Genomic DNA, 144179 nt, shown 5'->3' with positions numbered 1-144179 from the left:
ATGTGAAAGTTTATACACGTTATTTCAACCGTCTCAAAATTATATGAGACAGTCATTTAACCAGGAGGGCATTCTCATCCTAAGTTGCAAGGAATTTGCTATAAGGTCATGTGCAATAATGGGAGAGCCAGGATTTGAACAGTGATCTGACTCCAAAGCTCATGTTTTTGGCCAGTACATTTAACATCCTCCTAAACTAGCTTCCTGTACAGGTATTCCCATATTTTTAATATGCATGAACAGAATTGGATATATACTCTGGCTGTGGTTTGTTGAGGCTATTACTTCTAATCTTCATAGATTTTAATATTAACATTATGATTCTGCATTGGCACCTTATATTGGTTCATATTAAGGCTTAGACACTCTAGTATTCCATAACACTAGGATCTATTTCCAGAATGTTCTGCCAAATTTAGACCTTAAAGGTAAAATTCCAGCTTCAAATGATGGTGTACTCAAGATTCTCAATTGCATCAGCTGAATGCTGTTTTACATCATCTAAAGTTTGATAAAACATTTTTTTTGCATCTTTATTATCACTGATGAAATCACTGTTTACATTACAGAGGAAATTGTTATATTAAACAGAACCTTGAAATACTGAAGATTTCCTTCAACGTCACGATGAATTATTAATGGAACAATTCTTGTGTCAAATGCCTTGTACAGGCTGGGTGTGGTGGCTAATTTCTGTAATCCCAGCACTTTGGGAGGCTGAGGCAGGAGGATCACCTGAGGTCAGGAGTCCGAGAACAGCCTGGCCAACATGGTGAAATCCCCTCTACTAAAAATAAAAATTAGCTGGGTGTGATGGTGTACCTGTAATCTCAGCTGCTTGGGAAGCTAAGACAGGAGAATCACTTGAACACAGGAGGCAGAGGTTGTAGTGAGCTAAGATTGTGCCACCACACTACAGCCTGGGCAAGAGAGCAAGACTCTGTCTCAAAAAAAAAAAAAAAAAAAATTGCCTTGTACAAAGTCTATGCCTTTCCCTCTGTTCATAAACCATCATTCATTTACAGACTAGTCATTCTTCTTATATATATATTAATAACTTCATTTTTTGTCTCCCTATATTTAGTTCATTTTTCCATGATTAAGTCTTAGTAAACTTCTGATGGTTTAAGAACACCATTTATAAACTATTTTAAGAACAATTCTGCATATTTTTAAAATTATCTTTATCAAAAGGTTTTTTCTTAAACTTTGTTCTTTGATATTAATTTGGATTCAGTTGAGCAGTCCTTAATATTTTGTATTAAACCAAGTAACTTCAAATACAAGAAAATATTTTAGAAATATGCACTAGAAATGGTGCGCCATAATAGAAAACTAGATATAAAAGCATAGTCTAAACTCTTCAGGATTTAAAGACTCATTATACTATGGTGCTAATAACTAGAATGGGGGTAGGGAACTTGAACTTAGCACGCTAGAAAATCTTATGATGGGTTTTATAGCTGAAATTGTCTTCTATAAATCAAAGTTTGTACAGTGTTCATGCCATTTTGTCTTTTGTTTTTGCCCATTAAATATGAAAAACTTAGATAACATTAATTTGCTTATGTTCTTAGGCTACAAAGGGTCAACACACAAGCTTTTGAAATAGTTAAAAACAGCACTATTTTATATAGTAGGTAGACAGAAAGTAGAGGCAAACTGAAAAATCTAATTGATACACTGATTTTTTTTTTCCAGAAAGCTTTATTAATCCATCATGGATCTACTCATGTTTGCAGCAGATACCATGACTTCATCACCAGTGAAGGGAGAAAAAAAAAAAAAAAAAGAAAATAGCCTTCAATGCCTGTCACATCTAAGCAGATCTAAACTACTATGGGACTAAACAGCCTAGCTGGTCAGTTGTTATTTCACATCTAATTAAAAGCTTCAGCAAAAGTGGAAATACATTAAAATTCAAAATCTAATACTATTCTCCTAGTGCCTCAAGTAGTTTATTGGTAGTAATTATCCACATTTCTATAAACATTCTAAGTGACCATCACTAGTGCAGGAATATTTAACATATGAAGTCTCCACATGAAGCTACTTCATTCATTTTGTGTGACACAAGAATCAAGGTTCCAAACACTCAGTTATGCCACTAAAAACAAACAAACAAAAAACAAAAAAAAAAAGCCAAAACAAATCCTGCTAGCAAAATGCATTTCTTTCGGTGATTTTTCAGAACCAACAGCTGTTGCTTTAGACATAAAAATAAGCTGATTCAGTAATATATGGTCACTGGAAGTAAGTCTCTGTCTGTAGATAAGAATTAGATAAAAGTCTTTCCTCCTTATAGAGCTTTTTATCCAATGTAAACAGCACCAGTGAATTTTCATAAAACAGGTTTGTTACTTTCCCCTCATTTTCTATAATTGTAATTCTTATCTGCCATACTGTTACCATTTCTTCCTCCCTATAATCAGGACTGGACAGCCCATGTAATACTGTTCAATTTGTAAACAAAAAATTAAAGCTCAGAACACATACAGGGTATCTTTTACATTTTCATTCTACAGCGCATCTTTTACATTTTCATTCTACAGCGCATCAGGTATATTTATAAAGCTTTTGCTCTTCCCAACACACTACAAAAATATATAAAAACCACATTTGTTTTCAGCCAGCAAATATTAATAAAACAAATATCTCATAACTGGAATATTTTAGAAACCACATATTTTAATTACATCCTCTTGACTAAATCATTAATTTCCTTCTTCATAAATCCATATATGTATCCAGTGCATATTTATTAGTTTACATGCCCATATTTACTATGAATGAGTCAACTATTTTAGGTTCTTCAAGAGAAAGTGCTTCTGACAACAAACTATTTCTATAATAGTCCTAAATCCCCCAAAAAGTTGTTTTAAACCTGTGTAGAACGATGCATAGCTATTTCTAAAAAGTAAGACTACACACCAAAACATGCTTTGTCAGGAAAACTAATCCATGCACTTGAATACACCCCAAATATCTTATTTTTATTAAAGGTAGACCAACTTAAACATTGTCTAGAATTAAGCTATACCATTAAATTACTTGATTCCAGAAAGCATCAAAAATCATTTGGCCAAAACTTAAAAAATACTCCTTGTTCCTTACTTCAAAAAAGGACTGGTTGGACCAATGTGATCAATATAACTGCATATATGTTAATCTACCTTAACATTTCCATCGATTAGCACTGGATCATTACAAAGCCTTGTATGCAGTTTTCTTGCAAAGGCTTCCCCTGCAAAAAGATATAAGCACAAAACACTAGGCAGACACTCTTGAAAGTTTTATTTCACTAACTTCAGGCCAAATTTCCACAACTGTGTTCTGGTCAATTTCCTATCCTTGCTTGGCTTCCCCAAATGCTAGTACCAAAAGATTTGTGGGGTAGGGAGAAGAGACCACTTTAAGAAGCACTGCATTTACTCATCTTCCACAAGGCAACGGAGTTGGGCATCTGATTGTTCAACAAAACAAAGCTTTAATAGCATCCAGGAGGGCAGACAGGCAAACCAGGTTGTAGACACTCTTCTATTTGTCAAAATCAGACCAGAGAAAACCTACTCCACACAGATATAATAGGTATTGATATTCATCTTTTCTTTTTCTGTTGCCGCAACATTTTTCTTCTTTTAATGATCATATCATGTAGTTTCTCAAGTCCTTCCTTTAGGCCATCTCCTATGATTGCACAGGTAGGCTGCAAATGCCAAGGAGTTGATGAGCTCAGTTCACCCATTGCTAACAATTTCTCAATTTCTGAAAGAGACAATGAGTTCCTCAAGTCTTGTTTGTTAGCAACTATAAGTACAGGGACTCCTTGATTTTCTGATATCCTAGTTATTTTGTGAAGTTCAGTTTTGGCTTCCTCCATCCTTTCGACATCAACAGAGTCCACAACAAATACAATGCCATCTGTGCATCTAGTATATGACTTCCACAGTGGCCTTAACTTCTCCTGACCACCTACATCCCAGAAGTGAAACGTGACTGTTTTAGAATTTCCCAAGGTTACCTTAATTTTCTCAGTGTTAAATCCTTTGGTAGGTACGGTATTTACAAATTCATTGAACTGCAGCCTGTATAAGACAGTTGTCTTTCCAGCACAGTCCAAACCCAGAATAACAATGTGGAAGGATTGAAATGAAGGCAGGCTGGACAGGATAGAAGTCTGGTCTGATAGCCCATTCCCCATTTCCAGGTGCAAATAAATGTCCCAAATTGAAGTGCTTTTCTCTTCTTGCTTTAGAACTTCTCTTGGTAGCTGATTCAGCTATAAGACTGCTGGGAGAGGGAAGAAATAATAAGTTATTCTCCTGAAATAATACATTAAAACAGGTTTTCTCTACTTTGCTAAAATAAACAACACGAAGAACTTCCTACAACTTGCTTCGCTAAACCAGATGAGATATAAAACGTACATGAAAACACACACAATTCAAAACAAATGATGGAATAACAGTGATGAAATTATCTGGTTTACTTAAAATGCAGTAATATGTACGTTTTTCTCCTGGGCCCCCAAACCTCAAAGACCTCATTCTGGAAAGAACCTAGTTAACAATATGTGGTCTAAGTGGCCATAACCACAAAGTGCCTATTTGGCAGAAAACTCATAAGCAGATAGTCCTATCTTGGGAATCTAATTCCACATGCCTAACAGCATACCCAAGATCACTATTACCTCCTACCCCTTCCAAAATAACAACGTTCTCACCTCCCGATCTGGAGTCTGGGTCCAAATGAGAAAGCATTGGCAAGCGTTTCCACGCAGGGATAACCACCCCCACGTCTTTCCAGCTTAGCTCTCCAAGCAGCTCTGGCAGTTATCGCACTAGAAACCTTAGGACTCAGACTCCGACCACGCCCACTCCTCCCGGTCCACCCATGATCCCAAATCCCATTGGTCACCCGCATCAGGGTAGCCATGCAACTCCCGCCCCCGCTCCGTAATTGGTGAGGGTAATTGCCGCTCCCAGTACGGCGGAGCTGGGCTCTCTCTCGGTCCACCGGCACCACCTGTTGCCCTTAAGTTAGAAAAGGCGGCGTTCTCGGAGGGAGCCAAGCAGCCGCTGCAGGTGAAGGGGAGCCTCGGGCGGTCAGGTCGCCGCCAGGCTGCCGGCTCCGTTAGGCCCGGCGCACCTGCAGCGCAGCCAGGGCGCCAAGCTGAGGCTCTCACATCCGGGGCCCGCAGTCACCGCCAACGCGTTAACCCTTTGTCCGCAGGCCCACGGGTGCCGGCTGTGACCGCGCGGGCCCCTGAGGTGCTAGAGATTAGACCTGGCGCGCCCGCTAGGGTAAGCCCACCCTCCCCGGAGCGGGATTCCTTCACCCTGCCCCTCCGCACACAATCGGCTCTTCTCCCTCGACAGGGCGTGGCCGCCGCGGCCGCCCACCCAGCCGCAGCTCACCTGACTAACCGTCCTTCCTCCTCTTCACTCAGCGTTTCTCCCAGCCGCTGGGGAGGCGCGCCGATACCTGTTCCCTGGCACCCGGGAGGCGTGGGAGACGGCGGAGGACTGGGCGCCTGGCGGGCGCCGCGCGCCAGGCTGCCCTAACGGTGCTCGCCCAGCGGCTCCACGCGACAGTCCCCGCCCCCTCCCGCGCGCCTCCCGGGCGCCGGCCTGTTGGGTGCGCGCAGGAGCCGCGTCTCCTAGCAACGCCAAAACAAGGTCGAGTTCGAATGGGCCTATCGCTGGCTGCCCGCGAGGTCGGATGGGACTTCCGGCCTCACCCCTGAGCGGTTGCTACTGGTAGCCCTGTCTGTGGCTGCCCGCCAGCCTGGAACGGGTCCCCCCCGCACCGCCTTTCTCGGGGCGCCTAGGGCATCTGCGGGGCAGCCGCCAAGTGATGCGAGGTTAGGGATTCCGTAGTTCACGGGTTACGGGTGGTCCCGTATATATCGAGGTGACGTGGAGGTCCCCAAGTAGTTGGCCTTAAGCGGCCTGGGTTGGCTGGGCTGCTAACCGCCTTCCTTCGCTTTTTGTAGAGCAAGTGAACGCGCTCTCTCACGTGGTTCCAGCAGCATCCCTGGGAGCTGGCGACAGATAGAAATATTCCAGTTTGACACATAAGGAAATACACTCTGAAAGATGAAAGAGATGTTTCTTTTTTTCTTTTTCTTTCAAATTGCTCACACAATTTTAATTGCAATAATTTCCGATATACCATTCAACTACACCATTTGCATGTGCTGTAGTGAGACATGGGAGTAAGAGTATTTTGCTTGAGTGTCCAGTTCTCTTTAAAACCAGCGTTTGCAGTTAACGACTTGGAAAATACAACACAAAAAGCCATCTAGCCTTTTTTTAAAATCTCTATTTATCCCTTCAAAATTCCCTTTGTGGCCATATACATACTAGGTGGCTCTACCTGCAGAAAGCTGCATTTTCCAAGCAGCGGGAGAGTTTAATTCTTAACTTTCCTGTACTCCAGCCTCTGCTGGCTCCCTTGCATTTTTGTTTGCATCCTCTTCTTTGTCTTCTGTGCCTTTCGTTCTAGGTTAATCTGAGCAAGCTCTTCACTTTTGTCTGTGATGTATTTTAGCAGTGAATTACTCCTTCTGGCTAAGAGCTTCACATCTTCAGTGTTAATGGTGGTTCTTTTCGCATGTCTTGCACACATTTCTAGATCTTGCATTGTCGAAAAGTCAGCTCCAAAATTGCTGCAATGATAAGTTTGCTGAACTGCATCTCTGCCCAGTGCCACTTCCTCGCAAAGACAACCCGCAGTGTAGTGCCCTGCTGCTTCCTTTGGCCTCTGTTGGTAAGAAAATGGCTAAGAAAATCGCTGCTGCTCTTCCGCCTCCATTTCCTCCTTCATCAGAACGGGGAGGCAAACGCGCGGAACGGAAAGGGGCTGTGGGGCAGCGGCCAGATTGGATTTTTCCTCCGCAGCCCTGAAGGGATGTTTCTAATGACTCAAGGAAAATTAGCGGTGGTCCTGGAACTGTTCATCTAAGTCTACTAGTCATCAAATGCAAAATGCTTTTCACTGGATGATTCTGACTAAATGTAGTTTTGTCTTTGATCAATAAGTTCACAAATATTTATTGAACACCTAATAGGCTGTAGAAACAATTCTGTGTGCTTGGGGATAAAATGGTGAGCAAAACACGCTGTCCCTGCCCTTGTGGAATATTGGAGTCTCTATGGATAAATAAATTTATAAAATGTTTTCAGCGGTAATTTCAGGGTTCTTATGACAACCTGCAAAAGAAGTAATGACTTAAAGTTGTAGGAAAGCTTTAGTCGACAAAACATCTTTTTGGTGAAGACTGTAAGATTGTAACTTGGAAGAACCTATATGGTACACTTTTTAAAAATTGTACTTTTTTTCTTTTTAAATATGGATTGGAATTTCCTCAAGAAATATCATAGTTTTTCTCAAGACCACTATTGCCAGTGGTATTTATTTCTTTTATGACTAGCACAGGAACGTGCATACTTGTAATACTGGATTCTTAAAGTCGGAAACAGGCTGGCCAACGTGGGGAGACCCCACCTCCACGAAAAATACAAAAAATTAGCCGGGCGTGGTGGCAGGCGCCTGTAATCACAGCTCCTCAGGAGGCTGAAGCAGGAGAATCACTTGAACCCAGGAGGCGGAGGTTGCAGTGACCTGAGATCGCGCCATTGCACTCCAGCCTGTGCAACACGAGCGAAACTTCGTCTCAAAAAAAAAAACAGAACAGAAAAAAGCAACGTAAAAACCTAAGTTCTAAGCACAATGCATAATTTCAAGACAGCCACACTAATTTTGGGAATAAAACCTAGAAACATCAAATGGCACATTCTATAAACATTAATCTATTATAAACTAAGGATTGCCTGATTAGTTATAATTGTGAAATCTCATTAGCCATTCACATAATCAGCAAATAATTGATAAAGGGCTTAGTGCAATACCCTATTTCCTTTTCTTGGAAATTCAACAGGGATTCTTTATTAAACTGGAATAACTTGCAGATCCTCCTTAAGTCAATTTAGAGCAAGAAAATTCTATGGCCACCCTCTGTTTACAGTAGTTTTGAAATCAGTAGGCCCTTCCAGTATTCCTTGCATAGTCTTCCCTGGAGCAAAAAGGGGAAAAAGGAAAACAAAAGCACTGAGGGCCTGCAATCTTGCAGAATCACCCGCAGTGAATTGCACTTTCATGTTATACTCTAGGTTTTAAAACTACAGTAGTTGTTGGCAAACTGCAGCCTGTAGGTCAAATTCAGGAGGTAAGAATGGTTTTTACAGTGTTTAAAGGGCTGCAAGAGAATGGATAAGAAAAGAATATGCAATCAAGATAATCTATGTCCACCCCCCAACACACACATACAAAATAAATGTGCTCTCTGTTTCTGTAGAAAAATGTTTGGTATGCCTGTTCTATATATATACACACACATATATATATACACCATATGAAAACAGCAACAAATGATACTAAAAGCAATGGAATTTGTGGAACACAAAGTTCACTTTGTTTCATGATCTTATAGAAGACCCATTCAGAGATTTTACTTATATTCTATGCCAGAAAAAAATCCCTTTAGGCTGTAGCTTGTAAACAGTGCTTCAGTGCCCTGGGGTGCCTCGGAATTCCTAGGGGTTCTGTGGGATAGTTTAACTTTTTGAGGGAAACACAGTGACATCTGTTGGACCATATTAACAACTACAAATATCAAATTTGGATCTATCAATTTCATAAATAGAAAGGGTGGGCATTTATTTTGGCCTGAGGTACCATTAAAAAATTACCGAGGCACTAGGGCTTCTGGGAACCTTGGCTTTAATTATGGTTTTCCAAACTTGGCTAATGATGAGAAAGAATCACCTGTTAATGCTTGTAAATGTATAGATTCCTGGTTCCTCCTGTTTCAGACCCCCCAAACCAGAATCATCAGGAGAGGAGCCAGTGATCTGTATTTTAAGTAAGTATTTCAATTAATGATTAGACACTTAGAAGAAATACTAATCATAAGAAATGGGTACGTTTTCTCCTTTTAAATAACTACAACTGAGTAATTTACTTTTGATTCTCTTTTTGAATTAAATATCAGGACCCATATCAAATCTGATGCCTATGTTCTCACTTTTAAGTAGAAGCTAAACAATGGATACACATAGACATATAGAGTAGAATCACAGACATTGGTGACTTCAAAAGGTGAAAGGGTGAGAGAAGGGTGAGGGATGAAATACTACCTGTTGGGTACGGTGTACACTATTTGGGTGATGGGTACATTAAATGCCCAGACTTCACCACTACACGATATATCCATGTAACACAACTGCACTTATACCCCCTGAGTCTATGAAAATAAAAATTGAAAATCAGATGCATGTGGCATTCTTCTTCTCTTCCATAGCCTGATTTTTTATGATATACATAAGTTAAGCATGCACATACTGAAATAGTGTCTTTCCTTACCTTTGTCACAGCATGTGTATGTGTGTGTATGTGTATAGATAATATAGATGTATATATTTAGGATACCTCACTTTAGTTGTTTCCATGCATATTTATGATGAGAATAATAGAGAATTTTTTAGAGAATTATTGAGAGGGATATAAACTTGGATTCCCCTGTATCACTTTATTAGCATCCTAGCTAAACACATGGCCTTCCTCTTTTAGTTCCTGTTTTGGTTGACGGCAATTTATTCAGTAGTCCCAAGTGGAAATTTCAGGGCCATTTAAAAAATTCTCCTATATCCCACTTATGATTAGCTATCAAGCTCCCTTTAGTTCATGTTTTTCCGTTCCTATTTCCGCTACTTGCATCTGGTTTTTGTGACCTCTCACCTATACTAATTTACCTCCTAACTGATTTTTCAGCTAAAAAGCAGTGGAGCAGGAGTTTGTTTCCTGTGTCTGGCTCCAAGTCTCTTCTCTTAATAACTGTATTCTAGGGAGTTACATTTAGGTTAATTCATTTTGATCCATGGCAGCATAGAGCCAGGGTACAATTTTTGACAAAACTTTAAAAAGAGGATGTCAGAAGGGAAATACAACCCAAAATTCACTTGAAATGGGTCCTAGATAAGAGTTTTCAGAGTCCACAAGTCTAAACCCTCCTCCTGAACTTCTTTTATGGACAGCTTCAAGGCCTAGCTCCACCCAGTTCCAAGTCACAGGACAGTTTGCCCCTTCCTCTGGAAAAGCCTTCACATGCCTCTCCATACCTGAGTGCAGGTCCAACTGCCAAGAAGCCCTGTGGTAAAAAGGCATCATGCCACACTACAAGAGGCAGATCCAAAGTTAAGAAATAGGGACCTAGAAAGTGAGTCTTGTGTATTGTGGCATGATGCCTTTTTACCACTGGGCCTCAGAAGTCAAAGCATAAGAAGTGAGATGTAAAAGGAAAGCAGCTTTTTTTCATATGCTGACAGATGGAGGAATGGCTGGGCTCAGGCCTCAAAGGAACCATCTCTAGCTTTAGTCTGGGGAAAGGAGTTTTAAAAGGGGAACTTGGAATGGAGGCATGTGGGAGTGGTGCTGGGTACAAGGTCTATGTGTCTTGTTCTGGTGGCTGTCTTGAGTCATGGCCTATCTGGAGTGCAGGTTGGCATCAGAGTCTCAAAAATGGCCAGGTTGTAGATTAACCACCTTGAGGTGATCTCTGGAATTTCACAACTGGGTCTTTGTGTCTAGTTTGTCTTAAGATTAGGCCCTGGGGCTGGGGCTGGTGGCTCACACCTGTAATCCCAGCACTTTGGGAGGCCAAGGCGGACAGATCATTTGAGGTCAGGAGTTCGAGACTAGCCTGGCCAACATGGTGAAACCCCCGCCTCTAATAAAAATACAAAAATTAGCCAGGTGAGGTGGTGGGCACCTACAATTCCAGCTACTCAAGAGGCTCAGGCAGCAGAATCCCTTGAACTCTGGAGGTGGAGGCTGCAGTGAGTTGAGACCATGCCACTGCACTCCAGCCTGGGCAACAGAGTGAGACTGTCTCAAAACAAACAACAACAAAAAACTTTAGCCCCTGCAACTTCTAAGTAAGCACATAATTAGATAAGTGTCTGGCGGGAAGGGCCCAGAGACAGAGTTTTAAAGTATGTTTTAAGGCTAAAAGCAAGAAAGGAAAAAAGTTTCAATATGCATTTTGAAGCTGAACAACTTGGTTACACTGGGATGATTGACAGATCATCCAGTCCAACAGGGCCTCAATAGGGGCCACATCAGAACAAATGAGTCCTAATTCTTTCCAGCTTTAACTAATATTGTATGTTATATTTTATTTCTACAATCCAGATCTGTGCACACTTTTGTACATTTCTGTCTTCTTCCACGAACATTTTAATCCTCTCTGTCACAAGTTTCCATGGCCTCTTGTTGGAGTACTCCAAGGCTCCTTAGGTCTTTATACTTTTTCCTTACGTAATTTCATCCAATACCAGGGATTTAAACAATCTGTATTCTACCAAATTTTTCTCAACATAGACATCTTTCTTGAACTCTACAAATGAATGGCAGGTAAGCATCTCAGCCCCTAAAACCTGTTCTTTTCACTCAATATTTATCTTATTCATTAGAACCCAATATATCTACATCCTCATACATCACACATGACCCCTCAGCAAGTCCTGTTGACACATATATTCAAACCTGACCACTTCTTACCACCACCACTGCTCTGTCTCTGCTGCCCATCAGATTCCAGAGCCTCTCATGTAGTCTCTGTGTTTCTGAGAGTAAGCTCTTTCTGAGGCTTCAATATCACCTCCTCAGAGAGGCCTTCCCTGAACACCTTATTTAAGGTATCTGCCTTGAACCCTCCTTTCCACCAGAACTCTCTATTCCTTACTCTGCTTTTGTTTTTCTTCTTTGCACTTGTTACTACCTGACATGATTCATATCTGTCTATTGTGTTGCTTCTATAACTGTCCCCCCTCTTATTTCCTGTTGTAAGTTCCAGGAAGCAAGGATAATGTCAATTTTGTGTGCTACCTTATCCCCCATATTTACAGTAATGTGTGTGTGTGGCACACAGTAAGAATTCAGTGGATTTATTGAATGAATGCTTATTATCCTAAGAATAACTACTCAAACAAGAATCAGACCTCCACAAAAAAAGCATAGTTTTTTTTTGTTTGTTTGTTTTTGTTTGTTTGTTTTGTTTTGTGAGATGGAATTTCACTCTTGTTGCCCAGGTTGGAGTGCAATGGCATAATCTTGGCTCACTGGAACCTCTGCCTCCTGGGTTCAAGTGATTCTCCTGCCTCAGCCTCCTGAGTAGCCAGTATTATATGTGTGTGCCACCATGCTCAGCTAATTTTTGTGTTTTTAGTAGAGATGGGGTTTCACCATGTTGGCCAGGCTGGTCTCGAACTCCTGACATCAGGTGATCTGCCCACCTCGGCCTCCCAAAGTGCTGGGATTACAGGCATGAGCCACCATGTCTGGTCAAAAAATGTGTTAGTTTTGAAGGCAAATGTTCATACAGAGAAAATACAAATGACATATACCTATTTATTCTTAAATAGGCATGAATCCTGGAGAAACCACTTTGAATGCAATAGTACACAATAGAATGCCTAGCTTTTCAATGTAAAATAAATATCTGCATTAACAGTTACGTCATTATTAGTAAAACCAATAGTCGGGTACTTGTTATGTTTTTATACCTAATGGTCCCATTCAAGGGGTTTCCTAGGCCAAGTGTGGTTGCTCACACCTGTAATCCCAGCACTTTGGGAGGCCAAGGCAGGCGGATGACCTGAGGTCAAGAGTTCAAGACCAGCCTGACCAATATGGTGTAACCTCTTCTCTACCAAAAATACAAAAAACAATTAGCTGGGCGTGGTAGCACGAGCCTGTAGTCCCAGCTACTCAGGGAGGCTGAGGCAGGAGAATCACTTCAACCCAGGAGGTGGGGTTTGAATGAACTGAGATCGTACCACTGCATTCCAGCCTGGGTGACAAAGGGAGACTCTATCTCAAAAAAAAAAAAAAAAAAATTAATAAAGGGGGGTGGTTTCTAAATCCTAAGAGCAGGAGGCCCCAAGGGAATATTCAGACTTGTACAACTTCTAAGGCAGAAACTAATTATAATTTTGAGAAAAATAACTTTTCTCTACCTTCAAACCATCAATGTTTAACTCACATTTCAGCCAGATTTTTTCTGTTTTAAGCATTTCTGGTTTAAACGTTTTTTTTTGTTTGTTTTTATCCAATATTTGTTTGTTTTATTACTGTTGGTTATCCTGTGGTAGGGGTGAAGGCAGAAATATCAGAGTGCATATGATTAGCACTATCACACTATTCCCCTTTAACAAGAAGTGAAAAAAATCATTTTATCACCATGAGTTGGGAATGGGCAGAAATTTCCTTTTAATTTCATAAAATGTATTCCTTATACATTTATCTGTCTAGATAAAGCAAAATAACTGTTACTACCAAGGGTTCATATGTGCCTGATATATAACAATCACTGTTCAAATGATTGTTTAGAACAACCATATATAATTGCAAGTGCTCCCGCCTTGTGAAAAACAGAATAAAACTGGGCGTGGTGGCTCACGCCTGTAATCCCAACTACTTGGGAGATTGAGGCAGGAGAATCGCTTGAACCTGGGAAGCAGAGGTTGCAGTGAGCTGAGATTGTGCCACTGCACTCCAGCCTGGGCAACAAGAGAGAAAATCCATCTCAAAAAAAAAAAAGAAAAAAACAAAGAAATTAGACAACTAATTTCAAATTATCTAATATAAACCATCTGCATAGTTAATGAGAGAAATTTAGTTTTTGCTCAAAAGAGAATTTGTATCATAGCACTTTGGGATGTTTTAATTAAGACAAAATATTTTAATATCTAATGAAATGATACAGAGTAGAAATATTGCGTCAAATACCAACCACCCCCAATTTTTTAAAGGATTCCTAACAATTTTAGATATCTTTAAATGAACTCTATGGATATATACAAAACAAATAAACAACATATTAGTTCTTTTTGCAAGGGACTACCCACTGAGTAATTTCGTTAAGACAACTTAGAAAGATCATGGCCTAAGATTCTAGGGAAAATAATGGGAAGAGAAAGTTTTATTACATTTCTCTTAAACCTATTTTATTTTTTAATTCACTTATTTAAAGACAAATTCCACAAACATGTTATAAAGCAGTGGGCTAGTACTGGAACATACACTTAGAAAACTGTAACTTGGCAAGGCGTGATGGCTCATGCCTGTAATCCCAGCACTCTGGGAGGCTGAGGTGGGCGGATCATGAGGTCAAGAGATTGAGACCATCCTGGCCAACATGGTGAAACCCCGTATCTACTAAAAATACAAAAATTAGCTGGGGATGGTGATGTGTGCCTGTGGTCTCAGCTACTCAGGAGGCTGAGGCAGGAGAATTGTTTGAACCCAGGAGGCTGAGGTCGCAGTGAGCCAAAATTGTGCCACTGCACTCCAGCCTAGCCACAGAGTGAGACTCCATCTCAAAAAAAAAAAAAAAAAAAGAAAACTATAACTCGACCTTTGTCGTATTGAGTTTGTGTGTGTGTGTGTGTGTGCGTGCTTACGTGATCGTTTGTACCTAATGGAAGTGGAGGAGTTGACCAGGTGAGGCAGGTGATAATGTGGAAGACAAAGGATAAATCAAGTAATTTTAATATAATTTACTAATTCTAAGGAAGAAATAACTGATTTATGACGGTCAATAATAAACTACTTTTTCATTACTTCATAATTAGCATTTGAGGGGCATTTTAAAATTATGAAATGATTATATAATTGGGTCATTTTAAAGTTATAAGTCAGGTAGAATTTTTGTTTCCATTCTGAGTCCTCAGGTACTGATGAAAAACAGCACGCTTAACTAGAAACTTTTTTCTTGACAGATGATGAGGAAAGATTAAGAAAAAAATTAAAGTATGTCATATGTATTTGAATATCAACGTATCTATCACTCTATAAATAATATATTTTGGTTGCCTATGGAGAACAAGACAAAACTTAAGTGAGCTTTCCATTGTGGTTCAAAAGTCTAATATACAAAGTCTAATCCAATATACCATTAATACAAGGAGTCTTCTAAACCTTAATTTATTTTAAATTTCTACTTGCTATTGTATTTTATGTTTCAGTGTACATTAAGGAAATATTTTATCACAACTGGGATATATATTGAATACCTCAATGCTACCATATGTACAATAGTTATTTTACTTTGATGTTCAAGTTGCTGGACATAGGCAAATCCAAATTATTTTTTATGGCTAAAAATATAATGGTTCTTGAAATGACTAGCGTGTCAAAATGTCACGTGTACAAAATGTCATGGTGATATGGTTTGGCTCTGTGTCTCCACCCAAATCTCATGTCAAATTGTAATCTTCAGTGTTCAGGGAGGGACCTTGTGGGAGGTGATTGGATCATGGAAGTAGTTTCTAATGGTTTAGCACCATCCCCTTAGTGGTGTTTCATGATAGAGTTCTCACGAGACCTGGTTGTTTGAAAGTGTATAGTACCTCCCGCTTCGTTCTGTCACCATGTGAAGATATGTTTGCTTCCTCTTCGCCTTCTGCCATGATTGTAAGTTTCCTGAGGCCTCCCAGCCATGTTTCCCGTACAGCCTTGGGAACCATGAGCCAATTAAGCCTCTTTTCTTTATAAATTAACCAGTCTCAAGGTAGTTCTTTATAGCAATGTGAAAATGGACTCATACACACAATTAATTCTAAAATGAGATGTTAATAGTAAGTGGATAGAAAATGATTCATGAATAAACCTGTCTTCAACAAACTTAGTCAAATCAGGATAACAATAATCCAGTGTAGAAAAGGATAAGAGCTATAGCAAGGGTATACACTGAAGAAAATCAAAATAATTTCATTCCAAAGCATGGCTCCCTAGTATAATGAGATAGTTAAATTAAAAACTATTAGAGATCAACAAGTACTAGAAGAGATTTTCCCCTTATCCACATAAGGGCTCACCAAAGAGAATAATGTTCTTGTTCCTTCCTTGTTATATTATTCCTTATAGGAAAGAAGACTAAAAATGTAATCACACTTGAACAGACCCTTTTTTAAGATAATAACTGTCTCCAAGGATCATTAAATTCCTAAGAGAACTGTTGACAAGTGAATTTCTGTTCCCCAATCTAATAATTCTCTCTAGTAATTATATTGCCTCTCAATAGAATTTGTCTTCTCCTACCTCCCATAAGCTGTTTTGCCAGCATCCAAGCCCCCATTCTTTCTATAATCTCAAGATGGTATATAAGCTTCTGTACCTCATTGGGAAGTTGGGTCTTCATTCTGAAGGCCAAGAAGCTTGGTCTCCACAACCTAAAGTCCTGTGGAAATGTTTGAATATGTGAGTTTACTTTCAACCAGGAAGAATGGGCACATATCATGGAAAAGATAGTATTGAAGATGGGTTCTTAAAAAAGGCTTTGTGCCTGTGCATGCTGGGGGAAAGTAAGGCAAAGTTAAGGGGCCTGGAGAGGGAGCTACATTCTAGGAAGAAACAGACAGCATAAGCAAAGTTGTAGAAGGAGAGAATCAGGATGTGTTCCAAGGAAATAGCAAGTAATTTATATGTTAATTAGAACATAGAGTGTATGACATGAGACAAAGACAAGGAAAAAGGTGGACCCTGATAATGAGTGACTTGAATATATTGGTTAGGAACTTTGACTTCTTTTGAAACCACCTTTGCAAAAATTATGACAGTGAAAGTAGTCTGTCTTAGAAAAATTATGACAGTGAGAAAAATCTGGCATATCTGACTTCATCTTGCTTCTAACCTCACAAGCTGTCCTTGTTCATTGCTGGGTGTAGGCCAAGCTAACTATGGGAGAAATTTAGTTTATATTTAACTTTAAAACAAATATGATAATAGCCTCATCCTGAAATTAACTCACTCCTTGCCCAGGGACCAAAACTGCCTTTGTACAACCAATGAATTCACCACAAGGTTAGAATTGTGGTTCAGGAGACATGTAGCCAGTGGTCATAAGATTTTTAACCTCTCCAGTTGCTCCTATAGATAATATCGCTATTGTAAAACCTAAGATTGATGTGTTAAAGCAAACCAAATATGGCCTGAGGAGGACTCCAAACTTCTATATTTGAGTCCTTGTGGATGAACTGCAACCTAACCCTAACTTAATAGGTAGACAAAATTGAAAACTTAAGTAACAACAGCTGAGTCTTGGCCACTCCCAGCAGCCATATTTCAACCAGTCACATACTGCTGAGTGTTTAAACTGTGTTCAAATAAGGCAAACGCTGAGCTGTAACCAATCCAGTTGTTTCTATACCTCACTTTTGAGTTCTGTATGTCACTTCCATCACTTTCTTTTTTTGTCTATAAATTTGTTCTGACCGCGAGGCATCCCTGGAGTCTCTCTGAATCTGCTATAATTCTGGGGACTGCCCAATTCACAAATCATTCATTGCTCAAACTCCTTTAAATTTAATTCGACTGAAGTTTTTCTTTTAACAGATGTTTGAGCTGTCTTTCAGACTTTACATTCTGATGGACCAGCTGGCACCACTCCGATTGGTAGCCCATACAAAGAAACTGGTTCACCTATTCTTGTGACCCCCACCCAGGAACTGACTCAACACAAGAAGACAACTTTGACCCCTGTGATTTCATACCCAACCCAACCAGTCAATATTCTGCATTACCTAGCCCTCTGCCTGCCAAGCTATACTTGAAAAACCCTAGCCTCCAAATTCGGGGAGATGGATTTGAGAAACCTCTCCCATCCTTCTGCTTGGCTGGCCCTGCAATTATGAAGCTGTTTCTCTATTTCAACTCTTGCTGTTCTCAGTGTTGGGTTTTTCTGGGCAGTGGACAGGAATAACCTGTCGGGCAATTACACTTTCATTGATGACTCTTTAATGTTACTGCCCTATATCCAGCCAGTCACGAAATCCACATAAAACACTTAGCAGTTTGCCTGGAACAGAGCAAAAACTTCTTAAAAGTAGTTAGTAATGTTTTATGTCTTGACCTGGTTAGTGGTTACATGGACATGCTCATTTTGTTCTAGTTCATCAAGCTGTACACTTATGGTATAAGCACTTTTCTGTATACATTTTATGCTTTAAAAATAAGATTTTAAAAAAGTTTAAGATACTGCTAAGGAATGATAGTGGATTAGGGCTGACCTAACCTTTGGATGCAGTAGTCTCTTGCCATAAATTATTATGCAGAAGGTCACTGATTACCTCCCAGAGAGTACCAAAACAAAAACAAAAACAGAAAACCTATTCAATTAAGAGTTAATGAAACAATGAGTCTAACTATTACTAAAGTAATAATATTTAACTTTTGGTGTTAAAAAAATCATCACTATAAATTCTTCTCTCCCCCAAGAAAGAGAAATTAATGTTTCAGCAAGATGCACAATGTTTATACTATAGACTTGTAGACTCCTAAAATATCTCCATATCTCCCTGAGGTTGTAATATCCCAATTTGTAAGCCTTTGATTGCTGTTTCTTGGCTTGTTTTCTAACCTAATCTGGATAACTCCCTTTTTCCCACTCCTCCATGCTCATTTCTGTTGTGCTCTGTCTTCATGGGAAAACCGGTTTCTCCAAGCATTCCATACTAATTCATATCCTTATACCTTTTCATATGATGTTCATAATGTTCCATATCCACTCCCTCTGCAGCCCTGCCGTGAACCTTATCCATCTGGAGATTTTTTCTTTTTTTCAATGTTGAAAATGAACTTTAAAGGGCTAAGAAACATGATCCTGTATATATCTCACTACTTCTTTTTTTTTTTTAATTATACTTTAAGTTCTAGGGTACACATGCACAACGTGCAGGTTTGTTTCAAAGGTATACATGTGCCACGTTGGTTTGCTGCACCCAGTAACTCGTCATTTACATTAGGTATATCTCCTGATGCGATCCCTCCCCCTGTCCCCCACCCCACAACAGGCTCTGGGTTGTGATGTTCCCTGTGCTGTGCCCAAGTGTTCTCACTGTTCACTTCCCACCTATGAGTGAGAACATGCAGTGTTTGGTTTTCTGTCCTTGTGACAGTTTGCTGAGAATGATGGTTTCCAGCTGCATCCATGTCCCTGCAAAGGACATGAACTCATCCTTTTTTATGACTGCATAGTATCTCATGGTATTTATGTGCCACATTTTCTTAATCCGGTCTATCATTGATGGACATTTGGGTTGGTGTCAAGTCTTTGCTATTGTGAATAGTGCCGCAATAAACATATGTGTGCATGTGTCTTTATAGTAGCAACATTTATAATCCTTTGGGTATATACCCAGTAATGGGATCACTGGGTCAAATGGTATTTCTATTTCTAGATCCTTGAGGAATCACCACACTGTCTTCCATGATGGTTGAACTAGTTTAATCTCCCACCAACAGTGTAAAAGTGTTCCTATTTCTCCACATCCTCTCCAGCATCTGTTGTTTCCTGACTTTTTAATGATCATCATTCTAACTGGTGTGAGATGGTATCTCATTGTGGTTTTAATGTGCATTTCTCTGATGACCAGTGATGATGAGCATTTTTTCATGTCTGTTGGCTACATAAATGTCTTCTTTTGAGAAGTGTCTGTTCATATCCTTTGCACAGTTTTTTGATGGGGTTGTTTGTTTCTTGTAAATTTGTTTAAGTTCTTTGTAGATTCTGGATATTAGTCATTTGTCAGATGGGTAGATTGCAAAAATTTTCTCCCATTCTGTAGGTTGCCCATTCGCTCTTTTTCTTTTGCTGTTTCTTTTGCTGTACAGAAGCTCTTTAGTTTAATTAGATCCCATTTGTCAATTTTGGCTTTTGTTGCCATTGCTTTTGGTGTTTTAGACATGAAGTCCTTGCCCATGCCTATGTCCTGAATGGTTTTGCCTAGGTTTTCTTCTAAGGTTTTTATGGTTTTAGGTCTAACATTTAAGTCTTTAATCAATCTTGAATTAATTTTTGTATAAGTGTAAGGAAGGGATCCAGTTTCAGCATTGTGCTTATGGCTAGCCAGTTTTCCCAGCACCAATTATTAAATAGGGAATCCTTCCCCATTTCTTGTTTTTGTCAGGCTTGTCAAAGATCAGATGGTTGTAGATGTGTGGTGCTATTTCTGAGGCCTCTGTTCTGTTCCATTGGTCTATATATCTGTTTTGGTACCAGTACCATGCTGTTTTGGTTACTGTAGGCTTGTAGTATAGGTTGAAGTCAGGTAGCATGATGCCTCCAGGTTTGTTCTTTTGGCTTAGGATTGTCTTGGCAATGCGGGCTCTTTTTTATTTCCATATGAACTTTAAAGTAGTTTTTTCCAATTCTGTGAAGAAAGTCATTGGTAGTTTGATGCGGATGGCATTGAATCTATAAATTACCTTGCACAGTATGGCCATTTTCACAATATTGATTCTTTCTATCCATGAGTATGGAATGTTTTTCCATTTGTTTGTCCTCTTCTTTTAGTTCATTGAGCAGTGGCTTGTAGTTTTCATTGAAGACATCCTTCACATTCCTTGTAAGTTGTATTCCTAGGCATTTTATTCTCTTTGTAGGAATTGTGAATGGGAGTTCACTCATGATTTGGCTCTCTGTTTGTCTGTTATTGGTGTATAAGAATGCTTGTGATTTTAGCACATTGATTTTGTATCCTAAGACTTTGCTGAAGTTGCTTATCAGCTTAAGGAGATTTTGGGCTGAGACGATGGGGTTTTCTAAATATACAAGCATGTCATCTGCAAACAGGGACAATTTTGACTTCTTCTTTTTCTTTCTTTCTCTTGCCTGATTTCCCTGGCCAGAACTTCCAACACTATGTTGAATAGGAGTGGTGAGAGAGGACATCCCTGTGTTGTGCCAGTTTTCAAAGGGAATGCTTCAAGTTATTCAGTATGACATTGGCTGTGGGTTTGTCATATTATGTTGAAATACGTTCCATCAGTACCTAGTGTATTGAGAGTTTTTAGCATGAAGGGCTGTTGAATTTTGTCGAAGGCCTTTTCTGCATCTATTGAAATAATCATGTGGTTTTTATCATTGGTTCTGTTTATGTGATGGACTGTGTTTATTGATTTGCATATGTTGATCCAGCCTTGCATCCCAGGGATGAAGCCAATTTGATCATGGTGGATAAGCTTTTTGATGTGCTGCTGGATTTGGTTTGCCAGTATTTTATTGAGGATTTTTGCATCAATGTTCATCAGGGATATTGGTCTAAAATTCTCTTTTTTTTGCTGTGTCTCTGCCAGGCTTTGGTATCAGGATGATGCTGGCCTCATAAAATGAGTTAGGGAGGATTCCCTCTTTTTCTATTGATTGGAATAGTTTCAGAAGGAATGGTACCAGCTCCTCTTTGTACTTCTGGTAGAATTCAGCTGTGAATCCATCTGGTCCTGGACTTGTTTTAGTTGGCAGGCTATTAATTATTGCCTTAATATCAGAGCCTGTCATTGGTCTACTCAGAAATTCAACTTCTTCCTGGTTTAGTCTTGGGAGGGTGTATGTGTCCAGGAATTTATCCATTTCTTCTAGATATTTTAGTTTATTTCTGTAGAGGTGTTTATAGTATTCTCTGATGGTAATTTGTATTTCTGTAGGATCGGTGGTGATATCCCCTTTATCATATTTTATTGCGTCTATTTGATTTTTCCCTCTTTTCTTCTCTATTAGTCCTGCTAGCGGTCTATCAATTTTGTTGATCTTTTCAAACAATCAGCTCCTGGATACATTGATTTTTTGAAGGGTTTTTTGTGTCTCTGTCTCCTTCAGTTCTGCTCTGATCTTAGTTATTTCTTGCCTTCTGCTAGCTTTTGAATGTGTTTGCCCTTCCTTCTCTAGTTCTTTTAATTGTGATGTTAGGGTGTCAATTTTAGATCTTTCCTGCTTTCTCTTGTCGGCATTTAGTGCTATAAATTTCCCTCTACATACTACTTTAAATGTGTCCCAGAGATTCTGGTACATTGTGTCTTTTTTCTCATTGGTTTCAAAGAGCATCTTTATTTCTGCCTTCATTTCATCATGTACCCAGTAGTCATTCAGGAGCAGGTTGTTCAGTTTCCATGTCGTTGAGCGGTTTTGAGTGTGTTTCCTAATCCTGAGTTCTAATTTGATTGCACTGTAGTCTGAGAAACAGTTTGTTGTGATTCTGTTCTTTTACATTTGCTGAGGAGTGCTTTTCTTCCAACTATGTGTTCAATTTTGGAACAAGTGTGATGTGGTGCTGAGAAGAATGTATATTCTGTTGATTTGGGATGGAGAGTTCTGTAGATGTCTATTAGGTCCGCTTGGTGCAGAGCTGAGTTCAAGTCCTGGATATCCTTGTTAACTTTCTGTCTTGTTGATCTGTCTAATGTTGACAGTGGGGTCTTAAAGTTTCCCATTATTATTGTGTGGGAGTCTAAGTCTCTTTGTAGCTCTCTAAGGACTTGCTTTATGAATCTGGGTGCTCATGTATCAGGTGCATGTATATTTAGGATAGTTAACTCTTCTTGTTGAATTGATCCCTTTACCATTATGTAATGGCTTCTTTGTCTCTTTTGATCTTTGTTGGTGTAAAGTCTGTTTTATCAGAGACTAGGATTGCAACCCCGACTTTTTTTGCTTATTTGTTTTCCATTTGCTTGGAAATAGAAAACATTTATTTTGAGCCTATGTGTGTCTCTGCATGTGAGATGGGTCTCTGAATATAGCACACTGATGGGTCTTGACTCTTTATCCAATTTGCCAGTCTGTGTTTTTTAATTGGACATTTAGCCCATTTACATTTAAGATTAATATTGTAATGTGTGAATTTGATCCTGTCATTATGATGTTAGCTGGTTATTTTTCCCATTAATGGATGCAGTTTCTTCCTAACATCGATGGTCTTTACAGTTTGGCATGTTTTTGCAGTGGTTGGTACAGGTTGCTCCTTTCCATGTTTAGTGCTTCCTTCAGGAGCTCTTGTAAGGCAGGCTGATGTGACAAAATCTCTCAGCATTTGCTTGTCTATAAAGAATTTTATTTCTCCTTCACTTATGAAGCTTAGTTTGGCTGGATATGAAATTCTGGGTTGAAAAAATTCCTTTTTTTAAGAATGTTGAATATTGGCCCCCACTCTCTTCTGGCTTGTAGGGTTTCTGCCAAGAGATCTGCTCATAGTCTGATAGACTTCCCTTTGTGGGTAACCCGACCTTTCTCTCTGGCTGCCCTTAACATTTTTTCCTTCATTTCAGCTTTGGTGAATCTGAAAATTATGTGTCCTGGGGTTGCTCTTCTCGAGGAGTATCTTTGTGGTGTTCTCTGTATTTCCTGAATTTGAATGTTGGCCTGTCTTGCTAGGTTGGGGAAGTTTTCCTGGATAATATCCTGAAGAGTGTTTTCTAACTTGGTTCCATTCTCCCGTCACTTTCAGGTATACCAATCAAGTGTAGATTTGGTCTCTTCATATAGTCCCGTATTTCTTGTTCATTTCTTTTTACTCTTTTTTCTCTAAACTTCTCTTCTTGCTTTATTTCATTAATTTGATCTGCAATCACTGATACCCTTTTTTCCACTTGACTGAATCAGCTATTGAAGCTTGTGCATGCACCACATAGTTCTCATGCCATGGTTTTCAGCTCCATCAGGTCATTTAAGGTCTTCTCTACACTGTTTATTCTAGTTAGCCATTTGTCTAATCTTTTTTCAAGGTTTTTAGCTTCCCTGTGATGGGTTTGAACATCCTTCTTTAGCTCAGAGAAGTTTGTTATTACCGGTCTTCTGAAACCTACTTCTGTCAGCTTGTCAAAGTCATTCTCCATCCAGCTTTGTTCCATTGCTGGTGAGGAGCTGCAGTCTTTTGGAGGAGCAGAGGCTCTCTGGTTTTTAGAATTTTCAGCTTTGCTGCTCTGGTTTCTCCCCATCTTTGTGGTTTTATCTACCTTTTGTCTTTGATGTTGGCGACCTACAGATGGAGTTTTGGTGTGGATGTCCTTTTTGTTGATGTTGATGCTATTCCTTTCTGTTTGGTAGTTTTCCTTCTAATAGTCAGGTCCCTCAGTGGCAGGTCTGTTCAAGTTTGCTGGAGGTCCACTCCAGACCCTGTTTGCCTGGGTATCATCAGCGGTGGCTGCAGAACAGCAAATATTGCAGAACAGCAAATATTGCTGCCTGATCCTTCCTCTGGAATCTTCATCCCAGAGGGACACCCACCTGTATGAGGTGTCAGTTGGCCCCTACTAGGAGGTGTCTCCCAGTTAGGCTACGCGGGGGTCAGGGACCCACTTGAGGAGGCAGTGTGTCTCTTCTCTGAGCTGAAACACCATGCTGGGACAACCACTGCTCTCTTCAGAGCCGTCAGACAGGGATGTTTACGTCTACAGAAGTTTCTGCTGCTTTTTGTTCAGCTATGCCCTGCCCCCAGAGGTGGAGACTACAAAGCAGTAGGCCTTGCTGAGCTGAGGTGGGCTCCGCCCAGTTCTAGCTTCCCTGACTGCTTTGTTCACCTACTCAAGCCTCAGCAATGGTGGACACCTCTCCCCCTGCCATACTGCCGCCTTGCAGGTTGATTTCAGACTGCTGCGCTAGCAGTGAGCAAGGCTACATGGGTGTGGGACCTGCCGAGCCAGGCACGGGATATAATCTCCTGGTGTGCCATTTGCTAAGATCATTGGAAAAGCACAGTATTTGGGTGGCAGTGTCCTGTTTTTCCAGGTACTCTCACAGCTTCCCTGACTAGGAAAGGGAAATCTCCCGATCCCTTGTGCTTCCTGGGTGAGGTGACGCCCTGCCCTGCTTCCGCTCACTCTCTGTGGGTTGCACCCATTGTCCAACCAGTCCCAGTGAGGTGAACCAGGTACCTCAGCTGGAAATGCAGAAATCACCCGTCTTCTGCATCAGTCACAATGGGAGCTGCAGACTGGAGCTATTCCTATTCGGCCGTCTTGGAACGGAATCTGGAGATCTTTTTATTATTGAGCATAAAGTTCCAGAAGCTGTACTTGGTGAGGATTCCTTAACTTTCCCAACCAGAATAAATTACTCCTCTATTGTATCACTTCTATTTCATGTACATATATCATATTTATATACCTATATATCATATATGGTATATATTTACCATATATATTTCTCATATATATCATATATATTTCTCATATATAGTATATATATACCTCTACTATAAGAAATGAGTACTCTGACATTCTTTGTTGTCATGTTGAATTCCCCTGCTAGACTGTGATGTAGATTGTCTAGAAAGACTGTCTGGAGCCCAAGAAACATCTGGGTGAAAAAGGAATTTAAAAATCTACCTATTGGATCTTTTCTTTTAGACTATGAAGGTCTTAAGCAAGGTCTCCAGCAGGAAAGAGCCCCAACTGGGAACTTGTATAAAAGAAGGGGGGGCCTGGGCTGGTGACCTGGACTTCTTTGCAGAGCGATGAGAAGAAGGCCTAGTTCTGGTATATTCTGTATGTGAATATAGAAAAGTCCCAAAAGTCCCTCCTCACTCGGGCTTTCTAACATGGTGGACTCACTCTGAATGTAGGCTCACTCTTCCTTTGTGTCAGAACTACTGCAGCCACTGCAGAATTTTTATCAAAAGTGCCTTATGACAGTAAGACCTGTTTAGAACAACAATGCTGTGACACAGAGTGAAACAATAGTGGCTGAAAAACAGAGGCTGCTGGAAGACTAGTTACATTACTGTGTACTTTTATCACCCCAAAGCATTTGGAAGTAGGATTGGCTTTTAAAATTAAGTTCTCATGGTTTTGGGATCATTCAGTGAAGGAGGAGAGGCCTCAAGGGAAAAACATTGGTCTTCTGAGAATGCAATATTTTACCCTGAGGCAGTTTATTTTGAAAAATTGAGTTGTGACCTTCCCAAACCCTTAGCTCATGAGGTGGATCATACCAGTCACAGAATGAATAGTCACCAAAGATATTTTTTCACTTGAAGTCTGCCAAGCCCAGATCTATGCTGTAGGAAATTGCTCTGGCACAAAAAAAAAAAAAAAAAAAAAAAAAGTGTGTGGGAGTGGGTAAGATTAAAGAGAATAGGACTAGTTAGAAGGCTTAGTATGATTTCTGGTTAGAGATAATGGAAGTGCTCAATGATGATAATCCAGAGGAAATGAATTGAAGGGAAAATAGGAGTTTCATAATTTGGAGAGAAGATTGACAGGTCCTAGACATTTATGAGATATATGGGGTGAGGGAGGAGTCCTAAGGTTCTTAGGTGTTTAGTCAGAGTAACAACACAAAAGAAATCACAAAAGGGAAGAATCAGTGTGGTAGAGAATATGTGATTCTAGAGTAGTATATAGGTTTGAAGTAGTAGAGATATAGATGTACACATATAGACTAGTTCAACACAGTGGTTTTCATAACTGGCCTTCATTAGAATCGCCTCGTGAGGTTATCTTTCCTTAAATGCAGCCATTTCTGCTAAAGCTGGAATTTTTATATTACAAGATAGATATACCAATAGATTTATCATGATTGATTATGTAGATAATAGATTTTGATTTACTCACATTCTACAAACTGCTATTGAACATAATGCTATCATGAGCAGAAAGCAGTAGGGAGACAATGATTGAAAGCTAGCAGCACATATTAAAATAAAAGCTGTTTCTTGGGCAATATAGCTGTTTTGTGCCTCCTATGTTAATGATTTATAAAAGTGGTAAATTTTATATAATAACTTCAGCACTAATGAGCATTCTGGTTGGGTAGAGAAGGGACAATAGTAAGGAAACTTAATGAAATCAAATCTGGATTTGCTTGATTTTGTATCTATTTTATAGCCATACTTAAACTAAAATAAGTACAGGAAAAATTATCTCTCTATGTGACTGATAATTTATATAGTTTATAGCTCCTAACTCTCCTTTTTATTTTTCATCAGAATACTTGTTTTAACAACACACTGTGAAAAGTAGAAGTTTCTGAAGGCTACAACTCTTATGTGATGGTCAAAAGATTTTACAATTTTCCTACTCAGATCTACTTAATCAGATTATCTCAAGGTAAGGTCTTTAGAAACTAATAGAACAAGAAGTATCTGGAAATCACTGAATGAAACTGTCAGAAGTCGGTGCAGGATAAATTTCAAGTCACTGATAAGATGGAAGGTAGGTGATAATACTAAAGAAGACAGAAAACAAAAACTTGGAGAAAAGCCTATATTTTCAGGTTCATAGAATTTTTAAAAACCAGATTGCTGTGTACAATTCTTTAATTGTTGGGAGGGAGTCAGAAGAGATGGTGCCAGGTACAGGTGTGTTTACTCTGGCAGGGGAGACTGCTTTCCTACTATGCTTACAATCCAGGCCAGTGTGAATTCATATTGTGATCTTTGTCTACAGAACTAAAAGAGGGCTTGGACAGAGGTGGAGGAAGAAGGAGTTGCAACTGCTCAGCTGTATTGACAGCAGGACTGTATGTAGGTCTTACTTTCACTGGTAGTGAATGTAGGTCATCCCTGGCACAGAAGGTTGTGTTGCGAAAAGCAAAACAAGCTGTCAGGGAAGATTCAAGATAGGAGTAGTAAGTGCGCCCTCTTTAGGTTGTGCAGGATCAAAGGAAGAATCCTGGCAACTGATAAGCATTTAGAAAGGATTTATAGAATGAATAAATGAGCAAATTAAGTGTGCCTTAGAATCTTTGTGCCTCATTTTTCTCACTGGGTTGTTTTGGGGAGAAGGAATGAAGTTGCTCTAGCTATAATACGAATAATTGTTAGATAAAATAGTACTTTATTGATATATGATTACTTTTACTTTTTAGGTTTCTGAAGATCACAGAACTTAACTAAAACAACATTTTTGTCATAAGCAATTAAGATTTAAGCATTACTCTAGACTTAGAGAATTCTTTTTGGTGTAAAGCAGGTAAACTGAGTAAAGATGCAGCATAATTTCTGATCTAGTGAAGAGAAAAATTGCTGGCTATCTGCAAGTAATTTAATGACTAAACTGAGATCTAAATTTGATATTTGAAAAAAAAATTTTGAATTTCTCTAAAAACCAACATATGTTAAATGAATGCAAGGCAGTTAGTTTACAGGGTTATTTTAAAATAAGTAGTTTTTCACATTTATCAATTATCCTCAAAATTGTCCTCTAGGGAAAGCAAGATCTGTGTGATTTATCCTTATTTTATAAATGAGGAAACTGAGGCTTAGTTAGGTTCAGAGATTTACTTGCTGAAGATTGCTAAACTAGTAATTTTGGATCTGCAACTTGGCTTACTTCAGGTAAAAGCTCTGTCCTGATTACACACTGACTTGCTTTGGGATGTGGAATGCAGGTAACTCATCATGAGTCAAGGAAGGAAGAAGGTTCTTTCAGAAAGTTTCAACTATGACAGACAAAGGCAAAGAAAAAAAGATATGGAAGGTCAACATGTTCTTGTTTTGAATGTGCATTTCCTTTTTATAGCACAATTATCCCTTAGTATGCTTCATTTATCATAAAGATATAATGTTAAAGGATTGGTAACTAACAGTTTGGAATCTATTGAGAATTGGCAGCAAATTTATGACATACTCAATCCAGAAGAATTTTACGGTTTTAAGGCATCCAGATGTAGTTTCAGAATTAGGGAATGAAATAAAGTCTAAAGTTTAACACTCACAAGAGAAATAACTGATGTTGGGGACTGTCATGCTATCTTCTATTTAAAGGTAACTGCCTCGTAGTAGAAAATGTGATTATCTTTTTTTTTTTTTTTTTTTTTTTTTTTTTTGAGACAGAATTTGGTTCTGTGGCCCAGGCTGGAGTGCAGTGGCACAATCTCAGCTCACTGCAACCTCCGCCTCCTGGGTTCAAGCAATTGTTTTGTCTCAGCCTCCTGAGTAGCTGGGACTACAGGCGCGCACTGCCACGCCCGGCTAATTTTTTTTTGTATTTTAGTAGAGACAGAGTTTCACCGTGTTGCCCAGGCTGGTCTCGAACTCCTGAGCTTAGACAATCTGCCCGCCTCAGCCTCCCAAAGTGCTAGGATTACAGGCGTGAGCCAACATGGCTGGCCAAACATTGGATTGTCTTAATGCCTCATGTGATCACCAAATATTAAACCTATATGAGTCTTTGTATTTTCTTTAGAACAGCAACTCTCTATGACATAAATTGAAAGTGTGCTTGGTGGCTCATTTAAATTCAGAGTCAATGTGATTCTTCAGAAACTTTAAAGATTAAGTGAGCTTGAGAGACTGATAAATCACTTCTGTTGTAAATCATATCTTAAGACATTAGATAGAAAGGTTGTAGAAAGCCAGATTCTCAAACATTTCAGTAATTCTGCAATTAAACTTTTCTCTAAGGTGTCCTGGTACTAAGTACAATAAGACGAGGGCATGTTTCAGGAAATATCTGAAATATTAGAAAGTTATGTGTGTAATTTTTGTGTTGAATGATTACAAAGATAAGTAGTGTTTAATTTAAAATCCTGCTATATAGACAATAGTTTACGTTCTAGACTAAAAAACAGAAATCAATCCTACTGTTTTTGTCTCATACTGGAAATAAACTTATTTTATTCTAAAGCAGAGGTATAGGGAAAGTACAAATGATCCACCAAAAGATCTTGGGATGACTACAGATCTGTGTGTTTGTGTGTGTATGTGAGTGTGTGTGTATCAAAATCTGACCATAATAATGGTTGCTAAACTATTAGTATCAGAAGACCAGTTTGAAATGTATTTTAAATCTAAGAGAAAAATTATAATTAATTCTTAGTTTTATTTATTTGCATATATAAGTGGTAAACATCTGGAAAAGATTAAGAATTTTGTATATTTTATTAAAAATGGAAATTATAAATGATGAGCATGGTTAATATTTTCTGCTTTCTGTTACTAAATAGACTTCCCATTTATTAAGAGGTTATAGGAGCACATTGAATTAATTTATAACACAGGAATGAAAGACAGGCTACAATTGGATCTTTTGAACTTCATATACAACTTGTAATCTTACAAAATCGCATTATATGTAATAAAGCAAAATTCCTATTTAAATAAATGATTTTTTTTTTTAAGAGATGGAATCTTGTCATATTCCCCAGGCTAGTCTTGAACTCCTAGCCTCAAGAAATCCTTCATTTTGGCCTCCCAAAGTGCTGAAATTACAAGCATGAGCCACTGCGCCTGGCTGGAGAAATGGATATTAAAATCGGGCTTTAAAAAATCAATTATTGTGGTGTCTCACACCTGTAATCCTAGCATTTTGGGAGACCAGGTGAGTGGATCACTTGAGATCAGAAGTTCGAAACCAACCTGACCAACATGGTGAAACTCCATCTCTACAAAAAATACAAAAAAGTTATTTGGGTGTGGTGAAGGGTGCCTGTAATCTCAGCTACTCGGGAGGCTGAAGCAGGAGAATTGCTTGAACCCAGCAGGAGGAGGTTGCAGTGAGCCAAGATTATGCCACTGCACTCCAGCCTGGATGACACAGCAAGACTCCATCTCAAAAAAAAAAAAAATTCAATGATCATTTAATATTTTGGATTCTAAACTATAATTTCTAAACAGTCAAAAAAATTTCTTTGTTTAGATTTTACTCAGATATTAAGGAGTATTATTAAATATATAAATTCAAACTTTTTATGAATTCCAAGAAAATAAAATTATTTTGATGGCTAAAAAAGTATATGCAAAGCCAATGGAAAAATAAAATGGTACAGTCACTTTGGAAAATTTTCTGATGGTTCCTCAAAAGGTTAAACATAGATTTGCCATATAAACCAGTAATTCCATTCCTATGTACATACCCAAGAGAAATAAAAATCATATTGTGTTAGTCCGTTTTCACACTGCTATAAATAAATAGGTGAGACTGGACTATTTATAAGAAAAGACGTTTAATTGGCTCATGGTTCTGCAGGCTGTATGGGAAGAATAGTGGCTTTTGCTTCTGGGGAGACCTCAGGAAACTTGCAATCCTGGCGGAAGGCAAAGAGAGAGCCAGCACTTTACATAGCTGAAGCAGGAGGAAGAGAGAGGGGGAAGGTGCTACACCCTTTTAAACAACCAGATCTTGTGAGAACTCACTCACCATCACGAGAAAGGCACAGAGGGGATGGTGCTAAACTATTCATGAGAACTCCACCCCCATGAATCAACCACCCCACTTCCAACATTGAAGATTACAATTGCACATGTGATTTAAGTGGGGACATAGAGCCAAACCATATCACATATGTCCACACAAAAATTTGTATATGAATGTTCATAGTACCATTATTCGTAATAACCCGAAAGTGGAAACAATCCAAATGTTCATCAGCTGATGAATGAATAAACAAAATGTGGTGTATCTGTACAAAGTAATATTATTTGGCAATAAAAAGAACTGAAATACCGATGCATGCTATAACATGGGTGATGCTTGGAAACATCATGCTAAGTGAAAGAAAGTCACAAAGGATCAAATGTTGTATGATTCTATATCGTATGTATGTATGACTCCATATAAATATTGTATGATTCCATATATATATATATATATATATATATATATATATGGATGCCTGGTATAGGCAAATCCATAGAGACAGAAAATCTATGAATGGTTGCCTAGGGCTGGGAAGGAGGAGAGTTAAGAAAAAATGGGAAGTGACTGCTAATGGGTGTGAATTTTCTTTTTAGTGTACTAAAAATATTCTAAGACTGATTTTGATGATACTTCCACAATTCTGTGAATACACCAAAAAGCACTGAACTGGGGGGAAGAAAAGCAAAAGCAGTCTCTCAAAACTAAATGGCTTCTACCAGTAAACCATGTTTCTTTAAAAAGACTTGCACACCTGCCCATGTACAAGGAATTTTAAATCAAGCACATGTCTACAGGTTAAAAAATAATTTGCAATACTCTAGCTCTTCAGGATATATATGTAGGCTATTATTCATGTTATGTTTAGGAGAACTGAATTTTGATTGAATTTGTTACAGTTTTTTTACTTCAAAGGAAAAAGATCACCAGGCTTCAATAGATCTCAGTGAGTTTTTACATCAAAATATCCAGTTATCTGAAGGGTAAGATTTGCTGACTTGCAAACAATTAGCATATACTAACTGATTATCTCCTGTGTCATATGCAAGACTTCACAAGGAACAACAGAATGCCTTTGAGGGGTTCATTTTAGGTTAGGATTGTGTACACTATGTTTTCACGTCACAAATAATTCCATTCCAAATAAAGTAGAAAAATTGCACTGCTACAACATCAAAGAAGAGAACTAAACAAAGATTAAGCAAAGGTATTTGGCAACACATTGTGCTAGCGCATGGAAATGCAAGTCTCCACTCTGGCAGCTGTGTTTGCATACATTCCAGTCCAGGCTGAACATTAAGACTCCTTACCAAACTGAACACCATGTGACTGGTGAAGCTTCAGCATAAACACAGACAGTGTTATGTATATGGATTCGCTTTACAACCTGATATTTATGTCATGGAAATTAAATATGCATTTACAAAGATTGAATATATCAGTACATACGCACAATATTTGGAGACTGCCTTCTTGCCTGCATTGTACTGGACTCTGGAGAATTATAAACACATGACTATATCCTAGCTATTTTTAAAAACATGCAAAATAAATACAATATGTCTTTAATCATTGTCATCATGTATCTCACCACATATTATTTTTCTTCATAATTTTAACCCTAAACACACTACAAATTATTTACTTGATACATAGGAACACTAAAATTTAAATTTGCTTTTTTCTGTTGTGCTTTTTCTATACACATTATTCTAAGTGACTTAAAAGGGCCCAGATTTCTCTTTTTCCATCCTAAGGATCTCTGAGAACAAATCATTTCATATATAGAAGGGAGAAAATGTTGTTGGCCTTTTCTTAAATTTTTGATGTTTCCAAAATTATTTGTGAAAGCCACTTGGGGGACTCTTCTGAGATGGTGGAACTTTCTGTTTTATCCACTAATGTCCTAGAACCATAGCCTTCATTGAGATCAGAATTAGAAGTGACTATAAAGAAAGATCATTTTTTTCCCCCACAAAACCCTCAAATCCAACACTCTGTTCTGTGTGTATATGTCAGGGATCCTAGCTGCCAACAAATGAAATCAATTCTGGTTAATTAAGCAGAAAGGAATCTTAAAAAGATGTTAGGGAGCACTCTGAATCTGCTCGGGGGCCAGAGAGCCAGGCTCAGAGCCTGCACAGTCAAGAACAATGTTCTAACTTAACCATTGATTAACTGCCAGCAAAGACAGACCTGCAGCCATTGTTGGGCAATGCCACCATAGACTGGTACTTCTGAGGATGAGCCCTGGACAAGACTGCCACAGCCTCAGCCATGGGCACCTCCATAAACTGGGCACATCCACCACTGTCCTCACCAAAGTAGATCCCATTGCGCCAGTGTCCCTGGCTCCAAATTTAAGCCTGATATGCTTGCATTTGACAGGTGGTATTTAGGCCTCATGCTTGTGCCCCCCACCCAACACTCACCACTAACTGCAAAAACAGATGGGAACACTGGCTTCTAGGTTCTTTGTAGGAGATGGGCTGTCCAAAAGTAGAGAAAATGTTGGCCAAAGAGTTGGATGACCTAACAGTCTAAAATATTCAATGAAATATGTAAAATCCCACATTGCTTTTTAGGTGACTTAGCTTATTTGTGAACAAAATCTTTCCTTGCACTGAGAACATAACTTCTAAGATAGATGGAGAGGATGTGAGAAGGGGGTTTGAATTAACGATTTTTTCCCAACCATGTTATTCCCTTACTCAAAATTCTTCTGTCTATTTTCTTATGTGTAAATTTCAGCAACATAGAATTTCAATTCCTGGAGTATGAGATTTTATGATAAATTTTGTGGTAGAAAATTTGAAAAAGAGAAAATAAGGACAATTGAAAATCTGACCAAAGAGACAATGTGTCTCTGCCTTCCTCATGGGCCTGCAATGCTGCTGGAAATAACTTAATTATCCACCCATAGTAATTGCAACTTTTACAAAGGTATGGTTATAAAACACATCTGGGCTCTCAACATCACCTGCCAACCCACCTTGCCTCCACTTTTTTCTTTCTTTTGAAATATCCTTCTCTCCATAGTGGTTATTACTTAAACCTTTCTTATTTGCCTCACATGTTCAAATACAGCATGTCCTTTCTCACTCAGCAGATAATCATATCTCCCCAAACTTTGTAGCACCCTTCTTTTCTCCAGTGACACTGGAGAAAAGCCATCTGCCTGAGGCTTATCTTGCTCCAGTGCCTAGATCTATCTACCCCTGCCCTCCTATTTAAAACTTTCAGCTGCGTTCTGAAACTTTACATTTGTACTAGTTATTTCCCTGCAGCATGTAAATATTTTCAAGGCTTTTACATTCTTAAAAAAAAAAATCTTTCTGCAACTCCAGATCCTGCTGTACTTACTGGGGTTTCCATTGCCATTACTGCCAAACATTTTAAAGAAAGAGTGTTTCCTGTACTAGCTTTTTCTGTTACTTTGCTTAATCCATGAATATTTCTGGGATTTTTATCTTTCTTGATTACCCAGCAGCTTTGACAATACTGACACCTTCTTCTCTTTTTCCTGGATTTCTTTCTTTTTTTTGGAAAGGGAGTTTTACTCTTGTTGCCCAGGCTGGAGTGCAATAGTGCAATCTCGGCTCACCACAACCTCCGCCTTTCAGGTTCAAACGATTCTCCTGCCTCAGCCACCTGAGTAACTGGGATTACAGGCATGCGCCATCACGCCTGGCTAATTTTGTATTTTTAGTAGAGATGGCGTTTCTCCGTGTTGGTCAGGCTGGCCTCAAACTCCTGATCTCAGATGATCCACCCACCTCCGCCTCCCAAAGTGCTGGGATTACAGGCGTGCGCCACCGTGCCTAGCTCTTTTTCCTGGATTTCTTTCTCCAGTCTTTTCTTTCTCCCCTTCTCCCTTGTCCTCTTCCTCTCAGGCTCCTTTGGAGGTTTTATTTTCCCAATTGTTTACCTATCTGAGTTCATTTTGACTGCTACAACAGAATATTATAAACTGGTTGATTTATAAACAACAGAAATTGATTTCTCACAGTTCTGGAGGCTAGGACATCCAAGTCTAGGTGCTGGCAAATTCAGTATCTGCTGAGGGCCCACTTCCTGGTTTATAGACCCCTGTCTTCTCCCTGTAACTTCAGATGGTGGAAGAAGTGACAGGTCTCTTTCAGACTCCTTTTATAAGGGCACTCTAAAGGGTTAAAGTCAAGGGTGTATAGCTCAATGATTTCTCACAAAGTGAGAAACCCCTAGATCTCTGCAGTGTTGTATTTTTGGGGTTTGTGTATATGTGTGTATTCTATTTTATGGTTTTGTTTGTTTGTTTGTTTGTTTGTTTGTTTTTTTACAATAGCATGAGTATGGGTTGAATTGTGCCTTCTAAAAAGATTTGTCCGTGTCCTAATTATCAAAGCCAAGTATGTCCTCATTTAGAAAAAAGATTTTTTCATTGTGATTACATTAACAGTTTTGAGCTAAGATCATTCTGGATTAACCGGGTGGGGCCTAAATCCAATCACAAGTATCTTTATAAGAGAAGACACAGTGAAAAAAGACATAAAGGAGTCAGAGATTGGAGTTAAGATGCCGCAAACCAAGGAATGCCTGGAACCACCAGAATCTGAAAGAAACAAGGAAGAACTTTCCCCTAGAGCCTTTGTAGGAAACGTGATCCTGAAGACACGGTGATTTTGAACTTCTGGCCTCCAGAACTGTGACAGAATAAATTTCTGTTGTTTTAGACTACCAAGTTTGTTAGGACATTCCTGGGAAACTAATACAGCATGTATAATCATTATGACAGCAATAAAGTAAATATTATTAAATTACAAGATTTGCAGTCCTCCTCCTCCCCCTACCTTCTAAGGAGGCAAGTAGCCTTTGCCAGCTGAGTGAACTTCTGATTGTTGTTTTGTCCTTGATCATGATGAAGGGTGGAATTGAACTGGAAGCTAAGGATTAAACTCTTGATTTTTAATTTTTTTAAAAATCTTGCCCAAATTCCTATCTAAGGGTTCTGGGGCGTCATGCCCTCAGATGGGTTTTATTTTACCCTATATACCATGATTTACTTTCCAACCTGACTCTGGTGTAACATTACGAGACAAAGAAGAAAATCAAAATATTTTACCCCAAAACATGTTTCTTTGCCATATTTTGAAATGGCCCTGCAAAGCTGTTCTTTGTGGGGGAAAATTTGCATCTGTAAGGAATCTCTATTAACATAGCTAGATCTTTTTCTTCCAGACCCTCCCAATCCTAAAGAGATTAACTAAGATCTGAATAGGAAACAATTGTCATATATTGTCTCTAAGGGCAGCCACTTCAGAAGAACTTTGGTCTCCACCATCTTTATCTTAACCTGAACATTCCCTTTCTATCCATCCCAGGTCTTTAGACAAACTCAACCAACTGTCAACTAGAAAATGTTTAAATTCACCTATAGCCTGGAAGCCACCCCACTTTGAGTTGTTCTGCCTTTCTGGACCAAATCAACGTATTCCTTAAATGTATTTGATTGATGTCTCATGTCTCTCTAAAAATGTACACAGTCAAGCTATGCTGGTATCACCTTGGGCACATGTTCTCAGGACCTCCTGAGGGTCCTCAACAAAGTCTAGTATAATGAGGGAGGGATATGAATGAAGAAAAAGATAGGAAAAATGAGCAGCTTCAGTGAGGAATAGAAGATCTGGGGGAAGGCTTGCTCTGGGTTCCAACCCCAGCAGCCAATTTACCAGAGAGTAATAGATGAGACCCAAACATTGTGTCTGGAATTGGTTCCTTCCAGTGGGTTCTTGTTCTCACTGACTTCAAGAGTGAAGCTGTGGTCCCTCATGGTGAGTTCCTAAAGATGGTGTGTCTGGAGTTTGTTCTTTCAGATATGTCTGGAGTTTTTTCCTTCCAGTGGGTTCGTGGTCTTGCTGACTTCAGGAGTGAAGCCGCAGACCTTCGCAGCGAGGGTTGCACCTCTAAAGGTGGCACGTCCGGAGTTGTTTGTTCCTCTCAGTGGGTTCATGGTCTCACTGGCTTCAGGAGCGAAGCTGCAGACCTTTGTGGTGAGTGTTACAGCTCATAAAGTTAGTGCGGACCCAACGAGTGAGCAGCAGCAAGATTTATTACAAAAGAAGGAAGCTTTCACAACATGAAAAGAGACCCAAGCGGGTTTCTGCTGCTGGCTCAGGTGGCCAGCTTTTATGCCCTTATTTGGCCCCACCCACATCCTGCTGATTGGTCCATTTTACAGAGTGCTGATTGGTCTGTTTTAACAGAGTGCTGATTGGTGCGTTTACAAACCTTTAGCTAGACACAGAGCAATGATTGATGCGTTTACAATCCTTTAGCTAGACAGAAAAGTTCCCAAGTCCCTACCTGACCTAGAAGCCCAGCTGGCTTCACCTCTCAACATGACAATATCTCTGCTCTGACATTTTAATTGTGTTAATTTTCATTTGATATCAGTGAGTGAGGCCAGCATGAGAATCAAATACCCATATGCAACAATCTATACATATCTGAAAACTCCAAGGCCGCATGTGGTGTACTCTGTGTAAAGTGGGGAACTAGATATTTTGCATAGGGCAGTCCATGGTCAGGATTTGCCACTGTGCCATTTTAGCCAGCCACTGTGGCTATTTCAAGACACTAAGTATGACTCAAACTAGGGACAGTGATTTGTACTATGTTTACCTGTGATATTTGTCTCTAGGTTAAATATATTGTATGAGTTATGTAAGCCATTTTCTTCCTCTAGATGACCATGGATATACTTATCCTGTGACTTATTTCCTTCATTAATATAAAGCCATCATGGTGGCTTTAGATATCCAGGCCAAAATGGCACCTGATGTTTGGAAGACTCTTTATCCTAACTTCAGGCATCACCAGTTAAGGGAATCTCCTGCTTTGATGGACAAATCTAGCTATCTGGTTTCTGGCTTCTGGTTTTTGAAGGTGCTGTTCAAATACAGCCAAGTCTGTATTTACCTGTCTATTGTTTACCAGCTCATAGAGACATAGGTTAAGTCCATGGACAAATGCGTGGTCAATGGTACTTTTAAAAAATATAAATAGGGCCAGGCTCATGCCTGTAATCCTAGCACTTTGGAAGGCAGAGGAGGGCGGATCATGAGGTCAGGAGTTCAAGACCAGTCTGGCCAACATGGCAAAACCCCATCTCTACTTAAAATACAAAAAAATCAGTGAGGCGTGGTGGCGGGCGCCTGTAATCCCAGCTACTCAGGAGGCTGAGGCAGGAGAATCACTTGAACTGGAAGGCATAGGTTGCAGTGAGCGGAGATCATGCCACTGCACTCCAACCTGGGAGACACTGTGCTAGTCTCCGTCTCAAAAGAAAAAACAAACAAAAACCATAAATAGTGATGTCACTGCCTACTTTCACCCATCTGAATTTGTATGCTGAAAAATACAACAGCCATTCATAACACTATACATTCTACAGCAATTACAATTTCTACTTGTAATATTCCATGAGTTCCCCAACTTTACTGATAACTCTAATGCTATCTGTACTAAAATAAATGATGGGATGGATATCAATACCTTGAGGACTCCTTCCCACAGCAGAGGGTGCAGCCCCAAGCTAGAGAGGAAGATTATACAAGAGAGTCTTGGCATCACCTTTCAGTGCAACCACGTTCCCCAAGCACCTGGCCCCTTCAAAATAATGGAGATAATCAAACAAGTTCAGTTGCCTCCCTTTCTTGTTTCATTGTATCCTCTGAACTCTGCCATAAACTCCATTATGGATGCCAAAACTCTAAAATGCGGAACAACATTGTTTGTCTGAAGGTATTGTGTTATTGAAGAATCCAGGCTGAGTTTCATTGGAAAGGGAATGCATCAGGAGAGATTTTCACCTACATAGCATGTTTGGTATGTCAATACTCCAGTGAAACCCTGCCCACATTCACCTCTTCCTTTGACCTTTCTAAGGAGTTAAGGGTCTTGCTCTATCATTCTCACTACTATTCCAGTGAAAGCTCATCAGTTTCCTGGGAGGTGAGATCTGACAAAATATATTCCATGTAAGGATCACAAGCTAATGACAATGTCAGATAATTAGGAAAACTCAAATTTGTGCATTCTTGTTTACTGTTTACCTAGAAGTTGGCATTAGCCAGAATGATTTGGATAACATCAACATTAGTTTTACTTCATGAATTATTAAAAGCTTAGATTGAGTCATAGTGGACTTACAGGGATATTTTAATTCAGTATTGTTTGCAATCAGCACAGAAATAATGGAAAACAATTTATGATGAGACATTTTTAGTAAAGGTGTCATTTTTATTGTAATAACATTAAAAATCTCTCTAAATAATATGGAGTTTGTCATGTTAACTAAATTAAAGCATCAATTTTTTTACAGGCAACAGAAAATAAGACTACTGAATTCTTTTTCCTATATTAGGAGAAAAGTGTATTAGAAATTATCATCTGAATAAAAGGAGACATGATGAATTACATGCAAATGCCATAGTCAATTATAAACTAGAAATAACATCTCAATAAGGGACTGATGTTGTCAAATAATACTTGGCTGCTTTCATATCAGTATGAAAAAGAAAAAAACAACACAGGCTGCAAAGACCCAAGGGACAATAATACCTCTGATTTGTCTTCCATGATTGCATTATACAAGGAAATTGCTAAACAGTGTCTTTGTTTTTTTGCCAATGCAAAAAACATATATATATATGTACACATTAAAAATTCGTGTCCAGGTGCGGTGGCTCATGCCTGTAAATCCCAGCACTTTGGCAGACCAAGGCAGGTGGATTTCTTGAGTCCAGGAGTTCAAGACCAGCCTGGACAACATGGCAAAACACCATCTCTACACAAAAAATTAGCTGGGCGTGGTGGCACGCACCTATAGTCCCAGCTCCTCGGGAGACTGAGGTGGAAGGATTGCTTGAGCCCAGGAGGAGAGGTTGCAGTGAGCAGAGATCCTGCTACTGTACTCTAGCCTGGGCAACAGTGTGAGACCCTGTCTCAAAAAATAAAAAATAAAAAATAAAAATCATATCCTTTAGTACACACATGTATGCCTTTTTGTTGGTTATCTACCATGGAGTGGGATTTCTGGATTATAGGATATGTGTATGTTCATTTTAGTAGAAAGTACAAAAACTGTTCAAAGCCATTGTATCAATTTATACTTCCCCAGTAGTAGATGTAAGCTCCAATTTCACTACATCCTCTCCTGTATTTTTACTTGGCATTACCAAGTAAAATATTTGATTTTAGTCAATTCCTAATGAATATTAAAGTTGAGCCACTTTTTACAGGTTTTTTTCCTTTTTCTTTTTCCCCTGAGATGGAGTCTCGCACCCTCACCCAGGCTGGAGGGCAGTGGCACGATCTCGGTTCGCTCCAACCTCCACCTCCCGGGTTCAAGCGATTCTCCTGCCTCAGCCTCCCGAGTAGCTAGGATTAAAGGCGCTCACCACCATGCCCCGCTAATTTTTTTGTATTTTTAGTGGAGACGGAGTTTCACTATTTGGTCAGCCTGCTCTCGGACTCCTGACCTCGTGATCCACCCGCCTCGGCCTCTCAAAGTGCTGGGATTACAGGCGTCAGCCACTGCGCCCGGCCTTTTTACAGGTTTAATGGCTACTATTCTATAAGTTTTTGTGAAGTGCATTTATAAGCCAGTTTTTTTCTCTGAGTTGTCTGTTTTATCCAAGAGCAAGGACACAGCGGAATGAATGATCATTCTATATATGCGGGGCATATGTAGGCTTTTAAATTCAAGGCCAGTTCAAATGAATTAAGTTTAAAATAAGTGTTCAGTGTTTTCCTTTCAGTCCAAAGTAATTATCTACTTATTTTTTCAGCAGAAGGGCTTGTGTCACTATCCAATAGTATAAATTCACAGTATGTAGCTTTGGAGAATGACTGGGACAAGAATTGCTTCATGACTGAATAAGGAGTTAAGTGGACAGATGTTTTATGTTTATAGTGTGTTCCTAAACATTACTGGAGGCCAAAACATTATTCAAAATACAATGTGAAGGCCATTCTCTTTACCAGAACTGCTAGAAATAAGTAGTGGGAAACATTATTTGATAAGCTACCTAAGATGAGATGAGAACACTGAAGACTGTGCTTGAGAAAACACAGAGGATCTAAATGGCTCACCAAGGCTCTCCAGCACCAAGAGGTAAATGCAGGACTTCTGTTTGACTGAGTTGAGTATGAATTTCTTGAATCAGAGAGAAAAGATGAGGCTGACCTCTCCTGACAGTAGACTCCCTGGGTTTTTCTGCTTTCTTTCTTCTGATTAAATATTAGATAAATATGCCAATGTATCAGTTTGAAGAGACACCAGCATATTAACTTGCTAGGGAACACCTGTATCTCTTTCTCCACATGTACCCAGTCTAATGTGTTTGGTTTTAGATTAGTACATATGTTTGGCAAATATATAATATTTTATGTGTATGTTTACAAAAATAATACTGTGCTATAGATCAAAAAGTTTTGACCAGTTTATACATCTATTAATAGCGTATGGGTGAACCTGTAACCCTACACGTTGATGACCACTAACATTTTAATATTTTAACATTTGCTAATCTGGTAGATAGATAAAAGTATGACTCTTTTATTATGGATTTATTTAAGAGTGTCTTAGAACATCTTTTCATTATTTATCAGTCATTTTCATTCTTTTCTGTGAACTTCTATTCATGTCTTTTGGCCATTTTTCCATTGAGTTGTTGACTCATTGATTTATAAGAGTTTCTTTTCAATGAAAGGAATTCCTTACATAGCTATAATGTTAGCTGTATGTATTACACATTAATTTCTAAGTTACTCATCTGTTTTGAGTACAAGATACAGTTGATTCTTCCTATCTGTGGGTTCTACATCTGCGGATCAAAACTATTTGGGGAAAAAACAATAAAATAATGATACAACAATACAAAAATAATGCAAATAAAAAACCAAAATACTATAACAACTGTTTACACAGCATTTACACTGTATTAGGTATTATAAGTAACGCAGAGATGATTTAGAGTATACAGAAGAATGGGATAGGTTGTATGCAAATACTACGCCATTTTATATAAGGGACTTGAGCATTCAAGGATGTTGGTATCCACAGGGGTCCTTGAGCCAATATCCCGTGGATACTGAAGAACAACTGTATATCATATTTCCATGTAGTGAATGTATCATATTTTTAATTTTATGCTTTATGAGTACATGCATCTTTGCTGTGATGCATTCAGAAATTATGCTTATGTTCTTCTCTTTCCATCGTTTGGGCAGGTTAAAACTCTGCAACAGAACTGAATAATCATTTTAGGCTCTTAGCAACATTTATTCTGCCTTATCATCTTGCTGCTGATCTCATTTTTGATATTGCCATTCAATAAATATTAACTAAGTCCCTACTATATGCCTAGGCCTGTGCTATAAATTGGAGATGAGAAAAACCACTGGCTAAACTAGAGAAACATCGTCAAATACAATGTACCCTGAGCCACTCACCTTGCCCTTTACTAATTTTGTGAAAAAGTACTACTTATTACATCATTTTATTCTCATTATCCTTCAAGAAAATTGACTCAGAGGATATTTATAAATATTTTTTAAAATTATTTTTCACTCAGTTACATTCCTAGAAATGTTAAATGTCTACTTCTGTCATTTTTGTTGCATGCAGGACTAGTGCTATATTTATCAGTACAGGTTACACTGCCATAGCAAGAAAATGCCTTTTTAGGTAAATGTTCCTTTAGGGAAATGTCAGAATTGGGTCACATGGTCATAATCAAGTTGAAGTAAGGCTGAGAAATATCAAGTCTGCCTGGACAGCCACATTATCTGCTAAAAAATGGTGAATTCTATGATTAAAAGAAAATGGAGATATTCAATGTCTGGACGGAGAGAGAGGGAAACAAAGAACAAAGTTGACTAAGATGGCGCACTTCTGGGTTCTTCATCACCAACTTTCCCACGCTGGGAAAGGCACAGGTCAACTGGGCAGGCGCAGCATGACGTCCGACCGAGGAAAACCGAAACCTACCTGGCCGCACCCACCCCAGGGCCCTCGACCCACCCGCATCCCGCCTATCGCCCTCCCACTCCCAGGCCTAAGACACAAAAGCCACTCCCGGCAGGCGCGCGGCGCGAACTTCCTCTGCCCCTCCTCAGACGCGGACCCAGGAACCTCGCCCGAGAACCCCCGGAGACGGGTGAACTTCGCCCTTTCTTCCTTCACATTGGCTAGCTAATAAAATTTCTTTTTACCTTGCCTATTTGCCTTTTCTCTGGCGCCTGCTCTGGTGGTTGCATAAAACAAATCATTCAATACTAAGTGACAGCAGTTTCTACCATAGTCCATTTATGTGGTAAGTCAGTTGTCTGTTTAGTTTTTTCATCCCACATGAAGGATGAAAAAAATTCACGTGGGATGAACTGTTGGACTCTACATTGTTCATCCTTTAGGACCCAACAATTCTGAGCTTTTGGCTAAGAATCTAGAATCTCTACATGAGGCAAAGTTCTTTCCATGAGTCCTAATGTAGCTTCTTCTTTTTCAATGACCTATATAGACTAGTAGATAATGTAACTGCCACTCAGTGTATCAGTATATACTGATATACAATGGTATATTGGAAAAAAATAGAATGAAAGAATATAATAGAATGGAATGGAATAGAATCAGGGTAACTGCGATAAAAACTATTACTTGGAAAAGGGAAGAATGGGAAACATAAAAACCCACTTGTCTGTAGCTTTACTGAAATCTTGCAGGACAAAAATTGCTAAGATTCTCTAGCGGCTACTTGCCAGTAAGTAACTTGGTATCATTAACTTACTTGAACTTGGCTCTGCTCCCTGGGATACTCCCCTGTCCATTGTCTTTTTGATCTCCTGGCTTTGCCCTTAGGGAAATTGCTCCCTGTCCACAATCCTTTGGGGGACATCTACAGTGAATGCTAAGGCATAGTTTCTTTTCCACTTTAGATGTGATAATGGCCAAGCAATTCTAGGTTTTGAGCTGAAGACAGCATAAGTTTCTTAACTCTGCTGATTCAGGTTAAAGTCTTAGGCGATGCTATATGATTACACATTCACATGTCATTATGAACTAGGTTTGCAAGTTTTTTGGAATACGGTATGCTCAAAACCATAGTTGACTCCTGATCTATTTGGTTCCAGGCAGTTGTATATGAAAGAAACCACAAAGGCTTTATCTGAATATAATAATGCTACTGTCACTCTCTGCCACGAATTAATAGCAGCTACTTTGGTGGGGAAACAACATCCTTAATCTGATTTTGTGTCTGCATTGGTCTCTATTTTTGGTTGCAAACACTTAAGGGAAGGCTCTTGAGCAAGGTCCTGAATAACAACATAACTACTGTTATTTTCTTCATAGAAACAGTTGAGTTCTCCCAGTTACTAATCCTTCAGTCAATTTAGATTGCTTGCCATCTGCTGATAATGGAGCAGGATTATATCCCCTTTCATCTCTGCATTAAATTGATTAATTTTTGCCAGCCTTACTCTCTGTCTTATAGCACATTGCTAAGAGCAGCAAGGAACAACCAATATACATTAATATCCTGAATTTTCCAAATCTGTCTTCTAGGAAATAGAGGCTTTATAACTACTGTTAAAATTTTTACTTAAAGTTTTATCATATAAGGGATGACTGGCCTCCCAGCTCACAAAATCTACTTATTCACTCTCAGCAAGTCTACAAGTAAGGCAGAACTAGGACATTTTTAAGGAACATCCCACTTCTGATACTAGTTTTTATATTAATTAGGGTACAGTCTAAACAGCTTAACAATGAGATTCTGAAATGCACTGGCTGAAACAAGTTAGAATATTCTTTTTATCAGTCTTTACAAATTTATTTTTCTTTGCCATGCAACTCTTTATTCAATAAAATGGAATAAGTGTGCCCTTGCCTATCAGTCTTAAAATGAGCACATCAAGTCATAACAGGGAAGCTTTGCCATCTGCAATGTGTGGTTTCCATCACTGGCCTCAAAGTGGCTATTCCAACTCTCATCATTTCTCAGCCAGTGGGAAAGGAATAGAGAAGTGGAGGACAAAGAGCTTCCTTTTTAAGAAGGTGACAAGAAATCTGCCCTCATAACTCATAGAACTTCTGCTTGTGTGTCATTGGCCTGAATTTAGTCAGATGACCACATTTTAACTGCCAGGGAATGTGACCTATTAGGATATGCAGGCAGGATTTCTATTACTAAAAGAGAAAAGAGAAGAATGGATAATGGAGATCATTTAGCAGATTTTTCACATCTGTTGGGAAGAATGGCATGCATATTTAGAAACAACAGTTTTAGCTCCTAGGTTACATAAAAATTATACATTTTTTATCTACATTTCATACTTTTAAATATTCAGACTGTTTATCAGCACCAATTCGCCAATCAATTAAAATAATTTTTATTTGCAATACATTCAGCTCTTTTATTTTTTTGTCATTCAAGTCACACTTTTTTTTTTTTTTTTAAGGGAAAGTATCTCTGTAAACTTCTACCTTTTACTTACTGGAATGTTCGATAAAATCTAAATTTCTTATTGATGTGTTTGATGGTAGAAGTCTTCTTTACTATAGTTGATTTATAGTAAATGCAAAAGGTGGGAATAGTAAATATGTAAAGCAGCTTATAATATTATTGTAAGAGATAAATTTGTCTTTATGTTTTGAAGGAGTTTCCCCTAACTTCTACACAGGTGTTTTTCATCCTATTTTTCACTTCTCACCTCTGCATATATAATAAACCTCATCAAGCACAAAGTACTACAAACTAGCAATAGTTTCTGGCATTCAATATTTTTCACCATCACCCTACCCTCATCAGCATTCTTGTTTTATTTATTATTTATTTTGGGCAATCATTGAGTTTTTTTCCCACTACCTCCTCACCCCCTTTTGTTTTCCAGAACGTTTCCATGAGTAGCTGAACATTTATGCTTATAACTCCTTTCCTCATCATATCCACTTTTTGACATGTTGGTTTAATTTGGTTTTGTTCAGAAAGTTTCTCTGTCTTCATATTATGTATATTCTGAGACTGTGCCATGCTCTTGTTCATATCTTCCTTCTCTTTTCAGCTGGCTTAGCCGGGGGTAGCAGCTCAACTACTTCCTCCTGACTTCCAGCAGCTGTTGTGGTTTCTTTCCCAGCATTCATACTCCCCCGTGAAAGACTGTGAGGTGAGTAGTCAGGAAAATACATGCTTAACCATTAGAGAAACTAAGATCAAAAAGCAATGAAGTGGTTCACCTAGTATATCTGGCCCTGTAATAACAATGGAGCCAAGATTATTCTGAAGGTCTTTTAATTAAAGGACCTATCAAGACACCATGCAGTGTTCTCTAGTATTGCATCGCTTTTGGAATCAACCATACTGCTTTCAGACAAAGCAATGGAACTCCAACAGTATCAGTTATCTGTCAGATATATTTGGCTATTAGGTGTCATCTTGGGAATACCCAGGAAAGAATCTGGTTCCACCAAGATTTACTTGAAAGTTTACTTTCCTGCGGGCAGAAAAGCCATGCCTGGATAATTGAATGAAATTATGCCCTTTATTTTTGGTCTCACTTGTTACCTTAAAATCCAATGAGTATAAAATACATTTTTTAAAAACACATAAAGCTCAAAATTTTAGGAGTGTAACATATTTTTGCAAGCTATAGAATACTTGCAATCCTTATTAGGAAATAGGACATAATTTTCAGGTTTTTTTCTTATTAACTTTTTTTCATTAAAATTTGGGGAATCACTATTCGGTGACCATTTCTGCCTACACATTCTTCTGGGCTTGTGGCAGTTTTGGTGTTGAAATATGAGGTGATTTGCTCTCATATAATTTATGAAATTCCTTGATAAATATTTATAGCTATGTTTGATGGTGACCTATTCTCTTTAGTAGTGTCATCATAGAAATCATCCATGTATGGATTTTAGAGAGGCCAGTTAGGCATTATATAAGCTTTTTGTTCTGAGTTACTGATGACCTCATGGGGCCTGAGACATTACAAAGGAAAGAATAGAATGCAGACAGAAATAAGTAGCTGATTCAAGGACTGTAAAATAAATGTTCGCTCTGGTGCCCTCCGTAAAAGTTCACGTAAAATAATACTTGACCTTATAAAACATGACCTTTTCTGAAGCACATTTGTATTCAGAAGTTGAAATCTCAAAATAATGATTTCTCTTTATCAAACCTGGGTGAAATACTATGTACCACTAGAAGCCTGTTGGCTAACCCTGACTGTTGACCTGCTGAGAATGTTATCTTTCCAGCGATGTCCTTCCTGGATTGTAAAATACATAACATCTACAGATATCCTGTAACTGAGAATAGAAAAATATCACTCTCAAAATCCAAAGCTCAAAGTAATCTTATGACATTAGATCCTTAGTTTAAAATATTTTGTTTTTGGTTTAACTCAGCTGAAATATCCTATGCACTCTCTTGTTTCTGTAATTGTCCCACATACACTTTTGTATTTCAGGTAGTGTTACTGTAATTGTGTAGACAGCAATAGCCTTATATGAACCCAGTATATGAGTTTTTTTTTTCTGCCCAAGTATGAAAGATTGTTAGATTGAAACAAGAACAGAAATTTTTCAAGGATTATGAAAGAGATGAAATATTGACTATATTTTTCCCAAAGTTGCTATTTTTTATTTTATTTATTTATTTATTTTTTTGAGACAGGCTCTGACTATTGCCCAGGCTGGAGTACAGCAGCATGATCGTGGCTCACTGCAACCTTCACTTCCAGACTCAAGGGATCCTGTCCCCTCAGCCTCCCAAGTAGCTGGGACCACAGGTATACACCACCACACCTGGCTAAATTTTGTATTTTTTGTAGAGTTGAGGCTTCACCATGTTGCCCAGGCTAGTCTCAAACTCCTGAGCTCAAGTGATCTTCCTGCCTCAGCCTCCCAAAATGCTAGGACTATAGGCACAAGCCACCATGCCTGGCCCAATTATTTTCTATTTTAGAAATGAGGAGGCCAGCGCAATGGTTCATGCCTGTAATCTTAGCACTTTGGGAGGCCAAGGCAGGAGGATTACTTGAGGCCAGTAGTTTAAGACCAGCCTGGACAACATGATGAAACCCTGTCTCTACAAAAAAAAAAAAAAAAAAATACAAAAATTAACAAGTAGTGGTTGTGCACGCCTGTGGTCCCAGCTACTTAGGAACCTAAGGTGGTAGAATCACCTGAGCCTGGGGAGGTCAAGGCTGCAGTGAGCCATGAGCACACCATTGCACTTTGGCATGGGCAGCCGAGTGAGATCCTGTCTCAATAGGTAGGTAGGTAGGTAGATAGATAGATAGATAGATAGATAGATAGATAGATAGAGGTCTAGCCTGATGGTAGAGTTAATGGAAGAGAGTGGGAATATTGACCAGCTTTTCAAGATATCGGCTTTTACCCAATATACCAACTGACTAGAATACTAGCTTCACTGTACACCTTTTTACCCAGGCAGAATAGCGCACTACCAAATATGTCTACATACTGTGACAAAGATGTCTAGGACCTGTGAATGTTAGTTTACATACCAAAAAAAGGACTTTGCAGATGTGATTAGATTAAGGATCTTGAGATGGAGGAGATTATTCTGCATTATCTGATGGCTCAATAATCCATTGGACCATTGGACAACGTAAGCAAAAGGTTCTTATAAGTGAAGGAGGGAGGCAGGAGAATCAGAGACAGAGAAGGTGATATAACTAACAGAAACAGAGGCCCGACAGGAAGACACAGATTTTGAAGATGCTATTTTGCTGGCTTTAAAGATGGAGGAAGTGGACACAAACCAAGAGGGAAGGTCTTGGGAGAGGAGGATGCCACTGGTATCTGGCAAGCAGAGGCCAGCAATGTTACTAAACATTCTATAATGAACAGGCAGCCTCCCTAAAATAAAGAATTATTTATGTGTCTTTAGTGCCAAAGTTGAGAAACTGCCTTGTTAGATACGTTAGGACCTCCTGCAAAGTACAGAATAGGTGAGAACAAACATCCAACTCTTGTTCCAGATCTTAGTGCAAAATATTTAATTTTTCATTCTGAAGTATGCTGTCAGCTGTACATTTTTTGTGGATACTCTTTTTAAGATGGAAGACCTTCCATTGTATTCCTACTTTGCTGAGAATTTTTACTATGAATGGTTGCAGAATTTTATCAACTGCTTTTCTGTATCTATTCAGGTGTTCAAATCGTTTTTAGTCTGTTAATATGGAAAGTTATTGATTAATTTTTAAATGTTAAAATGAATTCCTGGGATAAAACCAAGTTATATATTGCTGGATTCAATTTGATAAACTTTTAATATTTTTACATCTATGTTATGAGGAATACTGGTTTTATTACTTTATTACTTTCCTCCCAATCTGTGGTAAACTTTCTTAAATGTTTAACAGAAGTCACCAGTGAAGCGCAAACAGGCCTGGCTTTTTCTCTGTGAGGAGATGTTTAGACTGGGCACTGTGGTTCACACTTTTAATCTCAGCATTTTGGGAGGCCAAAGAGGGTGGATCACTTGAGCCCAGGAGTTCCAGAACAGGATGGGCAACATAGCAAGGCCCCATCTCTGCAAAACCTAAAAACAAATTAGCCAGGTGTGGTGGCATGTCCCTGTGAGTCCCAGCTACTTGGAAAGCTGATTACTCCCCAATCCCTGAAGTGGCAGGATTACTTGAGTCCATGGGGTCCAGGCTGCAGTGCATGTGGTTGCAACACTGCACTCCAGTCTGGGCAGCAGAGGAAAATCCTGGAGTCTCAAAAAAAAATAAAAATAAAAATAAAAAAGTTTGACTACAATTTCTTTTTTATTTCCTTTCTTTCTTTTGCCCAGGCTGGAGTGCAGTGGTGCAATCTTGGCTCACTACAACCTCCACCTCCTGGGCTCAAGTGATCCTCCCACCTCAGCCTCCCATGTAGCTGGAACCACAGGCACTCACCACCATGCCCAGCTAATTTTTGTATTTTTGGTTGAGATGAGGTTTTGCATGTTGCCTAGGCTGATTTCAAATTCCTGGGCTCAAGTGATCCACCTGGCTTGCCCTCACAAACTGTTAGGATTAATTTAATTTCTTTAATGTGTGTGTGTGTATGTGTGCGTGCGTGCACGTGCATGTGCATATTCCTACTTAGATTATCTGTCCATGTCTTCTTGAGTTAGCTTTAGTAGTTTCTGCCTCCCAATGAATCCATTTTATCAATGTCAAGTTTATTGGCATAAATTATTTCTCTTACATATTTTAACGTCCATAGGATCAGTGGTGGTATCCTTCTTAATCTTTATATTAGTAATTTATGTTTCCCCCCTTTTATCTTATTAGTCTGGCTAGAATTTTATCATTTTATGATTCAGAAGAACCAAATTTTGACTTTATTTTTTCTAGTTTTTTAAAAATCTATTCTTTATCATTCCCTTTTCTCTGCTTATTTTGGGTATAATTTGTCATCTTTCAATTTCATAAGGTAAGAACTTAGATTATTGATTTGAGGACTTTTTATTTATTTAATGTAAGCATTTAGTGCTATAAATTTCCTTTAAAAAATTTTCTAATTTCTCTTGTGATTTCTTCTTTTACCCAAATTTGGGGACTTGCCAGATATCTGTTTTGGATTTCTCAATTAGTTCCATTGTGATTAGAGGCACAATTTGTATGATTTCATCTTTTTAATTTGTTGGCCTTTGTTTTATGGCCTAGAATATTTTCTATCTTGGTAAATATTTCAAGTTCCCTTAAAAAACAAATATACATGCTGGTATTATTGGTGGTGTTCAGTAATATCAAATTGGTTAAGTTGGTTGAAAGTATTGTTCAAGTCTTTTAGATTCTTGCTGATTTTCTTCTTATTCTGTAAGCTACTATGAGATGATTTCCCTCTTCCAATGTAATTCCGTGTATTCTTCCATTATTTTCATGTTTCATTTTCACATTAAAATTTGTGAACTACACGGAATTTATCCAGGCACATATAGTAAGGTGTGGATCCAACTTTTGTTTTTCCTATCATGAATATTTTAGGTAGCACAATAAGCTCAGTTGGTATTTAATTAAAAAAATTTTTTTAGAGAATATGCATAATACATATCATACTTTAAAAAATCTAACATAAGTCTTTAAAATTAAAAGGGGAGTCAACATAGTGAAGAGAAAATAAGATGACAGAGCAAGGCAAACAATTTTTGAAAATACATTAAAAACTTACAACACACCCATCTTGTATATATAGTGAATATTATTATTCTTTTCTTCATTTTTATTAGAATTATATCCCTCTGAATAACCTATACAATCCAGAAATTGTTTTGAAGTCAGTTTACTGATTATCTTGCAAAACAAAGCAAACAAATGATAGCTAAGGCCATAAAACAATTGTTTATTTTACCTGGGAACTATGTTTCCTGGTTTTTTGCTCAAAGTAATGCCATAATTTGATTCTTTAATTCTTGAGATGTACTACTCTTTTAAAAATTGTTTTTATTTTTGTTTTTGTAGGGGTGGAATCTCACTGTGTTGCCCAGGCTGCAGTACTGTGGCTATTCACAGTTGCTATCATAGCTCACTACAGCCTTAAACTTCCTCTCGCCTCAGTCTCCCAAGTGACAGGGACTACAGGCACATACCACTGTGTCCAGTTTATTATTTCTTACTAGATTAATTATTTCTAATTAGTACTTGATTTTTCTGGATTCATTTATATATATATATCCATATATATATATATATATATATATAGTGTTTATTAGTCACAAATTTGACACAACTAGGAGTGTGCTATATTGTTTGGGGCAAGAAAGGTTCTATAAAGCACTGGTAGCTGAGGATAAATACATTTGTTTTGGTTTCTGATCCCCAAAATCCATGAGTAAAAGCAGAGAAGAAAGAAATCTAATATTTCATATTAAAAATTAATATTAGCTTCACCAAAGAAAAATAAGTAATTATATAACTTTTTCATTTATTAATTAGGCTATATGAAACTGCATTTCAATTCCAAAGGACTCATTTCTATAAGGAATTACACGTAATTTGAGTTTTAAGACTGCACAGTATCATTGAACAATGGAACACTCTCTAGAATAATTTTCTTTAATCCTGCAAATGTTCACCTTTTTAGAAGTAGGTTTTGTTTTTGTTTTATCTGGATTTTACTTGTGTTGCAGATGTTTCTTCAAGCCGCATCAGCTTTAGCTGTGAAATTAAAATGCCAACTCCATAGGGCTCATAAGTATTCTTGCAATAGCAGCTGTAGTTGCTGACAATTTGTGTTCACCTCTACTTGTCAGGCTGGGCAATGGGCATAGGTACTTCCTCCCCACAGTGCTTGTGCTACTGATGCTGCTGTCTTTTTATTTTTTATTTTTTTGAGACAGAGTTTCGCTCTGTTGCCCAGGCTGGAGTGCAGTGGCGTGATCTCGGCTCACTGCAAGCTCTGCCTCCTGGGTTCATGCCATTCTCTTGCCTCAGCCTCCTGAGTAGCTAGGACTACAGGCACCCACTACCACACCCGGCTAATTTTTTGTATTTTTAGTAGAGACAGGGTTTCACCTGTCTCTAGCCAGGATGGTCTCGATCTCCTGTGTTAGCCAGGATGGTCTCGATCTCCTGACCTCGTGATCCACCCACCTCGGCCTCCCAAACTGCTGGGATTACAGGTGTGAGCCACCGCCCAGCCTGATGCTGCTGTCTTGTTACCATCATTGTCTCTGATTCCCTGGGTTTGGGATGTGGAAAAGCAGTATTCTCACAGCTCAGGCTGCAATGATTTTTTTTCTGGTCCAGTGGTGACAGTAGAAGAGAACCCTGTGGAATCTCCCTGTTTCTTTAGACTTCAGTCCATTCTACTAGGCATGCTTTCCTTTTAAGGCCTTTGCTGTTGGTACTCCTTCGGCCTGGTTGTAACCCTGAGGTTCACTCCCCACTCGCTATTGATTCTTTTTTTTTTTTTTTTCCACACAGAGTTTCACTCTTATTGCCCAAGCTAGAGTACAATGGCGTGATCTCAGCTCACTGCAACCTCTGCCTCCCAGGTACAAGCAATTCTCCTGCTTCAGGTTCCTGAGTAGCTGGGATTACAGGAGCATGCCACTACACCTGGCTAATTTTTATATTTTTAGTAGAGACGGGGTTCACCACGTTGTCCAGGCTGGTCTTGAACTCCTGACCTCAAGTGATCCACCTGCCTCAGGCTCCCAAAGTGCTGGGATTAGAGGCGTGAGCCACTGTGCCTGGCCTCGATTTTCTGTTTAGATATCGCCTACTTAACCACGCCTCCCTTGACCATCCTGTTAGTATCGCCTAGCTCCTTTCCTATATTTTCTTCTCCACAGGGCATATCTTCTAATGTATTTTATAATATCTCTATGTGTTGATTTGTTTTTGCTTTTTTTTTTTTTTCTTCCCTAGAATATAAACTCCACAAAAGTTTAGATTTTGTCTGTTTCATTCATGTTGAGTCCAAAGTGCCTGAAATAGTGCCTGATACTGAATAGACATTTTGAATGAACAGTGCCTTGAAGTACGGCTTCTCTCTGCTTCCTTACCTCCTATGCAAGCTCCAGGATCTCACGGGAGAATTCACCATTAGGCCATAATAAAACTGGGCCCACTTCTCCATACCAGGCCTCAATTTGAAACACATATGCCCTTCCAGAGAAAAGGTAAAAACTCTCAGATCACTTCCCTGCTTCGTTTCTTCTTCCCATGGAAATACAGCTTCCCCCCTCCTCAACTACCCAGTCCTCTATCCAATGACCAAATTCAGTTCCTACTTTACTGGGGCTCCAGATTCTGTACCAACTCCTGTTTTCTGGGGACCTGCGTTTCACATGCAATCTCATATTTCAAAATTTTCAAAATGATCTGACCATAAACAGCTGTTTAATTTTGACCACTTAATGAGGATGAATTAAAAAATATTAAACTCAAATCTACTTATGCATAGATGTATTTGACCTTAAAATTAATAGTGCAATTAACTCATCAAATTTGAATAAAATGTCATAACACAAAACTTTCAAAGAGATGTATTTTAATAATTAAAGACAGCATTAGTGAAGTTTTTCTGTATGTATCTTTTATGATATTAAACATGTACTGTCAAATATCTATCTATCTAAGTGGATAACAATGCAATTCATTTTGTCATGAAAGAGCTGTGCTTTCAAAGGCTTTTAATAAGGTTTAAAAAAAGATAAAATTTCTCTTAGAAAATAACACGTAGGAGTTAATGGCATCAAAGTCCCATTGACTAAAGAAGGAAAATAGCAACAAATTGTTAAAGCCACTTTAACATAAACCTTATTGCAAGTATACAAATCTTTTGAACACAATCTATAGAAAAGAGAAAAACTTCCAAGGCATTACAACTTTTTCTCTGGCATGTTAAAAAACAAGTTTGACTAACGGCTAATGCATTATAAAATTTCCTATCTGACAAATCTCTCTAGATTATGCATAGTATTTTACTTTTGAAAGGTCATAAAAAAGATATAAATCAGTTTCCAGAAGAGCTAATATTGGCCCATAATGAAAGTTTCCTTCAGATTATTTGAATGTATTAATGTAAGAAAGCTCCAGTTTAAGAAGAATTTCAAACCAAAATTAAGCATTAAAAAATAGGCATTTGGTTGAGGTTATTTTTTATTTATTCATTTATGTTTTGATACAGAGTCTCTGTTGCCCAGGCTGCAGTGTGGTGGCACGATCCCGGCTCACCGCAACCTCAGCCTCCTGAGTTCAAGCAATTTTCTGGTCTCAGTCTTCTAAGTAGCTGGGATTACAGGTATGCGCCACCATGCCCAGCTAATTTTTTTTGTATTTTTAGTAGACACGGCGTTTCGCCATGTTGGCCAGGCTGGTCTCGAAATCCTGACCCCAAATGATTCGACTGCCTCAGCCTCCGAAAGTGCTGGGATTACAGGTGTGAGTCACTGCACCCGGCCTTAATTTTCTAAAGACAAATAAACAAAAAGCTTTTCCTGTTCCTCTCCCAAAAGAGCAATGAGATAACTGCCTTGTAATGTTTGTTTGCTTTTTACAAACACCAGTTTACCACTTGCTGGAATCCCAGCCCAGGAACCAGCCTGTGAATGTGGGTGGCTCATGGCCCTGTTTTATGATGACAATTGGTGTCCTCTTGTCTCTTCCAGAAGGGTCTGTCTCAAGGTACATTTTGGCTAAAAACAGTTGTAAAGACATATAAATTCAGTTAGTTTGGGTTAAACTAAAGTAACTGCAGATTGAAAATTCTTCGAATAAAAGTAATAAATTAAATTTCCAGAAGAACAAATAAATATTGGCCACATTGAAAATGAAAATTCGAATACAGTTCTTCAAATGAAAGTAATAAATTAAATTTCCATTGACCAGGTAGACAAATACAATTTCTTTTTGATTTCTCTCATCTGCCATGAAAAGCAACATGCGAGTCTCATCAATGCCCAAAAAAATTCCAAGTTTTATAGAATTGTTCTGGTGGCATAATTATTGTTACACTTTTCAGTAAAAGGAAAATTGTGCCAGAAAGAACAGCTTTAGTCAAAAGGAAGTTTACAAAATCTGGCTTATCACAGTCATGGAGGTTTTACTCTTATCATAATAAAACAAAGGTTGAAATGAATTTAAGTTTTTCAGGTTAAATTGATATAATTCTATTCCAAATTAGATAACAAAACATATTTTTTCTTGTGCCCATCTGGAAATTCTCCAGTTCAAAAAATCCCATTACTCTTTAGTTTTGAGGAGGAATGCTAAGCTACCTCTTGATTTTGAAATGTAGTTTTGTAAGACATGGTGGCAAAGAGCAGTCAGACACTCGGTCATAATGGTGCCTGGTTACTGTTATAATTGTCCATCAATTGAGCTTACCAGACTTCAGAGATTCTTTTTTCTCAACTTCATTAGCATCTTTGCCAATCCAAATAAATATCTGAAAAATGAAACAATAACAACATGTATGGTTTCTGGGTTGTTGACTCAGGCTAGGCCCTGTGTAAAGTGCTTCACACACACTGCTCATTGAATCCTCACAACATCCGCAGAAGTTAGGGACGTGGAGGCAGTGGCCCAGAAAGGTACCATCACTTTCCCAGTGTTCACACTCATCAGGAGACACCTAAACTTACATTTAGCCAGTTTCACTCCAGATTTCACACTGGGATATTTTATGTTTACATGGTATTTTCTAGTTTGTAAAGTGATCTTTCACAAAAACAACAGATTGTCTGGGTGGATTTTTTTTTTCATCCACCCGCTAGGTTGTGACAGCAGTCAGTCGAAGGAAACAAAAATATTTCACCTCCGAATCCACTTCTCTGACATATTTTGAGATGGCTGTTCAGAGGGCTTGCAAAGAGAAATAGTCCTGCAAAGCTGCCTTTTGTGGGGGAAGAGCTGCATCTATAGAGAATCTGCATTGGTGCAGCCGGGCTTTCTCTGAGGCCCTCCCTTTTTGGGATCTAGGGAAGATTAACTGAGAGTCTCACACCCTTAAAGGTCTGAAAGAAACATTTACCATCTATACTTTATGTGAGGTTTGATTCATAACAAGACCACCTTTCCTAGCCAGGCCTCTTCTCCCATAACCAGTTTTGCCATCCTCCAATGCCCCATTCTTTCTGTAACTTCCAAATGATACAAAAGCATCAACCATCCAGCCATTTCTTCAATTCTTGCATTCTGTATGACTCCTGTGCACATTAATATATTTATATGCCTTTTCTCCTATTAATCTGCCTTTTATCAACTGATTTTTATATGAACCTTTGGAAAGTGAAGGGGAAATTTTCCCTTGGCTCTTACACAGTCATTATCCCCATTTCCTAGGTGTGGATCTTGGCTGGAAGGGACTACATGTAGACATAGAGCTTATCTGTGGGTGATCCCAGACTCCCTCCAGGAACCTCTGACATAAGGTTAGTGTTTTCCTCTTCTAGTAGCGTGCCCTCCCTATAAGATGTTGGTAAAAATGCTATAATGTTTAGTATTTACATAGCATTTTTTAAAAAAAATTGATATAATTATATAATTATACAATCTGTATATAACCTTCTCCTTGTCAAATGTGTGGGTGGGAGTATTTTAATGCTGAAAAAATTTCCTGAATTACCTTATATTGAAATCACTTTAAAATCACTTGTGGCAGAGCAATTTTGGTCAGTTATGTTTAGACTGTATTCTAGTTCGTACTGAAAGTGCTGAAATATTCGTGTGCAGGGCACAGAACAAACCATGACAGCATGGTAATGTAAATAAAAAGTATGACTTTAAAAAATGAAATGTGGGTTGGTAAATATTCTAAAAAGTATCCATGATTACAGAAACAAGAGTTGACTACAAATGAGAAAAATTAAATATATATCTGAATAAGGAAGTGTAATTCTTCTTTAATTCTTAAATACACAAGAGTGTTTTATTGACCTGGAGATTTAAATCTCATCTAGAAATAAGTACTCCATTCACTTGGCAAGAATCTGAGGCTGGGCCCTCAAGTCAAACATGGTCATTGTAGATCAGAAGCTAGGGTGTGATATAACTGAATGGTTTATCAGTTGGGAACAAACTTAAAAGGAACAATCTTTGTGCTTGCCTCTAAGACTAGGCCTAATTCAGATAAGCATTTCATACTTGTTCTATATAATTGAGTTCATAATATATTTAGTTTTCTCTTTCACTGTTAATTTACATAGAGGTTAAAAACCTATGAGATGTGGCATATCAAATCACCATTAATTTCCTTGAAAATTAAGATAAATGAAACAGTAACATATTTTACTGTGTAGATTCAAAACTATTCTGCCTGTTTCTTCCCCAGGGGAGGGGCACCCGTGACTTCTTGTCAAATTTCAAGAGAAATTTTGAATATGTTGGTTTCCTCAATAGCATTGTACCCCCACGACACTGTACACATGAATACACTTATTAAATGAATTATAAACAAATTAAGAATGAGTAACTTTTACAAATAAATGAAAAATAAATGTTTTTTTTTTTTTTTTGCCTATAACTGTAAAGCCAAAGATGGTAGCTCTGGAATTATTTTCATAGGAAGAAATCAACTTGCCATATGTATTAGTTTCATTTTTTACCAAATGTATGTGTATTTTTAACACAGCCTAAATCTCTAGGCTCATTTATATCTAGATTTACCATTTCTCAAAGCAAGTTCTGTCATCTTCCAACCAAGAATGCATTCTCTTGTTATGAACAAAATGTAGTTGTACCTGTTCCCAAGCATCTAGTAACATGACATCATCTTCCGCTAAATCATCCTGGGTGAAATCTCCTGGAACCTCTTCAATCTGAAAGGTATAAAAAGCTATATGAGCAAACAGTAAAGCAGTGATTTTTCTAATACATAGGATACAAATGCCCTGTATTTTTTTTTTTTTTTAGTATAGTGAAAATAAAATTTGGTAGTAATTTTTTTCTTCTTTTTCAGGTAATAAAATTTTAAATATTTGATCATTAATTTGACATCACAAACTGGTGGTATTTTATTTGACCAGCACAGTATTTAATACAAACATTGCATTTGTGAAATTAAATAATTCAAATATAAAGCTGGTGGAACCTTAAATTATTCTGAGCTTTGAGAGGAATGTGGCTATATGGCCTGAGTCTTGAGGCATGCACTCAAGTTTTTGCCTTTTTTTCTGCAAATAATTCGGAAGACCAAAGGGTGCAGAGCTAAGACCCCCCTCAGATCACCACTCCTCACAAAGTAAAAATGTATTCTTCCTTGGAAAGTATTAATAGCAATCTGTAACCAATCAAATCACTGTCAGTATGCACTGGTCTTATATAAAAAAGTACATAAGCCTGCTATAATTTCTCTGTTTCTGCCTAGTGTCAGTGAAACTTTAACTCCTCCACTTTAAAACACTGGCCTCATTCATTTGGAGTCAGTGTTTCCCGGGTAGCTATCCTCAAGCCTGGCATTTCAATAAACTATATATTGAATCATATTTTCTAAATCTCATCCTTAAGGTTGACACATTTGAATGCCCACATATATAGTCAATTTGCTCACAATCCTCTGTACTTCCAGTCCCTTATGACTAATTGTTTCACAGATTTAAGTTGCCTATCTAGTTCCTAAAAACATTTGAGTTTATAGTCCAAGTATTAAATTATCTTTCATTTTGTAGGTCAAGATTACTTTTAAAAAATCAATAGGGCCGAGCATGATGGCTCATGCCTATAATCCCAGCACTTTGGGAGGCCAAGGCAGGTGGATCATGAGGTCAGGAGTTCAAGACCAGCCTAGCTAACAGGTGAAACCCCGTCTCTACTAAAAATACAAAAATTAGCCAGGTGTGGTGGCAGGCGCCTGTAGTTCCAGCCACTCAGGAGGCTGAGGTAGGAGACTTGCTTGAACCTGGGAGGTGGAGGTTGCAGTGAGTCAAGACTGTGCCATTGCACTCCAGCCTGAGCAACAGAGGGAGACTCTGTCTCAAAAAAAAAAAAAAAAAAAAAAAAGAAAAAAGAAAGTCAATAGGCCTGGTCATTTTAATAATCAAAAAGATGACATTATAACATAATATTGCACGTACAATTTTTTTATTTTTATTTTTAATTGTGTTAAATTATAGTTATAGCATTAAACGGTAATGGGAGTAATAGGAGGGTTAGCTTCATCCACCCAATACCAATGGGCATGTATTAATCTAAAGTTCGGTATTTTTAGAGAATTCTGGGTGAAAACCCCCTTGGATCCTTAAGGCAGGAGTTTGGATTATGGTTCCCAGTTCTTTATTCACTCCCTCTGGCATGTGACTCTGCAGTGCTGTGGAGCTGACTGGGGCCTTGGCCATGTCATATTAGCAAAGGTGACTCAGCAAGGGCCTTTTTGTGTCTTTGGCTTTGTCACTGGTAAAACATGTATAAACCCAAAACATGCGCCCAGCATAGATGAACCTAGTTCCAGGCAGCCTGCAGACATCTGAGCATGACAATTCATGTTTGTTGTGATCTGATGAGATTTTGAGATTGTTATACAAAATAAAAAAAAAAAAACCTTGACCATTTAGAGGGCAAAGGATTTGTTTATATTATTTTTATAGGACATATACCAATCACATAATGATTTTAAAAAGAAAAACTTTAAATAGCAGTTACTTGATGTCAGGCACTGTTCTAATCTTTTATATGCAACAGCTAATTTAATATTCTCAACAACCCTATGAAGTAGGCACTATGATTACCACCATTTTAGAGTTGAGACTACAGCCCAGATAGGCTCAGTAATCAGCCTAAAGTCACACAGCCAGCAAGTACTAACACCAGGTAAGTGACAGCACATGGGCAGATTGGTTCCAAAAGCTGTGCTTTTAGCTAACAAGCTCTGCTGCCTTGTAGCTGCCTTGTAGGAATCTACACGTGTAAAGCCTACTTTCTAATAGTAATTATAAGATTAAATACTTGTTAGCAACAATCCGTTGCCTTAAACTGTAAAGGGAGCAGAAGGGGTTCCAAACATCAAACAAGAAAATGAGTTGGTGCAGAGAAAATTTATATTTCTCTTAAAGGCTAATATATGTGCATAACAAAAAGCCAAAGACTAACAATTCTTTTTTTTAAACACACTGAGAACAAAGCCTAGGTACTTATTTTTGTAAAGTACATCTTTCTTGGAAACAAACATCTAACTTATAGCAATGTTAATAAATAATTATAATAAGAAATTATAGAAGCATATGCTGAAAAATAAGTTGCTTGGATGCAATATCAAGTTACCAGTCAAAACAATAAAACAGCAGATTTTTCTGATGACAAATGCATAAAATATAGCAAGTTCAGGGATTTCCTGTAAAGTAGGTGAGCAAATTGCGGTATACAGCAACCAAATATTTATCTCAATGCACTGTTTAAATCTTTAACTTGTAGGTCAAATTATTTATAAGCTTCAAGGGGGACTTGAACCACTTCATCTCAAATAATTTTATTTCTAGTAATCAAAATATCTGGCAAAATACATGGGAAATTTTCTTTCCTGTGTTGAAAAATAAAGTTTGCATTTATTCACTAGGACATGTTGACCAAAATCTGTAGATCAAATTTTATATAAAAGAGGAATTCATTCTTTAAATGAAAAATTTAGCAAAAACTTAGCACGTGAAACAGAGAAAGTATAACTTTTTTTTTGAAATTTAGGTGACAGGCTGTGGTTCAGGATGATATTTCAGAGTCCAGTGTAAAATCACTCTTGTATTCTTTTGTATTGGATGTTTGTTTCCCCCGAGAATTCCTATGTTAAACCCCTAACCCCCAATGGCATGGTAGTAGGAGGTGGGGTCCTTAGGAGGTAATTAGGTTCAGATGAGGCCATTAGGGTGCAGTGCCACTGCTTAGCGTCCTTATAAGGAAAGACCGAGGCTAGAGCTTGCTCTCTTGGCCATGTGAGGACACAAGAAGGCTAGAAAGTGGTTCCCTCACCAGACATCAGATCTGCTGGTGCCTTAATCTTGGACTTCTCCGCCTTCAGAACTGTGAAAAATAAATGTTTGTGGTTTAAACCACACAGTCAATGGTATTTTTGTTATAGGAGCTTGAACTAAGACATGCATACACATACTTCTAATTTTACTTCTAACTGACTGGAAGTCAAAGTTTGTAAATGACTATGAAATAAAACATTCCTGTTGATGTCAGTTAATTTGTAACTGCATATATAGCTTTCTGTGATTTTTGCTCAATGATCATAATATTTCCATAATATTTTTAATTCAGTCAATATGGTGAAAAATTTAGTCCGCTGGGAAATTGACATGTAAAATTTACATAGTTCGATCAGAAATAATGATTGCTGCCCATAGAAAATGCCAAATTATTAAATCAACAAATCTAGCCACATATATATTCATACAGCAACTGCATGCTCACACAGGTGTAAAGTAGCTGGTACTTTTAAGAGCAGCTTAATCTATATAGGACATCACAACATTAATGCTTTCACATTAATTACATCATTAACCCTTAAAAACACCCTGGGTAAGGAACAGAAAGCCAAATACTGCAGGTTCTCACTTATAAGTGGGAGCTAAATGATGAGAACACATGGGCACATAGAAGGGAACAACACACACTGGGGCCTATCAAAGGGTGGAGTGTGGGAGGAGTGAGACGATCAGGAAAAATAACTAATGGGTACTAGGCTTAATAACTGGGTGATGAAATAGTCTGTACAACAAATCCCCATGATACAAGTTTACCTATGTAACGAACCTACACATGTACCCCAGAACTTAAAATAAAAGTTAAAAAAAAACCCTGTGTAGAGCAAAGGTTGTTACCATGGTTTGCAGGCAGGCGGAAACTGAGATTCAGAACAGTAGCATGTCTGAAAGTGTCAGAGCCACATGGGACTGCCCCTCCCGGCGTTGTTAGGTTCTATCCCACTCTTGTTTGTTTGTTTGTTTGTTTGTTTGAGATGGAGTCTCACTCTGTTGTCCAGGCTGGAACACAGTGACGCCAGTGGCATGATCTTGGCTCACTGCAACCTCTGCCTCCCGGGTTCAAGAGATTCTCCTGTTTCAGCCTCCCAAGTAGCTGGGACTATAGGCACGCACTACCATGCCTGGCTAATTTTTGTATTTGTAGTAGAGATGGGATTTCACCATATTGGCCAGGCTGGTCTCAAACTCCTTGAACTCATGATCCACCCATCTCGGCTTCCCAAAGTGTTGGGATTACAGGCGTGAGCCACTGCGCCCGCCCCCACCACGCCCCCCCCCCCTTTTTGTTTTAGGATGGAGTTCCGTTCTTGTTGCCCAGGCTGGAGTGGAGTGGAGTGGCACAATCTTGGCTCACTGCAACCTCCGCCTCCTGGGTTCAAGTGATTCTCCTGCCTCAAGCCTCCCAAGTAGCTTGAGTTACAAGCATGCACCACCACACCCAGCCAATTTTTGTATTTTTAGTAGAAACAGGGTTTCTCCATGTTAGTCAGGTTGGTCTCAAACTCCTGACCTCAGGGGATCCGCCTGCCTCGGTCTCCCAAAGTGCTGGGATTACAGGCACGTGCCACTGCACCCGGCCCTATCCCACTGTTTTTAAAGACACTTACAATGAATCTTCCAGTTTTGTTAGAGCAGCCATAAAGCCGAGGAGGATGGTCTTCAGCCTGGGTCTCCAGTAGTGGTGAGGTCTGGTAGTCTTTTTTCCCTCCAAGGGAACTCCAAAACTCCTCTGTGGAAAACACACTCAGTTATCCAGTGCATTTTCAGGAACACATGCTTGCTGTTGCTTTATATCAACAAATATCATCTCACTTTGGTTTCAATGTTGAGAAGTTACTTAAAGAAATCAGGTACCATCACCCACCCACCTTTGCAACTAATGGAGAGATTGTTAACCCTTATAAGCCATTAGAAAGTGACTTTTTGGTGAAAAAAAGATGATTGGCAATCATATCAATATAAAATCTAGTTAGTGCCCTTGGCCCCACAGCACACACCTGGCTCCCTGCCTTCTTGGATCCGTAAGGTTTTGCACTTGAGGACACTTGCTACATACTCTGCTCCTTTCTCCTCCTCCTGGCTAGCACCTTTTCCTATCCAGATGTAGCCACTATTTTGTGGCAGTTTAAGGACAAAAACATCGTTAGAATTCAGTGAATGTGCATCAACATCAACCTGGAATATGAAGAAAAATAAAAACAGTGATTGAAATTCATTGCTGCTCCCTCAATAAACATGTCCTAGAAGCTGTGACTGTGGCAAACCATACATAGCCTTCTGCCCTATCCCAGGAAATTAATTCAGGGCAGCTCTGGGACACCACTATGGTGTTTTAAACCCTAGAGTAGGAGCACTTTGGTCTGTGTCACTTGTGAATTTGTGACACTGTGTCCTTCTCTGTGAGAACTTGTCTGACCGTATGACTGTGCTACTATGTCACTGGCATGACTTTCTGCATAATTGTCGAACAAGTGTGATATGTGATTCCAGAAGGAGGAATAAGAACCAATAAGCAAGACTGAGGGGGAGTAGCTGAGACGGAGGAGGAAAACAAGAGTGTAGTGATCTTGAGGCCAAGTGAGGAAAATGCTTCAAGAAGGCAGGCGTGATTTGCTGTGCCAAATGGTGCTGCTTGGCCATCCACACTGCACTGCCGGGGTGAAGGCATCCACGATGTGGAGAGTTGAATTTCACCAGGTTTCTCAGGAGCCTGTCCAAGGAGAGAACACTAGAGGAGGAAGGAACGGCTGTTAGAAGTTTTAAAGGCATGTCCAGGAATTGGGAACATTCAGGAAAATGGTTAAAATCCTCTCCCAGCAGGAATGAGGCCTCACAGACCAAGCTCAAAGGAATCTATCAGATGTGATGATGGAGAATTACAGGAACCAAGTCTGGCTTCCAATTTCTAATATATACATCTCATTATGGGTACAGAGGAAAGAGCCAGGATGGATAGAAGGCGACAAAGGACCTATGCCCAGACTGGTGTGAGATCAGGAAATGAGATCTAAAACAGAACCTTATAAAGACTTAGCCTGCCAGGAGATAAAGACAGGAAGACTCGTGAAATGATCTTGACTGGTGCATTTCAGAGAGTCTGGGAATGTGAAAGCTGGTTTGAGAGGCTGCAAGGAAATAAAGAGATGCACTGCAAGCAGCTGATGAGGTCTCACAAAGGAATGTCCACTGGGGAAGAGATCAGAATGTAGGAATGGTGCATTTTGGTTGACTTTCCCATCTGAAATCAACTGAGAATGCCCATAGATAATGAATGCCTAAATGTCATTTTGATAGTTTTTAAATGTCAAAAAATAATAGTCATAATTAAACATAGAAGAATCCGTGCACAGAAGGTTCTGGATGAGATCAATACATATGCTGGCATTTAAACCATATGACTAAATGAGACCATGGTGAAGGGGCCAAGGCCGAGGCTTGGAGTGCTGAAGAACTTAGAGGTCAAACAGAAGAGGAAAACACAGCAAACTGGCCCGAGAGGAGTGGCCGATAGGTTAGGAAGAAACCATGGTAAGTGTGGGGATACATTCACCTAGTGAAAAAAAGAAGTGCTCAATAAAACTGGAAAGGCTGACTGGCAAATGCTAGTGGGAAGCTGAGAAAAACGAGATCAGAAAAGTGACCTTTGATTGTGGCATGCGGCAAGTCACTGGCAAACTAGATAAAAACCAATTCAGTGGACTAGTGGGATGGACACCTGATTGAGGTGGTTTTAGAGAGAACTGGCTTTAAAAAGTAGAGATGATGAGTGAGTGAAAACACTCAAGACAAACCTTTCAATGATATGTGCTCTTAAGAAGGACAGAGAAATGATGCAGTAGCTAGAGAAGGTAATGGTCAAGGTCAAGACACAGTTTTTAAAGAAATGACAGGAGGTTTTCGTTACAGCCATCTTTGTAGCTCAAAGTGAATGATTCCACATAGAAAAATAAATTGATGATACAGAATGAAAGGAGATTACTGCCTGTAATCATGATGAACTAGAAGTGGAATAAATGCACGGGAAAGACAGAAATCCAGGAGATTTCTTAGGAAAGCAAGAAACGGAAGGATCTGGACAGAAGTTGGTGGCCAGGTGGGCGGAGGAGGAATTGGGCCTTAGATAGGAGGGATAGTCTATGTAATAAACATTTAATAAATTATTTATTGATACATAACTGTATGCAAATACATTATTCATTGCTAATTTATGGGTAATAGTATATATGTAATATGTATAGTATATAATCACTTATAAGACACTTCACATATGGAAATTCCTAATATAAAGTATTTATTAACTTAAAAATATAAATAAAAATTTGATATTTATTTCATAAAAGAGGAAGGAAAGAGAATATATACACAGATGCAGACAAATTGATAAAGTTGCAGGGGAGTAGATAAGATGATTTATGCCTGATTTATCTTCTCTGTGAACTCTAAATTAAAGTTCTGGGGGATCTGGGGAGAAAGGAGGACATGAAGGGTGGGGTGTGAAGGAGGCAGCAGGTTCCTGGATTTAGCTACAGGCCTGGAGAATTGCCAGAATGTGCATTCTGGAGTAAAGGAGCCAAAGGACAGGAGAGAGTTGTCAGAGATTAGATGACTGGAACAGATTTCTGAGGAGCTATAGTTATTGCAAATGGCAAAATTTAGTATAGGACCATGTGAGTATGAGATGAAATGTGGTCAAGGGAAAGACTGCTGGAAGAGAGAAGCCGAAGAGATGGAAATAGTGAAATAATGGCTGAAGTCATCAAAGAAGAGGAGAAGGACTGGCAGTTCAGTCTATGAAAGCACAAGAGGTCTGGAGGAGAGAAAGTCTGATACAAAGGAGAGAGGCAAGATAAAACCAAAGAGGTAAGGGTGAGCAGCGGGGGAACTTGTCTAGCCCCATCCTTGAGGCCGTGGTGAGTGGGCCTTGGGAAAACACAAGTTCCACTTGAGAGGGCTGCAGGGGAATCTGTCCTCAGAGGACAGTCGTAGAGAAATCAGGTGCAGGGAGAGGGAGGCTTAGAGAAGAGGTCGCAGGTGGAGGGATGAGATGACCAACCTGGGTTTAAAGCGTCTGCTGATTGACTTGTATGGAGGGGGAGTTTGAGGGACAGCTCCAGGCTTGATATGCAGAGTATGCCGGGCAGTGTAAGGGTGATGTGAAAGACTTGGATTTCAATGGTGACTGGGGTGACAGGATTGTCCTAAGGTCAAAGCACTTAGCTATTTAAAAACCTGGGTAGACTGGCCTTGTCTATACCTGGAGGTCTCCTTATCTTATGGCACCATGGCATGGGGTCTGATTTCTCTCCCAGCTGCTGTCAGAAACAGCTCATGGGGCCAGTTCAGTTACGGTTCTGGTCCAGTGTGGTGGGACATGCCTCCCATATTTGTTACACTTGTGCAAACGAGGGCCTTCCCTCTCAAATGTCTCCAGTGTGGTCAATCACCTGACCATCACCCGTGATCCATCCACCTCAGGCCTTTCAAGATGGAGCTTAAGCAGCCTCATGCTTTTGACAGCTAATTTGTGATAGTATTCTTAAAAATTTATTTGTTTGGGTTCAATGCAGTTGAAAAATGTGAGAGGCCTGGCATCTGGAGTTTTACTTTTTACTCAACTCTCCTGCTATTAGTGTTTTTAAAATTTTGAATAGTGGATTAATTATAGAAATGAAGGGAGTTTATTTGCCAAGTTTTTAAAGTCTAATATTTGCTGATGGCTCAGGTCCATTGGGAAGTCCACAACTAGGACACGTTTTATGAAATGCATGACATTACCTCCACAATTCTGGTGATAGATGCCAGGTTTCTCCGGACTTGAAAGAGGCGTGTAGGGGGAGCAGGTGCCTGACCTCCTTTCTTTGATGTTCCATTCTTGTAAATAATGAGCGGTTTGTCTTTGAACAAACTCAGCAGGTGAATAGGCTCTTTGCCTTGGGAGACTCGGATCTGATGGGGGAGAAGGGGAATAAAAGAAATATAATTAAGAGTACTGTGAAAGAAAGTTTTAGTTCCAAATGTGTTCTTATGTTTTCTTTTTGAAAATAAAACAAAAAATAAAAAGTCAAGAGCAGGAGAAATGATGATTAACAGAAAATACAGGTTAATGAAAATCAGTTTTCCTTGTTGACTTAAGAATCTTTTGTTTTTGCAGGCACGGTGTCCCTGAGTAGTTTCTTGTCAGAGGAAACATCACCATGCTCCAATACTTTCTGTTTTTGAAAAGTATGAAGATGTAAGTTTGTTTGTTACATCTCCAAAAGAGACAAGGTAACACCAAAGTGCTGGTGTCTGCGACCTTATGTGAAAATCTTGAAGTGAAAATCGCTCTTCTTTCAAGGGCGCCAGTAACACTTACAGATACTTACAGAGGTACTAGAATCTCATGTTTTTGGATCTGGTTCAGAAGGTTAAGAGATGTGCATTCAAATGCTTTACAACATAAGATGATCCCAAATCATACTCATTATTTCTATATCTCTGTATTTGTAAAATAAAAAAAATTACACACACACACACAGATTTCTATACAAGCATTAAAAACGGGCAAAAATAAACAGAATATGTTTTCTACTTTTTAACTTACCTATAGAAATGTAATAGTAGATATGCTCAATATAAGAAACTTTAAAAAATAAGACTTTTTAAAAAATAAGTCTTTTTTTTAAAAAAAAAAGACTTTTCAGGATGAGGAAATTGAAAAAAAAGGGAAATTATTTGCTTGATTTTATTTATTAGCCCCAAATATTGGATTAGAATTTCCTATTTCTTGCACAAACTATTGATGCATTTACATAAAGAGTTCAAATTTCATGTCAGTCTCCCGTTGTTTTCATTTGTTCTGCCCTATGCGAAAATTGAACTGTCTCACTTCCCCTGGTTTGTCTTTTTCTAGAAGCCAGGTGAATGGGAATGCTGATGCATGTACCATTAGAGGGAGGCCTAAAGGCACTGAAAATAATTGACTTCATAAATATATTTCAATTAGTAGGAATTCAAATAAGTGAGCAGCAAATTATGGAAATGTTTTGTCAGTTATGGTCTCACAAATACCTAAAACTGTTGGCTTAGCATTTCATAGAACATGGAGAAAACTTTAATTGCCAACATAAGAGAAAGTGAAACACTGATTAAGGCCCATCTCTTACTGTCAAAGGAGAATAAGAAAGAAAAAAGATTGATTAAAAGTAATTTTAATGGTTAATATGTTCTACAAAGGAGCGTTGAAAACCACTATACCTTAGTTTTTTCATGCATTATTGTAAGCTACTGCCATCTAGTGATTAAACTAAAAATTACCATTTTGTTGTCAATTTAGGATTCAACTGGCTAACAATTCATGGAAATTCATAATCGAGTGTATCAAATATAGTACTATGAAATATGAAATATGTAAGAAAATGCATATCTTCAAAGTTTTTTGTAATAGTTTGGTAAGTAATAACTTAAAGATCAACTAAATTTCATAGAATTGAGTGCATTTAAATAATTCAGTCATCTCATTAATTTGTTAATTAAAAATTAGCAAGTTATTTTTAAAAAGTTAATATGCACCTTTAAATTTAGATTTAACTTGTTTTATGTGTCTACTAACTTGTATCAAGATGGGAAGGAAACCAGCTGGAAGACTAACTTCAGCCTCCACATCTTACACTTTATGTTCTAAAGTGTCTAACTTGCCTCTCTATTTAATTCTTATATTAATATAAGCAATTACACACTTACAAAGATTTGAAAACAAGACAGAAAAACCCTTTTGTACCATATAGAATCTTAGCTCCCTTGACACCAGGAATGAGGAAGTTAAACAGGCACAACCATGCAAAGGGAGTGTTTAATGCTGCTGTATCAGAAACATCACTGCACTGGCCAAGTGAGCACCTGCTTTCCGTTTGAACTCTAATCTGTAAGATGCTTTTCCCACCAGATGGGAGCAGATGGCTTCTCAAAAACTGGCCAAAGACAACAGGCAGGCATAAAACAGGCAGCAGTGTGCGCAGTTCCAGCTAGGAAGACACAGGGAATGAGAGAGAGGGAAAGAGAAAGCTCCAGCCGGTTGTAGGGAAAAGGAACAAGCAAGTGCCCTCTCCCAGAATGAACAAGAAAGCAGACAGACACACTGGGGCACACTAGAGGAAAACAGGGTCTCCTTGAAGTCTGTATGTCAGTTACACAGTAAGGGAATTTAAAAAACAATGACCCAAACTTTTTCATGGTAACTAATAAGGGTCCTGAAACAAGTAGCAGATACTCCACCATAAATATAAAAGGAGGAGCAGCTGAACTTAGGAGAGGACAGAAGGTTGAACCAGGCTAGAAACAGCAGTCTCTTAGACACAGTGAGATCTAGAACTAGACATTGATATTGTCTGACATTGTGTAACATTTAAAGTTTTATAATAAATAAAGCAGTATATTATCTTTTCCTGCCCATTTTTCTCTATTTTAATCTCTCTCTCTGTCTCCAGATAGAGATAGATAAGATAGATAGATAAGTTAGTTGGATATACTAAAAAGTTGACTCATTTTTAATTACATGAAATTTTCATTTTGCATGTGGATTTACTCATTCTCAACAAGTAAATTTTTATTTCAGAAATACCCAAATAAAAAAATATATCTTTCCTCCCTCTCACACTATCCTCTCCCTTGCTCTTCCTCTTCTCTCCTCCTTCTTGTCTCATTTCTTCCTCCATGATTTCCCTTTCTTCTCTTCCCTCTCCTCCCCTCCTTCCCCTTTTCTTTCCCCTTTCTCCCTATCTTTTATCTTTGTCCCTCCCATTTCTGTTCATCCTTTCTCCCTCTCCACCACTTCCTCCCTCACTTTTGGGTGATGGACTTTGTTTCAGTAAAGATTCTGGTACCTGAAAGGGAAATATAAGGACTTATGCTATTTTATCAAGATTTATTCCTGTTTACTTGTGCAAAACATAACTTACGCATGTTTATGATTTGAGAGTGTAAGAAAATGCATCTTTTTTCTACCTATTAATTAGAATTGCTAATCTGTGCTTGTTCTGTACTGTTGTATTTATTTCCCATTGTTGCTGTAACAAATTACTATGATTTAGTGGTTTAAAACAACACAAATTTATCATCTTACAGTTTTGGAGGTCAGAAGTCTGAAATGAGTTATGGGGTTAATTTAGATAGATCACTGGGCTAAAATGTGGAATAACAATTTAGTCATGGGGCTAAAATCAAGCTATTGCAGGGCTATAGTCCTTTCTAGAGGCTCTAGGAATGAATCTATTCCTTGCTTTTTCTGGTTTCTAGAGGTTGCCCATATTCCTTTGCTATGGACTCTCTTCCATCTTCTTATTTTAATTTTATTTTTTAATTGATTGATAATTATAGATATTCATGGGGTACATACAATGTATAGTGATCATATTAGGGTAACTAGCATAACATCATCTCAAATATTCATCATTTCTTTGTGTTGGGAATGTTCAATATTCTCCTTCTAGCAATGTGCAAACTATATAATATGTAATTGTTCCCTCTATCCTCAAAGCTAGCGATCGCTGGTTAGTCTTTCCCATGCTGCGTCCCTCTGACTCTATCTGGCTTTCTGTTTTACTTATAAGGACCCTGGTGATTACACTAGGTCCACCCAGTAATCCCAGATAATCTCCCTAGCTTAAGATCTGCTGATGAGCAACCGTAACTCCATCTCCGACCTTAACTCTCCTTAGCTTTGTAACATATCACACTTGCAGGTTCTGAGGATTAGGACATGAACACCTTGGGGCATTATTCTGCCTACCGTATCCGTTGAACAACAACTGGAAACAATAATACAGGTAAAACCGTTTTAATGTCAAGCGACTATCACTGACATAGGGTGTGATTCTAATGGGAAGATTCTTTTGGGATCTTAAATCTGTTGATAGTTTTTTGTTGCTTGTGTTTGTTATCTCCTTTCCAGAATCTGAGAGAACTAATTTGAAATGAGAGTAGGAATATATGAATTTCAAAATGAAAACATAGTTCATATCAAGAAAATGTCAAATTTCTATCCCAACTTGGGAGGGAGCTATAGCTATCCATTGAGCTAGCAAGACTTTAACTTGTGTGAGTTTTGGGGGTAAAAATATCCCAACCTGCACAGCCTGTCCTCCGAGGGACCGATCCAACTGAACAGTCAGGAATGCAGATGTTGTCAGTTCATCTCGTGTGGCATTGGCTCCTTGCCTAGAGGAATGAAAGTGAAATAAATTAGCTTGCCTTTAAATTTTAAGATCATCGCATGTAGGCATTGCAAGCAGAGACAAGTTATTATGAAAGATCAAGAAGAAGCGAACTGTTTTAACATGATATGAGCTGTTAAGCTATTGTTTTTGTCAAGGTATCTAACACTGAATTGCCCTGTGTCATCTAGAACTGTATATGATAGGCATTTTTATCTCCATTTTAAAGAAACTGAGCTTTTGTTCCTTACATAACTTAGCTAAGTAATCAGGTTCACCTGATTTTAAGTTGGAGCTGCCTATGTTTTAGAAAACACCTCTACAGTGAAAAATAATCCATCTGAAGTGAAAATACGAGCCAAACTTATTATATTGAATGTTAGGGGCATTTTGTCTTTCTTTCTTTTTTTTTTTTTTTTTGAGACGGAATCTCACACTGTCACCCGGGCTGGAGTGCAATGGTGCAGTCTTGGCCCACTGCAACCTCTGCCTCCCGGGTTCAAGCAATTCTCCTGCCTTAGCCTCCGGGGTAGCTGGGATTACAGGCACCCGCCACCACACCCGGCTAAATTTTTGTATTCTTAGTAGAGATGGGGTTTCACTGTGTTGGCCAGGCTGGTCTTGAACTCTTGACCTCATGATCTGCCCGCCTCAGCCTCCCAAAGTGCTGGAATTACAGGCGTGAGCCACCACGCCCAGCCAGCATTTTGTCTTTCTATGAATATTTGGTGAGCATGAACCAAATGTCTGTAACCCAGAAAAATCAAGAAAGTAATAATGAGAAGTTGACAAAGGAGAGGCCCCATTTTGTCATCTTAGCAATTCCATAAGGAATTATTTATTATTATTATTATTATTATTATTATTTGAGACAGAGTCTCACTCCATCACCCAGGGTGGAGTACAGTGGCATGAACTCGACTCACTGCAACCTCTGCCTCCCGGGTTCAAGCGATTCTCCTGCCTTAGCCTCCTGAGTAGCTGGGATTACAGGTGCTTTTTTGTATTTTTAATAGAGACAGGGTTTCACCACGTTGGTCAGGCTGGTCTCAAACTCCTGACCTCAGGTGATCCACCCGCCTCCGCCTCCCAAAATGCTAGGATTAAAGGGGTGAGGCACCATGACCTGCCCACCATAAGGAATTAGTAATAAGGCTGTACAAGATACTAAGCTTCCAGCACTCAGATACGGGTGAGTCCATCAATATGGCCAGTTCATTTGTAGCCTCTCTTTCTAGGGTAGCTTGTGGCTGTTAACTCTGTGTCACCTTAACCTGTAAAGCAACTTGTGGGAGATCTGCTGTTCGATGAGCTTGTAGAGAAGACAATAAAAGAAAACAAAACAAAGCTCCAAATGTGGTAAAAGCATTCATTGAGCATTATTTATTTTTAGCCAGCTTTCACATTTCTATATGACTAGTGGTTAGCTTAGCAGTAGGAATGCTAAACTTGGATTTAGACTTTGAAAGTTAACTATTAGATTGGTGCAAAAGTAATTGCTGTGTTTGCTATTAAAAGTAATGGCAAAACCACAATTACCTTTTTTTCTTTTTGGAGACGGAGTTTCGCTCTTGTTGCCCAGGCTGGAGTGCAATGGTGCGATCTCGGCTCGCTACAACCTCCGCCTCCTGGGTTCAAGTGATTCTCCCGCCTCAGCCTCCCGAGTAGCTGGGATTACAGGCATATACCACTATGCCCGGCTAATTTTGTATTTTTAGTAGAGACAGGGTTTCCTCCATGTTTGTCAGGCTCCATGTTTGTCAGGCTGGTCTCAAACTCCTGACCTCAGGTGATGTGCCTGCCTCGGCCTCCCAAGGTTCTGGGATTACAGGCATGAGCCACCGCGCCCAGCCTACCCGCAATTACTTTTGCAGCAACGCTAATATATCTTTTCTTCTAAAACTTTGACAGTAAACTGTTCCATACTTGGAACAGATTAACAGAACCTGCCACGTTGGGCAACACACACGTGCATACACACACACCCCCCAACACACTGGGAAGAGGGTGCATATCTTATCGCATAATCTTCCATTGGACCAGCATAGGCAAATGGTTGATGTAAAAATTTTCTACAGAGAGGTGCAAAAAAAAACCATACATACAAATGTTGATAAGAAAATAAAAAATGCTTTCCCTAATAAAGGAACTACTAAACACAAAGTGTTTTAATGTCAATAGCCTACATTTCCCAAGAGCCTATAATGCTAGCCAACACCTGTGTGTGTACTAGAAGCACAAGGTGAGGAGTTACACAGAGCTGCATGAGGACGGGCTACCACAGGGTCTGTATCATGCGTTGTTTCTTTGTCACATCTGTGGTTTCCTGAATTCTCGCTTCCAGCTTTTGTTAAAAATGGCTGCTTTCCATTTTGCTTTTATTCTGAAGGGAAGAAATCCAACCACTGAACAGACAATATTACCCAACTTTTGTCTTCATTTTGCTCCTTTTTTTTTTTTTTTTGGAATATTTCAACTAGCAAACCTGAAAAACATCACTAAGTTTCTGCCTCATGACACTCTGAACAAATACTTCTCTACTCATCTTAAACCTCTCTTCCAGATCCCAAGTACCATACTGCCATCCACACAGATTCAAGTATTCCACTACAATCAAGAAATAACACAGTCACTCTTTGTTTCTAATTTTAAAATCTTATGCTGAACAAAAAAAGCAATCTACTTTGACGTATTTTTTCTTTATAAACCTGTGGTGGTTGTTGCTCATTAAAGATGAGTGCTGTGTAAAAATGGGATTTACTACTTCAAGAGATTCATCATTGTCATCTGTTCAATTTTAATTACCTGATATTTCAGAGAAAAGATCATTGCTGAAATTATTTCTGTCCTGTCATTTCAGAATACAAGTGGTTTCGTAACTGATTTAATTCTAGTTTCTCACCTTTAACTCTGCCTCTTGGACTTAAACCTATTTATATCCCTGCATTGAAATTATCACATAAACTGGAAAGCTGTTTAATTTGAAAGCCAGTCTTCGATGGAACTGCTTATTTTTTGAAATCCTCTTCACTATCTTTATGGAAGCTTTTGAAGTTCCACAAACCATACAACACTAACAGACTTACACACTTCACATTCATGATTTCAAATGGTGAAGACTCACAAAAGGACTCTGAAGTATCTAATTTACATTCTTGATATCCCCCAAATATATACATTCTTATGATGGAAATGTTGAACATTTCAAATTGGAAAGAAGAAAACTAAATGACCATCCTTCCAGCCCCATTCCAAAGATAGTAACTATTACCAATGTGGTGCCTTCTCTTTCTCTTCTTTTTCCTTTTGCATTTTTGTACAGTGTGGGCCAAACTTGTCTTCCTCGTAAGATTTTTAATCTCAGGAAATAAAACGCTACCCATTTATGCTCAGACCAGAAACCCAGGGGTCATTCTTGTCTTTGTCTTCTCCATTCCCCATTAACAGTTTTTCTGGTGCCAATACTTTAACACCTTGCAAATTTGTCTCATTCTTTCCTTCCCTGTTGTCACTACACTAAATTCAGGCCACATTATTCAGCTGGATTATTGCAACACATTCCCAGTTGTCTTCCTGCTGCTAGCCTTCCTCTACCAATCCATTCTGCAGATGGATTCTGCAATCAGAATAATTTATCTAAAATGAAAATCAGGCCAGGCGCGGTGGCTCACACCTGTAATCCCAGCACTTTGGGAGGCCGAGGCAGGTGGACCACTTGAGGTCAGGAGTTCAAGACCAGCCTGGCCAACATGGTGAAATGCTATCTCTTCTAAAAATACAAAAAATTAGCCGGGCATGGTGGTGTGCACCTCTAATCCCAGTTACTCAGGAGGCTGAGGCAGGAGAATAGCTTGAACCTGGGAGGCGGAGGTTGCAGTGAGCCAAGACTGGAGCCACTGCACTCCAGCCTGGGTGACAGAATGAGACTGTCTAAAATAAAATAAAATGAAATAAAATGAAAATCAATCATGTAACACCCCATACAAACTCTTTCAGTGATTCCCAATGTCTTAAAAATAAAGTTTGTCCTCTTCAGCATGGTTTATGAGGCCATTTACAATTTGGCTCCTTCTAATTTCCCTCGTTTTATCTTTTGCACCCTAAATGTTCTCCACCCATACTCTATGACGAGTAGATTAGAGCACACTATTTTCCTGCATTGCTTGGAACAACTTCCCTATTTGCCTGCCTGTCTAGCTTCCACTTCAATGCCACTTTTTCTAGGAGCCTGTCTTAGTTCATTTTCTGTTGCTTATAACAGAATACCTGAAACAGGGTAATTTATAAGGAAAAGGAACTTATTTTTACAGTTATAGAGAGTGAGAAGTCCAAAGTCAAGAGACCACATCTGGTGAGGGTTTTCTTGCTGGCAAAGACTCTACAGACTCCTGAGGCAGTGCAGGTCATCACACAGTGAGGGTTTGAGAATGCCAGCTCAGGCTTCTTTCTCTTCTTATAAAGCCACTGGTCCCATTCTCATGATAACCCATTCATCCACTAATGGACTCATCCTTTCATGAGAGCTATCACCTCTTGAAGGCCCCATCTCCCAATATTTCCACACTGAAGATTAAGTTTCAACATGAGTTCTAGAGGGTACGTCTGTATACAATTATCCAAAGATCACTCAGCTTGATCTTACATAAAATCCTCTATATTGCACTAAAAATACCTGTTAATCATCTGTTTCTCATTACATATAAGCTCCTGAAGGCACAGATTGTATTTTTCTTTCCACCGCTGTATCTCCAGAAATTAGTACAATGCTTAGCACATAAAGTGCTTTCAAATGATACAAGAAATAGCTACGATTTAAAACTTAAATTTAGCATTTAAAATTTGTAACCTGATTTATTCTATTTTAGTATGTCCACACAGGCATTTATATGGGTTGCAAATTGTTAATTCCTCAAAATATTCTTTTGCATTACTTGCTTAGTCTTTTTTCGTTTAATCTAAATTCACAATTATGTTGTTCATATTCAAAAGAGAATTAACAGGAAGACCATGAAGTAAAATGCAAAAAAAAAGTTAACTAGGAATAATTAATTTATCCCAATAAATGCCATGATTTTGTTGCACAAACACTTTTCTGAATTAAACTTTTAGAAAACGAAATTGGAAAATAAGGACATAACTACCTGATATAGATATACTCAAGCCTTAAAGAGACCAATCGATTAAGATTTAAAATATTGCCTTACAACAGCTGTGACTTTGAGTTAAATTACTTCACCTGTCTAATCTCCCCTGCTCCATTCTTTTTGGAAAGAAATATAAAAAAAAATAAAAAATAAAAAAAATAAAAAAAAATAAAAAGGAAACATCTGGCACTTTGCCAGCGAAACATGCTGCTCACAGAATGGTTGCTATTAAGACAACATGTTAACCGCAGAGCTAAATAGCTAAATGCATTCATCTAGGACAGCATATGGAGTGACTGTGGCATCAGAGATGGTCCTGGGTGCGGTGGTTCACACCGATGTGGTGGTGTAGATTAGAATCTTAGGAGTCCCCTCAGCTGAGATTTTGATTTATTTGGTGTGGGTGAGAGCATTTGATTTATGAGAAATTGTTCAGGTTACTCCAATATGCAGTCAGTGTTCTAAACCACTGCCTGAGGCAGTGTCTGTCAATCATTGAAGTGCATGTTAATTACTTGAGCTCCTTGCTAAAATGCAGGTTCTGCCTTAGTGGGTCAAAGGTGGGGCCTGAGAGTCTACAAATCTAAGAAGTTCCCAGGTGATATTGATGCCTCCGAGTTCCCAGACCACTCTTTTGGCGTCATCCCATCTCCTGAACTTGAATGGGCTCAAGGCACTGGGCAGTGTAGATGACCAGACTATGGGGATGAGTGTGACTCTGTCTTTGTGTGTGAGGTTCACCAAAAAGAAATGTCACCATATCAGCAGAGTACTGAATGCATGTATATTCTATACACTTATTACAGGGTGTTATAACTATGTAGGCAAAGGTAGAATCCTGCCCTGCCTTTGCACCTTACACCCACATTTCTCTGCTTGAAGATCTTTTTTAAGAATTATTTTCTTTTTTCCAGCCTTCTTAGCAATATTCTATTTTTACCTGATTTCACTTAATAAAAAGTTAGGAATTTCACATTATATAATTTATTGCAGAATCCCTATCCCTTGACGTATCCTGGCATGGTGTATGCGCATAAATTACTTGGTTGGACATTTGGTCATTTCCTCCTTGAGCAGGGCATTGGTATTTACTGAAAGTATATTTAGACTTCAGTTAACTCAAGTCATCATGCAAAACCATGTAAGATGAAAACACAGGGGCTGGGTGCGGTGGCTTATGCCTGTAATCCCAGCACTTTGGGAGGCCGAAGTGGATGGATCACAAGGTCAGGAGATCGAGACCATCCTGGCTAACATGGTGAAACCCCGTCTCCACTAAAAATACAAAAAATGTATCCGGGCGTGGTGGTGGGCACCTGTAGTCCCAGCTACTCGGGAGGCTGAGGCAGGAGAATGGGGTGAACCCGGGAGGCAGAGCTTGCAGTGAGCCAAGATTGGGCCACTGCACTCCAGCCTGTGTGACAGAGTGAGATTTTGCCTCAAAACAAACAAACAAACAAACAAACCGCAACTGCATATTTTTTTCATTATTGTAAATTTAATGGAAACAAAGAATAAGAATTGCATCAAGTTGAGGTTTCAATGGAATGACAAATTGTATCTCCTACAGGTTTTGCCATATTGCAACTTTGCAGTTCCAATTAGGATGGACCTCTGTGAATTTTAACAATAAGAAGCCATGGTACCTGACACTTGCTGTTGCAGTGTTAACCTGCATACAAGATGAGATATTCAACTACATATCCACTAGCAGAACATCACTGGTTTAGGATATCAAAACTTTTTTCCTAGACTAGATAGCATTTTTATGTAACTCCTGCTGCCTGTGGATGGCAGCTGCAAAACAAAGTCAAAATCATATAAAAAGAAAATACTACATGCATGCTATATAAATCTCACTGGGGTGATTATAGGATTATTCTACCCCATAATGCATGGAATTTAATACTTTGGAGCAAAATCTGGCTCCTGTGGAACCCGAGATCTTTGCCCAATATAAACTCACCACGTGTAGATAATTTGTCCTCTGGGATAGGTGTAGAGTATGATGTAGCAGTCACCACCATAGAATTCACCATACGAGTTTTGGTCAACTTGGATCCTACCATTGTTTTCTACACGCCAAATCTGGAAGGAATGGATATATACACCAAATTACAATTTTCTTGATCTAATAGTACTTCTCATGAGCTTTAAATAATTTTTGGTTCAAATCTATTATTAAACAACTTTTAAATTATTTTTTAACTAGTTTACAAATCAAGCAAAGGAAAGAAATTGTTATCAATTTGCCAATTCATTGACATTTTAAGTACTTTTATGTTTCTTTTGCTTCCTCTACAGTATTAAGCTCAGTTCCGAGCCTGGTGATTAATAAATACCTATTGTTGCATCTACTAGTGGAAAACATGACACTCCAGTGGAATAAAAAACTGCAAGATTCAGCTCAGAAATATGTGTTTTAATTTTTTCTTCAATTATGAAATAACATACGTATTTTTTTCCCTGTGCTTTAAGATAGGAGACTATTATTTTCCCAGGCAAGACTTGGTAGACTGTGACCAAATACTAAAGATGCTACAACACACTGAATGTTTGAGTCCCTCCAAGATTTATGTTGAAATCCTAACCTCCAGTGTGATGGTATTAGGAGGTGGGACCTTTGGGAGGTACTTAGGTCATCAGGCCGGAGGCCCTCATGAGTGAAATTAGCGCCCTTATAATCAGAAAGCTTTCTAGCTCCTTTTCCACCATGTGAGGATGCAGCAAAAAGTCTACCAGGAAGTGGATCCTCCACCAAACACTGAGCCCATCAAAACCTTCAGCGGAGACTCCCTAGCCTCCAGAATGGTGAGAAATAAATGTTTCCGCTTAAACTCTCATTCTACAGTATTTTTGTTATAGTAGCCTGAACAGATTAAGACCATGCCGATAACATGACTTCTGTTTTTAAAAGGTGCCATCCAGGTATAAGACTGAAATGTGGTGATGGGATAAAAACAGGCAGAACCACTTTCATTCTACCTCCTCATCTTCAGCACAGATTAAAGACCCTTCAAGTTGGAGAGATGAGAACTGTACGCGAAACAGGAGAGTAACAAATGAAGGAGAGGCTGCCAGGCACTGTGTGTGTACATGTAAGCACGCGCGCGCACACACACACACACACACATATGCACACTTGCCTAAGTTTTCTGGTGGGAAGGGTAGACTCTTTGCTTTGAAATCTGAAGATGAGCAAGTGGACAGGAGCAGTGCAATGCTTCTAGAGAGAGGCCACCCCACACTATCCTAGAGAGCAGAAGCCTTATATCCTAGGGACAGCACAAGATCCTAGAGAGAGCTCCCCAGATTTCAGCAGCCCTAGGATGGCACAGGAGAAGTCTGCAGCCAGACACAGCTGGTGCTGGAGACCAAGTTTGCCAGGAGGACTGAGCTCCAGCAGGAATGTCTAAGTAGGAGACAGATGCAGACCCAGAAGTCAATACTCCTCCGACAACAGCCATGAGGGACATTTGTGAACTTCTCCCTTGGTGCTCCCCACTCCCCAACACCCATGTCGCTTAGATTCATGCTTCATGTCTTTGAAAAGAGGAAAAATTATTTCACTAATTTCTTGACCATATACTTTGGTCCAAGCATTGTGGTAAGCCCTAGGAATATAGAGATGGAATATTTAATTCCTGTCCTCAAGGAATTGATGAGAGGTCTAGGAGAAATCTGGCAGTAAATGAACAATTCTGTGGTAGGTATATGATAAATTCTGTGAAAAATATCCCTAGCGATTGAACACAGAGAAAGGCCACTTCAGCACTGAGGGAAGCCTTCTCAGAAAAGGTATGGCTTGTGATTTAACTGAGTTGCCAATGAGGTGTAGGAACGTTAGCTAGATGGCAGAGGGGAAGTCAGTCCTCAAGGCAGTGGATAGGTGAAGCCAAGAGGAGGGAAAGGGTCAGGGTCCAGCTGAAGATGGATGTTCTCAGGAAGGCTGAGGAGAGCCATTAAATATGTATAAATATATTTAAATATACATTTATAAATATATATGTATATATAAACACAGATATGTGTATGTATACACATTTATATGTGTGTGTGTGTGTGTGTGTGTGTATACACATTTCTCCCTCTGTCACCCAGGCTGGAGTGCAGTGGTGTGATCTTGGCACACTGCAGCCTCCACCTCCCAGGCTCAAGCGATTCTCGTGCCTCAGCCTTCCAAGTAGCTGGGACTACGGGTGAGCTCCACCACAGCTGGCTAATTTTTGTATTTTTAGTAGAGGTGGGGTTTCACCATGTTGGCCAGGCTGATCTCGAACTCTTGACCTCAAGGAATCTCCCCTGCCTTCTCCCAACATACACTGGCATTCATGGGCTTGACGAAAACAAAAACAGGTAAATACCTCCACTTTGCCAGAACCATCATCCACCATATTGTGCTGGGCTGCCATCTGTGGAGAACTATGTAATTTTGAGGCATCAAAGGGAATTTGTTTTATTTGAGCCACTTTCTCTGTGACATATACTTTCCCAAAGCCATCACTCTGATCTTTATCTCTCCAGTCCTTAAAAAACTGTTTGAAGATTGGTGTTTCACCTCCTTCTGGAAGAACTTGAATCTGAAATTTAAAATAATAATAATAATAAACAGGAAAATAAGAAATTGAGGGAAAATATGAATCTGGCAGTGGAGACAGAACTAAGGAAATGAAAAATTATCCTGGTTTGCCTATCAAGCTCATATAATCCAAAACTGCTTTTTCTCACGACTAAAGTAATTGCCACTGAATTTTAATATTTGAGAGAAGAATCAAGTTCTTTAGTATGTTATCCCTGCAGTAAAATAAGTTTGTCTTTCTACATAAGGTTCACAAGAGATCTGTGAGTTGGAAGAAATTATCTCATTGTGTTCCTTGTGTAAGGACATAAAAATGAGGAGAGTAGATGAGGCTGAGAGATTTGGAAAGGAATGGAGTAATTAGCCAGGGTCTAAATTGATTTTGATGAAGACAAATATCATCTGGGTTTCAGGCCAAGTCTGCACAACTTGCTCTAAGGAATAATAACTCATAGCTAAATCTTAGCTAAATCTACTGTGGTTTACTATCTTGAATTAAAGGCAGTGGAGGAAGTGAATGGGCAGCTCTATAGAAAGTCTGATGAGCAGTTTCTAAAAAATTCTAACCCCCACACAGATAAAGAAGAGGGACATGTGACACCAGATTGCAGCAGACAGGCAGGTGGAGAATCACTTCACATGCAAACGTTACTCTGACCCAAACTTTTTCATGAGTTTCATGGAGATGTCATGAGCTCCTATGTTTTCTATTTTTTTCTAGCCAGTTCATTTTCACACATACTTGGGTATTCTTGGAATAATTCATTTGCTGTAGAAATTCTTCAGCTGTCTTCATTGCAGCCTTCCTCTCCTGGGGATTAGCATCTTTACCTAAAATACAAGGTAAATTAAAGAGAAAGAACTTCAGAGAAGGAAGACATTCTATGATTAAGAAATACTTGTGTATCATAATAAACATAATTATAATTGAAGTTAAATGCAACAGTGAAAAAATAGCAAAATTAGCTGGGTGTGATGGTTCACACCTGTAATCCCGGCACTTTGGGAAGCTGAGGCAGGTGGATCACGAGGTCAAGAGTTTGAGACCAGCCTGGCTAACACGGTGAAACCCCGTCTCTACAAAAAATACAAAAAAAATAGCCGGGCATGGTGGCCGGCGCCTGTAGCCCCAGCTACTCCGGAGACTGAGGCAGGAGAATGGCGTGAGCCTGGGAAGCGGAGCTTGCAGTGAGCCGATATTGCACTACTGTACTCCAGCCTGGGTGACAGAGCAAGACTCTGTCTTAAGAAAAAAAAAAAAATAGCAAAAATTTCTTGCTATATTAAGTATATTTAACAATACGCGAAAAACTTTATTTGTAAAACAATTCTTTTTATATTGCCCAAATGCTTATTTTTTAACTCCATAATCCCTGGTACATGATGTTGGTAGGAGGAAAATGGCTGCATTTTATGTGAGACATTTATAGATCAAGTCTTAATTAAAAGGTGGAATTTTTTAAAAAACTCAAAAAAATATATTTTATGTAGCCTTTTAGAGGAAATATATATACATCGGAAATACAGCATCGCCAATGGAATTTTTCACCTTTCCATACGAAAATTTGTTTTGCAGCCCCGTGGTCCAAAATAAAGCATTCTTCGGAAAGCAGCATTGCCATCGAGAAGGGATTTTCTTCTGCCACCACAGTCACTCTCATGGAGCCACTTGCATCTGAAACCTAATATAAAAACCACGACCTCCATGTTTTCATTTGGGGATGATAAGGATGTTCTATAATTAGATTATGGTAATGGTTGTACAACTCAGTAAATGTAATAAAATAAAAAGCATTGAATTGTACACTTTAAATGCATGAATTCTATGGTGTATAAATTATATCTCAATAAAACTGTTTCAAAGAAAATGAAAAGAATCCAAAAGACTAATTACACTCCAATTTTTAAAAAAAGTCCTTTGGGGTAAACTTAACAAATAAAAAGTTAAGTTTCGACACTGTGCCTAAAACATCAGAAAAGAATAGTGATAATAATAACGGCTAGACAGATGCTCTTATGTACTAAGAACCATGTAATTAACTTTACATGATTATTTCTTGTACGTTTTAGAGCAATCTTTTCAAATAGGTAATAATCTTAAAATCATTACATACACACAAGACGATGAAGTTTAAACATTCATTTAGTCAACATTTACTATCTACTATATACCAATCACTTTGCTAATTAAGCTATTGATATAGTTTATGCATAAAGATTCTTTTTCAACATAGGTCCTGCAAGGTAAGTACACTTTGTATAAATTATCAAAGTAAATTTCTTCTGTCACAGTTGGAAATGACTGCAGACTATTAAAACAAATTTTTAAGTGGTCTTATAAAATTGAAAGTGATATTCATGTGCAAGTTAGGATTTACTGGTTTTCAATGGCCAGCTTGTATGCTACAGTTTAGTCACCAATTATGCAGATTCCAGAACCCTCCCTTGATCAGTGGTGGAGTTTTGCAGGACCAGGGTGGAGTTTGAATTCCATAGTTTTAGAAAATGCCCCAGGTGATTTTGCTTGCCAGCCTTGTTAAGAAACCGGAATTATTTTCAAAGGAACTTTATACTTTATATCCATGTAATACAGCATAGCTCCACTAGAGGAAGCTATGACTCAGGATGAATATTTTCCCCTTTAAAAACACTTCTTTAGTTCATAATGCTGTCCAAAAGGGAGAACAGTTTTGGTTGATGATGTGAAATAAAAGATATCTGTCAGGCTGTTGAAAATGAGTTTTAGAAATAGTAATTTTTAAAAGCAGTCACAAAATATTTAGGTAACACTTTCTGTATGGCTCATATTAAAATTACCAGTATTTAGCAGAAATGGTAACCATATTTCCTTTTGCATCTAGGAAGAAGAAAATCCACTTATTCATTATGAAAAGGAAGTTACGCTGAACAAGTTATTAATTTGGTCTTCACATAAAATCACAGAGTTTTGGAGCCAAAAACCCCTTAAAAAGCAGCAAATATAGTTTCTTTCTGATACAGATGAGAGAACTACTAAATTCTGCATGGAGATTTACGATTTGCTCCAAGGAAAGTTGCAAGGGGAGGGAACACTTGAAGAATACCACTGTAGCAATCCCCTTAACTGGAGTGCCTTGCAGTTTGTGTTACCCTCAACAGAAAAAACAAACAAACAAAAAAATAAAAAAACTACAGAGTTGGAAGGAACCTACTTTCTTTTTTGTGTGTGGATAAGAACGCTAAGACCCAGAGTGGTTATGTCCTGTGCAAAATCATGCTGCTAATCATGTGCCATGCAGCTAATGTGGAAGTAGGCATGTTAATGCCCAGAACAGAACTGTTTTTACCCTGGTTCCCTCCAGCTGTTTCGTTTGGTAGCTCAGCCCTCCTGTAACAAAGAACTTCATTATGGCTAAAGGCAATGTTTTAAATAGGGTAAAGGCTTTACATTCTTATCAAGAATTTATGAGAAAAAGCTGATAAAATATTTTTACTCCATAAAGGAAATACTGTTTTGAGTACTACATATCAAACGATTGTTGCAAACTAGTACAGCAACCGTATATAATTTTATGTGAGTCACAGCAATAAGTTCACATATTTGTTGTTTTTCATAAAAATAACAAAAAGTATTAAAATCTAATTAAAAAAAATACAAGAGCAAAGAACTGATTCTATCTACACACTGCTCTTGGAGAGCAATGAGGAGAGTTCTCAATTGCAGCAAAGGGAATCCCTCCCAATACAGGCCTCTCTAGCTACATCCAGTCCTGTAGAAACAATAAATTTGGTTACAGTGAACTCACCATGTATAGTTTAGCCATTTTCCTGTTACTTATGTCTGCTATAATGTCATCATCATCACCTCCATCTGGAAGCTCCGGCTTTTCTCCTAAGACCTGGAAAAAAGTGAACAGTGGATGCAAAGATAAAGACCTCCCATTAAAGGATGCAGAGTTACAAAAATACATTTATAAAGACATGGATTGTAAAATATTTGCAATTAAAATGATCAGGTTCAAACACTTCTCATCAATTCATCCACAGTAGTCCTTTTCACATGGGTCAAATCAATCAATTACATTACGTAAACTGAGTTTGCTTGTGATATGAATTTCCAAGAAAGGAAAATTCCTAATTTGAGAGCCTAGGTGTCCATATTACTGAAAGCTAGAAGGAATTAATTAAAATTTGAGCTCTATGTTCAGCTCTGCAGCAGAATTTGTTCTATGACCTCTGCTTCTAGAAATAATCTCTAAGGTTTATGAGTTTATTATAATAAAGATTTGAATCAAAATTACTATTTGGAGGTAAAATACTATTATAATTATTGACATATAGGATGAAGTGCAAGCTCTTGATCACCCAAATCACGCTTTGTTTTCTGCTGTATCCTTGGCACTTGGAACAGTTCTTGGGACATAGTATATGCTCAGTAAATATTTGTCAAATTAATGAATAAACGTATTTATCTATTCTGTGCATATGTGATGCAATCCAAAAGTCCAAAAAAGTGTTTGGTAGAAAATACATTTGAATCTGCTTTGAATTTCTTTATATATTAAAATAAAAAATATGTCTATGAGTAATTAATTCATTAAATTAATTTACACAAACAGCATAGAATGTCAAGGACAGGAATCAAATGTAAACTTTTTCTAAATAATTTAATTTTTATAATATAGATATAAATTCAAGTTTAGAAAATGCAAAGGTGTTCATTTAGATACAACAAATACTTAATACACAATGAGTTCCTTACATAATGTGTTTTATATTCACTATTCCTTACAATATATTGCATAAAAATGTGTACAGCAAAATACCAGAAAACAATAAAAATATACTTTAATCCTTGCATGAGTATAAGTACACTCTCAAATTGAGAGATGCATCAGAGAACTTATGTTCTCTGAAAACATACCTATCTATTTATTAGTATTATGACCAATAAAATATTTTAGATACTGTACATGTTAAATGATTGTAACACAGTTTTTCTTTTTTTACTAAAAATAGAACCAAGCAAAAAAAAAAAAAAAAAAAAAAAAAACCTTGTGACCAAAAGCTTTTTTTAAAAAACACTTTTGCTATAAGTATGTATAGCTTGTAAGAGCCATCAAAGATCTCCTCACATATACTTTTCTAATTCTACTCCAACTAAGACCATAGTTTGGAATACACAGTTTGTGTTAAGGGCATATCTAATACTAGGAAACCTCCCAGCGGGAGGACCCAGTCTGGGATTTGAGGCACACTCTAACTTTTAATTTTCAGACCACAATTCCCATATTAGCCAGGCATCTTAATTAGCTTATCAAAGGACTGCAGCATAGTTGAGAATTGAACCCAAAGGATTTAACCAAAACAGGCTTAACTCTGGGGTAGAAAGATGCTGTGTATTTGTCAGGTATCATCTCTAAGGATCACTTTAAAATTGAGTTCAACTAAGCATTTATCAAATATTTGAGGTCACTGAGGTATATAAATGAGTTTCTAACCACATTGTCCAACACTTAAGGACTTTACATCTGGCGTAGAAAGAGCGAAATAACTATGTTCACTTTATCAACTAGGCCATACATTTTGATCTTTGACATAAACTGTGAATACAGCTTGGAGTATCATGCCTGAATGTAAAACATTTTCATTTTGGGTTGCCCACGTGATTGGCATTTAGCTCATGTCATCGGTTGCATGTGAAATAACATATATTTTGACAATTTAATGGGGTACAAACACAGAGAAGCCCCATTTGAGGGTGTTACATAAAAATTTCATCAATTGTTCTAGCCAAGATTTATCTTGCAAGTTTGGAGCTCCTCTTTCTTTCAGTTATTTTCTGTAAGTTTCTGTTTAAAAGTATTGCCATCATCTAAATACTCCAAACTGAGCTTATTTGCTACAAAATTAGCCACTCTCAATTCTCCATTTGTGTAATGTATCTTTATTCTCTCCTCTTTATATGGACTTACAATTATGTGGTCAGTTTTAAATACTTCCTCTCCTGCACTTTGGATCTCCTACCCACTCCTACCCACTTATTATTTTTAATAATGGTTAGTCACTGATTCCCGTCTGTTCCTTGATTCAGACCCCAGTGAAGGCCCTCATCCCTCTTGTTGTGGGTAATAGCTCTGCCAATTCCACTTCCTTCAGTGTCACCTCATCTTTTCATCCTAAAAGTTATCCTGGACACTGGCTGCAAGGCCCCTTACTTCACATTACTCCTATGTTGTAGGAATATGACTCTAGATCAAGGAAATCCTGTCATTTGCAACAACATGGACGAACCTATTGTATATTATGCTAAGTGAAATAAGCCAGATACAGAAAGATAAACAATGCATGATCTCATTAATAAGTGGAATCCAAAATAGTCCAATTCATAGAAATAGAGTGGTAGAATGGTGATTACTAGGGGCTGAGAAATAGAGGAAATGGAGAAATGTTGGTGAAAGAATTCAAACTTCCAGATATAAGATAAATAAGTTCTGGAGAAAAAATATAGTATGATGGTTATACTTATTAATAATGTAGTTTATACTTGAAATTTGCTAAAAGAGAAGATGTTAAAATATTTTCACCACTCACACAACATAAGGTGACAGATGTTAATTATCTTGATTGTGGTAATCATTTCACAACTTATACATATATCAAAATACCATTTTGATAGATGTATGCACATCATATATATATGCATCTATCAAAATATCACATTTTGATAGATGTATATGTACAAACTTTGTCAATTATCCCTTTATAAAGCTGGAAAACATTTAAAATTTCTTTTTCAATTTTTAAAAAATAAAAAATAAAAACGATTTATATTTTACGTCTGCTGCAGTGGTTCCTGAATTTCAATATACTCAAGCAACACCTGTGTGACTTTGTAAATACAGATTCTCAGCTGCCATCCATTGAGTCAATAAACAGGTCTATGGTGAGGCCCAGGAATCTGCAATCTAGATTATTCTGAATTGGGTGCTCCTACTGACCCAAAACTTCTGTCTGAATCCCAAGTCCCCTTCAGATGCTGAATGTCATCTGTCCTGCATTATTTCTCAGCATTCTCTACCTTGTACCCACCTCTAATTAGGCTGACACACTCGGCGTTGCCTGTGGAAGCCATGCCCATTCTTTCCCTCTAGCTAGCTAGGAAATTAATAATCACCCAGCCTTAGAGTTTCTAGGTTCTCACGACCTGTCTCAAGACCACCCTTGGTGGTTGTTTCTTTCTTTCCCTAATATGATCCAAGGTGAACTTTTCTTTTTAAAACTTAAGCAGGCCTATGTGGAAATTTGTATTTTTAGATAAAAGGACCAGGCAGCTAAGAAACAACTGCTATACTCTTTTACTCTCTTTTTTTTTTTTTTTTTTTTTTTTTGAGATGGAGTCTCGCTCTGTCACCCGGGCTGGAGTGCAGTGGCCGGATCTCAGCTCACTGCAAGCTCCGCCTCCCGGGTTTACGCCATTCTCCTGCCTCAGCCTCCCGAGTAGCTGGGACTACAGGCGCCCGCCACCACGCCCGGCTAGTTTTTTTTTTTTTTTTTGTATTTTTTAGTAGAGACGGGGTTTCACCGTGTTAGCCAGGATGGTCTCGATCTCCTGACCTCATGATCCGCCCGTCTCGGCCTCCCAAAGTGCTGGGATTACAGGCTTGAGCCACCGCGCCCGGCCTCTTTTACTCTCTTAATCCTTAGTTTTTCACAGTATGTACATCTGTTTTTACTTATTCATTTATTTTTTACCTTTTAGTCAACTCTACCTACTTTAGATAAAAAATTCCAACATTTACACTGGCTTGTTCTCAAGATGTGGTTTCCCTTCTTTATATAAAAAAGTCAAGATGTTTGGCCACTTTAGAATAAATATTTGTAATGCATCATAAGAAAACAATAATGATGTATAACCTGGAAGAAAGACAATATGTAACTCAAAGCTACATATCACTGTGGATGAAAATGTGCCAAGTTGGTGCCAAGTCCTAAACGCATTTAACATTGAGGGCCTTATGTGCTCCCAGCAGAACTCTGGGAGACAGGCAGGACCTGTATCATGATTACTTTAACTTCATAGATTAAGAAAATGAGACCGAAGGAAGTTAGGAGTTTTGCCTTAGATCTGTGTCTCATAAATATTAAAGCAAATATGTAAACCCCAGGCATTCTAACCTCTACTTCAAAGTTCTTTATATAGAAAATGAGGCATTTCATTCTTCTTACTTCAATCATTTTAGGGTAGATGACTCTGGTTTTATTTTCACTAAAAATAGAATCAGCTCACAGGTTCCAAGAATGGACATTTTAATTACTCAGTAAATTCTGTATCTTACTTCCTTTCCTTAACTGAGAAACAATCAGTAGAGTGCAACATATGGAGCATAGAAATAAACTGTAAGAGTGAAGCTAACCCTTGTTGTTATGGTATATTTACTTGCTGCAAGGCATTTTATGCCTTAGATAAGACAAATATTTGATAACAGGGAAGATCCGCAGAGATATAAAATGACTGGTGATTCTGAGGAAAGCTGCAGACTTATTTAGCCAGCTCCACCCACTCTAGATATAAGATTCCAATATTTACTCTGCTGCTCTCTCTCAGTGATGTCCTCAAAAATACCTTTATCCCTTTATTCATAAATAAAATAGAGGATGATTTCATATATTAAAGAATAGATAAAGGTATTTTAGAGGAGGGAAAGCATGTGAGGTATTTTAGAGGTAGGAAAGCATATTTGGATAAAAAGACAAAGTGAATTGGGCATCTGCAAGAGGTTTAGCTATAGTGCAGTGCTGTCCTGTAGAAATTCCTGCAATATCAAATATTCCATATCTGTGCTATCCAACACAGTTATCACTAGCGATTTGTAGCTAATGAGTACCTGAAATGAGGCTAGTGTGACCGAGTAACTGAATTTTACATTTTATTTAATCTTAAGGAATTCAAATGTAAACTTAAATAGTCACTCATGCCTAGAGGATGCCAGATGGAGAGTGCAGCCGTAGAGGCCTCAGGGAAATGCTGTGGCAGTGGGGAACTTATCATGAGGCAGGACTGAGCTTCAGCGTTCCTGTAATATCAGGATATTAGAGGATAGATGTTGAAGGGTGAAACTCATACGAAAGTGACCCCAAACGTTACTATAATATGGAAAGTTACCTTACAAGTTACTATAACATAGAAAGCAAAATCACAAGCCATTAAAAGCCATAAGCCAGAATGCCAACTTATTAAACAAGAGCAGTTGTTTTCACTGGCTGTATATTAGAACCATCTGGGCTGATATAAAAAAGAATGCCAATGTCTGAATCCAATCTCTAGAAATTTGGATTTATTTATTCTGATTGGAGCCCACGCATTGTATATTTGAAAAGCCTTCTGGGCCTGGTTTGGTGATGTGATTCAAGTGCTCAGTGGCATCAGCTTTGCTGGACTGGTTTATCCACCTCAACCATTGGGATAGGTCTGCCAAACATTTCTGAGGTTCACATAAGCTTGCTAGAACACATCTCCCCTGGACACATTATTAGGGCCTGGTGGTCTGGGAGCTGCTGTGAGGCAAATCTCAGGTATTAAGATTTTAGGTCATTTGACTTTTCTGGCCATCACCAACCCTTTTTCCCTAAGGCTTCAAATCCACTTTGGACATTTCTGTCTGATCAGTGCTTGCAGGAATGCTTCTAAAGCTTGCCTTTGGGGTTCCTAATTTCTCTGCATTCCTCCACTGTCTTTTTGACACCTCCCTTCATTTGGCAGGATCAGGCAGACTGAGCCGGGTGGAGCCGCTACTAAGAGTCTCTGTAATCTTGTTTCCACATTTAAAGTGGCATAATAATACGGTTCAATTATTATGTGATTACTACTATGACTAGCATATGGTGAAAATTCAACAAACGGTAGATCCTGTACAACAAATGGTAGATCCTTTCCTCACCTTTATATATGCAGAGTCAAATCTTTCCCTGGTCAAAGCATTACTCTTTCTGTATTATACAACCCTGCATATTACTGGACTAATCCTTTGCATAATGATTTTACCACTGGACTTCTTTCTACACACCTCCTCATGGACTTACACTTTATTATTTGTTCATGTACTGATCTAATGATTTTGTAAAGTAATCTATATGTCTTGGTAATGTACCTTTGTTAAAATCTTGTATCTTAGAATTAAACTACCCATGGAATATAGATCTGTATGTCCCTCTCTAGGCAAAACCTAGAGAAAAGTCTTTTATGCAATCAGCAAAAGAGTAGGTGACAATGCTGAGAAGAAGGAATACGATATAGTAATCTGTTCCTTTCATTGAAGTTTCTCCACAATTGTGGTGTCTATGATATCATAAGTCCTTGATTATAAAACAAATTCTCTGATCCTCCTCTGGGTTTCCATCGTATTTTCCCATATAGTCTTGTACCTACGACCTTATTTTGGTGAGGCAAGATATATCTGTTATGTAAGGTGTATTTCTTGAGTGTCTATAATATTCTGGCTTTGTGGGAAACAGCTGAGTCTACAATGGTTAGCAGGTTAGCTTTGATCCCTGCTTCAGGTGAACTGACTTTCAGTGCAGTGTTTTAGCTGTCTGGAGTTGCTGTAAGAGAATACCACAGACTAGGTAATCTATAAAGAAAATAAATTTATTTCTCACATTGTGAAGTCCAATATCAAGGTACCAGAATCTGGTGAGGCCTTCTTGCTACCTCCATCTCATGGTGTAAGGAAGAAAGGCAAGAGAACGTGGGGAGCAAGAGAGCAAGAAGGGGCCAAGCTCGCTTTTATATAATAATAAATCCATGCTGGAGAAATAACCCACTTCTGCAATAATAATGTCAAACTATTCATGAGGGCTCTAGTCATCTCTTATCAGGTCCCATTTCCCAAAACTGCTGGGTCCACAAAGACCATTCTCCCCCTCTCACAGCTAGGGCTTCACTACAGTGTCTCTGGTAACATTATTAGTCTCAGTAACTTCTTGCTTATTTTCACTGACTTTGGAAAAGATTACGCTCTGGTAATCTAAGTTGGACAAAAAACTAAGTTGGATAAGAGGAGAAATGGAGAAGAAAATAGGGCACCCCTGTAGTGAGAACATGAGCTAAACCTCCAGGAGTATTTTTTCACTGCCCATATCGCCATATACATATACATATACACACATTTATATGAACTTGTTTAATTTTATCTCATCCTTTGAGGAGAAGGTACATAAACCTGATTTATATATGACCTTTAATTCAGTTTGGCTAAGTTTTGTTTCAACGGCAAGGGAGTTGAGAAAACGTTTTTATCTACATAATCCAGAAAATTTCCAAGTATGAAATTTTAACTGAGCAAACTCAGAAATGGCTTTTCAGGTACTCTGAGGCACTTAAAAATATTTGCATTCCTTCTATGCTGTACATTAAGAAAACATATATTCTTTCCAAAAAAAATGTGCACCCCAATTACCCTGAACCTAATGCCTCTGTAGTTTGGATGAAGAGGTGAATGCTAATGGTAAGAGCTGTAAAACAAAGGGGTAAGCCAGTTGAATTAGTCAGTTTTCGCACTGCTATAAAGAAATACCTGATACTGGGTAACTAATGAGGATAAAAGGTTTAATTGACTCACCATTCTGCATGACTGGGAATGCCTCAGGAAACTTACAATCATGGTGGAAGGTGAAGGGGAAGCAAGGCACATCTTACATGGCAGCAGGAGAGAGAGAGGGAGCACACAGGAAAAAACTACCACCTTTAAAACCACCAGATCTCATGAGAACTCCCTCACCATCAAGAGAACAATATGGGGGAAACTGCCACCATGATCTAATCACCTCCCACAAGGTCCCTCCCTTGATGTGTGGGGATTACAATTACAGATGAGATTTGGGTGGGGACATAGAGCTAAACCATATCACCTGTCCACTGAGTACAAACACTGTGCTATTAAAACTAGTAATTATTATATGGAATATATAAAATGAGGCATAATTATAAAAAATTTCTGGCAAAGTTTATGAAGTTGTAAAATAACTTCACAGCAGTTGGGATTTCCCTTGCTCTGTATGTTTAAGATCTTGGTGTCTGTAAGAAAGACTGCTTGGGTGTGATCCACAGATTTCTTTCTTTCTTTTTTTTTTTTTTTGAGACAGAAACTTGCTCTGTCGCCCAGGCTGGAGTGCAGTGGTGCGATCTCCACTTACTGCAAGCTCCACCTCCCGGGTTCACGCCATTCTCTTGCCTCAGCCTCCCAAGTAGCGGGGACTACAGGCGCCCGCCACTGCGCCTGGCTAATTTTTGTATTTTTAGCAGAGACAGGGTTTCAACGTGTTAGCCAGGGTGGTCTCGATCTCCCGACCCCATGATCCGCCCCTCTCGGCCTCCCAAAGTGCTGGGATTATAGGCTTGAACCACCACGCCCAGCCAATCCACAGATTTCTTATTCTTATTTCTAGTTGAGCAAGTTACATAGCCTATCTATGACTCAGTTTCCTCATCTGTAAAATAAGGATGTAATAGATGCTATTGGTGTTCTGCCCATATCACCTTGATCTAACTTAGAGGTCATTTGTAGATAGTGTCTTAAAGCTCTAAGTCTTCTGCTCTCTACATGGTGGCATCTTCTGACCATGGAGCTGTCTATAGATAGTGTCTTAAAGCTGAAAGTCTTTTGCTTTCTATCTGGTGGCATTATCTAGCCATGGAGCTGTACTGTGTCCAAATACAAGGCAGACTGGAGGTTTTGCGGCATTAAGAACCAAGGAGCAATGCTCAAGCAATGAGAGATGGGAGTTACTGGCTAGACCCAGCAACCACTCAGCCTTCTGAGGGCTAACGCCTGAGGGTCTCTTTGAGACTCAGCCCTGGTTGCTCACTGCAGTAAGACATCTGTTAACAAAATGTTGTCTGACTTTACTCCTACTTGGTGCTTTCAGGATCATCTTTCAAATAACAGCCTGCCCTCAAGTCCTTGTCTCAGAGTCATCTGTTGGAGGACCACAACATAGACAGGAAATAAAAAATGTTTCCATTTCATAGTAAGTGTTGTAAGAATTAAATCCTGTAAAGCCCACAGAAGACTGCCTCTTCTGTGGTTAGCACTGAATGTTTGTCAGGGTAGTAGTTGTTAGCTCTTTTGCAGCAATTAAAATCCATTTCCTGGATTATTTAATTCCTGTGTTAATAATAAGAAGCACTTGTATGTTATCAAGAAAATGTAACAAAAAGATTAAGGAAGGAACAGAAAGTTCAGCCTACCAGTGAGCCATCTACATTTACCCTTATAGAACACAAGATGAGAGAAGTCGTGCCCTCCCCTAACAATAGTGTTCCAAATATCACAACGTAATTGTAGAGCATTTGCTCCTTGATTCAAAACTGTTTTTAATCAGCATATTTGTCTTTTCTACATGCACTCTATCAGACATTGTTGAGATGTATTTTCGATAGCGGATTGCTTTTTAGTTTATTCATTGCAATAGAGCATTAATCTTTAACTTTCTCTGTGATACATGGTTTATGACTTCACTACCAACATATTTCTATGAAGTTTTTTTGTTTACATACATATACTAATATATTTTAGCAGCATGTTAGTACCTTTTTCGTGATTAGTACATTATGGGATATCTGACACTGAGAATTTCCTATTGGTTTCCACTGAGCAGAATACTGTATTTACGTGAACAAACCATCCTTTCCTTACAAAGTCACTTTAAAGTCTTTTAAATAAATATATTATTACATATACTTTTTTCAAAATAATGTAATTCTAAAAATTGTGATGCACTAGATACCCTTGCAAACATAATAGCAACTCTAATACAATAACACTAGTTTATACAAGTGCTGTCAATATAACCCAGTTCCAACACTCTGCGATTCTAGGCTCTGGAAAAACAGTACTAGGAAGCACAATCCAGGTGGTCACCATTTTAGGAACCTCTTTGCAATACGTGAGCATATTTCCTCATGATATTAAACAAATGCTTATTATCAAATACATACTAAGGAGGTGTGAATTGCTGAATCTTGCAGATTTGACATTTTCGTATCCGGGCTTGGCTAACTCTAAGCACAATATGTAAGAGGAAACTGATATAAAGTAAATATTATTGTTTATTATTATATAACTAAAGACTAATTTACTAAATGAATGCAAGAAATCATGAATCACTGAATCAGAGACCTGGCCTTTTTATATCTGTGTTTGGCTGATTCTTAACACAAAGGATAAGATGAACTTGACCTGAAATTACTGAAAAAATACAGTCTGACTGTTAGTTTTGGTTTTGTTTTGTTTTTTGTTTTATATTATCACTATTGTGACAAGTGGAACACTAAAAGGATAGAATAGAAACTGCCATTATAGTTCAATATTTGTATTAGCTTATCAACTGAGATACACACCTTTTGGGGCAAAGATCCATCCCTTTCCCCTGTCCTACCCATTAAATCCATCTGTCTTGGAACTGCATTATCCTGTTTACAGAGTATATTGATATTCCCTCACTTCAGCTGCAAGCTAAAGGGAAAATTACCTCATTCAGAGATGATTGCCAAATGGTGCTAATTTGGATTGATTACATAACAGTGGTAACTTATCTGTAAGGTTACAAGTCTTCATGATGACTTTTGGTGTGACAAAGGGGGAGATTACATGAAATGTTATTACTTTATTGCAGCATATGATAAGCTGTTACTATATGAATTTCTTATCTTTGTTCAGAACATTTCAACTTCCCCCACTGGATGAACTGATGAGGAGCAAAATGGGTATCCATATTCAATACTAGAAATCCAGGCAACAGGCCGGGCGCGGTGGCTCAAGCCTGTAATCCCAGCACTTTGGGAGGCCGAGACGGGTGGATCGCGAGGTCAGGAGATCGAGACCAACCTAGCTAACACGGCGAAACCCCGTCTCTACTAAAAAATACAAAAAAAAAACTAGCCGGGCGAGTTGGCGGGCGCCTGTAGTCCCAGCTACTTGGGAGGCTGAGGCAGGAGAATGGTGTAAACCCGGGAGGCGGAGCTTGCAGTGAGCTGAGATCCGGCCACTGCACTCCAGCCTGGGTCACAGAGCGAGACTCCGTCTCAAAAAAAAAAAAAAAAAAAAAAAAAAAAAAAAAAAAAAAAAAAAAAAAAAAGAAATCCAGGCAACAAATTAATTAATAACAACAAATGAATAGGGCCTTAAACAGTGCCTGGCAAACAGTAAGTCATCAATACATGGTAGATCTAAATAGAGCAACTATAGTGTTCTAGAGAGCATCGCAACCTTGGGGCAGGTGCTCCTTATCACTGTAATACTTTGGATTTCAGGAGTGTACTAAGTATTATTGCAGTAAAGCAAAATGGAGAAAATGCATTAATTACAATGCAACAAAGAGGAGAAAGGGAAAGATTCCCACTTGCTTGTATTTCTGATAGTTCATCTCTTCTCTATATGCAGTGTAGCCTCAGGACTAATTTAGAAAGGGTTGCAAATATATTTGCTCCCTTTAACTTAAGAATCTTTGAATAGTAAGTTGGTAAATGGACCTGCTCTTTCCTAATGACTCTCATAATAATGTTATTTCAGTCAAATGACAAATACTTGATGAGCAGTGCCTATGTGTCAGGCACCATGCTACATGAAAGAGAGATTCCAAAATATTTAAGACATTGTTCAATTTCCCAAGGACTTACAAAAATTCCTAGCAAAATAAAAGTGGTATAAACAAGGAAACTAAAACTACTTGGAAAACACACAAGTATTTAGACCCAACTGATATCTCAGACAACTCAAATTTCCATTCTTACAAAGTACAGAGTTTCGACTAGAACTGAAAAAAAAAAAAAAAAAAAAATAGGAGAGCAACAGAAAAATAGTTTAATGAGTTATTTTTTTGTGTGGGTATTACAAACCCATAGAGCAACCTTCACCTTTTTTTTTTTGTTTGTTTTAAGAGACAGGGTCACTTTCTGTTGCCCAGGCTGGAGTGCAGTGGCTATTCACAGGCATGATCATAGTTCACAGCATCCTTGAACTCCTGGACTCAAGCAATCCTCCCACCAGAGCTTCCCAAATAGCTGGGACTATAGGTGTGCACCATCAGCCTAGCTGTATATTTATTTATACTATTTTCCTATAAAGCTTTAAACGCTTTCAAAAATGCTATATATACTGTTCCAAAGTGGTCGTGAGGGAGATTTTCACAAAGCTCCCCATTTCAATTACTAGTACTTCTTTGGTTCATTCGATACAACCCTACAAAGATAAATGGAGAATGATTGATTTACCTAATCAAAGATCACGCCCCAGAAATAAAGTTCTTTCCTTTCACTATAGTATCATTTTCAAAACAATCATTCTTTATTTAAACGTACAACTATATTTTCATTAAAATATTAAAATATAAACCCATGTAAGTCCAGTAAACTTAGGACAAACATTTCCCACAGAGAAACTTTAAGGAATGCTGACAAAATTCTAAGCTTCCAAGTTCCAATTTGATTTGGTAATCTTTTACTTTGTATGCTGAAATGTAAGAATGTTCCAATGATCAAATTATTAAAATTTAAAAATCACTCCTATTTCTGTAAATTTAAATTGTGTAAGACCTTTGGAAGCACTAGCAATGTGCACAGACTTTTAATATTAAGTTTGGGGAAAGAATAAGACAAATGTACCAGAAGACTCAATAATAAAGCGCTACATGTGTGTAGTTCCTTGGAGTTCATGGAGCAAATTCACCTTTAGTCCAGAGCAGTGAGCAGTGGTGGCCCCAAGAGTTCCGAAAGAGGCAGCGCTGAAATTGCAGGCAACAGCCAATCAGGGTCGCCAGGCCGGCGGGCAGCAGTGTTACATGCTGTGCTGGCAAGAAAGAATTGGAGTTTTGTGGCTGCTGGATTCTAAAAGGTGTGATGACCTGACCTGAGAGGGACGTAAGGTAACATGCATTTTAATTCACAGATGAAGAGTTTTAGATACTAGCTACATGTTTCCTACTGTGTGAAGTACTTTCACTTGGAGTATATGCCATCTGCCTAATATGTGGGACAGTATTGCACTAAGTATAAATAAGCTCAAGACTTGTTCATTGTTTTTGAGAGGCTGCAACTATCACCTGAAAAAAGAAGAGGAGCAGAATATTTGAATTATCCTTTCTAAATACCAACTGTCCTTCTATATAAATCTAGTTGGTCTTAAAACTTACTTTAATCAGCATACGACTTTGTTCATGTCTACATCAACAATATCACCTAAAACAGGGGTATTTTTAAAGCAATATCATCCTCTAAAAAACAGAAAAACAAGCATACTTAGTTTCTGGAACTACATATTTCACAGTTAATTGTCTTAATTATTCAAATACGAGTGAGCAATGAGTTAGAGCTGTGAGGGCTATGCAAATACAAAGGCAGTGCCTGCCCTCAAGGAACTTAGTATTGATAACATATACATTTTATTTTGCAAAGTACTTTGAAGAAATGTGGCTAAAAATTTACTCTTTGCCTCAGTAGGCTTTGTAGAGTACATTTCTAAAAGATAATTTAAGAACTATGTTCACTATTCAACTCTAGTTTTTACTAACAACACAGCCAGATTAGCATAGAGTAAATATCCCATCAACTTTCCAAGGGAATGGCTGAATACATTCTTTTGTTTTCATACTTTGAATTATGACTTATTAAAACAAAAGCAACACATTTTCTAATTTGGGAGAAGCTTTGGAGGTTAATCTAGACTATATGCTAATATCATAGTCTAAAATAGGATTTTCATCATGAGAAGTCTTCCAACAAATTGTGGTGTCATTCAGACCACGCGCTCTGGCCTCTGAGGACCCTCATGACTTATTCTCACACTTTCTGACTATTTTCTAGTGCATGCTTGGCTCCTCAACCAGACAATAAAGTAAGCAGAGTCTTCAGATTTCATTGGGAACCAACCCTGCACTTGATAAACAGTTATTAATGAAGATATAATATGTTACTCTGATTTTTTTTTTTAGGTCAAAAATCTGAAACAATCATTGCTTGTATGACTTTCCAGAGAGCCTTATGGTTGTTTTTATAAAAGCAAGAGTTCAACAACAGTTCAGCAACACAGCATCTGCCCACCATCTCCCTGTAGTATTTTTACTGCCAGTATTTCACCACCAGCATTTACAATGATTATAGGCTTAACGAATTCATTAAACTATATTTAAAAAGTCTTTCCAGAATAAAAAAAAAACTGTTGTTGTTTCAAACAACTTGCCCCTTCTTCATCTTCATTCTTTTTATATCTACCGGATGCTGGTTTTTTTTCTTAATGAAAGTCTATAAAACATATAGATGTTTTTTTCCTCGGGTTTTTTTTCTTTTCTTTTTTTTTTTTTTTTTGCTTTCCTCCTAATGTTTACAAAATGATTAATCAAGGAATAAAGTTTGGGACCTTAAGGCTAGTGAAATATTTAATTTTTCTTCACATTCACTGATTATTTTAAATATGAAAAGAAGAAAGATCACGAAAAAAACTTTGCATAATTTATGTGCAGTCATTTATGGTAAATACATTTGCAGCAAAAACAAGCTCAGAGTAAAATCTGACTTTAGTTACAGAGTTTAGTTTTTTCCACATACAGGACTGTCTTCCTATGTAGGCACATAGGCTTTTAAAAGTACTAAAGATGCAGAAAGGAGTGAGCACACATCCTGTTTCCCCAGACAGTCTTGTTAATGATGGTTGTGTTCTGTCTCCTCAGTGCCCCCTTTTACTCTACAATGTACTTTGCTTTGGAGGATAAATTTGTGGTCACCCTGCAGATAAGCCATATAAAAACTGTGTGAAAATAGTGTGATCAATAGCTGAAATACTTCAAACTAAAGACAAATTTTTCAAAGGACTCTCAGAAAAGTTTGAGTTTCAGTGTTGAGCACTTTAATGTGTTAGACAAGTTCAAAAAATTCAGCACTGAATACAGACTAGTGAAAACAGGCTCATTTAATTGATTAAAATATGCTTGCTTTTCAAGCCATTACTAACTTTCACATAGAGAGGTTTTCAAAGTTTTTAAAGTTAATAATTTTAAAAGAACCCCATTAGAAATGAATCATTTAAAAGGTCAAATTTAGGCCGGGTGCAGTGGCTCACGTCTATAACTTCAGCACTTTGGGAGGTCGAAGCTGGCAGATCACGAGGTCAGGAGTTTGAGACCAGCCTGGCCAACATAGTGAAACCCTGTCTCTACTAAAAATGCAAAAAATTAGCTGGGTGTGGTGGCGGTCACTTGTAATCCCAGCTCCTTGGGAGGCTGAGGCAGGAGAATCGCTTGAAGCCGGGAGGCAGAGGCTGCGGTGAGTTGAGACCGTACCACTGCACTCTAGACTGGGTGGCAGTGCAAGACTCTGGCTCAAAAAATAAATAAATAAATAAATAAAAGGTCAAATTTAAAAGATATTTGAAAAATTTTTAGATTTTCGGATTCCATCTCTAGTAAAATCAACAGTTGCACTAGAGTCTCAGAAAAAAGAATGACATTTTTTAATCTTAAACGAGGATACTCTGTGTGTGTGTGTGTGTGTGTGCATGTGTGCGTGCATGCTATAGACTGATTTGGAACACTTCTGAAGCCTATTAGTTCCCTTCTAAGAAAAATGTTTGCTAAATGCATAAAACAAGATACAAAGTATTATAATAGAAATAAATTATTTTGAAATGCAACCATTAAAATATCAAAATATATATATTTTAAAGTTTGGTAAAGTAATATATGAGCTTTTCGTTAACTCATTAAATACTAGTGAGCAGAAGATCTAATAACAATAATAATTACCAAGTAGCAGTGAACATAAATGATATTTTCAGGTTGTGTACAATAGCTATAATGTGATCTGAAAAGTCACAGTACTGTTCCTGCTACTCACATTTGCTTATTACTTTCACAATTGGAGGAAAGGCCATATTTCAGTTAAGAGGTTAGTGAAAATAAAGTTGTAATTCTTCCCAACCAAGTTCATGAGCTTTTTGTATTCTATCCTTATCATTACAACACTAAGAAAGCCTAGAAGTCAAACAAGTTTGTTATAGGTGCTCAATTAATAAATCAAATAATTACTCTTTCTTGTAATCAGACTACGAAACTACATTTCCAAAAACAAAAAGCCCACTGAATGCTTTTTTTTCCCTTATCTAATAAAGGTTTTCACTGTAAATTCATCTCAGTTCGTTGTGTGGGTGAAAGCAGTCAGATAAAATGTAGTATAGACACTGAATGTATTGAAAGAAAACAAAGTGGGCGCTTTGTAGGATTTTTCTAAAAACCAAACTGAAAAGTCTTGGAAACACAGACGCGACATTTTATCTTAAGCTTTATATCTCTTTATCCTTATCACTAATATTTAAAAGCCAAATTATATTTTTGCACAGTTTTTCTTCATTTGCATTTTCTTATTTTAATTTTATGGTGTAATGTATTAATTGACTGTTTACACTTTCTTTTCCAAGACGTTGAATGAAATCCAATAAGCAAGGACACCAAATATGTACATGCACAGCAAGGCCCCTCAGCCACAGCAGCATCACTTCCTAGAACAGACTACAAGTGGCAAATGAGTGGTAATTAAACACAGCTGCTGACCAAGAGGTACGGTAGAATCATAGATCATTAGAACCTAAAGGGACCAGAGAAGCCTTTTGTCTAACTCTTCACTTTGCAAATGAGGAATCAGAGACAATGAGTAGTTAGGAGACTTGGTTTGGGCCAAGGGTGACCCTGGAGAAGCATCAGTGATGTCTGATAGTTAATGTAACACTCTTCTTACCACTTCACAGGGCGAGTCCTGTTCCTGAGTCTGCTTCTATCCAAGCATAGCTATTGAGATAAGCGGTTACAGTCAACTAGAAATACATCTTGTTTATAGACTTTTGCTTCCAAATATGCCAAATTAGAAGACTTACATGGTTGATCCCATCTCTAGAACAGAGGACTTAAAAGATCAAGAATTTGTTTTGAATATTTTTCAAAGTCTGATTTATTAGCTATGTTATTCTAATCAGTGAAAATCCAGTAAAACTATCCCTAATTTTATCTTAATTTTTTAAATGGCTTTTTTTTCTGATTATAAAATGAATCATATATGTTAATTATAACAAAGACAAATGAAGAAGAAAACAAGCAGCCACATCCCAAGATGTAATACTGGTAATATTTTAGCATATTTTTCTAGGTATATACGTATGTATGAATACAGAGCTATATACACATATTATACATTAGTATAATATTGCATATAAAATTTTATATTCTGCCTTTTCTCCTAGCATTATACCATGAGAATTTTCCCCACTGAACTAAAATTATTTCCAAAACATCATTAATGTGAAAGTCTGTGTCTGGATGTTATTAAAGCAATAACGTTTAAAGACAGTACAATATATAAAGTTATTTCATACAATTTCTGATCACTGGATTTTTAGGCTATCACTGGACCATGTAACTCTACTGCATTAAATTTCTGTAAATCAAAAATATTAAAAATATGTTTATGAGATAGCCTTTAGATAGGTTTAAATGCAAATCTAAAATTACTGGAGGAAAATGTATATAATATCCCAGGAAATCAGAGAAATGAAAACTCAGAGATACCACTTACTGCTATTAAATGCAGAAGTTTCTAAAAGATATTGTATCAATAGATTTTGACAGGGCTCTGTAAAGTCACAATGGAACACAGTGCTCATACAAGGAAGTAGCAGCTGGTGCAAACATTTAGTGCCTGGCACATCGCAGGAGTACAATAAATACATTTGTTGTGTGAACAAATGGAAATTAATTTGTGAATACATATCAAGACATCTCAACATAGTTATGCTCCTTAACTGATATTATTATTTAAGGGAATATATACAATATACACACTTAGGTAGTCACTGCAATATTCTTAAATGACAAAGATTGGTCACAACCAAATGCCTAAGATTCATATAATGGTTAAGGAAATAATGTAGGTCTATGGAGCCAAGAACCCTTAATTTTCACATTAATTTAAGAACTACATTAAAATCATACGTGTGTTGCCTGTAATTCTTAGCTTAAAATGATTGAAATATTTTAAATACTGGCATATTTAATCTCTTAGTGAAATATTTTATTTAATTCTTTTAACGAAATACAGGTTTAGCATCCCTAATCCAAACATCTGAAATTAGAAATACTCCAAAGTCTGAAACTTTTTGAGTCCTGATGTTATGTCATGAGTAGAAATTCCACCCACAAGTACTTAACACACATTTTGTTTCAGGTGCAAAATTATTTAAAATATTGTATAAATTTATCTTTAGTCTGTGCATGTAAGGTGTATATGAAACATAAATGAATTTCATGTTTAGATTTGACTCCCATCCCCAAGATGTATCGTTTTGTATATACAAATATTTCCAAACTGCTGGAAATTCAAACCCTGAAACACTTCTGGTCCCATACACTTTGGAAAAGGGATACTCAACCTGCAACTATTAATTTTAAAATTGAAGAAAACCACCGTGTTTGAAAAAAACCCTGAGAAAGCTGGGCGCAGTGGCTCATGCCTGTAATCCCAGCACTTTGGGAGGCCGAGGCAAGCCGATCATGAGGTCAGGAGTTCAAGACCATCCTGGCTAACATTGTGAAGCCCTGTCTCTGCCAAAAATACAAAAAATTAGCTGGGTGTGGTGGTGGGCACCTGTAGTCCCAGCTACTTGGGAAACTGAGGCAGGAGAATGGTGTGAACCCAGGAGGCGGAGCTTGCAGTGAGCAGAGATTGCACCACTGCACTCCAGCCTGGGCAACAGAGTGAGACTCTGTCTCAAAATCAAACAAACAAACAAATAAACAGTAAAACCCTGAGAAGCCCAGATGAATAGATGAAAGAACTATTAATATTGTCTTCCTTCCAAAATACATTCCTATAGTCAATTTCAGAAGTGTCACTCATTTGTTTCGCCTCATATACTATAGAAGATAGGGCCAGAGCTTCCTTTGATAGTGACACCAACAGTGAGAGAAAGTCATGACTTTCTGTTTTCCCAGTTCCATCACTTAGACAACCCTGTTGTTTCCTCTTGCTAATTGTAGCTAGTCTCACTATTGAAAAATGTGTTGAATCTCTTTCCCCTTCTTCACCACCCTGCGGCCGCCTTACACACACACACACACACACACACACACACACACACAGAGTTGGAGTGGTAACCCTTTAACAAACAACAGGAGTCACAATACCTTTATAAGTTCTGAGGGTTCACTTCCTTCTTCCATGACAATTAGTTCAGACCTTCCTTTCCTTTCATTGTAACGAATGCCAGTAGCTACCTGGTTTGCCTTCAGACGTTCATATTTGTTGCACAAGGAACCACACCACTGATAAATTTTCTAAAAGAAAGAGAGAGATCTGTTGACCCTAAGAATATGAGGAAGACATTCAGCCTCAGTGTAATACTTTGATTAATTAGGAAAGAAAAAGGAAAATTAAATGACCTGTTGTTAAGGTGTATACATAATTGTTATACTTCATTCTGCATCCTGCTGCTTTCAGTTAGCATTACAAAGTAAGCAGTTTTTAAGCATGGAAAATATAATATATATATCACCTTTCTCTGTGTATATAAGCTATAAATTACAATTTATAAAAGTAAACATATGGATTAAATTTGAAATAATAAATATACCACACTTCAGAAAAGTAGTCAAGAATCTGTTAAAATAAGATACTCTTGATGATCATAAAATTGATATAACACTTTTGTAAAACTATTCATGTTTTTAAATTGACAAATACATATTGTATATATTTATTGTATATAATATGATGTTTTGATATATGTATACATTGTGGAATGGCTAAATCAAGATAATTAATATATGTAAAGCAATTTAACATTCTTATCAAGAGCAATAAAAAGATTGATATTGTCCCAGTAATATCACTATCTGGCACTTTAATAAATTATTCATAAAAGGAGAAAAAAACCACACATATAAGGGTGTTCATTGCTATGTGACTATATTGGTGAGGCCCTGGAAAGGCATTAATTGTTCAAGAATAGGAAAATAGTCATACAAATTGTGATACATATGGAAAATTTGATACTTAACTGTTAAAATTAAACTTTAACATCAAAACATGAAAAAGTAGAAACAGAATAACCAGGTGATATATTGTAGAGATTATATTAGCTACCATTTAGATTAAACTACTATATATTTTAGATTGTAGATTTTAGTATAGTGTCCAGAAGGTACACAGATACAAATGTAAAATAATAATAAAAAATTATCTCCTCCATTAACATTGTTTACCAAAAGAAAGAAAGAGAAGTTGAATAACACCCAGACCTGGAGGGGCTGTGGGAACGGGCATTATCATCCACTATTTGGGTGGTATAAACTGACACAGGCTTTTTAAGGGTGATTTGGTATCATTATAAAAAAATTAAGGCTGGGCACAGTGGCTCATGCCTGTAATCCCAGCACTTTGGGAGGCCGAGGTGGGCGGATCACGAGGTCAGGAGATCGAGAACATCCTGGCTAACATGGTGAAACCCTGTCTCTACTAAAAATACAAAAAATTAGCCAGGCGTGGTGGCAGGTTACTGTAGTCCCAGGTACTCGGGAGGCTGAGGCAGAAGAATGACTTGAACCATTCATGAGATCATGCCACTGCACTCTAACCTGGGGGACAGAGCGAGACTCTGTCTCAAATAAATAAGCAAATAAATAAATGTGCTTTTAATGTCAAGAAATTCTATTTATAGGAATCTATAATATAGAAATATTCAAACATGAAATATAAAAACAAAAGAAACTGTTGTAGGAAGTCAGGGACCCCAAATGGAGGGACCGACTGGAGCCATGGCAGAGAAACATAAATGTGAAGATTTCATGGACATTTATCACTTCCCAAATAATACTCTTATAATTTCTTATGCCTGTCTTACTTTAATCTCTTAATTCTGTTATCTTCATAAGCTGAAGATATATGTCACCTCTGGACCACTATAATTGTGTTAACTGTACAAATTGATTGTAAAACATGTGTGTTTGAACAATATGAAATCAGTGCAGCTTGAAAAAGAACAGAATAACAGCAATTTTTAGGGAACAAGGGAAGACAAACATAAGATCTGCCTGCCTGCAGGGTCAGGCAAAAAGAGCCATATTTTCCTTCTTGCAGACAGCCTATAAACAGACGTGCAAGTAGGAGAGATATCGCTAAATTCTTTTCCTAGCAAGGAATATAAATATTAAAACCCTAGGAAAGGGTTCCTCCTGGAGGGAGGTCTGTAAATGGCCACTCTGGGAGTGTCTGTCTTATGCGGTTGAGATAAGGACTGAAGTATGCCCTGGTCTCCTGAACTATCCTCAGGCTTACTAGGATTGGGAAATTCCAGCCTGGCAAATTTTTGGTCAGACTGGTTCTCTGCTCTCGAACCCTGTTTTCTGTTGTTTAAGATGTTTATCAAGACAATATGTGCACAGCTGAACATAGACCCTTATCAGTAGTTCTGTTTTGCCTTTTGTCCTGTTTCCTCAGAAGCATGTGATCTTTGTTCTCCTTTTTGTCATTTGAAGCATGTGAGCTTTGTGACCTACTCTCTGTTCTTGCACACCCTCCCCTTTTGAAATCCTTAATAAAACTTGCTGGCTTTAAGGCTCAGGTGGGCATCATGGTCCTACCAATATGTGATGTCACCCTCAGAGGCCCAGCTGTAAAATTCCTCTCTTTGTACTCTTTCTCTTTATTTCTCAGCTGGCCGACACTTATGGAAAATAGAAATAATCTACTTTGAAATATTGTTGGCGGGTTCCCACGATATCTGGCGCCCAACGTGGGGCTCAAACCCAGCACCTGAGATTAAGAGTCTCATGCTCTACTGACTTCCCCAATAAGAAACAAAACAAATGGCCATCAATAAGAGGATGGCTAAACAAATGTCATTGCAGAATGCTGTCTACTCCTCTTCAGTAGCTAAAAATTAAGGAAAATGTTTAAATACTGATGCAGAAAATTAGTGAAGGTATATCATCAATAATACAATAAAGACACAGAATAATATAATTACATTAAAGTAGAAACAAAAACACAAGCTCTGCCTCTGTGTTTGCACAAAAAAAGATAAACTGTTTTAAGAGATTCAGAGGGCATGCATATGCAGAAAGCCTTCAATGTTTACTGTATCTAAGTCAGTGATTTTTTTGTTTGTTTTTATGTCACATACCTTACTAGGTGCTTATTATGCTGGGGATAAACAGATAAATAAGAAAAAACTAGCAAGGAGAGGTGGACAGGTAAAAAAATTGGCTAATAATACATTTGCACTGTGCTTGGTTTTCACAACATTCCCACACACATTTCATCTAGTCAGCCATGTAGAGTTGTGGTTAAATGTGAGGGAAATGGACCTAGGCTGCCACTTCCTGGGTATTTGATAGTGTGTTTGCAATTTTTCAAAAGAGTAAATAAATTAGAAATAGCAAAATAAAACATCCAGAGAAATGGACTCTTTTCTCTGATTACATTTCCAGCCCAGAGTCATTTCTTCACTCAAAAAATGGTTTACTGAGTGACTAAAATGGGGCAACCTCTCTTGTAGGTACTGGAAGCACCATTCTGAACAAAGTAGGCTTGCAACAGTCTCTATGACCCCCCACTTAACATTCCTGGTTACCTATTCCACAGTCCTCTTTAAGAAAAAAATACGCATTTTAGGAATGCAAAACTTTATAAGAAATAAAATCAAAAAGACTATGTCTAGCAATCTTTTTCTCTCAAGAATTGAATGCAGTTATTTAGTATGGTCAAAGGGTGTTTCTTTCCCATTTCTAAAAGAATAGTGCACTTCTATTGTTTCTTTTTAACCTCTTTTCTACATTTGGGCATTGGAGTATGAGGCTCACATGTGGAGGTCATTTGAATACCATGACAAAGTTAGCAGTTACAAAGAGTGAAAATAAAGGACTCCCACTGATCAGTCAACTCTTAGCCACTGAGCATTAAAATCAGATAATGGAGTAGCAAGGTAATTTTTAAAAATACAGAGATGTGAGCCCTATCCTTAGGAAATCTCAGGTGTGTTCTGGGCAGCTGTGTTTATTAAAAGCTCCCCAGGTGATTCTAGTATTCAACCAGTGCACACCAGGTATGATGTACTTTGAGCACACCACACTTGTTGTGCACAATAGGGAATCTTTAACATCTAATTATCCAATGCAACTCAGCAGACTTTTCTGCTGAGCACAAACTAGCGTTTTTGTTTTGAAAACATTTTACTCATACTTGATTCATGACAGAGAAACATTGACCCTATAAATCGGAATATTTTTTCCTATACGTATCTTTGTTTTTGTTTTTAATTTTTAATTTCAATAGATTTTTTTGGGAACAGGTGATATTTATTTAGATGAATAAGTTCTTTAGTGGTGATTTCTGAGATTTTGGTGCTCCCATCACCCGAGCAGTATACAGTGTACCCAATGTGCAGTCTTTTATCCCTTACCATCCCTCACCCTTTCCCCTGAGTCCCCAATGTCCAATGTATTATTCTTATGCCTTTGCATCCTTATATCTTAGCTCCCATGTATGAGTGAGAACATATGATGTTTGTTTTTCCATTCCTGAGTTACTTCACTTAGAATAATAGTCTTCAATTCTATCCAGGGTGCTGTGAATGCCATTATTTCATTCCTCTTTATGGATGAGTAGACTTAAATCTAAGACCTGAAACCATAAAGATTCTAGAAAATAACATTGTAAAAACCTTTGTAGACATTGGCTTAGGCAAAGACTTCATGACCAAGAACCCAAAGCAAATGCAACAAAAACAAAGGTAAATAGATGGTACTTAATTACACTAAAAAGCTTCTTCACAGCAAAAGAAAGAATCAAGAGTTAACAGACAACCCACAGAATGGGAGAAAATATTAGCAAACTATGTATTTGACAAAGGACTAATATCAAGAACTACAAATAACTCAAACACATCAGCAAGAAACAATCCCATCAAAAAGTGGGCTAAGGACATGAATAGACAGTTTTTAAAAGAAGATATACAAATGGCCAACAAACATGAAAAAATGCTCAACTTCACTAATTATCAGAGAAATGCAAATCAAAATCACAATACAATACCACCTCACTCATGCAAGAATGATCACAATGAAAAAATAAAAAAAATAATAGACGTTGGTGTGGGTGTGGTGAAAAGGGAACACTTTTATACTGTTGGTGGGAATGTAAACTAGTAACGACCACTATGGAAAACAGTGTGGACATTCCTTAACAAACTAAAAGTAGATCTACTGTTTGATCCAGCAATTCCACTAATAGGTATCTACCCAGAATAAAAGAAGTCATTATATAAAAAAGATACTTGCACACACGTTTATAGCAGCACAATTTACAATTGCAAGAATATGGGACCAGCTCAAATGTCCATCAATCAATGAGTGGATAAAGAAAATGTGATGTGTGTATATATATATATATACACACACACACACATATATGCACACAAACACACACCATGAAATACAAACTAGTGTTTTGCTCAGATTCGTCTTCCTATCTTATTCCATGATATTTTGCAAGCAATTATTTTCCCTGCAAGTCTGAGAATACAGACTTCTAATAATTATATTTTACATTAAAGTGAAAGATAAGAAGTAGATCAGAATTTTGAATTTTTCAGATTTATTAGCAAGGTTTCACAACTGACTTACTTTGTATTTGTATAGTCATTTAACAGATGTTTATGTTTTTGATACCTTAGTTGTATAAATGACCTCTCATCTACTTCATTGAGATTACATAAAATCATAGTAAATTTTATTAGCATCTGTAAAACATTATGGGAGCTGGTAAAATTGTTTTAAAGTGAATGTGAACTTGATAATTTTACAAACATAATTATTATTTAACATTTAACGTAGGATTCTACAATATTTTATGGATCCCAGAATATTTTCTATGATATTACCGTGAGTTGAGAGTTTTATGTGCATATCAATTCAGAGGTAAATTTAGTTATAGAAATATTTCTCACCATTGCTTAGAGACCACAGTTTCTCTAAGTTACTTTACTTTAAAATAGTAAAACCATATCTAGGAAATACTCACAAAAATAGTAAAACTTTAAAAGTGAAGTTTTCTTTTTACCTCAAAGGTGACTAAATTACTAAGCAAAGTGGTTACAGAAAACTTCTTATTCAGCATGAAAATGAATGACTTGAGTTCTCTTTTATATTTTCACCTTATTTTATGCAACCATTTACATACAAGTGACATATTTTCCTATTAGTAGACTTATTTTCAATGGTTGAGATAAAAAATTTAATAAAATAATAACTTCAATTGTAAATGACTAAAAGTCAGATTGCCTAATAAGTCATTATTAATTAAACACTGTTTTCTTTTCTCTCTCTCTCCCTCTCTTTCTTTTTTTTTGAGACAGAGTCTGGCTCTGTCACCTAAGCTGGAGTGCAGTGGTGCAGTCTCGGCTCACTGCAGCTTCTGCCTCCAGGTTCAAGCAATCCTCCTGCCTCAGCCTTCTGAGTAGTTGGGACTGCAGCTGCAAATTTTTTTTTTTTTTTTTTGTAGAGATGGGGTTTTACCATGTTGCCCAGACTGGTCTCTATATCCTGGGCTCAAGTGATCCACCTGCCTTGGCCTCCCAAAGTGCTGGGATTACAGGCATGAGCCACTGTGCCAGGCTGATAACACCGTTTTTATTTAATCTAATTAAATGTTCATTCAGTGGTGGCAGCAGCACATTAAAACTTGCTTTAAAAACACAATTTTAGTATTTCATCAAATTTGAAAATTTATATTCTACCACGTGTGGATAATGTGTTTAGGACATCTCATTTTAACAGAGCTCTACTGTGCTGAAAGAAGTGTGTGTAGTTTTATTAATAAATCATAGTGCCCAACACTTACTCTATTCAGAGGTAGTTAGTTATGACTACTTCACCACTCTGGCACAAGGAAACTTTGTATTCAGTTGGCACCATGCTTGAAAAAAACTCTCTTCTATAATTCAACTTACTCTGTTTCCTCCAGGGAGTAGGCTTAAAAAATAAATTCCTTCATAAACTTTAAAAAGTCTGAATAAATGTGATAGGTAAATACCTATTACTACAACAAAAAGTTTTCACTGTAATCTAAGTTATTTTATGTATAATACTTTAACAGAATTTAGTTTAAAAACCATTCATTGACTTGATTTAAGTATGCTAGACACTGAAAATTGTAAAGCAAACAGTTTCAGGGGCAACTATTTCACCATTTAAGATCCCAAGGCATTTAACAACTCAACACTAAATATCATATTTCTTTAGGGAAGTAATGTTAAAAAAGCCTTGTAAATATGAAATTATCCATTTATAAATAATTTGGAATGAAATCCACTTAAATTCTAGCAGAAAGCTGATGGACATGTTGCATATGAACATCCTCTAGCAGAAGTTTGTGAAACTATAATTAACTCTTAATATACAAACTATTAAAGAAAAACAAAATTATTCTGCACAATTGGAAAAGGAAGGAATAAGACTATATGTACAATGTGTTACTGGCAGTTAGTCTGGTCCACTAGTTACAAGAAATAAGAGCAAGCAAGTGATATTTATAGAAACAACTACACTTGGGGAGGGGAGTCCAATTATTGGTCTCGAAAACCAGAGGTTTCTAAAATTTCTTTAAACTATGTGGTGAGTTAATAAGTGCAGCCAGACATCATTTGTGGACAGAAAATAAGGGCAAAAATAAAACAATGCTCAATGTTGCCCTTGAGGAAAAGCAAGATTTCAGAGGCTGTGTTTAAAGGAGCACCCAAAACAGCCTATGTGATGTTGACTCAACATGAGCAAAGAATTCAGCATAGGCTTGCTACTCTTTTGTCCTTTTCAAAGTTATTATTCTAAATACATCTAAAATTTCATTAAAGGAGAACATGAGGCCAGACCTCCTCTTCCTGGCATCTATTGGCTTAGTCTTTCCTGTGTTTAGCTTTCCCTTAGATCTAGTTACCCAAATATAGAAATTCATTAAGATGTATCTTTAGCCCAGAGGTTCTCTAAGTATAGTTTAAAAATGATGATTTGTGAGATAACTCCAGGAACCTTTTTTTTATTTTAAAAGTTTAAAATATGACTTATCTTGTTTGAATAAACAAATGTTTCTTTATGTCTATTTTGCTGTCTCCTCAAAGCCAGCCCAACTCAAATCTTTCAGTGACATATGTATTGAAAGATACTGTGTGTGTTTTTCAAACTACCTCTGAATGAAGGATGCAAGATGAATGGAGTGGTGTGCAGGACCACTGAAGGCTTGGTGACCAGAAAGGAAGCAACTACATTTGAATTAGGGCAGATCAGTGGTGACAGAGGGAAGATAAATAAATATTTAGAACGTCTAAGCCTATAGGATTGATCAATAATGCCATTTGGCTGTGCAGTAGAGGGACAGGGAAAATGAAAATGACTTGGACAATTCTAGCTTGATTGCTGGTAGTGATGCCACTCACCAGAACCAGATGAACAGTTTTGGGAGGGATCTTTGCATAGTACCAGTGAGCACAGGTGAAATTATATTCTCTTACTAGTCAAAGTGTTTGCTAAACCAAAAAAAAAAAAAAAAATGCTTATAGTCATACTTTAACAAAAAGCATTTCTGCTAGCCACCGAAGTTGGTGACTCAACTGCTCAATCATCATCAAGAAGTACTGCTTCTTCATGCGTGTTGTTATAGATATAGTTACGCAGGCATGAGTGGAGCAGGAGACGGCCCTCCCCGAACCACTAGGAATATCAGTTGATGGTTCAGCAATGATTACATTGCCTCTCTAAAAGTGATAAATTGGCAGCTGGCAACAGAAAGAGGGCATTTCCTGATGGTCCACACCTGTTGCACTAAAGTGAATGCAGACGTCAGGGAGGCCATTTCCTGATGGTCCACACCTATTGCACTTAATTGAACACAGACGTCAGGAAGAAGCAACTTCTTGGGGATGTGCATGAAGAGACAACATGGTGGAGTATGACCTTCTGGGGACACACCACTGGAAAAAGGAAAAAAGCCTCAGGTGGGCACGTGTACAACTTCCTAGACACACTGCATGTGCCCACCTCCCAAGGGTAAGGAGGGCACTGCACATGCAGGCAGCCCACCCTAAGGGAAGAATCATGGGAAAAGAATCTATAAAGTCCTAGGATCAAAGTAAACACCGCACTTGACCTTGGTGCCTGCTTGGGTCTTCTCCAAGCATACGTTCCTTTCCTTTCCTTCCTGTTCTAAGGCCTTTAAAAATAAACTTCCACTCCTGCTCTGAAACTTGTCTTGGTCTCTTTCTTTGCCTTATGTCCCTCAGTCGAATTCTTTCTTCTAAGGAGGTAAGAATTGAGGTTGCTGCAGACCTATATGGGTTTGTCACTGGTAATTCGGATACCTTCCACTGGTAACAATACGACCCTGAATTGTCCAGCACCTTTAGACATTTTCTTGAAGTGATTTTCAACATTCAATGTACATTATATTATGGTATCCTGGAGGGAAGGAGTCTTAAGAAGTCCCAACACCAAATTCCAAAACTTTAAAATCAGAATCTTCAGGAGTCAAGTCACAGTTACCAGCCTTTAAAAAAACTTTTCCAAATGAATCTAATGTGAAACCATGGCTGAGTATTAAAGCACAAATTGTAATATCTTAAGAGTTGTCTTTCCTAGTGCCTGCTCCTCTTCCCTCAACCGTCACCCCTATCCAGCAAGAAGCAGCCAGATGACAATGGTGTCCTTCTTCTATTACCTATTAAAAGCCTGGAATGTTAGGGTTTTAGACCCCAGACCCCCACTTCCACCCCAGTGCAGCTGACCCTTACCGGGAATACTCTGCAGCTGCATTCCTTATCTAGGCACTATAGCAAGGTCACAGACTTGCTTACAGCCCTCCAGGCAGCATGGGGGAGGTCATGAGAAACATGCAGAAACCTAAGTTACATCCTCTTGTACATTCCTATATTGTAACCTGGTCACGAGATATGTGGTAATGTTAACTGACAAACAACCCCAGGGTCTCTCTCCCCCATATAAATCCCTCATTCTGTAAGCTCAGTGCTGCTTCCTCTGACTGGTGGAGCAGCTCCGCAGGATAATAAGCTTACTCGCCTGACCCTGGGTCTCTCTCTCATCCTTTCTCTTGGCTAATCTTACGTTTTGGTGCCAAAACCCAGGGAGGGGATAGGTTCTGGCCGGGCGTCCTTAGAGGACTCCCTCTCTCTCTCGCCCTCTCTCTCTCCTATCATCCCTTACCCAGCCAACCTCCCCTTTCTGAACCCGCTGAAGACCCAAAGGATCTCTCAGACTCCCCCATTGTTGGTGACTTCATCCACCATCAGATCCTCTGCTTGGGGTGAGTAAGAGAGACTTTTGCCTATTACCCGGAACCCTTGACTGCCTCTTCACTCCCAAAAGACCCAGCACTGGGCCAAGGGCTTCCTCTGGCCTCCAGGCCTCTGGTTCCTCCGTTTCAGGGACGCCTGACTCAGCGGCTACCTCCTCTATTCCGGACAAGGCCCACGAGACAGGGGCCGCCCTCTCTCATCCTTGTCATCAGTGGTCTCTTCTTTCTCTACCCCCACCTCCTCCATTCACTATGGGAGTCTCTCTGTCTACCCCTCCCAAGACCACCCCCCTTGGGTGTCTCCTCTGCAATCGCAAGGCTCTCAGCCTCCGTTCTGAGATCTGTTCTAAGAGGCTTATCTTTTACTGCAATACCGCATGGCCTCAATACCAATTGGACAATGGCTCCCAATGGCCCGAAAACGGCACTTTCGATTTCAATATACTTAAAGACTTAGACAACTTTTGCCGTCGCAATGAGAAATGGTCTGAGATTCCTTATGTTCAGGCTTTCTTCATTCTCCGTAACCACCCTTCTCTCTGTCAGTCCTGCTCTACTTTCCAACTCCTACTCGTCAGCTCAAATCCTGACTCATCTCCTGCCACCCTACCCACAGCCCCAGCCGATGACTCTTCTTCCTTTAACCCCATGGATTTTCTCCCTCCCCGACAGCATCATGATCCTCCACTGCATGTCCCTGCTCCAGCTCTACCCCTCTCCCCTGCTCTCTCCAACCAGCCCGCTTCTGACTCTGAGTCTTCTCTGCCTCTGCCCCTCACCCGCTCTCAGGCCCAACGTGCTCAGCAACCAGCTCCCTTGCTTCCTCTCTGGGAAGTAGCAGGAGCCGAGGGGATCGTCCATGTCCACGTCCCTTTCTCCTTCTATGATCTCATACAGATTGAAGAACGTCTTGGGTCCTTCTCCTCCGATCCCGATATTTATATCAAAGAATTTAAATATCTTACTCAATCTTATGAACTCACTTGGCATGCTTTCTACTTTATCCTTTCTTCTACCCTCCTTCCAGAAGAGAAGGAAAGAGTGTGGCTCGCAGCACAGGCATATGCCGATGATCTTCATCGGCAGGATCCTACTAAGCCTGTAGGAGCTGCTGCTGTTCCCCCGGGAAGAGCCTTCCTGGGAATACCAGCCCACAGACCCTGGCCGAGCGTACTGTAGCCATATGATTACTTGCCTCATTGCAGGCCTTAACAAAGCTGCCCATAGGCTGTAAATTTTGAAAAACTTAAAGTAATTTCCCAAAAGGCAGATGAAAATCCTGCCCAATCCCTTTCCCGCCTTACAGAGGCTCTCCAAAAATATACCCACATCGAACCCACCTCCTGAGAAGGAACGATTGTTCTTAAAGCTCATTTTACTTTCCAATCTGCCTCCAACATCTGCCACAAACTTAAAAAGGCTGAAGATGGTCCTCAAACCCCACAACAAGACCTCTTTAACCTGGCTTTCAAAGTCTTTAATAACAGGGATGAGCAAAATAAATTAGATAAAGCCCAAAGAGATCGTACTAAATACCAGCTTCTAGCAGTGGCTATCCGTCAGCCTAGCCATAGTACCCAAGGGCACAAAAGACCCGATAGCAGCAACCCTCCTGGGCCTTGTTTTAAGTGTGGCAAAGAAGGCCACTGGACACGGGGATGTCCCAACCAATGAGTGCTGAAGAGCCCTTGCCCAGTCTGCCAGCAGACGGGCCACTGGAAGTGTGACTGTCCTCTCAACAGATGGATAGACAAGCCTGCTCCTCAGAGCCACCAATCCTTCAACAAGACAAAAAGTGAAGAATTGCTTGCACTCCCACAGCTCCTTGGCCTACCCGCTGAAGACCGACAAGGCCCAGGGTCCCTGGCCCCTGGCCCCCAGCTCTCACTGCCATCACTGCATCGGAGCCCAGGGTAACTCTACTAGTATCAGGTAAGCCGATCTCTTTTATCAATGATAGTGGGATCACCTACTCAGCTTTGCCTGAGTTCTCAGGACCCACTCATCCCTCTCAAGTCTCAGTTGTGGGTGTTGACGGACTCATCTCACGTCCACTTGCCACCACACCTCTTACTTGTTTCCTGTTTGATGCTGTTTTCTCACACTCTTTCCTTGTCATGCCTCATCGCCCCACCCCCATTCTAGACTGAGACCTTTCAGCAAAAGTTTTTCTTGCCCCCCTCAACTAGAGGCCCCTTCTGCTCCTCTCCGCTAGTCCGGCCCCTGACCCCTCTCCCCAGTACCCACTTCCTGCTTCTCTCATTAACCCTTCCATGGCAGCTCACCATGACCCCATCAAAATCCAGTTAAAAGACCTCTCCAAATTTCCCAACGTTCCTCAATACCCCATCTCTCTAACCCACCAAAAGGGCCTACAGTCCATCATAAACAAGCTCTGCTCATGTAGTCTTCTTAGACCAACACATTCTCCATATAACATGCCTTCCTCCCTGTTAAAAAGTCTGATGGCTCATACCAACTTGTTCATGACCTCTGAGCCATCATTCAGGCTGTCCTCCCTATTCATCCTGTAGTCCCTAACTCCTGTACACTTCTCTCTCTCATCCCGGCCAACACCACCCACTACACCAAAACTGACCTGAAGGATGCCTTCTTTACCATTTCCCTACACCCTATTTGCTTTCACCTGGACTGACCCTGACACCCTCCAGTCACTACAACTCACATGGTCTGTCCTCCCTCAGGGCTTTAGGGATAGCCCTCACTTCTTCGGACAAGCTTTAGCCAGAGAACTCACTTCCTTAAACCTGTCTCCCAGTCGTCTTCTTCAATACATGGATGACTTTCTTCTTTGCAGCCCCTCTCTAAAAGACTCTCAAACTCACACGGTCGCTGCTCTCTTAAACTTTCTTGCTATCAAAGGGTATAGGATCTCCCCCTCCAAGGCCCAAGTCTCCACCTCCATGGTGACCTACTTAGGAATTCAACTTTCCCCTGGGACCCAGGCTATGACTCCAGCCGGGGCAGCATTAAAAGAAAATCTACCCCCACCCTCCTACAAAAGTGAAATCCCTTCCTTCCTAGGGCTAGCAGGCTTCTTTAGAATATGGATTTGCAATTTTGCCCTCCGAGCTCATCCCCTCTGTGAAGCAGCCAAAGGCTCTCTCAATGAACCCCTAAACCCCTCACATAACATACTCCCCAGCTTCCACAAACTCCAAACTGCTTTTGTCACTGCGTCAGCTCCATCCTTACCTGATATCTCCCAACCTTTCACTCTCCATAACTGCTGAAAGCTGAGGAATAGCCCTTGATGTCTTAGGACAACAGAAAGGAAATCCTCCTTCCTTTGCCCCTGTAGCTTACCTCTCTAAACAACTAGATAACAGAGTCAAAGGGTGACCAACCTGCCTTAAAGCACTAGAAGCGGTGGCCAGCTTAGCTCTAGAAAGCAGGAAACTAACTTTCAGCCAGAATACCACCAGCTGCAGTTCTCATAATCTACAAGATCTCCTCTCCTCCCGAGCATTAAGCTCCCTTCCTCTTTCCAGGATTCAATTACTCCATGCGCTCTTTATTAAAAATCTCAAATTCAGTCTTGCCAGAAGTGCTCCCCTCAACCCAGCATCCTTACTCCCTGTATCCTCTTCCCCTCCTACTCATTCTTGCACCGATATCCTGGACCATGTACAGCCACATTTCCCAAACATTTCCTCCGAGTCTCTCACTAACCCCGATGACTAACTATCCATAGATGGCTCCTCTTCTGGGCCCACTGGGTCCCTCCAAATTGCTGGATATGCAGTTGCTTCCCTTGACCAAGTAATTGAAGCCAAGCCCCTACCCTCAGGATCCTCCTCCCAAAAAGCAGAACTCATAGCTCTCACCAGGGTCCTAACCCTTTCCAGAGGCAAACGAGTCAACATTTATACAGACTCCAAATATACCTATCACATTCCTCATTCCCACGCTGTTATCTGGCAAGAGAGAGGATTCCTTACCACCAAAGGAACCCCTATCACTGATGGCCCCCTTATGTACCAACTCCTTCAGGTCGCACACCTCCCAGCTAAAGCAGGAGTTACACACTGTCGAGGACATCAAACAGGATGAGATGAAATCTCAAGAGGGACCAGAAAGAATGATGAGGTAGCTAAAGAAGCTTCCCTTTCTTCTGCCTTTGCCCCTCTCCTCCTCGTTACCCCAGCAACCCAACCCAACAACTCTCCCACCAAAAAAGCTTTGCTACTACAGCAAGAAGCCTCCTTTCAAGGGGACTGGATAGTCAAAAATCAAAAGCTCGTCCTCCACCAAGAGCAAACCAGAGAAATTTTGACATCTCCTCACCAATCCTTCCATATATCAGTGTGCGCCCCCATACCTACTCGTTCGCCCTATTTCTCCTCCCCCCATCTATTCACCTCACTAAGAAACATAACCTCAAACTGTTGTATATGCTCTATTACTTCCTCCCAAGGCCCTCCACTCTCCCTCCATCCCTATACATCAGCTCAGAGGAACACTCCCAGGGGAGGACTGGCAAATAGACTTCACCCACATGCATCCTGTCAAGAGGACAAAATTTAGTCTTACTCTTATAGACACCTTCTCTTGGTGGGTAGAAGCATTTCCTACCTCTTCAGAAAAGGTCACAGAAGTCTCCCAAATTCTTGTAATAGAAATCATCCTTAGATTTGGTCTCCCTCACTCCATACAATCAGACAGTGTCCCCTAGCTTCATCTCCCAAATCACTCAACAGTTTTCTCAGTCCCTTGGCGTCTAGTGGTGTCTCCATATCCCATACTGGCCCCAGTCATCCGGAAAAGTCAAAAGGGCAAATGGGATCCTTAAGGCTCAGTTAACCAAACTCACTCTTGAAGTCCAAAAACCATGGACCTCCCTTTTGCTCATAGCACTAGCCAGCATTAGAGCCAGTCCAAAAGCACCCTGGTTCCTCAGTCCATTTGAGTTAATGTACAGACTCCCTTTCCTCTTACAAAACAGGCCCCCTTCTAACTCTCAGCTAGGAGAATACCTCCCAACACTCTCCCTCATCTGCCATCTCCTCCACTAACAAGCCGACCAGGCCTTCCCAAAACCCCACGATGGGGTCTCCAATCCCAAATAGACTTGCTCTCCAATTCCAATTAGACTCTTTAAGCAGCAGTGACACTTCAAAACCGTCAAGGTTTAGATCTCCTCACTGCCAAGAAAGGCAGACTGTGCATCTTTTTAGGAGAAGAGTGCTGTTTCTATACTAACCAGTCAGGACTAGTACAAGATGCTGCTCGACGAATAAGTGAAAAAGCTTCTAGCCAGGCACAGTGGCTCACGCCTGTAATCCCAGATCTTTGGGAGGCTAAGGTGGGCGGATCACGAAGTCAGGAGATCGAGACCATCTTGGCTAACACAGTGAAACCCCATGGTGAAACTCTCTACTAAAAATACAAAACATTAGCCAGGCGTGGTGGTGGGCGCCTGTAGTCCCAGCTATTCAGGAAGCCGAGGCAGGAGAATGGCATGTAGCATGAACCCAGGAGGTGGAGCTTGCAGTGAGCAGAGATCGCGCCACTGCACTCTAGCCTGGGCGACAGAGCAAGACTCCGTCTAAAAAAAAAAAGAAAAAAAAAATCTTCTGAAATCAGGCAGTGCCTTTCAGATTCCTAGCCCCAGTGATTTTGTAACTCCTGAGCACCCTGGCTACTGGCCTTCCTAGGCCCTGCCATTACCCTCTTCCCCCATTTAGCACTTGGCCCATGTCTCTTACATCTCCTTATCCAGTTTTTACAGGACCTTGTTAGAACCTTCACCAATGGAACAGTACAAGATATGATGCTACTCCAAAAACACCAACAGCTCCAGGAACGGCAGTCCCTATTATCCAGCCTCTCCCCACAACCATCGCCGCTATCCAGCAAGAAGCAGCCAGATGACAATGGCACCCCTCTTCTATTACCTATTAAAAGGCTGGAATGTTAGGGACAAGCTGCCCCAGACCTCCCCCGCCCCAACCCAATGCAGTTGACCCTTACACTGAATACTCTGCAGCTGCATTCCTGGACCCTTATCCAGGCACTACAGCAAGGTCACCAGACTTGCTTACAGCCCTATGGGAGGCATGGGGGAGGTCACGAGAAACATGGAGAAACCTAAGTTACATCCTCTTGTAAATTCCTATATTGTAAGCTCGTCATGATATGATATGTGGTAAGGTTAACCGACAAACAACCCCAGGGTCTCTCTCCCCCATATAAAACCCTCACTTTGTAAGCTCAGGCTGCCTCCTCTGACTGTGGTGAAGCAGCCTGGCAGGTTAATAAATTTACTCGCTTGACCTTGGGTCTCTCTCTCTCTTGTCCTTTCTCTCCGCTAACTTTACAGTGCCCTCATCCATTCTCCAATTATAATGTGTTTACACCTTTCCTCCAGGATGTCTCACATTTTACCTTGTCATCCTCTTACTTGTAGTATGTGTCTATGCCTCCCAGCATTTGACAGTACCTGAAGGTCAAAGCGTATCTGCTGTTTACCCTTACAATTCTATTCACTCAGCACATACTAGGCGCAGAATAAATGCCATTCATCCCTACTTTTACTTCAGGGTACATTTTAGAGATTTAAGATTTGTTGTATCTTTCCCATTATCCATTCTTGTTGCCTCGAGGCTTTCCTCTTATAAATCTAGTGGTATGCATTGCTTTGGGGGTAAGGATAAATTTATCATCTAGAACAGAGGAGATGTGGTTCAGTCTTTAGTTTTAAAGTAAGCATTTCTAAGTAATAGCAGAGACAAAAGTCTGAAAGCCAACATAGTTTTAATTTAAAAGAAACTTGATTTTGCTACAGGTTTTTGGCCAGGAGTAAGTGAGGATGCTGTTTCGAAAGCTGGTCCTGCATCTTAAGCAGCACAGTGTTGGTCTTAGGGGCTAGAGTGTATTTTGCAGGAACCATAGAGTAGGCAAGAATGTGAGGTGGTGCAAGACTACTTTGTCTGGTTCAAAAAGTAAAAAAGAAGACTGAAAAAAGTAGGACATCTAACCCAAAGCAATGAATCTTTGAGAAGAGCCCAGCACACTTCCTTTCCAATTGATTTGTCCTACACCCATCCACGAGCCTGAGCATTAGAGCAAAAATGACTGAGGGTAGCATGTAAGCCATTGGGACAAGGGGCACTGGTACGATGAGGATACAGTGTCCCACAACTCCAGGGTAGTCTGAGAAAAACAAAGCAGAGTTCCTGAGAAGAGTGCAGTGGTGGCTGACAGAACCAGAAAGGGTGTTGTAGTGATATGTGGCCATGACATCAGAAGGCTAAAATGAGCCTATAGATATTCCCTAGCAAATGTTTTGAGAACAGAGGCCAAAGCCCAAAGCTCAAGAATTAATGGAATTAATGGAATGACTACAGCTCAATGAAGGTTATTGACTACAGCTCAATGAAGGTTATAGATTAGTGCGGACTGATGACTACAAACCAGACTCACACTTTCATCCTCATCCTCACTCCTGACTCCCAGGCCATAATATTACATATATGTCCCCTACTCCTGAGGGATGGAAAAGAGGATGGGTAGGATAAGTTCAAACTGCTTTAATGGCTAACAAAATTCACCTTTATTCCCTTTTATTTTTAGCTGACATGTAAAAATTGTACATCTTTATTGGTTACGGAGTGATATTTTGATACAAGTATAAAGTGTGTAATGATCAAATCAGAGTAATTAGCATATCAATCACCTCAAACATTTATCACTTATTTGTATTGGGAACACTCAAAATCCTTTTCTAGCTTTGAAACAATATACAATAAATGATTTTTAACTGTATTCACCACATAGTACTATAGAACAGTAGAACAGAACTCATTCCTCCTATATTGCTAAAATTTTGTATCTGTTAATTAACCTCTCCCTATCCTCCTGTCCCTCTACCCTTCCCAGTCTCTCATAACCACAATTCTACTCTCTAGACCTATGAGCTTATTTTTAAGTCCCCTGCATTTGAGTGAGAACATGACATATTTATCTTTCTGTGCCTGACTTACTTTGCTTAACATAATATCCTACAGGTTCATCCATGTTGGTGCAAATGGAAGGATTTCATTCTTTATTTTATGGCTGATTATTGTTGCAATGTGTGTACCACATTTTCCTTATCTCTTCATCTATTTATGGATATTTATGTTGATTCCATATGTTAGCGATTGTGAATAGTGATGCAATAAGCATAGGGGCATGTGTATCCCTTTGATATACTAATGTCCCCTCCTTTAGATAAATAGCCAGTAGTGGGATTGCTGGATCATATGGTAGTTCTATTGTTATTTTTTTGAGAAACTTCCATAATATTTTTCATAATGGCAGTAGTAATTTATATTACCACAAACAGTGTATAAGACTTCCCGTTTCTCTGCATCCTCAGGAGCATTTTTTTCTGTGTGTGTTTTTGATGACAGCCATTCTAACTGGGATGAGATGATTTCCTGATAATTAGTGATGTTGAGCATTTTTTCATTTACTTATTGGCCATTCAAAATTCATTTCAATAAATTGAAATTGTTTTTAAACCTTCTGGGGAAATAGGAGCTTAAGAATAGGGTACAGTTGAGCTATTAATGAATAAAAAACACTCTAGACACGTGACTGCATGAGCCATATACTTTATGCTGGATAGATATACATTTGTTGAAACATTTGTTGAGTGGCTGTAAGTTCTAGGCTTTATATTTCAGAAACACAGTGAGTGAGGAAGGCTAATAAGTAAACAGACAAGCAATATACCAAAGGCTGAGAAGCAAGTCTCTGCATAATGACAGGAAAGTTAAGTCTAGACCTGACCCTAAAGGACTGGGACACTGGACAGGAGAAGCAGAAGAAAAGGTCAGGAAACAAACTATGAAGAAGGCAATATCTGAAGTGAATATCAAAGGATGAGAAAATATTGGATGCCTGCTGGAGAAAGGTGCCAAAGAAGAGGTGAGTATTCTAGGTAAAGGAATCAATCTGCAAAAGCAAAAGTCTGGTGACTTGAAGGAATGTGTCAGGCACGGGGTACTAAGACAGTATCAACAGCAATGAAGAGAACAGGAAAGATTCAAGAGATAATTAGAAGGTACAATAGGCTAGGATAGCAATTAAATGAATGTGGAGCCCTTAGGAGAAGCTGTCAGGATCACTCCTGGATTTTGGTTTTGAAAACCTGAGTGAGTGGTGGCTCCATTAATAAGATAAAGACAATTAGAGAAGAAACCATTTTCTAGACCTGTTGAGTTTGAGGTTCTTATGACACACATAACATGAAATATCTGAAATACTGACTTAGAGCTCAGACAAGAGGTCTGAGTTAGATTGAAAGTTTAGATTGACTCATGGGTAGTAGCTGAAGCTCTGGGTGGGGATGAGTTTGCTTAGGAAAAATGTATAAAAGAAGAGACAATAATTAAAATCCTTTAAAAAAGCACTTGAAGGGGTGGGCAGGCCATACAAAGAAGAATAAGAGTGGCCTGAAAGGGAGAAAAACTAAGAAGCCAGGGGAGGAGTGAGGCTGGAGAAGCTGGGAAAAGTCAACAGTGTGGGTTGCAACACAAGAATCAAGTGCATAATGTCATGGTGTTCACTGGATTTAGCAGGGGTCATCGATGCCCATAACAATAACAGTTTCCGAGGAACTGTGGGAGTGAAAGTCGGACTGTGGGTTAAAGACTGACTGGTAAATGAGGAAGTGGAGACCGTTTTTTCAAAGCAGCATGACTGAACAATGGGAGAGGGCGTGATCGATTATAAATAGTGAGGAGAACAGGGTAAAGCTGCATCACTGACCAAACAACAAGGAAACAGAACATGGGAACATCAGGATCAGTAACTCACCACAGGAATTCCTACTCCTGGGAAATCGAATTCTTCACTAGTGGCTGACTGTGACATACATTTTCAAGAGTTAACCTCAGACCCCAAATCTTAAGAATATGGGCTTTTTTTCCCACTCTCATTCACATTCTGCAGTTACCCATAGTATTTTACAATATTTTCAGATGTAATTTTACTAATTTCTAAAAATACTTCATATCTTCAAAAATAGTGGGAAAATCATGACTAATAAATCCACCACCCTTAAAATATATTGTTCAAAAGTGTTTTTCCAATGGCTCCATAAGTTGGTAAGATCTAGCCACGTTTCATATTATTTTCTAAAAATATGCTAAATATGAGACAATGGGTCTAAATCATTCTCCAAAATATTGATGATTTTCTTCCCTTTCAAACTGGCTAAACTGATAATTATACTATCTTATGCCTCAGGCTGAGGAGGTTATATTGTAATGTCTGGGAATATTTACTATAATTTAGAATTCAATAAAAGGACAAATGTTTCTAAGAGATATGGAATAACATATTAATAATAGTAACTGTTGATCAAAAAAGCTGATTTCTCCGATATGTGATCAAGGTATGGGATTTAGGTTATATCCATAAACTTAGTTTTGGCCAGGTGGCCTTAGCTGGGTGATAACTGGATGTTTAAATTAAGTTTTTCATACCTGGGTCATAATACAAACTTGAAGAAACTGCGCTGGCATCCTTTTAGGCTCTCTGACACAGAAGGTTGTCTTTAAATAACTAGCGCAATGACTAGTATTAAAATATTATGGTACAGAAAAGTTTAGTTACGTGTATTTCTTTGTTTACTGACACACCCCAAAATAAAGCTGCCAAGGTAGTTCAAGATCTTATCACCATTCAGAAACTTCTGGCAACACACCAACTGGCTAAAGGTTAATAACACAAATACAGATCTTGGAAGTATTTATTGTAGATTATGTAGGAATCCGGTGCTTGATTCTCACCAGGGTATCCCTTTTGTGTATAGGAAAATTCCAGAATATAACAGATAACCAAGCACCAGTACCTCTGCAACAAATATTTTTCATTCCATATATCTCTTTTACAAGGCATGGGAGAAGAGAACTTGAAAGTTATTAAAGATAATTAACTATATAAAATAACTTACTATTAAATAGACGAATGCCCTGGAACCTTATAATAGAGACTCTGTCCTTATTACATGAACCAGGTTGACTATGAGACGAGAGTATACGGCATAAGAACTACAACCTGTCTACCACCACACCCAACTACTTGGCCCATAGTGGAAACTCTGTATTTGTTCCGCAAAATAATAAATGATTTAGTGAATACTACTGCTTTCAGTGGAATCTCAGCAGATTAGGCATTATCAGGTTTGAATTCAGCAGATTCTGAAACTATCCTAAGACATTCTATTACCAGGCCATACTATCTAATATACTACCAAGTTAGCTTAGTGCCATGAAAAGAATGTAAAGTAGGAATAGAAAAACCAGGCCCCATCCTGGGTCACCATGCAACTGGCATGAATGTGGAGTGACTTGCACATACCTTCTAAGGCCTAAGGCTTTCGTTTCCCCTTTTGAAACTGGGATGATAACTGCCATTTCCCAGATGTGACTGTGCATCAGATGAGACTGAATCATAGTCAGCTAAGGATAAAAGTGGTATCAGAAATCAGACTCAAGATGTAAAAACAAATGAGGAAGTTAAGGCTCAGAGACAGTGAGTTGCCCAAGATCATAGCAGATAGTTAGTAAGCTCAACTGGAAGCTGTTCATGATAATTGAATAGATTATTATACTTACATAGCAATTACATTATACACAACAAGTTTTTTTTTTTTTTTTTTTTTTAGAAAAGAAATACAGGTAATGGCAGTAATTAATTACATTATCACTGGGAAGCATCCTTCTTGTTTAGGGACCCTCACAATCACCTAATCAAATATCTACTTTTACAGATGAGAACCTCAGAGTACAGCAACTGGAATGAGAACTGAGGTCTCCTTTTTCTAATAAAAATGCCATTTTATTTTCAAAAGCACTTATATATTATAAAGGGTTTTAGAGTATAAACGGTGGAGATGAAAGTTGAGATCGAAAATTATTGTGCATAGAGTTTGAGAGACTGAATGGTGCAACTACTTTTGGACCTGTGTGGCTGTAGACATTTATTTGCACGAGTTATTTATTTCTTTATTTATAGTGTAAGGGGTGGCAGCCGGAGGGGAGAATGAAAGGGTGGAATAGTACATATATTCTGCCTAGATCTGAGAGTCAGGACTTAAATCTGTTAGGAGAATGAATTAGCTATTGAAGTTGAAAAGGACTTTCCCATGAAATTTATTGTGAGATTCAGTGCGAAAGTACTGCCATTTAGGGTGTAGATGTCTACGTGTAATATTAAGAATTGTACTTTAGGCATTTATATTATTGTGATCTCAACTTTGCACACAAGCTGGTATGATCCAAGACACTTGGATTATGTATAACTAGTAATAAAACTACAGATGCACGCTCACTTAAAGAAATTGATGCAGTTTGTATCTTGGGGTCATTTTCCAAACAATGTATAACCTTAGTACATTTAATCTCTGTACTGTTGTTAAATTAATATTGCTTAAACAGAACTTTGTAACTCTATTTTCAGAATCCTTTGTGTCTCTCCTCTGTGCCGATGGAATAAGCTCTTTTGGCTTCTGTCTACTGCTTTATCCCGAAATACTGCCCAAGTAGATGCAATAAAAAAAAAGCTTAGTGGGGCATCAGATATGCTGAGAGTGTAATCCTGGCTTCATCATTTACTGACTTTGCAACCTTGAGCAAATTCCACATACAAGCCTCATGTTAACTGAAGCAATGCAGGTCAGCTCCTGACTCTGTTATAACGTTTGGCCCAGAAACGTTAGGAATGATAATTAGAATGTTGAGATGTATGGTGTGATGAAAATTATGATAATGAAAAGCAGGAAGAGGAGATCCTTGTAAGTTCTGTGCTTTCTTGCTTTCATTGCTTTTGCACATGGTTTTTCAGCAGAGGGAAATACTCTTTATTTCTATTACAAAACTTAACAAAGTTTTAAAGACAAAACTTATATCCTACCTTTTAGAGTCTAGCAAAGGGTCTTGCAATAATGCTTCTTTGTCATGACAATAATGATTAATAAATATACCTGATATTAGAGGAGCATCTTCCAGGAAGAAAACATAAGTCAGATATAATATACCATTGCCCATGCTGTTAAGATGATACTTGATATTTGTACTTCTGCTAACTGAAAAGTGTGAAATGGTATGGTGTGTGTGTATATGTACATCAAAATACATCTTTACAATTCTTTAGGTGGCTGTTTAGATTCATCTTATTTCCATATTATATTCTAGAACCTTTTGTTGCTGGGGGAACCAGTTTCCCCCTCAAGCTATGTTTTCCCATGCACAATTAGAGACAAAAATAATTAGAGGAAGCTCTGTTCAGAGAGAAGGGGAAATGTATTAAAAATTAGTCAATATCTGTTCTATGGTAGGAAGAACTAAATCACTATTTTAAACCTATCAAAGAAAAAACTTTGAAGTCTCACTTCATGCGTCATTTAAATACTTGGCAGTTACTTGGCCGGGCGCGGTGGCTCAAGCCTGTAATCCCAGCACTTTGGGAGGCCGAGACGGGCGGATCACGAGGTCAGGAGATCGAGACCATTCTGGCTAACACGGTGAAACCCCGTCTCTACTAAAAAAAAAATACAAAAAACAAACAAACAAAAAAAACTAGCCGGGCGAGGTGGCGGGCGCCTGTAATCCCAGCTACTCCGGAGGCTGAGGCAGGAGAATGGCGTGAACCCGGCAGGCAGAGATTGCAGTGAGCCGAGATCGCGCCACTGCACTCCAGCCTGGGCGACAGAGCGAGACTCCGTCTCAAAAAAAAAAAAAAAAAAAAAAAAAAATACTTGGCAGTTACTCATCTCACATAAACATGGCCCCTTTCCAGTGTGTAGAAAAAGTGATTCTGGCCGGGCGCGGTGGCTGAAGCCTGTAATCCCAGCACTTTGGGAGGCCGAGATGGGCGAATCACGAGGTCAGGAGTTCGAGACCATCCTGGCTAACATGGTGAAACCCCGTCTCTACTAAAAAATACAAAAAGCTAGCCGGGCGAGGTGGCTGGCGCCTGTAGTCCCAGCTACTTGGGAGGCTGAGGCAGGAGAATGGCGTGAACCCGGGAGGCGGAGCTTGCAGTGAGCTGAGATCCGACCACTGCACTCCAGGCCGGGCGACAGAGCGAGACTCTGTCTCAAAAAAAAAAAAAAAAAGAAAAAGTGATTCTTTTCAATGACATGTATATATGATTTGAACTGAAAGCAATTCACTTTTCTTTAGACATCAATGTGTGTATATGAAACTTACGGTGCCAAGGTCAATGATGAAGCAGTCACCCTTGTTGAAACTGTCCCAGCTAAGGGGAACTTCTGTGGCTCTCACCACTCTACGACCCTTCACATGTAGGAGCCTCTTGGCTGTCAGGTCGTTGGTAAGAACATGGTTTAATCCAGATGCTACGCCTCCAGCCTGATGAATGGAGGGAAGACACACAAAAAACAAAGAGAAAACTGATGAAGTGTCTACCTAGACAAGCAAAGCACAATAATACCGCTGGTGTTTGTGTCAAAACTGTACTGTCAGGCCAAGTTAAAATAGCCACCTATTCCATAAGACAAGAGAGAACCCCTTGGTAATCAACAGATTGTGTTTGTTTGGTCTCTATTCTTTCTGTTTCAACCACTCAATTGACAACTGCAAATACTTACTGAGAACCTTCAGTGTATAAAATGCTGCTGCAAAAACAAAAAGAAGAAGCCATAGCTCTTGCCCTTTGGACACTAATGATCCCCAAATCATTACTGAGCAAGAAGGCAAAGATTTCAGGGAAGAAGGTGACAGGTGGCTAGAGGAGGGTCAGAGATAACACGTACAGATGACATCAGCCAGAGAAGAAGGCACCCAAAAGTTCACACTGGTACAGGGTTGGGACAGAGATGGTTATTGAGTGCTGGCCAGGAATGGGCTGATCTTATGTATAGTCCTTGTTTTTACATTTAAAGTAATCAAATGTCTTCTATATTTTCTGGTAAACAGGTCTTACTATTAATAAATATGCTAGGCCTGAATGTTTTTACTGTAAGCTAGGAGAGATGCAATATCTTGACTGTACATCCCCAGCCAAAATAAAACAAAATAAAATGAAATACAATCACACTGAATTAAAAAAACGCTTAAGAAAAAATATTAATTGTATCAACTACATCTTCTTATATTATTTGCAATCATCTTTTACCATTTCATTTTTTCAAATTAAATGATATGAACCATATCCTTATTTCTACAATTAATTATAATTAATTATATGTGCATAACTGAGCTGCAGAATAAACAAAACTGTCATTGATAAAGACCTATATAATAATGGTAAGGAAAATTAGAGCTAATTTGTCATTAGCACATTCTTTTCGATTGACTTTAAATTTCCACCATTCTCCAAGAAAAATTGGTATAGATTAAATGTTAATTTCAGGACAATTAAAACCTCAAATTAAAAAAAATATATATATAATGATTTCCCAGTTCATAATTTTACAATGACTGCCACATTTCTTGGTTGAATAAACTAAGCATTATATAATTAAATAAATACAAGTTTTCATCTATGTACTACTGCTTTGAGATGGAATTTCACTCATGTCTCCCAGGCAGGAGTGCAATGGCATGACGTCGGCTCACTGCAACCTCTGCCTCCTGGGTTCAAGCAATTCTCCTGCCTCAGCTTCCCTAGTAGCTAGGATTACAGGCGCATGTCATCACGCCCAGTTAATTATTGTATTTTTAGTAGAGGGGATTTCACCATATTAGTCAGGCTGGTCTCAAACTTCTGACCTCAGGTGATTCATCTGCTTTGGCCTCTCAAAGTGTCGGAATTACAGGCGTGAACCACCACGCCCGACCACACTTACTTTATTATTTAATTTATTCCTTAATACAACAGCTGTATGAGGAAGCTGTTATAATATTCATTGTTTGGGGAAACTGAGCACAGAAAGCTCTGTATTTTCCCTAAAGCAAAAAAGTCATATGTGGCAGAAATGGGTCCATAACTAGGATGGTGTCACAGTACCTGCTTTTAGTAACTACAAGACTCAACTTATTTAAAATGTTGAGTTCACTGACATAAAGGAAGTTTCAGTATAATTTGTCATAAACTGTAGGAGCTCATATGAATCAAATACAACGAGAGGTAATAGTTTTGTATTTAGGGTAGTTCATAGCCTAGAAAAAAATAATGATTTCAAGAGACATAAGAGAACCTATAATGTATAAATGTTTTGTTCTGATCTCAATAGTATCACAAAATATTCAACCAAGACTCTGAACAGGTAAAGGTGTAAATAAACCTTGCCATCTTAGTAAGTGGCGTTGGTATTACAGTCAGAATTTGTCCGGAGCCATGAGGCCCGGAATTAGCCGACCTCTGTTGCTTGATCTCCGCAAAGCGGAGACAAGAGGGCACATTCCCGGGTTCTTTATTTACAAACCCTTCCCGCGCATGCCCAAAGCTTTTCCCGCGCGCGCCTAAGTTTCTCCCGCGCGCGCCAAAACTGTTCCCGCGCGCGCCAACCTTTCCCGCGCGCGCCAACCTTTCCCGCGCGCGCGCAAACATTTTCCCGCCCAGGAAGATATGCAGCCCAGGGTGCAGGCGCGATCCCGCGCCCGGGAAAAGTACAAACCCACGGCGCATGCGCGATTGTAATTTGAGAAGACCCGGCCCCCTATCACCGCCCTGGCCCAACCTCTTCCCCTGCCAGCCTATATAAGGCATGACCCTACACTCAATAAACGAGACTTGATTAGGCTGTTTGTCTTGTCTCCATTTCTCGTGTTTTCTTGTCTCCTCCATTCCCACTCCCCGTTCCAGGGCCCGTTCGACTGTCCTGCAGGTCGGGACAAGAATTGTAGTAAAGCTCTAAGGTTTCAGGTCTTCACTAGGGTAGCATGCTGACAAGGCGGGGCAGTGGGATGTGCAGAACACTTGCTGGAGCGTGTTTGATTTCGGAAATCTGTGATGTTTGTCTGGGGAGGGTATTCCTCACACTTGAACTGAACACATGTGGAGGGGTGGGTTGCAGGAATGGTGAAGGGAGGGCCAGTCTGGAAAGATAACTGGGAGAATGACCAAAAAAGAACAAAACAAACAAACAAAAAAAAAAAGAAAAAAAAAAAACCTGTCCTATACTGAAAGCCGCCTTAAAGGGATAGAACCATTTAACTATTTGTTCTTGTTTATTTTCAGAAGTAAAGTCAATTGATCAGTGTTTCAGACCAATGTGGGTAAATTGTGTATGTGCGTGTGTGTAGTTTACCTGCAGAATTCTCAGCTCAAAAGTTTATCTGCATCCCTTCTAAGATCAAACCACACTATTTTGGAAATACATGTATAGTTCTTTACAGCAACTAAAATTATAATTATTATAAATACTGTATTAATATATTCCAGAACAACTGAGATTTTGAAGGCTTAGGTTACTTGCAGAAACTTCAGAGATTCTCTAGAATAGCAAAAATGAAAACTTTTAAGACCCAAATTACCAAAATTTAAATGTTGAAATAGCTACAAAATACTAAAATGTTGTCTTGTGAAGACATAACTGAAAGCGCTTTTAAAAAATTAACCTATCAAATTAAATTGTCACAATATTTCACATATTGTACCACACATTTCACAAACATTTATTGAACACCTACTGTGTATTCAGCAGGTACTGGGGATATATCCATGAACAAAACAAATTAAAACAACAAAAAAAACACAAAAAACCATGCCCTCAATCAACTGTCATTCTATAAAGACAGGAGGTATGAATGGACAAGAGGAGAAAGGAATTCATAATGGAAAGTGAGGGAGCTGCTTACCTTGTATTTCAGACCGCCTTTGAAATAGCTAACAAAGTCAGTAGACTCATATCCTTGAAGTTCTCTATTCTGCACTGGCTTGCCACCCAAATAGTCATCCATCTGAACAGTGAAGATGGCAGCAGCTGTGCTTTCATCCTGGGAACACTCCTTTCCTAAAACAGTGAACAACAGCACCTCAAATATCAAGCAAGAAGAAGGATTAAGGCAGAATTTCTGATATGAAAGGAGTCAGAAATTTTCATTTCAATTATGTGTCAATACAACAGTCTTCTACAGAAAGATCTTTTAGCTAAAATAGTGTAATATATTATTTTGCTAAAAATTAACAAATTTTTTGCCTATTTTTTTTTTTTTTTTTTTTTCGAGAGATGGCGTTGCTCTGTTGGCAAGCCTGGAGTGCAATGGCGTAATCATAGCTCACTGTAATCCCAAACTCTGGGGCTTAAGCAATCCTCCTGCCTCAGTCTCACAAGCAGCTTGGACTATAGGTGCATGCCACCATGCTTTGCTAATTCTCAAAAAAGCGTTTTGTAGGGAAAATGTCTCTGTATGTTGCCCAGGCTGGTCTCAAACTACTGGCCTCAAGCAGTCCTCTGGCTTTGGCCTCCTAAATTTTGGGGGATTACAGATGTGAGCCACCGTGCCTGGTCTGTTTTTGTTTCTGCTTTTTCCAATTCCTTTTAAAATTTTAAAAAGAAACACTGCTGTGTGAAGTTGCTCAGGAAGATAAAACAATCTATTCTAATGAGATTTAAGTAAGCATTAATTTGGTAAGGTCAATAAGATCAGGCTATGAAAACATTTGACAACTGGTTTAGCCTTTGTTAGGATAAATCTTTGGTTTTATGATATGTCAATATGTTAATTAATGTTTGTAAGAAATATGAACATCATGAGCCATAATTAAATAAGTGGTTTTTACAATGAGAAAATGAATATAATTTAATTTTACCCCCATTTTTTTGGTCTTTTTCCCTAATTCACTATCTGATTGGTTTTGTTTGAATGAAATAATGATCTTTAGAGGAAAGGAAGAGCAAAGGAAGCAGCATGCTAACATTTATTAAGTGTTAATGTACTTGGTATTGTTCCAGGTGTTTTACATACAACATACATTTAATTTTCACAATTGTAATACAGATCACATCCAGGTAACTTCACTAAGGTCAAAAGAATTAGTAAGAACGAGTGTCTGTAGTGTACATAAAGGTCACAGTATGGACAGTCAGGAGGGGTACTCACATTTTATGGAAAACACTTCAAACTCTTTACTACATCCAAGCTGTAATAAAAATCTTAAATGACTCTAGAAATAATAATGGCCAACATTATACATTTATAGTACCCCTATGGGCCAGACACTGTGCCAATGTTTTACATGGATGATCTCATTTAATCTTCAAGAAACCTCATAAAGCAGAACCTATTTTCTACTAGATTGGAACAGAGAAAATGGAGGCTTAGAGAGGCTGGGTAACTTTTCTGAGGTCAGAAAGCAACTTTTGGGAGAAAAGGACCAGATGTAGGTTTCTGTGACTCTGAAGCACAGGTTCTTAAAAGCTACAGTACACTTGTGGGTAATTTTTTGTACTCAGGCTCTCATTAGCAGTACAATTTTATAGTGACAAGGTATGTTAATTTCTTCCATGGATAACTGATGCATAAAAGCTTAGAAGCTGTAATAATTTAATAGTTCACATGAACAACCCTAATTGAGAGTATTCACCAAAGTTGAAGAAGGGAAATCAGTCAGCTGTATTAAAGAAAGAATCAGATTTCTTACAATTCCCCCTCTTACTCTCAAAGGAGACCCATATACCAAGTATCTTCTGAGGGGGGAAAAAAACAACAACAAAAAACTCAGTAGCTAGAAGACTACTTGACGTGATAACAATTTTGTGAACTCGCTGTGGTCAAAGTTAAGTATTTAACACACCAGCAATTTTGCAATCTGAAAGGACTCTGGTGTCATTCTGTTGCCAATTTGGGATCCAAACCCTAACTGAGAATACCGTAAAGACGTAGATGTAGATTTTTATGATGCTTTAAGGGATAACTTGGAATCAAGATTAACATCAAAGGTGTTGTATTTGACATAAACATCGTTACCTGACTGCAAGTTGAAACCTGAATCTCTTTAGGTAGATGTAAATGGACAGGCGTGAAGTTAATGAATGAACTGAAAATAAGTTAATTAAATTATGCTATCGTTTGCTGATGCTTATGTAATGTGGTTGGCCAGGAGATATCTGTACGAATAAAACAGGCTGCCTGAAAGAGGTTGACGATCTTGATAAAGCCAATGTCAGTCTTGGGATGCAAAAATTAGAATCAAATTCAGTTGTAGCATGATGGAATTCTAGAAAGTGTTTAGAAACTTATGAACTTTGTGTATAAAGTCTGCTTAAGAATCAATTTAATTTTCCCCTATGAATCTGCTTACGATTTCCATTTGTTGGTTCCCTACACTGATTTTACCGGTATTTTTTATGTTCTGTTATACTATGTTGTGCCATGTTATTTTATATTACGTTAGACTTGTGTACATCCTGCAAATTACTATAAGTATTCTGTAGATGTAATGATTTTGTAGATAAAAAGAGGGGCTTAAAACTAGGTTAATCCAACAGCCATTCATGGTAAAATAAAATAAGCCAAATTAGGAATAGAGAGGAACACCTTCAAATGATAATTAGAATCAACAAAAAACGTAGCGCTAACAATGCTGAACAGTAAAAGACTGAATGTTTTTCCCATAAAATCCAGAAAATGGGGCCGGGCGCGGTGGCTCAAGCCTGTAATCCCAGCACTTTGGGAGGCCGAGACGGGCGGATCACGAGGTCAGGAGATCGAGACCATCCTGGCTAACATGGTGAAACCCCGTCTCTACTAAAAAAAAAAAAAATACAAAAAAAACTAGCCGGGCGACCTGGCGGGCGCCTGTAGTCCCAGCTACTCGGGAGGCTGAGGCAGGAGAATGGCGTGAACCCGGGAGGCGGAGCTTGCAGTGAGCTGAGATCCGGCCACTGCGCTCCAGCCTGGGCGACAGAGCGAGACTCCGTCTCAAAAAAAAAAAAAAAAAAAAAAAAATCCAGAAAATGGGTGTGGACTCTCACCACTCTTATTCAACATAGTACAGGAAGTTCTAACCACTGCAATAAAATAAGAAAAAGAAAAAAAAGGCATACAAATTTAATATGAAGAAATAAAAAGTCTCTATTTAGAGACAACAATATTGTTTACATAGTGAACTCTAAGAGAGCTACCAAAAGAAAAAAAAAAAAAACTCTCCTAGAAATAAAAAGTACATTGAGCAAATTAGCAGGATACAAGATTCATCAGTAACACAAAAAATCAGTCACATTTCTACATAGAAACAATGGACATGTTGAAAACTGAAATTAAAGGCGCAATGCTATTTACAATCACTCCAAAGAAACTGAAATACTCAGGCATATAGTTTAAAAACATATACAGGAATTGTATGCTGAAAATTACAAAATGGCATGCAAAATATCAATGAAGACCTAAGTAAATGTAAACATTTAGTGTTCATGGATTTTAAGACTCCACGTAATAACGATGTCAATCCTTCACAAATTGATCTATAGGCCTAATGTTATTCTTATCAAAATCACAGTAAGGTTTATTATAGACATATACAAGCTTATTCCAAAATTTATATAGTGTGGCACAGGCCCTAGAATAGCTAAAATAATCTTGACAAACAAGCATGAAGTGGGAGGAATCACTCTACTTGATACTAAGGTTTACTATACAGCTAATGTGATTAAAACAGATTGATATTGTTGAAGGATAGACACAGATCAATAGACCCAATTTCCCCCAGTAGTGACACTTTGTAAAATTACAGTATGGCTTAGTATATTAACGCATAGTACAGTATAGCACTGAATACCACAACCAGGATATTGGCGTTGATATAATCCACCTATTTTATTCATATTTTCTCAGTTTTACTTGTATTCATGTGTGTGTGTGAATTTAGTTCTATAAAGTTTTATCACATGAGCAAATTTATACATCTGCTATTGCAATCAAGATGCTGTGTAGTCCCACCAAAAACATCCTTCATGTTGCCCTTTTATAATACACTCTTCTCCCGCCCACATCATCCTCTCTTCACCCTATCAATACATAACCAATGGCAATGCCAAATCTAAAATTTTGTCATTTCAAAAATTTTATGTAAATGGGATCATACAGTATACAGCCTCTTAGGATTTTTCCCTCAGCATGATTCCCTGGAACTTCGTCCAAGTTGTTGTATGTATCAATACTTTGTTCCTTTTTATTGCTGAGTGGTATTAGTTGGTACAGATGTACAACTTGTTCAACCAGTCATCTGTTGAAAAGCATCTGGGCTGATTCTAGTGTTTGCTTATTCAAATAAAACTGCTGTGGAAATTCAGGTACAGGTTTTTATGTGAACACAAAACTTCATTTTTCTGGGATAAATACCTATGAATGCAATTGCTGGGTCATATGGTAGTAGTCTATTTGGTTTTGTAAGGAACTACTAAACTCTTTTCTAGAGTGCTGTACCATTGCACGTACCCACCCCCATGCTCCAGCAATGTAAATGATCCAGTTTCTCAGCATCCTAGCCAGTCCTTCATATAAGTTCTTTGTATCCTATATTGTAATCCAATCCTTTGGATTCTCAGGGCACAAGGCCTGATACAGCCCACTTGTAACACAAATGTATACTGCTTTAAAATATATTTGGGTAAAGTTTAAAACTGGCAAACAGAAAGAATGAGGATAAGTGTTTGCAGCTTAGGTTAGGGATGTGACAGGGAGCAGTTTTACTATCTAGACCTACCCATTCATTTGGTGCTATAAGGAACTAGAAACAGAAGGTGGATGGATGCATTTAAACTGCTAAGTGCAAAGCTGAAATGTTTTTAAAGAAGGGCTAATGCAATAACATTTAAGTTCTTTGCAATAAATTTTTACTTTCATTACATTTAAGTATATGATGTTAATACATTTAAGCACGTAATATTAATACAATAAAATAATCTGAGATATGCCGAGTGTTATGGAAACACGGAAGGAGAGACCAGGAAAGACGACTCTCCCTCTCTTCTCTCTCGTTTTAGATCCAACTTATTCCTGTTTCCCCTTTCTGCCTCCCATTTGGCCTGTTTCTTCATTTCTATGCTATGCGCCTTTTTTCATCTCAATTTAACTTTAGTTTCTCTTCCTTCCAGCTGATTCCCTTTAGCCAAATGTTCTTTTCCCCTGGATGTTCAGCTCTCTCTCCTGGGACTTTCTCTCAATCTGTCTCTCTGATGAATCCTCATGGATTCATCCTAATTTAGGTCTTAGACTATACTATTCTGGATGAAATTCTGTTTTCTTAGGGAAACATGAAGTAGAAAGAACTGTTGGGCAATCCCATCTGAAGGTCCTGTTGACTATTTTACTTGAAGCTTTTTTCTCTCCATGATTCTCTCTTGACACAAAAACCCTTCCAAGTACTCTCATTCTTTTTTTATTTTTTTTTTCTGTAAAAGCTTCTGTTTCCCAATAACCACAGACACTTGGTGCTTTCATAGTAACTATCACATTCTACCTGTGTTATATCACTTTTTATCTTTTTGCACCTTTGAGGTGATGAACTTTCAGAGAAGGTTCACTAATTATTCATATCCACAAGTGCCTTGTACAGTACTGGCCATATTGAATAATTACTCAATGAATTTGCTTGTTATTAACATGTTATTGGCTTCAGTTTTAGCATGTCTTTAAGATTATAAATGTTTCTGCCCAAAGCATTTTTAATTATATTTTTGAAATTTATGAGCACCAAGTGGATAATTAAGTAGATAATTAAGTGAATAAGGTGAATCTGTAAACCCTACAAAACATAGTAGTTAAGAAGTCAACTTGGATAAAAATGCATAGAATTAAAGAACTGTGTTCAAATCTCCCTTGCGGTCATCTGACAAAGTCAAACTTAACTGCTGTCTACAGTAAGACATGGAATTATTTCACATTTTAATTTACTCAAATGGCAAATGTGGCATTTCAAACACTTTCATTCATATTAGATTTAAGTTCTGCATGGAAAGTCCTCTGTAAGGACATCATTATTCTATCTGGCATCATTCATTCTTGAACATGGGTTATATATTAAAGTTTCAGTGTTTTCTGGCACAAAATACAAATAGATGACAGTGTATTACAGCATTATAATAGGAATAACAGCAATGCAACAAGAAACCAAAATGCGTTTAGAACTCAGGCTGAGCCTTCTCCGCCTCCTCAAACTAACACAAATTTTTGACTCCAAATGTTATAATTAAAAGTCTTATCTTCATCTACATATTTTTCATTTCTCATTTCTCAAATGCCTGTTCCAGGTGTTTGCCAGTGTTTAGACAGTCACTATTCCATGTTTTCTACTATTTCGTTTCTTAAAATCTTCAAGTGTTAGAGATTACAATGTTGGCTTTCAGGGACTTAAAAATGTGTATGTGTGTGTGGTTTTGTGTGTTTTCCTCCTAAGCTCAGGGATAAAACTAAACAAACACGAGTACTGGGCAGGCTAGCTAGTTTTAAAAGAAGGCAAAAAGGCTCAGAGAATAGGCATGTTGTTACACAGGGTGTGCCCACTGGCACAAGACCTCCTGGGGAGAGGCTGGACATTCAGGATGTTTATGAGTAAAAGTAGAAGGTGGAAAAAGAACACACAAGGCCCAGTGTCCCGACAGCCTGGCACGAATGCGGCTCAAAATAATTACTACTGCTGAAGGAACCGTTTCTGTTCCATCTTGTGTCCTTGCTAAAATAAATAATAAATAATAACAATAAAGCAGTCTATCTACATAAATATGTGAAATACCCATATACAGCTATTTATTTATATATAAAATTTCTGTATCTTTTTCTTGCTTCCATTTGAGGACGTCAACTTCCTAATGAGGCGGAGTTTTTGTCTACCAGACCCGCAAGCAGCGTGGTGAGGGTAGAATCCTATTTTAAAGAGGCCCAGAACAATAATCCCCGCAATCACAGAGAAAATAAGCCAGTGCCCGAAAGCATCAAACAAAAATAATGTGTGAAGGAAAAGAAAAAGACTTCTCCCTAGCGGCGGCAGATGCACCCAAACTTTATGACTTCCTCTCCATCCCGACAGGGAAAGCAGGACTGAGCTTGTCGGAAGGTGAGCAGGGCTTGGCCAGAGACGGCGTGCGCGGTGGCAGAGCCCCTGGACAAGGGTGGCGTTTGGAGACTTGAAGGTGAAAGGGGAAGAAGCCAGAGTCACCAGCTCCAAAGTCCCGGAACTACACCTGGCAAAGGTCAAAGCCTGCGGGGTAAGTCAATTGAGGACAACGCCAGAGCCTCACGTTTGCAGCAGGCGAGTTGACTTCGGCGGGGAGAAAGTGGCCGGCCGCAAAGGGCCGCCCAGTGGGGGCGCGAGTGGCGCGACAGGTCTCCAGTCTAGCTCCGTTTGCGGTCCCCTTTGCTCCCACGTCTGCAAATCTCGGACCCCTACGTCCTCCCCTCGCCCGCCTTGGCGCGTCGGGGTCCCGCCGCCCGCCGTCCCTTACCGAGCCAGAAGTGCAGGCGGTAGGTGAAGCCTTGGCTCGTCTTGGCCGTGTGCAGCACCAGGTAGGCATCCCCGACGAAGAAGTCGCCGTGAGCGCTCTGGGGCACGGGCACCAGCTCCAGCTTCTCAATCCTCCAGACCTGCAGTCCCGCCTGCTTGCCCGCCCGGGCGAACTCCTTGTGGTATAGCTCCTGTGCCATGGCTCCTGCACGCGATGCTCCGGGGGGCGCGGGATCTCGCTGACCTTGTAGCTGTACTAAACCCAGAGCAGCAGGAGGAACCTTATTCGCCGCCACTTTATAAGGTTTGCCATCCGGGGAGGCGGCGCCCTGAAACGGGAGGGGCTAAGTGCCCGGGCGAGAGTTGATGGAGGAGGCGATCGCTTCCCACGGGGAGCGCAGCGCTGGCTTCCAAGCTCCCACGCCCTGCCCCAGGCGAGGAGCTGAATCGGCGTCCCAGAAGTGTTGAGATTCAGAGGGAGTTTATAGTAACTCGTGCCAATGCCTCCTCCAAGGAAAGACATTTTCTCTAGCAATAGACGGATAACATTAACGATTAAAACTGCTTGGCACTCCCTCGTGCATACTCATCATCACCGTCCTGCATATTTCCTCTTCTCGCTAATGCTGTTATTTCTGGATCTAAGTTGTTCTTGGCAGGAGGGGTGAGGTGAGGAAAGAGCGTGCCAGCCCTACAGAGTTGAGTCTGCGTTTACCCGGGTGGAGCAATACCTGTTCTTTCTGTGCCTCTAGAATAATTCTTTCTTAGAACAAATCTTCCTCTGCTAATAGCAACACTGCCGTTAGGCAGCAGAGTAGTGTGCCACATTAGCATGTTGGAGTAATTTTAATGCATCCTTCTTTAAAAAGTTGGCTTTTTGAGTAACAAGCATCCTAATGATCAATTCTGTCATTTCATTGGGCAGTCTCTCCATTCCTGATGACCAAAGTTTTTGTCTGGATCTTCCAGTTTGAAAATACCATGAAAAACAACGTGTCCGTTTTCCTGGACAGGAAGAAAACCTGGAAGAATGACAGTCTTACCCCAGGTGACAGAGCTCTGTAAATCTCAAGGAGTTCAGGAGCTGTGGTTGAGTTCTCTTACCACCTGCTTCCTTTGGCCAAGAGAGATGAAAACAACAACAACAACAAAAACCCAGCAGCCGTCCCCCTGAGATGTTCTCTGCAGGACTGTTTGTGGCTGTAATTTTATGCTTGGCCGGCCTTCTGGGTTACCTGTTACCTAGTTTCAAGGTGATAATTTTCTCATTGTTTTACCTACAGGCTTTGCTTTTGCAGGATGGCTAAAACACTATGGAATTTTTAGTGTTCCATATGGAATTTTTAGTGTTCCATATGGAAAATTTACTCTTGATTTGGCATTCATTTAACAAGCTGGTATAGTAAAGGATTTTGTTACTGAAAAAGGCAAATCACTCAGGATGTATAGAGTAAGAAAGCTGAATTTCATGCACGTAAAATTGTTTTCATTCAATTTCTAAAATTACATGAATCCCTGGAACGTCAATAATAATGCAAAATTCAATTTTTTCCTTAATTAAATTATGTTTTTAATAGGTTATTACATGACCATGGTAAAAAAATTAAAAGTACAAAATGTGTGCAATAAAAAATTATCTCCATTTCACCCTGCCACCCAGTTGCTTTCCCCAAAGGCAATTACGTTACCAGTTTCTTATGTATTTTTCCAGACACTCAAATTTTGTCAACAAGAATATAGATAATGTAGTTATTTTAAATTTTTAACAGAAAATGTAACATATAACCTTTCCAAATCCCCTCCACCGTTTATGTGTGTGTGTGTGTGTGTCTCTGTGTCTCTGTGTGTCTGTGTATCAACACACAGTACTCATAGAGCTACCAGTTTTTACTGATCACATGGTATTCCACCTTATAAACATACTAATTTATTTTGTCTATCTCAGTTCATAGTGTAGGGGCCAAGGGAAAACTTCCTGTCTGCCCTCTGAAGCTTCACTGAAAAATCAAGTCACAAAAGGCAGATTAACAGGACAAATGGCATACAAATTTATCAGCGGACATGGGGGAGAATCACAGAGTGATTGCCCAATATCCCAATGAGGTACAGATGGTTGTACATCCTTACTAGAAGAAAGGCAGTTGGGTGATGTATGGGTGATTTGGGGAGTTAGAAAATGATTTTTAGGGGAATTCAATGGGTTTGAAGAACATACAATGGCCTGAGACAAAGTCTGTTAAGCCTGCAGAGCAGACAGTGGTTTGTGACAAAAGTCTGTCCATGTGTGTTGACAGACTTCAGTTTTTCTTTCTGCAATATGAGTTCAGTTTGTGGGAAGTCAGGGAAGCAACCAGAGGTAACTGTTTTCTTCTTTGGCAAGTCGAGACCTTAGGCAGATAAGGGAACTTCAGAGAACACCTTCATCCTGTGCTTTGGGAAAGAGAAGATCGGTGAAGGAAGGTCAAAGAAAATTTGAGGCTTCTTCATTTCAGCATGTCAAAGTGTCACATTTTGTGGTATTGGTTTCTGAGCCCCAACATTAGGCATTTAAATGTTGTGTATATTTTGCCAATACAGTGTTACAAATAGCATATTGAACATACTTTATTATGCATTTGCAGTATTATAATTGAGTTAAACCCCTGGATATATAATTAGTTGGGATTAAATAGTTTTTATGATAGTGATGATAATTATGAAACCAATTACTACCACTTACTGATGTTTGACAATAATTGGCTATAGTACACATTACCTTGATTCAATTCCTGCTTCCATCCTTAGTTCTGAGGCTTTCAGGAAATTACTTAACTACACACAGCCAGCCTCACGTTCCTCATCTCTAAAATGGGGAAGTAATATTTGCCTTATAAGATTACTTGGTTTAAGTGAGTTGACACAAATAAGGTATTTGTGTCTGTTACACAGAAAACGCTCAATAATTAGGAACTATTATTATGTGGTGGTAAGCTTCCTTTTGCTCCTTTAGATCTATTCTCTGTCCTGCACCCTTCCATCTTCCCTTGAGGCTGATCTGCAAGAGCTAAATCAAGTAGGCTCTGATGTCCTCTAGCCAAGGCTTGGTTGGAGACCAGAGGGAGAAAAGAGAGTGAGGTCGGAGTATTTATTTGCTTGGCTTCTTCTGCAAAAAGTCACTGTTCTTTTAAAGGCAAATAACTGACTTTTTCTCTCCGGTTGGGTTATAGCAACTCTCCCCTCACATGTTTTATTCCTTTTGTTTTCTCTGCCTGTGTATTTTTGTGTATAGCTTCCTAAAAGTCTCCTAGAATTTTCCTATTTTGCATGCATCCTCTGTTGTAAGTTGAGATCCTAATGGATACATTTTATTATCTATATTCTTTTTTTCTTCTCCTGACCAAAACAGTGAGAGGTGGATATGAAGCCTCATTTTGCTGATAAGGAAACTGAAACTTTGGAGTTTGCCATAAGTCAGTCACCCAGCTGATGAGTAGCCAAAGGGAATTCAAGCTCTCTCTCTCATTCAAAAGCACTTGCTCTTTCCAAAAACGTATTCTTTCCATCTGAATTATTTGGCCAGATGTTTTTCCCTGAAGCATACTTTACGGTTTTGTTTTCCTCAAGGTTGTACCTAGAGAAGCTTCTGATCTAGTGTGTCCTATGCAGCACTAAGAAACTTAGTTTTAACTTTGAGCTGTTAGATCTTGGTTTCCTTATCTGTAGACTGAAATCATGTGGTCTCTTCCTCCGGAGGAAAAGAAAAATATAAGAACTGGTGCTCTAGACTTAAGATAATTTAAAAACCAGAAGTATCTCAAGTTCAGTTTCAATTTCAGTGATCATTCCTTTCTTGGAGAAATAAAAAGAAGCTTTGGCATAGATGAAAGTGAAATTCCCTCTAGGTTAGGCCAGAGCTAGTGTGAGGCAAGTAAGACACATGCCTAGGATGCAAAAGTTAAAAAGGCACAAAAAACAACAAAACAAAGTAGCATTCAAGATAAATACTATTTTATGGTGATATTTTAAAGCTCAAAATTAATGCAAAGTATCATGATATAACATTTCAAATAGAGACAGGGTTGTTAA

General features: G+C 38.7%; 2 protein-coding genes and 1 pseudogene across 5 annotated transcripts; all 3 read right to left on the bottom strand.

The window, feature by feature from the left end:
• Positions 1-3279: 3279 nt before the first annotated feature.
• ARL4A (ADP ribosylation factor like GTPase 4A) lies at positions 3280-5627 on the bottom strand. Of its 4 annotated transcripts, none has more exons than XM_010381587.2 (2): positions 5418-5627; positions 3280-4290 (listed from the first exon to the last, which is right to left on the bottom strand). In XM_010381587.2, the coding sequence occupies exon 2, from the start codon at positions 4199-4201 to the stop codon at positions 3599-3601; it is 603 nt and encodes a 200-aa protein (XP_010379889.1). In that variant the 5' UTR covers positions 4202-4290; positions 5418-5627; the 3' UTR covers positions 3280-3598. The 4 variants fall into 4 exon arrangements, with proteins under 4 accessions (XP_010379889.1, XP_030789095.1, XP_010379888.1 ...); XM_030933235.1 differs by having other exon boundaries at positions 3280-4287; XM_010381586.2 differs by lacking the exon at positions 5418-5627 and adding an exon at positions 4724-4857.
• Positions 5628-6421: 794 nt separating this feature from the next.
• On the bottom strand, positions 6422-6828 carry LOC104676705 (annotated as a pseudogene).
• Positions 6829-54162: 47334 nt separating this feature from the next.
• On the bottom strand, positions 54163-140446 carry SCIN (scinderin). The gene is made up of 16 exons (XM_010381589.2): positions 140116-140446; positions 132530-132684; positions 128975-129136; positions 104576-104725; positions 85162-85254; positions 82926-83058; positions 82119-82207; positions 81162-81377; positions 78764-78885; positions 71567-71657; positions 67239-67409; positions 63461-63638; positions 63071-63192; positions 58230-58307; positions 55876-55936; positions 54163-55184 (listed from the first exon to the last, which is right to left on the bottom strand). Exons 1-16 carry the CDS (start codon positions 140312-140314, stop codon positions 55057-55059), a joined length of 2148 nt encoding a protein of 715 aa, XP_010379891.1. The 5' UTR covers positions 140315-140446; the 3' UTR covers positions 54163-55056.
• Positions 140447-144179: the final 3733 nt, after the last annotated feature.

The sequence above is a fragment of the Rhinopithecus roxellana genome, chromosome 6 (genome assembly GCF_007565055.1).
Source record: "Rhinopithecus roxellana isolate Shanxi Qingling chromosome 6, ASM756505v1, whole genome shotgun sequence".
Lineage (NCBI taxonomy): Eukaryota > Metazoa > Chordata > Mammalia > Primates > Cercopithecidae > Rhinopithecus > Rhinopithecus roxellana.
The sequence above is the reverse complement of the archived record's forward strand: the minus strand, read 5'-3'. Positions and strand labels throughout refer to the sequence as shown.

Excerpts from the sequence above, each read along its gene's own strand:
- ARL4A (XM_010381587.2), bottom strand. The coding sequence starts at position 4,201 with ATGGGGAATGGGCTATCAGACCAGACTTCTATCCTGTCCAGCCTGCCT.
- SCIN (XM_010381589.2), bottom strand. The coding sequence starts at position 140,314 with ATGGCACAGGAGCTATACCACAAGGAGTTCGCCCGGGCGGGCAAGCAG. Across the intron at positions 129,137-132,529 it reads AAGGCGGTCTGAAATACAAG|GCTGGAGGCGTAGCATCTGG; the intron begins GTAAGCAGCTCC and ends TCCATTCATCAG. Across the intron at positions 78,886-81,161 it reads ATGGTTCTGGCAAAGTGGAG|ATTTGGCGTGTAGAAAACAA; the intron begins GTATTTACCTGT and ends CATTCCTTCCAG.